This window comes from Ceratotherium simum, chromosome 27 (assembly GCF_057802395.1).
Source record: "Ceratotherium simum simum isolate JZ-2026a chromosome 27, ASM5780239v1, whole genome shotgun sequence".
Lineage (NCBI taxonomy): Eukaryota > Metazoa > Chordata > Mammalia > Perissodactyla > Rhinocerotidae > Ceratotherium > Ceratotherium simum.
In genome coordinates, this window is record NC_141926.1 from 7,969,007 (window position 1) to 8,113,185 (window position 144,179).

Sequence of the window (144,179 nt, forward strand, 5' to 3'; positions counted from 1 at the left end):
TCAAAACAAAGATCTGATCTATAATAGCAGATATGAAGTTGGCCCAGGGGATAAAACAATAAGTGGAACACAGGCCCTGCCTGTGGACTCAGATGCTTGCGGACCTCAGAGTCTTGTGGAATTCATGTCTCCATTTGAAGATGACAGCAGAGACTCCAAGAGGGTAATACACCTTTTAAAGCATGTGGCAAGTATGAAACAGAGCCTGAACTTTATCCCAGGATTTTGACGCTAGCCAAGTACACTTTCAACCACTCAATGCTGCCTCCTCGGTGGTACTACAGGGACTCGATACAGAAACATCATGAGGCTAGGCAGCTGCTTATGTATTTACACAGGTGCTGACCTCTGTGTGCAGTGAGGCATGCCCATTGTTTTGTGTTATTACCTGATCTTAAATCTCACCGTCTCAGTCTTCCACCACCAAGTTCAGGATGGAATAACTTGAATTGAGCTTCTAAAGGTTCTTGAGGAAGAAATTATTGAGAACAGTGTGTAAAAGGAGGTGATAAGAAGACTGCCAAGATAGGAGGGGGGTTGGGAGACGTTACCCCAAGAATGCGAAAAGATTAAGGTCTGTGGGATTCACAAGCAATGGGGAGGGACCTACACCATCATAGATGTGTAGGCCCTGGGGAGTGATAGGAATTCAGAGTTGTAGCTGCTTGATGCCCTTAGGGAGCCGTCATCATCCAGCCTCATCAAGGACTCTGCTTGACACTGAAGCAGGAATCTGTAGGGTTTGGGGCAATGAGTGTGCATGGAAGACCAGAAGGCTCTCACTTCTAGGATCTAAGGATGGAGAGGAACCTACTGTGATGGTGAAATTCAAAGACTCAAAGTTCTCACCAGCTCTTGGTGGAGCCAATTTCATTTTGATTTTAAAACAAGAATAATAATTTTCTTGCACTAGATTCATATCCGTTGATTAATATACTTATCTCAGTTATTGATAACACAAGTGGAGAAAAACAGGAAGAGATGTAAGAAGATTAACAAACTTTACCTAATGGACTTAGAGCACTGCTCCAACAACTGAGGAATATACCTTCTTTTCAAACACATTTGAGTCATTATGAAAATCATCATATATAGGTTTACTAGGCAAATCTCAGCACATTTAAAGGATTAAAATCATATGGTACCTTTTCTGGCCCAAAGCAATTAATCTAGAGGTCAATAAAAAAGTTAAGTAAAAAAAATTATACTCAAAAAACATACTAGCATTTCAAAGAAGAAATTATAATGGAAGCTAGAAAATATTTATGACTTGAATGAAAATGCATGTCAAAATTTGTGGGTTATAGCTAAAGCAGTGCACAGAAATTTATAGTCATAAATGTTTATATTGGGATAAAATAAGGGAATAAGGGATGAAAATTAGAAAATTAAACATCCATTTTTAAAAGTTAGTACAAAAACAGGAAAACAAACAAAACAAAAAACGAGAAAGTGGGATGTTATAAACATGAGGGCAGAAATTAATGGATTGAAAAACGGGCTTAAAATATACAGAATTAACAACAAAAGTTGGTTCTTTGAAAAGATTAATAAAATCGACCAATCTCTGCTAAAATTTGTTTAAAAAAGAGAGAAGACACAAATAATATTAAGAATGAAAAAGGGGATAAAACTACAATTGCTAGAGATTTTTAAAAAATTAAGAGGGTATTGTTAACCAATTTATGCCTATTCATTTAAAATTAGACTAAGTTGACAAATTCTTGTAAAAAATAAAACAGACCACATATGACTCAAGAATAAATAGAAAGCCTGAATAGTCTTATAGCCATTAAAGAAATTGAATTAATAGTAAAAAACCTTTCCACAAAGAAACTTACGAGTCAAGTGGCTTCATCAGTGAGGTCAACAAATTCGAGGTACAAACAGTTACAAAATTATCCCAAATGTTGTGGGGAATATGAAAAGAAGAAACACTCCCTAATACAATTTGTAAGGCTAACATAATCTTGATACCAAAAAAACGAGAAAGAGTACAAAAAAGGCCCATCACACTGATGAATGTAAGATGCAAAAATATGAAACAAAATATTAGCTAACAGAATTCAGCCATGTACAACAGTGAAATTACATTATGACAAAGTTGGGCTTATCAACATAATGCAAAGCTGGGTTAATATTGGAAAATCAATTAATGTAATCCCCACATGAGCACATTATAGGAGCAAAATATGGTCATCTGATAGACACAGAAAATTTATTTAGTATAATCAAACATCAATATATTGTTAACTATTAGCAAACTAAGAATAGAATGTGACTTTAACCTGATAAAGGTTATCTATAGAAAACATAAACCAAATGTCACACTTAAAGGTTAAAATTGAAAGCATTTTCTTTGATGTCAAGAACAAGACAAAGATGTCTACTATTAACATTTCTATTCAACATAATTTTGGAGGCTGTCACTGGAAAACTAAGGCAAGAAAAAAGAAATAAAAATTATAAGTATTGGAAAAAAAGAAACCAACATTTCATTTTTAACAAAAAAATATGGCTGTGCATGTAGAAAATCCAAATTAATCCTTAGATTAATTTTTCAGATTCATCAGAGTTTTAGCAAAATTGTTTGAATAAAAATTTAATTGCATTTCTACATACTAACAAATACATTTAGAAAATTAAACTTAAAAATATATTATTTACAATAGCATAAAAATATGTAGTACCTAAGAATAAATCTAATGGATACACAAGATCTTTATGGGAAAATAATAAAATTTCATTGAGAGACATCAAAGAAGATCTAAATAAATAGATGAATCATGTTCATGGATTTGATGATTTAGTATTATAAAGATGCCTATTATTTGTGAAATGATCTAGAAATTCACTGTAATTCCTATCAAAAACTCCCAACAGTTTTTTTTTTTAATTTTACAAATTGATTCTAAAATTTATACAGAGGGCCAGATTAGCTAAGACAGTCTTGAAGAAAACATAGCCTACGTTTTGCATTTTTTGTCCTCCCAGACACTAGATCGTATTATAATGTTATAGTAATTTAGAATCACAGAGTAAGATGGCTTAAAAAGAGACAGATCAATGGAATAGAAGTCCATAAAAAAATCCAACAAATATGAATACTTTATATAATCAGAAATGATACTGAAGATCAGTTCAGAAAGAACAGACTTTTTAATAAATGAAGCCAGAACAATTGGAAATCTATATTGGGGAAAAAATACGTGGGACCACTACATAATACCACACATAAAAATCAACTACATGTGGTTACAGACTAAAATTTAAAATGCAAAAGTATAAAGATTTTAGAAAATACTACAGAAAAATATCCTCATGACTTTAAGATGCAAAATTTTTAAACATGACACAAAAACTACAAACTATAGAAGAAATATTGATAAAATTGTCTACATTAAAATTAAGAACTTCTTTTTATTAAAAGCTATCACTAAAGAGAGTGAAAAGACAAACTACTTGCTGGGAAAGTTATTTGTAACCCATATAACCTGCAAAGCACTAGGATCCAGACTGTATAACTATTATATTTTCAATAAGAGAAGAAACAATAGAAGAATATGTAAAAGAATTGAATAGCTCAATTCTCAAGAGTGGGAACGTGATGGACAATAAATGTATGGACGATGCTCAAGCTCACAATTATCAGGGATATGTAAATTAAAACCAAAATGATATCCATTTGACACCCACCATGTTGGCAAACATTAAGAAGTTCAATCAGAAGCATTGGTGATGAGGATGTAAAACAAGGGAGCTTTCATGCACTACTGGTGGGAGTGGAGATTGGTACAAATTCTTTGGAAAACAGTTTGGCATTCTTTGGCATTCACTGTAAAACAGATGAAGTGTATACCCAAAGTCCTGTTAGGGAAATTCCAAAGGAAACTAGGAACCTCCCACAAGTCCACTAGGATACATGAAGCAATGTTCCTACAAGCATGTTTGTTATAATAAAAACTGGAAGGAACCCAAGGACCCATCAACATTAGATTAGATAAGCCAATTTTGGTATATCTACATAATGGAAATATATACACCAATGAATGAAACTCACAAACTTAATATTGAGCCAAAGAAGCAAATAGCAGGAAAACATATACAATATGCTCTCACTTATTTAGATTTCAAAAGCAGGCAAAGACAAAGAATATATTGTTTAAGAGATCATGCAATGGTGGTTAAAAAAAGTATGAAGACGACCAAGGGACTGATTCTTTCAAAGTCAAGATAATGATTACATCTCCAGGGGAAGAAGAGGGATGGGGTCAAGGAGGGATGCTCAGGTCTTTGAAGGACCTGGCAATGTTCTATTTTCCATTGTGGTGGTGATTTCTTTATTTGCCAGGTATATTCCTTTTGAACACTCTTCTGTGCATTTGATGTATCTTCCAATACATTTTTTAAAAATGATATGACAAAAAAAGAACAAGTACAAACTAAGCCACAGTTTCACACCCATCAGGAATGTGCTCCCATTGGAACGATGTTTAGCAGCATTGCGAAATGTGCTGCACTCTGATTGCTCTTTGCAGAGGATGCTCGGCTTCCTCTTGTGAGGTGAATGAGAGTTCACTTTCGGTACAATGGGTTTTGGTATTCCCCGGAAGGTTTTGCTTCCTCTGCCAAATGCCCTTTGTTGTTTAGTTATTGTTGGTGAATGTCTGTGCAGCATTCTGTCTCTCTCTAATATGGATCCCCTATGATTCTCTTCCCCTCAAGAGATAGAGCTTAATTCCCTACTCTTTGAGGGACTCAATGACTTGCTCCTAGTAGATAGAATGTAGTAGATGTGACAGTGTGTGACTTCTGAGGTTAGGTGATAAAAAGCGTTGTGACTTTCTCCTTGCCCTCCCTTTGGGATATCTCATTCTGGGGAAAGCCAGCTGCTATGTCATGAGGACACTCAAGCAGCCCTATGGAGAGGGCCATTGGATAAGGGACTGAAACCTCCTGCCAATAGCCAATCCTCCAGCCCCACTCAAGCCTTGGTCAATATGTTGACTGAAATCTCCTGAAAGATGCTGAGCTAAAACTACCAAGCTAAGCTGTTTCTGAATCTCTGATCCATAGAAACTGTGAGATAGTAAATGTTTGTTGTTTTAAGCCACTAAGTTTTGGGCAATTTATTACACAGCAATAGCTAACTGGTACACCTTGCTTTCTTGGAACTGCTGCCTATGCGTTCTGCCCAACCTGATATATTACTTTAGACTTAAGAATGGCTAAGCCAATATAGCCTGGGTTGACCTCAGATCTGCAAGGTGCTCCCTCTGCTTCTGAAATATCTTTGGCTGAGTCTCCTCTCATTTTATTGACAAAATGTGGGTTGACTCTCAGGTTTTCTGAGGCTAAAGAATATTACTTAAATAAATACTTTCCCCATGGTTGATAAAGGATCATGGCAGGAGCCTAGAACCCTGAAATTGTGGGTTTCACAGATTGTAATTGAAATAGTGTAAGCTTTCACACCCCACAGACATGCACTGAGTTCTACCGTTTGCTGGTTGTTTGCCCTTGGGTATGACATTTAACCCTTCAGAAGTTCTCTTTCCTTATCCGTTGGGTAAAGAATAGTCACCCAATAAATATATGTTACTTAGGATTAAGTTTGGCTAGGAAAGAAGAAAAACAATGGCTTAATCAAGGTTGAAGTTTGTGTCTCTTCCATGTCAAAATCCAACAGTAGATGGTCTAGAATTGGCATGACATCAGGAAATCCAGGATCTTTGTATCTTGTTATTCCACCACGTGTGGTTATTCTGGTGAAAATGAAAAACAGATGCCCTAAATCCAAAATATTAACTGAAAAGCAAAAGTTGGGCTTGGACTGTGTATCAGTCAAGATTCTACCAGAAAAACAGAACCAGTAGGCTATGAATGTATGTATGTATGCATTCATGTATTTCAAGGAATTGGCTTCTGCCATTGTGTAATCTGGCTGGATAAGTCTGAAATCCGGTGGGCAGGCCAGCTGGCTGGAAACTCTCAGGCAGGAGCAAACACTGCAGTCCATAGGCAGAATTTCTTCTCCCTCAGTTTTGCTCCTAAAATCTTTCAACTGATTGGTAGAGGCCCATCTGGATTATTAAGGATCATCTCCTTACTTAAATTGAACTGATTATAGATGTTAATGACATCTGCAAAATACCTTCAGAGCAACACCTAGATTGATGTTTGAACAACTGCCAAAAGGACATAAAACTGACCATCACAGGCTATAAGTCTAAGAATGATCTCCCACAAGTTGGTCTCCTGCAGAGCTCCATGGTAAACAGCTATGGCTGAGTGCTCGAGGAGGCAAATCAGGTCCCTTCTGCCACGCCGTAGAAGCTACATCTGCAAGGCTAGGACTTCGGGCCTGGTTTGCCAGGGGAGGGACCAGTGCTCCCCAAGGATGAATCTGAGCTGCCAGCTCAAAGCTGGAGGCCTGCTGCTGTTGGAGCAACTCCTAGTCTTGCCAGAAGGTGCAACTTAAAACCCCTCTAAGGGTGGGGGTCCCTCTTCTGCAGTCCGAGGCCAGGCCCTGCTAGCCCTCTGTGCCCTGCCACAAAACAGTGTGTCCAACAGGTGACCCATGTGCCCACTTCTGTGTCTGACTCCATGAGTTTTCTCCAATAAATGCTTCCCAGCAGGCCCCGTGTGTGTGTGTGCAGTCGGGTCATGTGTCCTTGGTTGAGTGACATCTGCCATCCAGCTGGTGCTGACGAGGAAAGGATAAAGAAGAGGAAGGACAGAAAGCTTATGACGAATGTGCTTACTTCCTGTTCACCGCACCTAGGAGCAAGGAGTCTGAAGAATGTTGTCATCTCCCTATTACTACGAAGAAGGAGTGAGAAAAGAGATTGGAGGTAACTATCAGCTTCTGCCAGCAGGGCCACCACCAGCACATGGAGCCCCTTTGTGCAAATTAGGAAAGGCACCTGCTCTGGGCAGACAAAGCCTCTGGGCAAAGGATTCACTACGATGTGCACCTCCTCCAGGTGACACACCCCTGAGCCAGGGTGCAAGATTTGGTGATGGGAGCGTGGGCTCCCTCGCCTTCCCTCGCCCCTCGGCCATGCGCCTTTCTGCAGTGCCCACTCTGCTCAACCTACACTGCAGCGCTGCCACAGAATGTTTGTTCTTTCCCCTGGCCTGAGGAATATGTTGATAGAAGTAAATGCATCAAGGTCCTTTCAGAAACTGGGATGGACATGGGGGTCAATGCTAGAAATCCTTTGTAACAAGTGTATTATGCCTCTTGTTCCCCGCCAGGGGACAGAACGCCATTTGAAGGCAGAGTCCTGCATCTTGCCTCCTTGGAGATAAGAAACACTCTCTCCTGTACAGATGCCTAAATAGCAATTCCAATTCCAGTTCCTTCTCACAAGGGAACTGCAGGGGGCTTTTGATTCTGGAAGCTTCCTGTCACGCTGAGAATAAAACCCAAACACCTCACCAGGTCTGCAAGGCTCTGCGCAATCGCCCTGTCTGCTTCTCTAGCATCATGGCTCAACTCTTCCCTCACACTCCTTCCTTCTGTTCCTCAAACCCATGGCCTTTTATAAGTTCAGGCCTTTGCACTAGGGGTTCCTGCTGCCCTGGGCCCTCTTCCTCCAGATCTTCACAAAGCGGCTTCTTCTTATCCTTCGGGTCTCAGTGAGGCCAGCCCTGACCTCATCTGATTGAGTCTTCCCGCAGAAGCCCACATCCCCGCTGCTCTTGTCTTCATGACTCTATCACTGGTAGTCTCCTCTTTTACATATTCCTATTTCATCACCATGATTGTGGTTGTTGTAACCTCCACGCAGGAGAGTCCTGGCACCTGCAGGTTGACTGTAAGGATGTTTTTACTCGTAAATGATACAGGTTTGGAAAGTCTAGACTTCAGGCAGAGATGCATCCAGGGTCTTCATGACTTGACTCCGTGTCTGAGCTTTATTTCCTCTCTTTGACTTCAAGCTGGGGGGTGGGATCATTTTATGTCATATCAAGATAGTTGACAAAACAGAACTCTGGGCTTACAGAAGATGTCTCATCTTCAGTACCATTGACATTTTGGGCCAAATAATTCTTTGTTGTGGGGGCTGTCTGGTGCATTGTAAGATGTTCAGCAGCATCCCTGGCCTTTACCCACTAGATGCCAGTAGCACACTTCTAGATATCACAGCCATAAAGGTCTCCAGACATTCCCATGAAGATATTTATCCCATGAAGAGCAAAATCACCACCGGTTAAGAATCACTGATGTACATCACGGCCTTGTAACCACTCCAGTGGAAAAAGCATTTCTTTTTCCTGGTAGTTCCAATAAGAGTCTTGGAATTAAGTTTCACTCCTTGACTTTTGTCATGTGCCCGTTTTTGAACCCATCGTTGTAGCAAGAAATGGAATGCACCGATTATCTAGCCTGAGCTATGTGCCCTAGTATTAGTGTTGCTTCCATCACACTCAAATCTTTGATGGGTAGGGAGGAGTTGTTACCCAAAGAGAATGCAGGAATTGTGACCACAAGGGAAGAATTATCGCGCTGGTCTGGAGGAAGTCTCTTCTGAGGACTCCACATTGCTCTTCTCACACATGCAGTGGTCTGCACTGGGCCCCTGTGATGCCAATGCCATGGTAGTCCTCATGTTCTAAGAAAACACAGATGATTGCAGTATTTTAATCCATAGAGCAGAAATCCTTAACTGGGGCTGGGTACTCTCTAAATTACATAGCAAAATTTTTTGCATTTGTGAATTTTTCTGATGAGATGGACCATTCGTTTCATCAAATCTCCAAAGTTTAGCATCACCTTAAAATGTTAAAAGCAACTTCTCCAGAGACTTACCTCCTAGTTTCAAGCCTTTTAAAAATGACGAATCAAGTACAGACCTAGGAAGAGCCATTGTGCTTTACTGAGTAGTACCCTAAACGCATACCCTAAATTTGTTGATTTGAGCCCAAATAACAGCTCTTTTATGTTAAACTGACTACACACTTGTAGATAATGGAATTAGTAGTTTAGATAAACCCCAATGTTCTCTGTGAATATATTAAAAAAGTTCTCAAATTTCTCTAGTGAAGCTAAGAAATTAAAACTAGATGATACTAACCTTAATGCTGATGACTCTCTCCTCACCAGGAGCCCCAGAGGATGTGATTTCATGCAGAGAGCACTGTTAGGAAGGGAATGAGCATTTGCGATCCTGTTTCTGTTCTGAAAGGCTAGAGAAATCTTGGCAGTGAGTGGTCACAGCAGCAGCAGGAACCAAGTTAACACAACATCCTTTTGAGAAACAGCCGTGTCGCACCGTCCATGAGATGGAGGTCATGGTGGGGTCAGATGCCTGCATGCCACTGGTGTGCATTATGATTTTGAACTATTGTGGCCACTTGGTCCTGCTCCATGATACCTTTGATATCTCTTGGTGAGTGTTTTACACACAGATATGGTTGGCTTCCTAGGGTACGAGGGAGACAGTGTGAGGGACTAGGGTAGAGTCAATGCCTGCCCTTTACACTGGCAGGACCAATTCTGTGCCTTCTCTGAGGAAGACCTCTCTCAGGCTGTCTTTTCACTGAGAAGGGTAGCTTTGCTATGATTATCACCATAATCCTTGTGTATATCTGAGGACTTGCATTAAAAACAGCTCAAGTTGTTTTCCCAAGACCTTTGTGATTTTGACAATTATGCCAACATCCCTGCCACTGGATCACATGGCTTCGTTTCTTCTTTTCCAGCCTCCCAAGATATTCCCTTGTCTTCTTTCTCCCCTCTTTCCTCAATCCCCTACTCCATCCACTTCCTGGTTCTTCTCTGATCCCAGAAACATTGTCAGGGATGGAGTAGAGATATGTGGACATCCAGAGTTCCTTTCCTACCCAATAACTCTGAGAACAACCAGGCACACTTTTCCTGATATTTCTTGAATGTTCCAGACACTGTGGAAAGGATGGAGGTGCTGAGGGTCTCGAGGTCCCAGTGAGGTTGAAAGTAGTTGTTGTGGAGTAACCAGGCAGAAATGCAGAAGGGGAGGAAGTGAGGGGCAACTTTCCTGTCTTAGAAGGATTGCTCTGATGGTTTGGTACAGAAGGATCTAGGTAGGAGGAGAAACGGGGTGCATGATGATGGGAGCAGCTCATAGGCCTGCAGGCTGGTTAACTCTTCTGGAATGCTGGACGGAAGTGAGGCCAACTGCCCTTAGGACAGACTTGCTGATGGATGCTCTGGCCAGAATATTGGGAGATAATGATGACCTTGAGGGCAGGGAGGCTGACACAGAGGAAGAGGAGTCTTGGACAAATTTCATGCCTTTCACAATAAGATAAAACTTCTAGCGACAAAAGTAGTCTCCTAGAGGGAGGAGCTGGCATGAAACTGGGCCACAATTGCCATATTGGAGTTGGGCAAAATGAAGCTACATTTAGGTCAGAATGGGGATAGGTGACTAAGGGGTTGAGCCAGGACAGGGAAAGGCTACTTGTCATTGGTGGAAGAGACTTAAGTCTTGATGTACATGAGAACTAGTCCACCAAGAGTGAACCCAGCTAGATGCTTCAAGGCAGAGGATGGTGACCAAGGATACAAGTGATAGGAAGGCAAGGCTTCTAGATAAGGAAGGACCAGAGTGCTGGGGATGAGCCCAGGCAGGCTTTTGAATCCTTCAGCTGCACACCTCCTTGATGTGCCACGCTGTCTCACTCTCCTTGTCTTTGCACACGTGCTCCCTTCTCCCTGAAGTACCCCTGCCCATATCACCACCTTCTCAATGAGCACTCATCCTTCAAGGACCATATCAGATCTCCATGTCACACATTTTAGAGTGCCCCAGGTCCAGTCCTCAGAACTTTTATCTTTCCTCCCCCTCTCTCTGGTTGATCCCATACAGTCTCATGACTTTAAGTACTATCTGTATATACTTAGGCTGTAAATGCAGAGATGACTCCCAAGTTGTACCTATAGTTGACATCTTCCATGGGCTCCAGGCTCTACTTAGACCCCTAATGAGCATCCAAACTTAGCATGTCCCCAGACAAAATCAAACTCTCTGTCATGCCATACATCAACTGAAATCTGGTTGGCTCTACCTTACAAAACATATACAAAGTCAGCCCACTTTGCGTCACCTCCACCAATGCCTCTGCAGTCTAATACCTCAACAGGCCCTGTATCAGTCAGCTCTGCTGATTAAAAAACATCCCCAAACCTCAGAGCTTTTGACAACAATCTATTTTTCATTCATGCTTCACATCAGTGGCTGTGTTCAATTCTGGTGGCTTTATTCAATGTGTGTTCTAGTTGTAGGACCTGTACTGAAGAAGAGCCACCCTATTTCCCCCTATTTGGGATGCCCATTCTTGCAGAAGCGGGAACAAGAACAAGAACCACCAGGCAATAGCCCTTAAACTTCTGCTCAGTTGTGGCCTCTGCTCATGTCCTTTGAGCCAAAGCAAGTCCCATGGTCAAGGGCACAGTCCACAGGGTGGCGGAGTATACTCTGCATGGGGGAGAAAGGCAAGGTCCAGGAGGCAAACTCTTGTGACAATAAATGGACAGTGACACATTCTACCATCTCCTCTAACTTGTCTCCCAATTTCTGCTCTCCCACCTGCTCCTCAATTCCCTTCTCAACACAGCCGCTGGAATAATCCTTTTAAAACCTTCATCTGATCATGTCACTCTGTTGTTCAAATCCTCCCATGGGGTCTGGTCCACTCGGAGTCAGTGTAAAAGCCAAAATCCTCATAGAGACCAACAACACCCTGCCCAGCCTCTGACCACTTCTGAGACCTTATCACCTGCCATCGCCCCTCACTCACTCCACTCTGGGCGCACTGATCACCTTGTTGATCCTCAAAACCCTTTCTTGCCTCAGGGCCTTTGCACTTGCTGTTCTCTCAGGGCTCAGCTCAAATATCACTAGCTTCAGGTCCACCCTGCTGAAAATTGCAACCCCACCTGGCATCTGTCGCCGTATCCTGCTTCATTATTTCCTCCATTGCACCTCTCACCACCATTACATTTACTCGTTTGTGTGTTTACTGTGTCTCCCTCACCAGAAGGCAAGTTCCTATAGGCTGGAGACTCTGGCTTATTTAGAGCCACCCCCCAGGGCCCAGAATAGGCCCTGCAGCACATTCCTCCCCTTGGGTTCCACACTCCCATCCCCACGAGATGTTAATTTGTCCACGGCCCTGGCTTTCCCCTTCACTTTCATTTCCACTGTCCTTTACGCCCCTGGAGTCAGTGTCCTGGTCCATTGCCTGCGCCTGTTAGCAGCGACGGGAGGAAGCCGGCGCTGGAGACCTCAGGTAGGAAAGCGAGGGCAGAGGGCAGCTTGGAGGGGTGTCATGGCTCAGCCAGCAATGGCTCTCCAGGTGAGGCCTGGGCCAGGGCCCGCACACACGGAGAACAGGCAGGTTCCAGGACAGGCGACCTCGGGGACAGACGGGAAGCAGTGCTCTGGCTCTCCAGCTCCAGGACGGGAACCAAATCTCAGAGTGGAGCACCTGGAGACCCGAGTGGGCGAGGGGTGCAGCGGATGCCGACCGGACCCAGGGGCTGCTCAGACCACGGCGAGGCCCAGTCCATTGCTCAGCGCTGGGTACGAGTCACACCTGACGGGACAGTGTCAGCACTTTTTAGCCGTAACCTCTCCTTGGCTTTATTCTCTGTCTAATTCTTTGCATCGTAATTTTTGAATGAGTAACAAATTCTCATGGTTCAAAATTTTGAAAATATAAAATAGCATACAGTGAAAAGCCTTGTTCCCACCCTGTCCTCCCCACTCCCAGGCCCTTCTCAACACATGACTGTTGATCAGTTCTTGTGTATCTTTTTACAATTTTTAAAATGCAAATACAAGAAAATGTGAATATAAACTCCTACCTTCCTTTATCTTTTGTGTGAAATGTAGCAGAATACGTACCCTGCACCCTGCTGTGTATCTTGCTTTTTCCACTTAAAAATGTACTCGGAGACTTTCCATGTCGGTTCAGAGGAAGCTTCCAGGTTCGTTTTCGTAGCTGTGTGGTTTTCCCTTGCTTGCATGTGCCATGCAATATTTGACTTGTCCACTGTTGATGGACTTTTTGGTTGTTCCCAATCTATTGATGGTACAAATCACACAGCCGTGAGCCATCAGGACACTCGGAGGAAAGTGAGCAGAAGCCAGAGGTGGCAAATGGATTCGTATTTAAAAGGAACAATTTAGAAAATATTTAGAATGGTGGTTTCGACCCTAGGTGCGTATAAAATCACCTTGAAGCATCTAAAAACTACTGACGCCCAGACCCAGCTTCCAGAAATTCTGATTTCACTCATCTGAGGTGGGGCCCAGGGGTTGGACCTTTCTAAAAGTTTTTCAGGTACATTCATTGAACAGCCAGGGATGAGACCGAGCATGAGGGGGATTGGGAGTGTGTGGAAAGGAAAATATTTTGGAGGAGTTTTAGGGGGAAAGAGACGAGATGGAGAGAGAAAAGAGGCTGGGACAGCTGCCGGCTACGAGGGACTTGAGCAAGAGAGTGGGTAACAGTGGGGTTTTATTCTAGGAAATTGAGCTGTGTCATGTATTATGTGGCTCTGCCTCCCCACCTACTTAGGTGACAATTAATAAAGGCCCATGCTACTTTTCAAGGGGTGTGGATTCAACTCCAGGTCTTTCGGATGCATTCCTCTGCAGGAAAGGCCTGGAAGGGGGAAACCCGCTTTTATTCAGGTAAACACATATTGTGTACTCACCGGGTCTCCATTATGAGGCATATGCTACTAGCATCTTCATTTTGTGGATGGGGAAGCTGGGGCTCAGAGAGGTTAAGTGGCCTGCCCACAGTCACACAGCTCAGAAGGATGAGATTCACACCCAGGCCTGAGAGCTGAGGTTTCCTGCCAGATGGGAGCTGACTTCATCCCCTGCGGCCGTCAGGACTTGCAGACATCTGGCACTTTCTGTTGTTGTTTGTCTGTTTCCCCTCATCTTTTCTAAACCCTCTCTCGGGCTCTTGTTACTTATTCCACATCAGGTCCCCACAGGGTAAACCATGTCTATTAGAAAGAGCAGACTGTCATCACTGGCCTCCACGTGAACCTCCATGTCGTGTTATCAGCCCGTGTTCACCCGCCCTCACCAGGAAGGGATTTACAGCCTGGTGGGCCAGCAGCACCCCCCATAGGAGGGCGGGGGTGGCGGTGTGTGACCCGACCCCAGGACCTTCCGTCATCGCCCAGATAAGGGCCGGCCAGGCAGAGAATGCAAATGTAAACCATCAGCCATCTCTGCCTCGCACCGGAAGACTCCTACGTCGCTCCATTGTCCCCTCTCCTGGGCTGCGACCTGCCTCCTTATCTGAGGCTGGCAGAAAAGGAGATTTTTTTTTAAACCAGGGGCGGGACCCTGATAAGGCAGGTTTGGCCACCAGGATCATCAGTTTTAATGTTTCTTCCCCTCTTTGGGATGTGGCTAGATTCAGGGCAGTCAGTGTGCCTCGGGCAGGCCTGGAGAGAGGGCTTGGGATGCGACCAGTGGACACACGCTTCTCTTGTTGAATGTCCTTGCGTGGGTGTGAGTGTCTGTGTGTGTCCCTGTAGGTTTGTGTCTGTGAGTGTGTGTGTGTGCCTGTGTGTGTCTGAGTGTATGTGGGTGTCCCTGTATATGTGTCAATGTGTGTGTGTGTCTGTATGTGTGTGTCTGTGTGTGTCCCCATGTGTGTGTGTTTTGTGTGCTGCAATCTGACAGCTGTAATTCCTTTGAAACATCTTTTCAGTTCACATAGACAAGGACAAGCTTGGAGTTGCCCCCCGTCTTTACTAGAGAAGGCCACCTGAAGAAGACCCAATGTTACAAGTATTTCTAGAACACACCATGTGGTCACCAAACCTAAAGAGGCACCGGCTGAGAGGAATTCTGGGCAGGGGAGGAAATGGTCAGATCTCCTCCGTGGGTGGGTTGACTCTGAAGCTCTGGGATGAATCCCATCCTCCCACTAGGTGGCGCTGGGGCTGCGTGCACCGCCACTTCAGTCAGAAACCAAGACCCAACTCCTGCCTCATCACCTGCCTTCTTCACGTTGATGATTTCCTTGTTAAGGCGTCGCCATCTCTCTGGAGTAAGTCAGAGGCCACTTGTTAGGTCACCTTCAGTGTGCTGCGGGCAGGCCACCCCATGAACTGGGGCAGGGCTTGGAGAGACATCTGAGATTGAATCTGTGGACACACACTTCCCTTGTTGAATGTCCCTGTGTGTGTGTGTGCGTGTGTGTGTGCGTGTAGGTTTTGTGGGCTGCAATGGGCTGCAATCTCAGAGCTCTACTTCCCTGGAACCGTCCTTTCAGTTCATATTGGTGGGGAGAAATTTGGAGCAGGTCCCCCAGAGAAGAGCCAACGTTAGAAGCTTTGGATCAGCCATCTACTGGTGGCCCATGGGATGTGGGAACATCACAGTCATTGGAGCCTCCTGCAGATTCCGCCCTGGCCATGACTCCCAGGACCCAGGCCTGGTCCCTCCTGTGTGCGTTGCAATCCCTTTGTGCACGTGGGTTGTGTGTTCTACTGCATCACAGGATAGAGGCGTTGTTGGGTGCCCAGGGAAGAGCCAGAGTTGGCCAGGGTTATTGGCCGAGGGCTGCAGTCATGTTTCCAAATAAAAACAGAGAAGTTGTTCCCTTCATGGATCCTCGGTAGCAGCACAGAGATGTGACCCCCTGTTGTAACTGTGAGTTCTTCACAAAAGACAGTGTGTTTGTAATCTCAGCACCGTTACACTCTGTGAAGGGTGCTTTTGCTCTCTCCTTCTCTCAGTCAGATGTCTTTTAGTCTAAAGAACGAGTTGACATATTTGGTGGTTGATGCAATGGGGAGACATCATTCCTTTGTAGTAAAACATCGTTAAATTCAGAGCCAGAATCTCTCTCTCTCTCTCACCAGTAACCTCGCCATAAATGGGTGAGAGACCCATTTATGGTTTCATCTCTTTTTCAGATAGAGTTCATAAAAATGGCTCAGATCTAACAGGGAAAACGTATGCACATGTGTTCTTAATGGAGTAGACAGAAGAGAAAACTCAGATTGTCAGTCCTCCTGAAATGTCCTGTTATTTTAACATAATATCCAGTCAGTCTGTCTGTTCATTCAAAAACCATTTATTAAAGGAGATGGAGAAGGAAACCAACGTAAGCCTAGCACTTCTGGGGGCCAGGAGCTCAGTCTCTGCAGGTGGGGTGTGTGTCTCAGAAGATAGGGCAGTCAACACCCCTGGGGGCTCACGGTTGAGTGCAGCAGTGGTTCTAGAAATGAGGCGGGCAGACCACTTGCATCCAAATCGCCATGTCTGTGTGTCAACAACGTACATTCCAGAGTGTGGTCCAGACAACTCTGCCTTTAGTGCACACACTGGCCTGGCGTTTGGGTTACCTGGTGAGGGACCCGACAAGTCAAGTGTGGTGACCACTGACAGAGAGAACAGCCACCGAAAACCAACGATGGCTGGCAAACACTTAGCTCTTAATACATCACGGGCCTATTCTAAGTGCTTTAGGTATTAACCCACTCAATGCCACACCAATCATTCCAGCTGGTTTATGCCATCAGCCTCGTTTCCCGGATGAGGAAACTGAGGCACAGAGAGGTTAGGTAACTTGTCCAAGGTCACAGGACTGGAGAGCTGAGTGGAGGCGGGGACCTGACCCAGCCAGTCTGGCAGCAGAGTCCGTGGTCATAACCGCTGTGCTATGCTGCCTCTGCTAAGATGTAAGAAGGAAGACCCTCGGTGTTAGAGGGATAAACATAATCCTCTTAGAGAATTAGTTCTTTGAAGGTTTGGACTGAGTTATAAATTTAGAAACTAGGACTGAAACTTGGGGATACCGGTCAAAGACCCAACGAAACAAGACAGAAAGAATGGTCCAGATGGAAGAGAGGAGAAAAAAGATATGCAAGACGCTTATAAAGAAATAATGAAGAACCCTTCTCCAGTAAGAAGCGCTGGGATTCTAATTTGAAACTACAGTTAGGGGAGTGAGAGGACCAGCTAATGCTACCAGGGATGGAGGCAATGCCGCTCCCCTCCAAGAGATGGCGCTGGCGTTTCCTGAAAGAGAACCGCTCAGGGCTGCTTCTCATTCCAAGGTCCCACTGAAGTCTTGAGGCTCCTATTTTATTTTGTTTGTATTGTTGCTTCAAAACTCGGAAAACCTTAACCGGAATTCCACACAGTGGGGAAAACACCGCCCCTCTGCTGGTCTTAGCTGGCCCCTTCTGCTGGCCATCATCAAAGCTTTCTTAGGGCCAGCCCATGGCCCCTGTCACCTGGGACAAGGACAACTAAATACAGGAATTAAGAAAGGGAACTCATTCCTGTTGAGTAGTTCCCAGGTGAGCAGTTGCACAAGCTCCTAATCCTCTCAACAAGACTCTGCTGAGTAGGTTATTATTATTTTTTTAATCCCCAAAGCGTAGCCAAGAAATCAAGACTCAGAGAGGTAGGGTAGCTTGCCAAGCTGACAGAGCCTGAGCATGGTAGCACTGGGGTGCAGACCCTGATGTCTGTGCCAACCCCTTTCCACCACACCGCCCTGCCCCAGAGGATGCAGTAGACACGCCCAAAGGGCGCGGTAGGTGTCTGCGCCTGCGCACCGAGCCACCAGCGTGCTCTGACTATTGCAAAAAGAAAAGAGGGTCAGTCCCAGGTGCTAATTTATTTTCTTAGTATTTGCTTTTCTCTTAAAGGAGGAAGCCAATCTGATTAATTGAGGGTTTCAATTAGTTGCGTGCAGGCTGACTCTGGGGTTTAGTGTACTGCCTGCTCCGGATTGCTGGGTGACGACTCACCCGGAATCCGCAGAGCTTAATATCTCTTACAGGAACCGTGAATGAGGCTTCCCTTTTTAGGAAGTGGAAGGCAAACAGAAGAGGTCTTTTATTTCAAGGTTGTTAAATTCCCCACCCTCTGGTCCTGCTTTACATCATGGAAGCTCACAGGTGAACAAAGAAAAAGAAGAAAAGGTGTGTCATGGGGCTGGACTGAAGTTAAGAGGCTAGGTCTAGTAATTCTCTCTCTCTCCCCCTTCCTTCCCCTCTCCTTCCATTCATCCTTTCCTCCCAACCAACCAACATCCTTCATTCCTTCCCTCTCTCCCTCCTTCCTTCCTTCCTTCGTTCTTTCCTTTTTTCTCCCCTCCTCTCCCTCCCCCATTCCCTCTTCTGCCCCCCTTCCCCCTTCTTCTGCCCCCTTTCCCCCTCTCCTCCCCTCTTCCTTCCCCTCCTCCTCCCTCCCCCTCCCCTCTCCTCCCCTCCCTTCTTTCTTTACCCTGGGTGTGGGGTAGGGGAGGACTATTACATCCAACCAAGGAGGCAGAGACAAGAGCTTCTCAAATTTTAATGTGCACACAAATAAATAGCTTCAGGATCTTGTTCAAGTACAGACTCGGAGTCCCGGGTCTGGGGTGAGCCCGAGATTCTGCATTTTCAACAAGCTCCCGCATGCTGCTGCTGGGTGACAGCAAGGCATGAGGAGGTGTCAAAGGATAGAGTGACATGTGCTGGCCAAGCCTGCCTTGCTCTGATGAGCGCCCAACAGGGGCTGCTGACTGTGATGAGGACCAGCCAGCACAACCGGCCAGCTGGTGACACCAGGACAGCTGGCCCCTGTGCCACCTCAAACCAGCTGCTCTGAAATCTGCAGCTTCACATCTTGGCTCTTGGGGATCCTTTGAGATTTCATCAAGCTCTCTTCAAGTTCCGGGGGGATAGATCAAGGCAAGTGGAAAGGGAGAGATGGAGAAGTGGTGCCATCTTGTCAGGACTTCCCTCATTGGATGATGGGGGAGGCGGAAGTGCCCCTTTCAGGCTGGACACCACTCAGCCCCAGTGGCTTCAAATTATTCAATCTGAGAGGGCTGGACAGCACTCCAGATGTGAGATTAGGGTTTCACAAAGTGTTGTGCAGCAACAAAGGCAACCCCAGACTGCATCTGAATTTCCCGGGCTGGGTCCCGGGCTGACCCACCTCTTGACATGCTGCCCAAGTGACCTACACCAAAATTGGAGAACCACCATCACCAAGGTCATCTCCCATTCTAGCAGTTTCTCTTTTCCAAACTGGTCAAGCTCTCTTCCCTACTATGTCTCAGGAGGCTCACAGAAGGTGCTATGTACAGGGTTTTGGGGTTCCCTGAGCCTGTTCTCCCCACTCTCAAGGAACTGGAGGCCAGGAAACTAAATCTTGGTCACACAGCTACAAAGTGTAGGGCCGGGACTAAGCCCACCTATTTGGGTTCTCAGTCTAAAGCGCCTTTTTCTCAGTCACCTCTTTCCTTTCCCCCCGACCGCACCCCACGTTTGCACCTCACTACATCTCTCTTGGATTTTTGCTCTAGCCTGCTTCTCCTGTCTTTTAGCCCTGCATTTCTAATCCATCTCTTTAATCCATTCTTCATGCTGACATCAGACTAAACTTTCTCCCCAGATCCTTATTTTTTCTGCCCCTACTCACACATTTTCTGTGGTTCCCAGCTGCTACCAAAAAAACCCCCAACCTCCTATGTTCTGAAGATCCTCTATGTTTTGCCATCAACTCATTTGCTACATGCAACTCCAATTCTTCATCTTCCAGGCAACCACCACGTTAGCCACTCCATTTTCCTCGATTCTGGCATCCTCAGTTTGCTCATACTTGGAAAATCATCTACCCAGAGCTCCGTAATCCTTTATTTCTTCCTGCCAAATTCTTTCCCATCCTTCCAGGCCCAACATCAATACTCTCCTTCTCTGGGGACTTCCCTGAGAAGTAACCACTCCCTCCTCTGTTATGGGTGTTGTGGGTATTGCTGTGTAGCTGGAAAGCTCTTTGCATTTGAGGGGGGACTCTCACTCATCTCGCCATGCCCAGATCCTAGCCCAGCGCCAGGCATCTTTCAGGTACAGAATACATGTTGATAGGCTGAAGGAATGAATCAATTATTGACCAAGTGACTATGTATGAATGACTCATCCTGACGATCTGAGCTTCATGAACTCCAGGAATTTAGAATCTTCTACTAATTAATGAAAGTGGTTAGGTAGAATTTGTGAGTCTTTAACCCAAAATATAAAAGCAAACGTAACACGCTCTCAGTTATCTTTCTCCAAAAAAATAGAGGGTAGCAGACACATGACACCACAAAGGGGAACCACAAAGATACACCAGAGAGAAAAATGAATTCTGATGGTCAAAAACTAAAATTATCCACATTTTAGAATTGTTATTATTACTTATTGGGTTGATTCAGAGCTATGGAAACTGTTCATGCTTTTATGCTATGAACCATAACTGCCCAAAACCATCTTCAAGGTCAAGCTAAGCAATTTAAACTTTAGTTGACAGGTAATAGATTGACCTTATTAAAAGAGCATGAAATAAATCCTTTGAGGTTTGCTATGGGTACACGTCAGACACCTGAGCTATGTTCTCCTCTAGGGAGTGTGGGCAGCAAATGAGATGAAGTAGATTCTCTTATTTCGTCTGAAAGTCTAGCGAGGCTCCAGAAATCAGAACCTTCCCACCTTCCACAAGTAAAAAATGCTTGCTCGGCTATAGAATTACCCTGATAACCTATGCAGAATGATGTTTTCTTGGCTCCAGCCTTCTCCAATGGTTGTCCACTCTGCCCACGTTCCCCAGGTAATTTGCAAACACTGTTTCCCTTTGCTTTCTGTAACTCTAGCCAGAGACCTGCGGGACAGTGAAGAGAGTCATTATTTCCATAATTGTCCACAAACAATTTTCTTACTTAAACCACAGCTCTTCGACCCTCCTCTTAGAAAACAACCCAAACCGAGGATAAGTTTTCTTAACAAACCTCAGTTAAATATCTTGGCTGGTTTGCCATTTTCTTTTAGCAGATTCCAGGAAACAGGGATGCAGGGGTGCCTTAGGAAGCCCCAACTTGTGAGATTCCAGACACAATCCTCCCATCCTGAAAAAGGGTACCTAGGGGTCAGGTGCATGATTTTTTTTTCTTTTTCCTAGTGCACAGAAAATTCTAAGTTTAGTTTTCTTTCTCTTTTCTCTTAAGAAAACTATCATTTTTAAAAAACTGTGCTGAAGAATTTTTTCTCCCTCTTAGGTATAGATGGTGACAAACCTGGGAAACTTAGCTACTTGTTTCTGGTGCAAATAGTAATAGAATCTTGAGGCATCTTAGCAAAGACAGAGCACTCTTCCTTGAGGGTTGCTGATGCCTTGGACTGCAGGGAAGAGAGAGGTCTGTCAGTGGAAGTCTCCTTCCCCAACAAAATCCTGTCTCCAGATCAGGCATGGTTGTTCTCCCCAAGGTTGCATAAGCAGAGACATTTTCTCTCCCAGGAGCTGGCGTATCTAGAAATCCCTCTTTCCTTCAAGCCATCAGATTATGAAGTCAGGGTCTCAGCTGCCCCATTTCCTGTCCTGCTCTCAAGGTGAGAGGTCTCCAGGGCCCTGGGCAGCAATAAAATGTGTGACTCAGTCCTCTGTTCTGTACCCCATGTGGGGCCACATATGGGATCCACCACCTCCTGAGACCAATTGAATTTTGGGAGGCCTCAGCAAAGAAAACTCCTAAATGGAGGCAAGACACCACTGCTGCTTCTTTCTCAAGAAAAGGACCCCCAGGGGTTACAGAAGGTGTTAACATTTTCCCCTTAGGACCAACTGTAAGGAAAAAGGAGGACTCACTGCAAAGGGGATTGCTCCATCCATTATTCACATGAAAACGTTACCTTTCGGTTTCTGAGATTCTCTTCAAATAAACTCCTTTCCCTTTCCCCTAACCCCTTGCTCTCACTAAGCAAACTTCATAAGATAGGTGGGGCTTCCTTTAAAGGAAGCAAATGGCAAACATCGCTGTGGCTGAAGAGGGAAAAAACATCTTTGAGCTGATGAGCAATCCTGTCTGGGAAGATATCTCAGAATCATCCTCACGGCTCATGGCCACTATTCTTGAAGACAGTCACGGATTAAAAGAGTAAGGACAGGAGGTGGTTGGAGGGGATTCCTATGGTTCTAGGGATCCAGGCTCTGAAACTAACACAATCCAAGAGTGGTCATCTATTCTGATGGCCACTCGAGGTAGTAATTCTTACCGTTGCTTGACTGCTGCATATCAGGCTCTGGACTATCTATATCTTATGTATATTATCTCATTGCATCCTCTCAGCAACCATATTTTACAGATGGAAAAACTGAGATTTAGAGAGATTAATAAATGGTGCAAGAATGGAATGTCACAACTCATAAATGGTAGGGCTTAGAATCTGTTATGCACTGAATTGTGTCCCCCCCAAATTTGTATGTTGAAGTCCTAACTCCCAATGTGACTGTATGTGAAGAGAGGGCCTTTAAGGAGGTAATTAGAGTTAAAAGAGGCCATAAAGGTGGGGCCCTAATCCAATAGGACTGGTGCCCTTATAAGAAGAGGAAAAGACACCAGAGACCTTTCCCTCTCCATTGTGCACAAAGAATAGTGTCCATGTGAGGGCACATTGAAAAGACAGCTGTCTACAAGCCAGAAAGAGAGTCCTGACCAGAAACCAACTGTCAAGACACCTTGATCTTGGACTTCTAGCCTCTAGAACCATGTGAAAATAAATTTCTGTTGTTTAGGCCATCCAGTATTTGGAATTTTGTTATGGCAGCATGAGCAGACTAATACAGAATCTGACTCAAAATCTATGCTCTTAAGCATCCCTCATACTCGCCTGTCTTCTCGTTGCATAGTAGATGTTTTCATGTTTGACGGGATGACTTGGTGCTGATATCCAGCTGAGGAAGGATGGCGGATGCGCTTGCCTCCAGAAAGAGACTGTAAGGGAGATAATGGCCCCTTCTCCTGTGTGTGCACTAGATATATTATGTTAAATAAGTGAATATGCCAGATGGAGCTTAACCAACAGAAAGAGCTGCAATCTTGTGGGAAGATAGAACTGTCTCTTTATAAGAATTCAATACTACCAAATATGTCACTAAGGCATCTCAGTGCTCTGTAGTTCCAAGTGGACTCATGTTGTCCCCTACCTCCTGCCTTAGCCCCAAAACACCACAACCCAGGCTCTCCTCCAGTGCCCCACATCAGTGAGTGGCACCCCCTCTCTCACTTGCACATCAACCTCTCCCTGAGATTATCTCCCCCACATCCCTATAACCAGTCTATAACTGAATTCTATCTTGTCTTTAATCTCCTTCGTATCTTCAAAATACATCCACTTCTCCCCAGCTCCATTGCTGCTACCCCACTTAGATTACTGAAATAGCCATCCATCTGGTCTACCCATAATATAGTTTTGGGTAGTTGTTAAATGTGTGGCTTTGCAGCCAGACAGCCTGGTTGGAATTCAGGTTATTTATTCTCTCTTTGTTTTAGTTTCTTCCTAGTTACAATGAGGGTCATAATGGTACCTGTTTCATTGGGTGCCTGTACTTTGTGTAAACACTTATAAGTGTGCCAGGCACAGAGTAAATGTAAATAGACAATGCTAGCTGTCATCAGTATTACCCACTCTGGTCTCCCTCCTACCTGTCCTTCCCTGTGCAGCCAGAATAACCATGAATGCTCTACTTAAAGTCCTTGTATGGCTCCCCATTGCACTTAGGAAAAAGATTACAGCCTTTAACTCACCTACCAGGCATTGCTCCATGTGGTCCTCACCCACTTCTACAGCCCTATTCCACAACTCACTCCCAAGCTTCTCCAGGCTTCACTCTCATACTTCCAGGCCTCATGCTCACTGCTCCCTTCACAACAGGGACTTCTTTGCACTTGCATTTTCTCAGATTTAGGAATCACCTTCTCCCTTCTTTGTTGACATAACTCCTACCCATTATGTATTTCTGTTCAAGCGTCACTTCCTCAGGGATGCTGTCTGTGACTCCTGTTACTTGGCTCATATCCTGGTGGGAGGTTTTATTTGTTTGTGAGATTTTTTTTAGTTACTGTCCACGACCCCCGCGTGAGCACCGTGAGGGACTGATATGTGTCTGGCATGTGGCATGTACTCAGTATTATCTATTGCATGAGAGTTTAATGAGACAACATGCTCTCCTCTCCTATCACTTCTAGCCCCTAACTCTTCCTTGCAATTGCCCTGCACGCCTGGGAATTGAAGGACAGTGTTGAAACTCTTCCTTTCAGGCTATTGTTTTCAAGCTCCTACTGGCTTTCCAAGCCTTGTTTGGAGAAGAGAGAAATAGTCACTAGACAGATGGAGTTTTATGGTTTCCTGTGCACATTCACATCCATTATCTTAATAGACCTTCACAACGACTCAGCTCTCAGATAAGATCATTATTCTCCGCATTTGCCAATGGGTGAACAGAGGCCCTGAGAAGTTGATTTATCCAAGATCATAAAGCAATGAGTGACAGAGGAGGATGGGAATGAGGCCCTAGGAACTTGACTCCTATATGTTTTCCTCTGTGCCCCAGTGTCTGGCTGCAGCAGAAACTCAGACAAGGAGAAGTGATGACAGTACAAAAGAAGGCAGATCTGTCCCTTGCCCTTCTCATTCTCCTCTTTGTCTTGGAGAATTCCTTCTGTTCTATTTCCTAGCTGTCACAAGTTGGGTTTTCTGGGAGCAGACTCTGAGATGTTTAGAGTATAGGATGTTTGTTAAGAGTTCCCATGAGATGGACCCCAGTGGAAAGAAGATGGAAAGCATGAGTGGGAAGAGGGAGAAGCCAAATTGTGGTGCAGGGGTAACGGACCCAGCTGACACTATGGGGAGCTTGGGAGCTACAATGGCCAAATGCTGGGCCTTTATATCCTCCCTTGATCTGTCATTGGTCGTGGGCCACCCTCGTCAGGCATCTCTCAGCAACTGAGGCCTTCCGAGAAGGTGCTGATAGCCCTCCCAGCAGCTTGGACAATACGTCCTTCATTGAAGAGGAATCTGGGCAGCACATCATCGTGTCTACTGAGCTCATCCCAGCTTCCTGCTTTCTCTGCCTAATTTATGGTTCTGCCCTTTCTCCTACTCCTTCCCTGCTTATTCAATCACTGATCTGTCTGGAAAGAATTTTGTGAATGAGTCTCTAGTGATATGTGGCCTGATGATCCAGGGGTGGCTATGTGTCTGAGTGTGTGGGATTCTTGGTCTGTGATATCTGACACCAGGGTGATTGTGGGGCCTGAGTAATTAAAAACAAATAAAGAGTAAGGCAAAAGGAACTTACCCGTTCTTTTCCACTACAGTTTTTATTTTTCATTCCATAATTGCTATTCCTATAAAGATAATTTCTACAAAACTGAATGATGATGTAGTACATATCCTTGCAAAAGGCCCAGCACCACGAGCACCCGTGTCCCAAGGACCTTGCTTCTGTTTGGCACTTTGCCCTTCTCAGAGGGCTTCCACATGTGCTTGATGATTTCTCATACCAAGGAAGGCGCAGAGGATGGCAACGCCTTCCTGAACCCCAGAGGACATGGAGAGGTCGTTATCATGCTCAAGGCCATGGGACCAACTCGTGGCAGAGCCAGGAGGAAACCCTGGGTCTCTCGATACTCAGATCTTTTCACTCTTCTAGTTTTTAGATAGAAAGTCAGTCAAAGGGAGAATATCATTTTATGTGATGGTTTAACTTTTGTGCAAACATCTGGATTCCTTTTATTATCCGATTAGATTATTCAGGCCGTAAAACTTGAGATAATTTGCTTTCCTTTTGGGGTCAGAAGGGCATGAATCCAGTTTTTGCCACATAGCCACATCCAGCGAACCTCAAGGGAGACAGAAAGTGTAGACACCAGCAAAAGTGAGCACACAGTTCAGTGGATGTTGATTTAATGTACTATCATTATAATAATAACAATAATTATTGTAATCATAGTAATTACTATTCTTTTTTTGCCTCTCTGGAAAGATGGGCTCTAGTTTCAATCAAGTGCAGCTTTAAATTGGCTCTTATTTTTTCCCACTTAGTCTCTGCTCTCTTGCACTCCCAATCTGAGAGGATGTCTATAAATCCATCCCACAGTCTGCAGATGACTTCGACTGGGCTAGAGATTGACTTTAATTTTCTGCAAGTCAACACAAGCTCACCTATCAGCTCAGCAACCTGGCAAATTCTATGACTTGGGGCTACTCATTTTGTCCCTTCCCTTTCTTTCCGGTTAGCGAGCTCCTAATCACTCTTGGCATCAGAACTTAGCCTCTTGCTGTGGGACCCGCACCAGTGGATACCACTCAACCAAAGTGACCCTGGGACGGGCTCAACATAAACACGGTCCCTCGTGAGTCAAGCCTCTGGGATAAGTGGACAAACACTGGACTCAAAACCCGGAAGTGGGTATTGTTTGAGAACTATCACCTGCTCCTTGGCTCTCTCTGCAGCCGGGCTGGCTGGGTGGTAGAGTGCCTGCCTGGTCCAGAACCACACAAAGGCCACCTTTTTATCAACACTCCACAGCCAAGTAAACACTTGATCCACTTACTTTTTTCCTGGCTTCGCTCTACTTGATAACACAGGAAGTGTTCTGGGAAGAGAGAGGGATGGTAGTGTCAGCAGAAATAACTGTTGTGGTATCAGTTGTGGTAGGTCCCATGCTCGCCAGAGCTCACACCCACATCCACTGCTGGGCCATTGTCATGGATGGGAAAAGGCATTTCTCACCCAAGTCAACTGTGGCCTTTTTGCCACGTGAAGCTGTTGCATTTGACTTCATGGAGGTTGAGGAAGGGACGATTTGACTACTACGAAGTGGGAAAGACTGAACAAAAGAACTGTTTCACAGCCTGTGTTATTGAGACTGTCAGATTAAAGGAGCAGATTCGTTAATCTTCACACAATCCCTGCCATTCTCAGAAGGGCTATTTAGCTTTAGTCTACAATAATGCTTTGGGAGCTTTTATGAGGTCAGCCTCTCTTGAGGAAATGCAAAGCTAAAACTTTATAGTTACAAATATGATTATAAATTTGTTGATGACAATGTACTATAGTAGATGTCCTGGGTGCTTCACAGAGACCTTTTTTTTTTTTTTTGGTGAGGAAGAATGGTTCTGAGCTAACATCTGCACCCATCTTCCTCTATTTTTTTGTATATGGGATGCCGCCACAGCATGGTTTGATGAGCGGTGTGTAGGTCCACCCCCGGGATCCGAACCTGCGAACCCCAGGCCGCCCAAGAGGAGCACATGGACTTAACCACTACTGCCATTGGCCTGGCCCCACAGAGACCTTTTAATCCTAAATTGTGCTTCTATTTTATCATTGTGGAGACGTGATGAGATTGAGGTGGGGAAAATGAAAAGGAACTTGAGAAGATGGTTGTAGAGAGAATGTTCCCTCCCTGACAGCTCAGGTACTCCTGGGTTGAACCTCTCTGTTTATTCCTGATCACACTTGGAGATCAACTGAGGAAGTAAGATAGCAGAAGAGATCCAACCCATGTTGTACAAGCCGGTAAGAGAGAGGGAGATGATTAATGAGTAACATCTTTGGAGACACAACCCTGGTAGTAAGGAGCTGAGGTTTTGTCCCAGGGCAAAAGACCTGACAAGATCTGCTGTTGATATTCTGATCTGCTGGAGATATTCTGAGGCTGGCCTGTCAGAAAGTGGGGAGCAAGTCAGGAGGAGAAACTTAGGATGGATACAACTTCATCCTTTCATGATCCTAGTAGAAACAGGTTCACCTAGCAGAATGTGGAATTTTCCGATACTTCTTGTCTTCCTGACTATGATTAGAGTCTTCTATTAGAAGCATTGGCGAGCATGAGTGCATGGGATCAAAGGTAGCACAGGTGAGTTGGATTAGAGTGATCTTCGTATCTTGTGGGTGTGGTGATGAAGCCCTGCGAAAAGACATCTTGGCGAGCTCTGAAAAGTTAGAGCGATAGGGGTGATAATCAATGGTTTCCTGTGTTTGATGGAGTAAAAAGCTTGACAAATGCCCTTTCAAAGCGGAATGATTAGGGGACTGGCCCCATGGCGTAGTGGTTAAGTGTGCGCGCTCCGCTGCTGGCAGCCAGGGTTTGGATCCCGGGCCCGCACCAATGCACCGCTTGTCAGGGGATGCTGTGGCAGCGTCCCATAAAAAGTGGAGGAAGATGGGCACAGGTGTTAGCCCAGGGCCAGTCTTCATCAGCAAAAAGAGGAGGATTGGCATGGATGTTAGCTCAGGGCTGATCTTCCTCACACACACACACACAAAAAAAGCAGAGTGATTATTCACTCCATCAATATTTCTTTAGCACTTACTGGGTGTCAGCAGTGATCTAGGCATTAGGGATAAAATAACGAGTAAGAGAGGGATCTCCTGCCCTCACTGAGCTGAAGTGTTGTTCCATGGACAGTAAATTGAAGACATGGTTACCACAGACAACGGTGGGCATTTTTCTGGAACCATACCAGGCTTAACACCTTTTGGCAGAGAACATTTCAGATCTGAGCATGAGACTTTTCATGCTTAACTGTATAACCTCAAGGGTCCAGATACAAGGGTGAAGACTCAACATCAAAAATGTCCATTTAAGCCTCCTGACCTCTCCAAGACTGAGACTCTTGACTTCGCTATACAGTCACGTGCTTCTCAGAGACAGGGATACGTTCTGAGAAATGCGTTGTTAGCGGATTTTGTCATTGTGTGAACATCATAGAGTGTACTTACACAAACCTAGAGGGTATAGCCTACTACACACCTAGGATGTATGGTGCTAATCTTATGGGACCACCGTTGTATATGTGGTCCATCCTTGACTGAAACATCTTTAAGCGGTGCATGACTGTATTAAAGGAATGTGAACTCTTGATCACTCCAGGGGCACCTCAGGCTCTACCGGGAGTGAGTGGAGCAGCAGTGACTGTTGACGACTTCACGTCTCTGCCCTCGCCTGGGGCTTGTTGCTTTTGGCCCTTGGTCTAGGCTCTGCCCACATGTGTCCTCTGGCTGAAGTTCTGATGATCACATGAGGCACTTTTCCTCAGAGGCAAAAACAGGATTGTTGGTTAGCGAGCAGAGTGGGCTGGTGGCCTGCTGGCAAGGATGCTGGCTGTGACTCCAAGGCACCAGGAGTGGGCAAGGGAAACCCTCCTTTACGAAAACAGATGAGGGTCCTTGGGGAAAAAGAACAGAAGCTTGTGGTGGGGAATCTGCAACTCTGGGCAAAAATAGACTTGGAAGGGAAGCAATGACATAACTGCCAGGAACCAGGTCTGCTGGGAAGTGCTGGGGAGAGGGCCAGCCAGGAGCACCCGTCAGGCAGCCAAGGGCACTGCAGCCCCTGGGTTTTAGGGCTTTGCAGGCAGGGCCGGAAGGTGCATAGGGATTACGTGGCCCACACCCCTTCCCCAAAGAGGACAAGTTATCTCACAGCGCAACGTGCTCTTCGGAGGATAACAGATCAAAATATTGGGATCTGGGATCTAATCAGAATATCTACAAATCGCGGCTGTCATGTTGGGGGGACGAGATGCTTCTTCTCCACCTCGTGTGGAGAGATATCCATTGTATACTTTGGCCATCTATTTGCCTTTCTCTTTTCTTTTATGTACTAATTTCTTGAAAATAAGGATAGGTATGAGTGGTATTATTTTTTCCTTTGATATTTATACTTCATATTGTTCACATACACCTTAAAAGAATGGTGAAAAATCTATCTACCCCTGAGTGTATTTGTAAGTTAGCGTCTAAATGTTTTCATCATAAGATTGAAAAAGTCTATGTCTTGGTAATAAATAAGACTAATATGCAGTATTCTATAAGAAGAAATAAGATGATGACAGATGACAATTAGAATAAATGTTATGGGACTTGATAAAACAGATTTTAACTATCTTATTGGATAAAACATACCAGCTCTAAAAGGAATCTCATAAAATTTTTATTTGCACGTTTTATGTAATGTATCCTAAAGGATTTGATGTCCCACAAAACATTCTATTTACGTTTATAAGAAGTGACAAGGACTTAAACTTTTTTGGCTGTTCTACATTCAGAATATTATAATATAGGTCCAAATATACAGTTTCTTAAACTAAGGTTCACCATTAACATAAATATCTCTCGGATGGAGAAAGACAGGAAGCCCTATGGTTCAATGTGCCTTGTTTAATCATAAAAATATTCTTTGTGTATAGTGCCATGGGTGTGTTTCAGCTGAGGGCAATGAGCCACAGTAATATTTGAAGTGGGTGAGGGACGTTCAGTTTTGCAGTGGGAAAAGGACTATTCTGAATGCAGGCTCACTCTCAGACAGATGAGTTTTAGGAAAGGGTACTGTCTTAGTACAGCTGCTTTGAAAATAGAGAGCTGGGTGTAGAATTTTATTAGGATCGTTCTTGGGAGTCATACATCAAATGAAATGAGGAAGGCAGAATTAAGCAGAGGAGAAGCTGACTGACAATACATCTACAATTGGGCCTTGGTTGATCTACAGCAGCTCTACAGCTGGGATGATCCTTCAGAGTTTCCCAAATTGAGGAAAAGGGGCTGAATATTTGTATCCCTGCAGAAGCCAGTCCTTGGTGATAGTCGATCCCTGGGAGGAGGTATAAGATAGGGCAAGGCATGTCCCTGTTGCTGATGGCACTTCCCATTAAGGGATGCAGCTGTGAGCCATCAGCAATCAATACTCCCATCAGCTGGGAGATGAGTAAATCTCCTCCAAGGGGGATCTGGGTGGAGCACTACAGTATCTGCTATGGACTGAATGTTTGTGTCCCCCTGAAATTCATATGTTGAAATCCTAACCCCCAGTGTGATGGTATTAGGAGGTGGGGCCTTTGGGAAGTAATCAGATCATGAGAGAGGAGCCCTCATGACTGGGATTAGTGCCCTTATAGAAGGGACCCCAGAGAGCTCTCTAGCCCATTTGCCACCATGTGAGTATACAATATGGAGTTGTCGGTAGTCTGTAATACGGAAGAGGACCTTCACCAGAACCTGACCATGCTGACACCCTGATCTTGGACTTTCAGCCTCCAGAACCATGAGAAATAAATTTATGTTGTTTATAAGCCACCCAGTCTATGGTATTCTGTTATAACAACCCAAATGGACTAAGACAGTATCATTGCTGTCATTACTCCTTGTACTGCTCAGATCTACTTGCTTCTTATAGCAAATTTGCCCTGTAGGTAAAGAACTCCAGGATTCTGGTTGGTTTTCTTTCCTGGAGAATTACATGGGAAGCATTATTAGAAAAACTACCACTCCCACTGCTTCAGTTGGTCTTGAACTGACACTGATCATCCCCCTTATCTACCATCCAGGCTACATTCCCTCATCGTCAGCTCCATCCTCGTCGGTGTAGGCAGATTGCCTCTGGGGTTGACCCAGACTCTTACCTCTGAGGATCTAAGTCCCTGTTACCTTTCCTTTTCAAGGCCATGGCTGCTGTACTTTTACATTTATCACTTAAACTGGGCTTGGGAGCATCAAGAGATGCCATAGTTTGTAACCAAAGTCAAAACATATTTTCCTATGCCTGTTGTGCAGGGGCAGCACTAGCATCTCCTGAAGACCAGGTCTCTTACCACTGACAGGGTGGTACCCCCTTTCCTTGCCTGCTTGTCCTTTGGCATAAGGAGCCTGAAGTTACTGGATGGCAGCCATAGCCTAAATTTCCATGAGACTCTTGATGTACCCTCTGGGAGAAACGTTTCCCCACTCTGGGAACTAGGACCTCTAGACCCAGAAATCCTAAAACTGTAGGGACATGAAGAACAAATTCCTTACGTGGGTCATTAGCAGTGATGGTAAGCATAGCCAATTCTACTTTCAACCTTTTGTTCCCAGACCCATATGTTGTACCTATTTTGGACACAGCACCAAATCATGTTCATTATTTAGAGAGTACCACATCCTGCATGATGGCACCCTAACCCCACAACATATCATCTGTAAGCTTATGCCTCAACTGTATCTTTAGGGGACCATTCCACTGTGTTTCAGGCCAGTGACTTCTGGGTGGTGCTGTATATCACAGCACTGTCTTTATTTGAGATTCCCTATTTCTGGATTAAACATTCTCTAAATACTCACATTGTGGGGCTGGCTGGGGCCCAGTGGGAAGAAAAGGTGAACTCATACTTGCAATATATGTCTATTCTTGAAAAATAAATTATTGCCTCTTCCCTGATGGAAAGGATCCAATGTAATCGATTGCCACCAAGTGGCCGGTTGGTCACTTCATGGAATGATCAATATGGAGGATCATTATTGGCTCTGTTCCTGACAGGTTAGACATTCTGTAGAAGCAGGAGCTGGATCAGCCTCAGTGAGTAGAAACCCTTGCTGCTGGGCCCATGTGTACTCTCCTTTCCTGGGCCCATGGCTACTCTGTCCATGAGCCCACTGTGCCAGAAATGAGGTTGTTGATGCTCTGCTGAATGAGTCACTCTGTTTGTTAGTGCCTTAGTGCTTGTTATGGATTGAATTGTGTCCCCCATAAATTCATATGTTGAAGCTGTAACCCTCAATGTGACTACATTTGAAGATAGGGCCTTTAAGGAGGTCATTAAAGTTAAATAAAGTCATAAGGGTGGGCCCTAATTCAATAGGACTTGTCTCCTTATAAGAAGAGGAAAAGACACTGGGGATGTGCATAGAAGAGGCCCTGTGAGGGCACAATGAGAAGGTGGCCATCTGCAAGCCAAGGAGAGAGGCCTCAGGAGAAACAAAATCTGTCGACCCCTTGATCTTGGACTTCCAACCTCCAGAACAATGTGAAAATAAATGTCTGTTGTTTAAGCTCCCCTGTCTGTGGTATTTTGTTATGGCAGCCCAGGTTGACGAATACAGTGCTTCTTCCACGGTTGGTGCTCTCTGGAGGACATTAACATGCATACAAATATCCTCACATGTTGTACCCACATACGTCAATCCACACACCTCATCCCCAGCCCACTCATCCCCTGATCCTTCAATTTTTTAAAAAGCAACTAGGTCATTCTTCACTGCCCATGACTTTTATATATTCTAACCACTTCTACACGAAGTGGATGACCAGGAGCACCCACCCAAAGCTCCACCCATTAGGAGAATTTTCCCTTACCACTGTCTTTCAGGGCCACCCTCAGTGGGGTTGTGGTGCAGTAGCAGGTGCCCCAGGGGCCAGGCAGCTTCTGTGATGGAGGCAGGTAGGATGTGGTGGTGGAAGGGACAGAGAAGCCCCAGCTGCAGGGGGCAGCTGATCCTCAGCTCCATGGAGCCACAAGAAACCGCAGGCCCAAAGTGTCAGGCCTTCTAATCTTCAGACATTACATGAACTTCCTCAATTTTCAAGTGTTGGCTCAAAGTATTTTAAGAAAACACATGCCTGCCACAATTGGAATAGGACAAAGGGTTTCAATGGGATCTTTGTATTCTTAGAAACTCGTGGATGGCTTCAGGTTTCTGGAAATTTCCAAAGGACATGTGGACCTGAGAGATTGTGTGCTTTTTCTGGGGAGGGTCTCCATAGGCTATATTAGTGTTCACAAAGCCCAACAATGTTAGGAATCCCTGCCTTATGGTGTGATGGTGGGTTTTTTTTTTTTTTGTTTTGTGGGGTTTCTTTTCTCCTTAGAAGGTTTCTTGGACCTGTATGCAAATGTCTCCTGGAAATCTTGCCCTCTAGTTGGTTTCACCTTATGCGTGTGTTGCTTAAGATCAAGCCTCTAGCTGCCTATGGTTTTCTGAAGTGTGAGCCAGAGAAGGTACTGGAATAGTCAGTGAGGTTGATGCCTTACACTTGTGCTCTCAAACTGAAACATTTTTAAACCCCAGGGCACATGGCCCTGCACCCAAGGCCACATGAAGCCACAGGAGAACTGTGGGCACAACTTCCCAAGGCATCAACTTTTTTTGAGGTTTGGGGTAGTCACTAATTTTATATTTAATATAAAATAGACATAGGTATGTTGTGGAGTGGAATTTAAAATTCTCATGAATTATTAAGATAAATATAAGACTTCAGAGATATTCTATGCTAGGTATGGAGCTGCTCTAGGCTACCCTCCCAGATCCTGGGTGCCTATACATCCTCCTTTGCAGGTGGAAGTACTCAGCAGAAAATTCTGAGAAATGCTGCCGTATATGAACCAAGAGCTTTGCAAAGCTTTGCCTACTATCAGTGGTCCATGGTTTACCCAAGTCATGGGGAGCTGGACTTATGATGAGACAGGCATTTGGGGCTGTGTGGGGACTTCATTCATAATGGGGTACAGAGGTTCACAGATCCCAGGACTCCTGGAGCCACCTGGGGCCTCCGGGCAGGACCTGGGTCTCCAGAACCATCTATGTTATGTGGGAGACCACATCAGGCCTACCCCTGGTGTAGACTTGCTCTTGCAGCTGAGCTGGGGTGTAGGCCTGGCCTCCCTGTCTGCCTGGTGACTGCCCAGCAGCCTTCAGCACAGTATGGGCGCATGAGTTGGGTGCTCATATTTGGCACTTGTTATCCTAGCTGAATTCCAAGCTAAAACATGTTCTATGCTAAACACATCATCTAAAATACATTCTCAATTACACGCAGAAAATGCAGCCTTAGGAGAATATACTGCATAAGATTTGCATATGTAGCTATCTCTAAGTATTGAAAACTCTATGACTGGGCACTGCCTGCCAAGTATATTTAAAATCCCAGGACCGTGGAAGGCTGTCATGGATCTTGCAGAACAGTCCCACGGTTAGTAGATGGAGGGTGGGGGAGACTGAGCCCAGAGATTTCAGCAATCCCCTCTCTTTTAACCAGGAACTCCCACTTTTACACCAACCTGTCTGCCAGTGAAAAGGAGAAGGCAGCAAAGAATCGGGTTTGGGCTGGTATGTCCTTGAGCCCTGTTTCTAGAATTAAAAAGAGGCTGGGCTTCTGGCTTCACTGCTTCCTGGCTGTACAATCTTGGCAATATTCCCATCACCCACTCTAAGCCCCTGTTCCTGCATCTGTAAAGTTGGAATCATATGAATACAAACACCAATAATAGCTGTCATGAGAATTAATTAATTGAGGTTTGATGGCGATGCTGCTGTGAGGTCTGGACAGTTTGACTCCAAGAATGACATTTCATGAGCATAGCGAGAAGGTCTGTGCGTGACGTTAGAGCAGATCTACCAGCTGGAGAGCTGGATATGCAGGCAACAGACCCAGGGGGCCTCAAAGCTTCACACTTCAAAGTGCAGTCTGTGCACCAGCAGCAGGGGCATCCAGTGGAAGCTTTCATAAATGCAGAGTCTCAGGCCGAGTTGCTCTGTCAGTATCTCTGTGGTTTCGCCTCATGGTTGAAAGACACCCTCTCTGGTTTCAAGCATCGTGTCCTCCCAGGCCATAACAGGAGCTAGAGAACAGGGGCTGGTGTTTTAGTGTCCTAGGGCTGCCATGACAAAGTACCACAGACTGGGGGGCTTAAACAACAGAAGCTTATTGTCTCACAGTTCTGGAGGCTAGAAGTCCAAGATCAAGGCGTTGGAAGGGTTCGTTTCTCCTGAGGCCTCTCTCCTTGGCTTGTAGAAGGCCATCTTTTCCCTGTGTCCGCACGTGGTCTTCCCTCTGTGCATGTTTGTGTCCTAATCTCCTCTTCTTACAAGGATACCAGTCATCTTGGATTAAGGTCCACTCACATGACCTCACTTTAACTTAATCACCTCTTTAAAGACCCTATCTCCAAATACAGTCATATTGTGAGGTACTGGGAGTTAGGATTTCAACATATGAATATCTGCGGGACACAATTCAGCCCAGAGAGGTGCCTGGGGAAAGGATAGAGCTCTCTTTGCATGCCTCTTTCCTTCTGTCAGGGAGGAAGTCTCTCCTAGATTCCCCCTAGAAGATTCCTTCATGGTATGAAGTCTGGAACTGGGTCGTATGGTCACCCTAACTGCAAAGGATGTCAAAGAAGAGAGTATCCGCCTCCTTCGAAGTTTATAGTGGGAGGGGGTGTGTGGGAAGAGAGAGTCGGCAAAGGAAAGGTTTAGGAAAGGGACTCATGCAGGTTCAGTCCTAACCAACTTTGTGACCTTGGAGATGCCACTTAACCTTAGTCTCTTTAACTGTGAAATGAAGGGGTTGGATTAGATGAGATCTAAGGCCTCTTTCAGTGCAGAGGAATTTATTCTAGAAATCCAAGCCCCTTTGGCATACCCAACATGCTCATGCAGAAGAGTGACTAATTCCAGGCAGTCCCTGGTCTTGGGATTTCAAGGCATCTGGGAGCTGGTTGACCTGCTTGTATGGTTTCTCTTCCACTGGGCCATGTCTGGAAGGGTGTCTGGAGCAGCTGGGCTTGTAGGCATTTCAGGAGCCACTGATTAAGGTACAAGGTTGGACATCTGAGGCAGAGCCGGGCAGTTAGCAGTCAGTGGGGCTGTGTTATTAACCTGGCTTCCTTGGGGAAGGTTGTGTGGGACTCGGAAAGTCACATGGTGGACAGAGAAAGAGACTATTTGTTTAAATTGAGCCTTCTGGCTATGGGGGTGGGGGTGGTGTATATTTGCTTAGCTCTTTTCTTGCTTTCTCTCTCCTTCTCCTAATGCATTTCTGGGGTGGACTGTTACCTCTGCCCTGGAAGCAATGGCTCACGCGATCAGGCTCTGGCATTAACAAACCTCAGTTTAAGTATCAGCTCAACCACTCACCAGCTGGCCAACACCAGACAGTTTGCTAGCCTTGTAAGCCTCAAATCCACCATCTATAAAATGGTGCAATATTTCATGAGAGTGTTTTGATGATGAGCTAATTTGAGGTGTGTGGTGTAAGGCCTAAAATTAAGGCTCAATATTATGTGCTGCTTTGACATCTGTTTAACTCAGGAGGGCCTCGAATAGCCTAACTTCTAGTTCCCTCCCCATTCTGCTCCTTCAGAGAAAGTCCTCCTAACCAAGAACCCTCCTTATCAAACGGACCAAGTGTAATTCTTGCTTATCCCTGAGTTGTGGGCCTCATGCAGTCCCCTGCCGGCCCACAGAATTATTCAAACAAGTCAATCCCATCCTGGTGTCCACAGGAACCAGGGGCCACCCTACCCCCTTGTTACTATGCAACCTGCTCCGAACAGTCCCAGCTTGTTCACTCTGTTCCCAAGTGCAACCCTGTGTGGCTCTGCATGGCATGCAGTGTCTCCCTCCCCTGGGCTATAAGTATTTGTGACCCATAAACTGCTGTCAATCTCATCTGTCCAATGTCAAGTGCTACGTGTTTGGTCATCTCCATAACCCTAGAGTGAGAATCCCTCCTTCACCATCAGGGTGAATAGAGGCAGTTAAAACCATATGTGACATCCTTCGATGTTGAGACACACATTTAGGGTCCAGCAAATATTAGCTATTGCTGTTGCTATAATTTTGGAGGAAGTTGATGGTGTGGTTTTCTTTCAATGAAGTTTGACTGGTCAGTTGAATTAGTCTTAGGCTCTTCTAGAGAAATTTTCTGGAACTTTCTATCCCTCCTCAGCTAATATATAGATACATTAATGTGTGACTACAGGGCAAATGACAGTTACATGTTTGAAGGCCACACTGAAAATCAAAGTTCTGGCATCATAGCATGTCTGAGGGTCACGGGATGTGAGAGGAAGTCAAAACACGACGGGCTGCGTGACTTGACCAGAGTCACAGCCAGTTCAGTGTCAGAGTCTAGAACTCAGGTCTCCTGACCCAGCCACTTTCCCTACACCGCTCCTATCAAGGCTAATTAGGAGAAATATAATCACAGAAGTAATTGCAAGATAAGACAAGCATCGCTTGGTAAACCAGTGTCTTCACCTTGAGTTGGCCCTATAAGAAAACCAATGCAGGAAGCGTGGGCTGGACTTAGTGACTTATTACTAATGAATAGGGGAAAAATAGGGAAAGTGACAGAATGCAACATCAGAGGATGGACAATAGAAGGCATGGTGGTTTCTTGTTTGCTGTCTCTCTTGGATCTCTCTCTCTGAAAAATGCTAGTCGTGTCATGAGAATCGCTGTGGAGAGGCTCAGGTGGTAAGGAACTGAAATCTCCAGCGGATAACCAGTGAGAAATTGAGTGCTTCTCTCAACAGTGTATCCTCTAGGCCTGATCAAGCCTTCAGATGACTGTGAATTCTGCCAACACCTTGATTATACCTCATGAGAGACTTTGAGTCAGAACCACCTGGCTAAGCCACTTTCAAATTCCTGACCATCAAAAACATTGAGAAAATAAATGCTTGTTATAAACCACTACATTCTGAGGTAATTTGTTATGCGACAATGGATAACTAATACAGGGCACCATTACATTCTCAAAAACTTCTAAGAATCTAGCCTAAAGCCACCAGTTTTATTACTGTCAGGGCATCATAACCCCTCTTAAGTCAACAACTCCAAGTTTGCAGCTGTGTTAGGCTAGTTAACCCTAGCTATTGTAACAAACAAGCCCCCCCCCCCCCCATAAATCCCAGTGGCTTAACAGAATGAAGGTTTAGTTCTCTGTTGTGAGAAGTCCAGTGTAGCTAAGCCATCTGGACAGACTGTAGGCCAAGATAACTGAGAGAAGGGAAGGAAGGAATGAACGAATTAACTGTCTTGGTCAGAAAGAAACACACATCATTCATATTGGTACTCCATTGGCCAGAACCAATCACATGTCCCCACCCTAGCTACGAAGGAGGCTGAGAATGTCAAGAGTCCAGGAATATTGACAACTGCTATTGTCACTGCCACGCAGCCCTGTTTGGGTCTTCTAATTTCAAAGCCAGAATAAAGGTAGTTTTAAAGAGATTTGTAATCTGTGTTTGCTCTTCATACACCAGCCTGGAGATTGAAATGGGGCACATATTAATGATAATGAACCTTATTCTCTGGATTTTGTCCATAACTTTTATTGCTCCCTATATAAAGTCCCCACCACAAATTATTGTTCTGGGAATCCCCAGGGGATGTCTCCTGGGCACCTGAGACAAACTTTATCAGATACCCAAGGAGATACCATATCAGACACCATTTCCTTTTTTCCTCCTGCTGGGCAGTGTCCTTCGCTCCATTATCTGCCCAGGCCTCTATGAACAGAAGTGGGCCTGTTAGGTTTCAACAAGTACTGTGCTCCCAGCACAATGCAAACACACTGTGAGACTGGGGACAACAGCCTCTCTCCCCTATGTGTCTTACTTGGTCCCCTGGAACCTCAAGCTGAGCTTTAAGTGAAAACAACCCTTCAGGACATACACATGAGTCAGTGATCTGAGCTACATCTCTGAAACAAAGATGGCGCTAGGTGTTCCCCCTACCCCACCCTTGCCCACCTCCTGTGGCACATTTCTTCCACCATCTCTGGTCGTCCATCCACTCCTAAGCATTCCATAAGCAACTTCTTTATCACATGTGTTATAAAAAGAAGAGATACATGGAGGATGGTGGAGATCCACACTGGTGGATAATGCTAGGATGCTGTAGTTCTGCTCTACTCTATTATGGCTCCTAGGGATACACTGTCTGACAATTAGAGATGAGAAAACCTGGAACTATTTAACACTGTTGTATTTTCCAGACTTCTCCAGAGCCTATCGTTTATTGAAATTACCCATCTTTCTCTCACTTTCCAAGATATTTTTCAAATACATTCCTTTAGCATAGTATGTCTGCACACCTAATATGTGTGTAATTCTGGGTCCTAGAACTGCCTAAATATGTGAACTTTCACCCAAACCCACATTTTCTGATGTATAAATTTTCAAACCTTCCCCATTGTTTCTTTTTCCTATATAAAAAACGTTTGAAAAAAGGTTAAAATATCTTTCAGACTTCCAGGAAACTTTATTAAATATCTTGATAAGTGAAGTATAAAGAAGTTGAAATATGCAGATCAAATTCCCCTTAAAGTACGTGAAGCTTCATACAAATGAGGGGAAACGTGCTTTGCAGGACCATAGTTTCATTTTTTTCTGAACCAAAAGCACTTGGAAAAAAATAGTTTGAGACATTCAGCAGTTCCAAACTGTGGCTGGACTCACCCATCCCTAATTTCAAGGGAAATTAAATCCATGTGTTTCTCATTCATTTACACTCAGCTCACCAAAATACTATTTGGTAAGAACAGTGGGATGACCAGGAAGCTGCCCAGGCTGACTTTGAGCCATGTTGTCCTCAACTGGGAAGTGGACTTGGCCAATAGCCCCTTGGATCAGCTTCTCTGGTGGTTGGTCTTCCACATGGAACCCACAAGGTCCTAATGAACTCGAAACTCACTGAGGTAGATTCATAGATGAGTTAGGGCTCTGAGAGGTCAATGGCCCAGTTCCCTGCCTCAGGCCAGATCTACATTCAGAGCCCTTGTTAATCCAGTTTAGATCTGTCTTCATTGCTAATCCATTCTTGTCATCAACTACCTCCCCCTTCAGGAAATTCCTCCTTATAACTGCCCAGAAAAGCTCATGTACTGTACTGGACACTGTCAATGCGTCACTCAGACTTCCTAGGACACTGTTTACCAGATTTCTGTCCCCAGCTCCCAACTTCTGCAAGCTTTGCTGCTAGAGGCTCTCCCTGGATCCTGGAGTTATCTTATCCTCAGCCCAGGAGAGGAATCATGTATTGTAAGGAATAATTATGTTACTTAAAATGGGGTTTTTGGTAATCAGTCTGGTTTAGACAGGGAATAACACCACACAGAGACGTATGAAAGTGAAAGATTTATTGTACTCACAAGTCCTAGAGGAGGGAGGCACAGCAGAGCACACCATGTGGGGACCGCATGGGCAGAGGGTCCAGAGTGGGCTCCACCAGGCAGGTGGGGAGCCGAGAGGGAGTGAGACCCATGGGGAAGTGCCTTCATGGGAGTCAGATGGAGCACACAAGCAAAAGGCGTGAGGGGGCTCACTGGTGTGTTTGAATGTCACTAGGACACAGTCAGGGGAGGGCAAGAAGGGGAAATTGTGGCAGGGCTAGCCTTATCACTCTGGTCCATCTGGTCACCTGGGCGGGGTGATCACAGTCTGTTCATGGAGATGTTGAGGCAACGGGAAAACAGGAAGTTTTAAAAATATACAATACCAATCAGGAGTATTCTTGGAGAGTGCATAATGAGCAAAGGGTACCAGCTTTCTCACTAGAGACCTGCTGGATGGAAATGTTTGACAGGCCTATAGGAGGGAACTCCAGAGTCATCCCTGCCTTATAGCTCCCTTACAGTCTAAATGAATCTTCATTCCCTTGATAGCCAGAGATCAAAACAGCAGCCAAGTTCCCAGAAGCTCATCGCTTGGCTCTTTCATAGTGTGGGCTCGCTGGTACAAAGAGATACTAGGGAAAATCTTGGGACTGGTCCTGCTCGAACACGACATTGCTACTGGGAGAATGGAGGAGAGTAGTAAGGGAATGCCAGTTGGCACTCTTGGCAAACAGCTCAAAGAGCAGACACTGCTGATGGATGCTGGGTCAGCTAGCAAAGGATGACATGTTTTCAGAGGAAGGTACAAGGAGCCTGCCACCGTCTTGTGGACAAAGCCTGACACATGGCAAGTGCTCAACAAATATTTGATGTTGAAACAATAAAGCCCTTCATAAAGAATGGCTAAATGGAAGATTCTTGGACGCAGATGAGTAGTTCTGACTTTCAGGCCAGGACCTACCACATTTGGGTACCACAATTCCTCTGAGGAGAAGCCATGGAGCACAATGGTTACATGTGGGTGCTTAGGGTTGAATCTTCCTCTTCTGGGTATCAGCTGGGGGACCTTGGTCAAGTCCCTTAAACCTCCTGTGCCTTGGTTTTGACATTTGTTGTTATGGGATAATAATAGTACCTATCTTTGCATTCAGGATTAAAAGAGTAAATCCATGTGCAGCCATGAGAACGGCACCCAACACTTAGTACATGTGTAATAAATGCAAAATGTTATTGCTATTATTATTATCAGTCTCACAGATGAGTAACACTGTATAGGAAGAAGTTGTGGGACATGACAGCTCTATGATACTGAGAGAGGTGATTAGTATCACCCACGGGAAGAGGTTTTATAAAATGCTCTTCAGCTGCATTTTATCTGTATTGACTACTTTAATCTCAGGTTGCTTTAAATGTGGAACTCAGGCTAGCAGCTGGGGCATCACCTGGAAGCTTGTTACAAATGCACAATCTCAGGACCCATCTCAGATCTAATGAATCAGAATCTTCATTTTAATTAGCTCCCTGGTGATTAGCATACATATTAATCCTTTAATCCGATTTATTGTGGTAAAATTAAAATATAATTGCATCAATTTAAATTGCCCTGGTTGATATGTGTGTCTGTGTTTAGCTTATTGAGGTATAATTTATATATAAAAAATTGCACACATTTAACATATACATATTGATGTGTTTAGACATATGTATACACCCATGATACCATCACCACAACCAAAGTACTAAACATATCCGTCACTTTCAAAAATGTCCTTGTGTTCTATTTTGTATTTTTTTTTGTAAGAACACTTAACATGAGATCTATCCTCTTCACGTATTCACATATTGACAGTCCTTCTTATCAGAAGGACTGGTGTGGAGCCACTTGCCTAAGTGATCCAGGGCCTGGGAACAGTCCAGTTGCAGGGTCTGGCTCCGGAGACGCAGGTGGGCAGCTATGGAATGTCATCCAGAGGCTTGGTAAGCTCAGTTATGATGTCGAGGCAGCCTTCTGAGAAGTGGGTGTTATGCATCATGACTAGTCAATACATCGGTCAGGATCACATTATCAGGAAGATCATAGGCATTGTCAAGAAAGCCGTTCACACAAGGCAGCCAGCAAATGCAGCAGGAGTTGCCCAGGGATGTCCCAGACAGAGAGAGAAGTGTAACCCAGATTTCCAGACCAGAGACTGGAAAGACAAGGAAACACTCAGGGAACTGTTAATAGTTCAGGATGTTTGAAGACTGCAAAGGAAAGGAATGCCAAGGGAGGAGGTTATCAGGAGCCAGATCAAGGAGGGACATTAATCCCATGTTAGGACACTTGGCCTTTATTCTGAAGGATCAGGTTTTAGTGAAGGAGTAATATGATCAGATTTCCACTTTAGAATGACCACTCTGGATATAGAGTGGTGGATGGATTGGAAGGAGAAAGGCTAGAGGCTGTATAGCCAGTGTAAAAGGTCCCGGTTTAAAAACTTCAAAAAGCCAGATGAAAGATGAGGGTAGCCTGAGTTAAAGGAGGAGCAATTAGAATGGCAGAGATGAAACTGACCTGAGATCCATTTCAGGGGTGGTGTGGACCGGGATTGATGATGGATTAGATACTCATGGTGAGGCAGCAGGAGAAGACAAGGGTGGTCACAGGTTTCCAGGGCTGGAGGATGAGATAGTCGGGGGAGGAACACAATGTATAGGAGCATCGTTCTGAGCACAACACGGTGCTACCTAATTCTGCAAAATGGTGCAGGGGCAAGGACCGACCAGGCATAACGTCAGCTTGTGAACTGCAATGGCTGCAGAACCACCTCAATGAAGCATGCCTGAGTTGCTGGCTTGCCAAGAAAGGGTTTTTCCTAATCTTTATAGTAGGAGACAAAAAATGCCAAAAAATGACAGAATTATGAAATGCATCTGGAAATCAAATACTTTCAATTCCCTCAGTGATACTGGGAAATCAGCAGGCCCTTTGTGATAGCAGTTGGAATGGGAAGTCCAGTACATGATTCACTTCTAGAGGCTACAACTAGCCTCTGACTGTTTGAAAACCGGGGTTAAAAAGTCTTCCTGTGTATGAAACAGTGGGGACAATTTCCAAGAAAGAATCCTCTTTGTTCTCTACACTGAGAACCAGAAGGAAGGAGTGTCTGCCATAGTTCCGTGCAGCCAGGATCAAACCACTACGGACCATCTGCTAGAGATCTGCTTTGTTTGTCCATTCTGCAGGACTGAGGAATCCAAGACAGTCACCATAACCGAGGGAAGCCTTTGTCTCTTCCAAGGAGAATAGGAGGAGGGTTGAGTGTAGACAAGCTATGATGACATGGGTAGGGAAGAATGGTGCTATAGGTTAAATTGTCTCCCCTCAAAAAGATACATGGAAGTTCTAACTCCCAGTGCCTCAGAATGTGACCTTATTTGGACATAAGGTCTTTATGAAGGTAATGAAATTAAAGTGAGCTCATTAAGTGGTCCCTAGTCTAAAATAACTTGTGTCCTTACAAAAAGGGGAACTTTGAACACAGACACTCACAGAGGAAAGATGATGTAAAGAGACATGGAGAGGCTGTGTGAAGATGCAGGCAGAGATTGGAATGGTGCTGCCACAAGCCAAGGAACGTCTGGGGCTACCAGAAGTGGAAGGAGGCAAGGAAGGATCCTCCCCTACAGGTTTCAGAGGGAGCATGGCCCTGCCGACAACTCATTTCAGACTTCTTGCCTCCAGAACTGTGAGGCAATAAATTTCTGTTGTTCTAAACCATCCAGCTTGTGGCAATTTGTTACAACAGCCCTAGGAAAAGAATTCAAATAGCATAATTCTTTCAGGAATCTGCTTGTATCTCCTTAGTACAAAGCATGTTACCAAATCAATATTATACAGAGAACACAACTCTCTAAGGTAATCAGGTGATTGTTAAAGTGTCTGTTTTGGCTAGGTAAATATTAAATGAACCACTTCATCTGATGATGAGATATATACCTATGGCTGTAAGGATGTGCTTGCCTTCTGGCCTCCAACCTTTCCCTTGGGTTGGAGGGAGCACTGATGCATGAGCTGTGGTTTCCAGCTCTGATTCCCACTCATCAGAGGAAATGAAGATGCTGTGGGCCATTGGCGCCTCACCAGGTCTACCTTGCCCCAGGTCCTGCTCTCCTGCATCCTTTATTTCCAATGAGGAAGCCCCAGTATTTTACCCAGTTCCATTTCTGCCTTGGCCAGCCTCTATGTGCCTTGATTTTTTGCCCCAGAAATAAAGTTTGCCTTGCTTCCCTTCTTCGCTGACTCCTACTAGGAATAGGGTCCTGTCCCTGATTCGGAGGCCCTGGGTCTGGGTCCTCACTTCTGAGACTTAGCTCCCTTGATCTCATCCTTTATTGTGGATTCATGCTACACAGCCCTCCTATTTGCCCTTCGTGTCATGTATCTGCCCGTGAAATGGGGAGATTTGCAGACCTGTCTGGCGTCAGGACCCATTTGTCAGAACCTCCTTCTACAGTCAGCTCCAGGGGCTCCCTTGTGCCCTGAGTTTCTAGCTTTTCTTGGCATCTGGGTCCTGATCGTTCCTGCTCCAGCCCTGGTCGTTATTACGGCAGTGACTGTATGTGCTGAGGCCACTCATTGGCCACTGTTAGGCTCTATACACTCAGTATCAGATTCCAGCGAGCTCTGCTGATTCTGTAGTGTTTGCTTATCTCTACAAAGCTCTCTTTGTCTCTTGGCTCAATCAGCCAAGACCTTAAGATGATTACCTATCTTAGAGTTTCTCTTAGAGTTTCTCTGAAGAGCTCAGTATAAATCCTTACAAATCAAGCTTTCAGAGCTCAGCAAAACAAAGAGCTGGAAGCTTACCTGTCTGTCCACGGTTGGCAGCACCGTAGCAAATCTCTTATTATTTGCATTGCTGTTCTTCAGCATTAATTTAGCACCCACGGGTCAGGTCTGTGTTGACATAGCAGCTCATCCATGCTTTTGTTTTATCTTCATAAAAACACTTGCGGGCCAGGCAAATGCTTCTTTGCTCCAAGATCATCAACCACCAAGTCTTCTAGGCTCCTTTGGATGCACCCTGTAAGCGCTCATCCAGGAGGCAGGAGAGAGCTTGAGGAGGAAGATAAGCTTTCCCTTCAGGCAGTCCTGAGTTTTATTCCTTGCTAGCTGTGTAACTTTAGATAAGCTACTCGACTTCTCTGAGCCTCAGTTTTATCATCTGTAAAATGGAGATCCTAACTGTGCCTACTTGTTTAAGGAGATAAAATGCAATCATAATGAATGTAAGAAACTTTGAACCAAACTAGGTACATATACTTGGTCACCACAACCTTCCTCTGGGATTTCTTGATCCTGGTCCCCTCATGTCTCTTCTTTGGCCAACTGTTTGTCCTTACTTAGATGATCAGCAGGGTTGTGGATTCTATTTCAGTCTTGTGAGTGGCGTTCATATCCCTCTGCCCTTTTCTTCTGGGCCAATTGCTATATATCATTTCTACCTTCTAGATACTTATCCCACATGCTCAGCCCCTGAATAACAGACCCCTTGCAGCATGTTAGGCCTTCCTGTAATTCATCCAGCCTCCCAGCCTCATGTTTTCCCGGGGTGATCCATTCTGCCATCACTTTAGCCCTGATTTTGACCCATCTCACATAGAAATCAGCTCCACGGTGAGATTCCTATGTTGTAAATTTAGAAGACAGAACACTAGACCAGAAGGGAAAGACCCAGGTGGTGGCACTGACTCACTGGGTCACAATGGGTGAGACACTGAACCCCGGTGGGCTGTAGGGTCTTCTCTGATAAAAAATAGATAATTAGACATGTCCTACCTCCTTCGTTGGGTATAAAATGGACTATTAAGTGTTGGAAATTGTTTGAAGCATTAAGAACCCTACAAGTTTGCTCTCTGCAAATCCAAGGTGTGACCAGAAGTCATGAGGGTGTGTGTGTGTGTGTGTGTGTGTGTGGCTTGTGTGTGCAGAAGAGGCGTGCTGGCAACAGGACATGCTACAACACACTTCACATGCAGCAGGTCCAGCCGGATTTGTGGTGGGGGTGGTAAGGAAAAGCACACACTGTTCTGTGTTTGTGTAAAACTGTGAGTCTGTTGTTTATAGCAGACATACGGCGGATCTTTAAATCATGTGCAGATCTTTAAATCTCATGTAAACAGAGTTTACAGGGAGACATACTGTCAAAAGCAAGAATTTCTTGCAGACTCAATGGAGGCAAACCAAGAATGATACAGAAAGCGGTCCTTGGGACTGGTGAAAAGTAATGCGAGTCTGGGGCACTCACATTACTACATGCTAAGCACTATGATGGAAATGTTAAGTTCAAGTAAAGGGTTAGAAAATTTGGAATAAAAAAAAACAAGGTAAGAGTTTCTGGGAAGAATATGGACTTGAAAAATTAAACCATTAATATTGTTCGTCTGACATTTTTGAAGGCAGGTGAACAAAATCAAGGATTTCTGAGAAGAGAAATTCCGGCTGCCAGGATGCCATGTTTCCAGCGCAGAACCAAAGCTTGCCATGTTGCTGGGACAAACTCCTGTATTCACCATCCCAAGGACGTGGTGTGGTGAAGGCAAAGCTGTCTTATGTCTTAGACATGGATAGCTCAGTTCTCGGCCAAGGTCATTCCACAAGCGCAAGCAGATGCCTGAGATAATGGAGTAGAAAATAATATGTGACTAAGAAATTTCGTGCAAATTAAAATTAATAAAAAGCATCCCACTGACCAGGCTCATTATTGTGTTCCAGATTATTGTACACTTTCCAGAAAACTTTTGTTTTTCTGCCCAAACAGTATCCTCAAATCTGACGTCCTACTATATGCACCAGCCTTTTTAATTTCCAACTGTCACATTCTCACACAAAGAACAGAGTCTTGCCACCATTGAGAATGATGTAATGAATGAGCCAAGATTCCAGCAGAGCAGGTTCCAAAAGGGACACGTGTAGAAGGTTTGGAGCTGTGGCAGCTACTTTGTTGTGTGTGTGTGTGTGTGTGTGTGTGAGAAGCACCAGGGAAGAGCTTCAAGGACAACAGCTGTCCCTTGGGTGCATATTTCTGCTGTGTGGATTTGAAATAGTTGTGTTGCTTTACAGCCACACCCATTCTGATGTCTTTATGGCTTATATAACTACGTGTTTTCTTTCTTTTAATCCATCAAAATCAAAGACCAATGAAATGTAAGAGACTTTGGTAAGGAATGAGGTGCTGAAAGGATGTTGTTAAATAGTTACTTGATCTTTAATTATTGACTAAAATGGAATGATCAACAGAGCAAAAAGGCAAAGAAAGAGTTGAGGCAGGGATTTCATTTTCTTTTCTTTGATTGGAAAGGAAACAATATATATTTCTTTAGGCACTGATAAATAATAACGTCTTAACAATTTTTAGGACTTAGTCATCCCCTAATTATTGTAGTTACCGTCTATGGAAACAGTTATTTCAAATGAGTTTATCCCCGAGCTCTCTAAGGAAATATTAGCTCCCTTTCCATCCGTGCACCTCTATAATACCATTACCATTCCAGCGAAATGAAAAGAAACTCAAGACTATAAAATTTGCTTCATCGTATTTGCCATTGTTTCACAGATTAAAGTGATTCCATATATAAAAAAAGAAAGGTGTTGGAGATACATATGGAAACAAGAAACCGTTTGACAAATAGAGGTATGAATTTGTAGAACATGAAAGTACACATTTCAAGCTGATTTGTCGTAGGGCAATTGGGCACAGTGGTGACAGAGTATACACATATCACTTACTGTGAGATTTCCAACACACACCAAATAATAGCTTAATCTTGAGAAACATGAGTCACTATTCTGCTAAGGCAGATCCAAGCCTAAGACTAGTTTAAAAATCAGAGGAAAGCAAGGACACCCATCTTGCGGCATGGTATACCAATCAGATGTAATGCTATATATAGCACTACTATAGAAACTTTGGTAAGCATATGCTGCCAGGATTTACAAGCAGTGGGACTGTTTGCTTGTAAAATCTGCGTGTCATTTGGGATTTCGATCTCCACAACATTCCCGTGAATTTCATTAAGTGGGATTTTGGAGTGAGTCCTTTTGGAATGGAGATGTCTGTTTACCCAAGCATTCTTTTTGTAACTTACAATTCCATGACACCCTACAGAAATAATTCTTCAAAAATAGATCCAAGTTGGATGTTATCCTGCCTTCCTCTCCTGACTGCTGTTTAATACTCCGTGTCGGCACACAAACACGGCTTCCTCTTGCGATCTGGAAGTTTGTTTTTGTAAAAAGTCCCTGATGCAGTCATGCTTCCTGTAATGATTTGATTTAATACAACATCCTTAATCCTAATATTTGATTGCAGATGAAAGAATATAGTTAAATTACAGTGAATGAAAAAATCATTCCTTTGAACTCCCCAACAATCACCTTCTTGGAAGCTCTGTACTTTTTCTGTAATATTAATGACATTTGTAATAGTAACAATTATTACTATTATTGCCAAGTGGTCACATTTCTTAGCTCAGCGTCAACAACTTCTGATTTTTCTTTTTTTTTAGGGAATAGGTACTCTATAATCAATTGAGGTGGCTCTCTTGGAGTCTAATTTTGAGTGGGTTCCACCTTTTTTTACTTGAATAATTTAGTAGGGTGAAATTGCATATCTTAAGGGGGTGGGAAGGCATGGATACTAGATAAGATTTAGCCTTGAATAAAGATAAGATCATAGTTAAGTACTGCATCATGTGGTAGGAGCTACCAAACAAGGAAAACTTGGTGATGGACTTAGAGGTTGACTCCTTCAATTTGGCTTTGCCTGTTCAGTATTGGCGAGGAATACAAAAGCCATTGACCTTATTCTCCAACAGGAGGTTGGGAATCAGGGCTCCTGAATACCACGTGGATGAGGACATTGAGCCTATTGTTCTAGGCCTTTCCTTGGCACACAAGCTCAGAGAGTATGCTGCTCCACACTGAACAGAATGTATCAAAGACCCCCTATATTTGACTAAAATTTACTTTTACTAATTGGGCAAGCTAGGAAAACATCTTCTTGAAATATCCCCTTTCTCTCCTACCAGTAGTTATGAAAACCACAGCTTCCAAAATGAAAGGACACTTGCTTGTTGCTCTTCTAGAGATGAGCATAGTTTGGGATTATGAGAATACTGTCTGTAGAGTTGTCAGACTTAGCAAATAAATATACAAGACATCCAGTTAAATATGAAGTTTTTTTTGAATTTCCTATGCAATTTTGTAATTTGAAAAAAATAAAATGCAAGACACTTAGGGCATCTTAATAAAGTCCATACGGGATGCAGGACAAAAGTCACTAAATACAAGACGTGACTTGCATACACAGCGTGCTTGGCGTTCCTAACTCTGGTGTTATATTCAGAGTTATATGGTCTATACTTACCTTTGGCTTTTATACTCATGTATCAATTATGTCCTTTGACATCCACAATCAATTCTTGTAATTTTATTAGGAATTAACTATCAACTCCGATCAACAGCTTTTTCTTGGTCTTTTATTTTTGTGCACCAGCAACATACCAATTGAAAAAGAAAAATTCCTGTCCCCAAAATTGGGCATCTAAATGTCCACAGATTACTAATTTGGATTGATTATTTTTAAGACACAAGATTATTTGAATTGACAGAATGGATAGCAAAGATGAAGAACAGCCAACCAAGCACACGTTAAAGTTGAAAGGAAATTGAGTGCAACAGAAGAACTGACAGAAGACGAAGATGAAGTGAAATGGCTGAAGCTTTATTTCTGCCTCATGTTTTTTTTCATTAAGTATTTAGTGGAAAAACTTTGGAAAAAAGATTGGACTTAATCCGTCAGTGTTTCTTAAAGCCTAGGAAAATTGCTTCTTCTGGGAAGCCAGAAGAATATGATGACACAGTCTGTTGTAATGCAAGACTGAATGACCAATTTTTTCCTACAGAAACGTTCTTTTCCACTCGTAGAAGTCACTTGATGTGAAAGTCTAGTTGATCAACTATTAGCTTTTATTTTTTACACTTTTCCCACTGCCTACTTTACTCTGAAAACCTTGTTTCAGATTCCTTTCAAAAAAAATCAAAACAATACAACAACAATAAAAATGGAGTTTACTGACAAATACTAATGCCTCAAGAAATTGAGTAACTCTTTTATTCTTTAAAATCACAATTAAGTTCTGATCATACCATTTCATTGCAAATTCTAACTCTGGAGATTCCAACTCTGCTCCAAAGACACATTCCCTCTGAGAGAAGAAACCACTCATTGCTGTGCACAGGTCCAAGTATTGGTCGGCGGGTCATTCTGATTAAAAATAAACTGAAATTCACCAAGACTAAAATGTATGCAGTAAATCAATAAGAAGTGAAGTGTTAAGCTTTACACCTTCAAGTGTAAGTCTTGTCAGGGGAAGAAATTAAGTGCATCTTGGACCTACTCAGAGTCAAATTCTGGAATTTGAGTGCACACTACAGAACTTGGAAATCAAGACTTGAAATGCTAATATCTTTCATTTAAAAAAATCCCATCCCGGAAAGCTATGATAAAATAGCCTGCATTCAAAACTAGTTATTTCAAACGTTTAACAGGCAAAGAAAAGTCTAGCAAGAATGAAAGCCAAGACTGCGAGACTAGAAGTCTTCATTGTGCCACAAGGTCAAATGTCTGACCCTTTGACCCTAGTGATAAAACACAGAACCAAGCCCGAGGATGAGGGTGATCCTTTGCTGAGCTACCAAAGCAAAGGCCTAGTGCCTTCTTTGCTTTTCTTTTCTCTTTTCTCCTTTCTCTGGATGGTATATGAGCACCGAAGATCCAAGCAAGGAAGAAAGAATCATACTGGAGCAGAAGGGTCATTTTTTTATATCTTAATTTACATTTTGATGGTATCAAAATCACAGTCCATTAAAGTTCAAAATTTAATTCAAAGAAAAACCAAATGAAATAGTTGCTTAAATTCACTCAAATATCTGGTCCACTCATTCATGGCATTTTTCACTTTCAGCCAGTTATTTTAGATTTCTGGAGTCTCGTCTCTGTGCTGTAATTTCCCCATGAGTGGGAAAGGGAACCAATGTGTGCTTCCACCCCCACTCCAAAGGTGGCTCATTGTGAGGATCAATGAATGAAACTTTGCTCTGCTCTCTAGGCCCATTGGCTTGTAGATACCATGGAAGTAGAATATATTTCATTACTGAAATAACACACAGCTTGCAGATTACACTGATTTGCTGCTATTTACTTTGTGGTTTCTCAAACAGAACATAACATTTTGGAATGATCTCACTGAGAAGGCCTGATGTATTGGAAATGTTTCAAAATGCAAAAGGCTTTTTGGGTCAAAAACATTCCACGAGTTTGACTGCTTCTTAGTTGGGTGTTGATCTGTTTCAGTCGAAGACTGTCCAGATATAATCAAATAAGTTTGCCTCCTGAATCCTTTGTTAGCATGTTAACACAAGAGTATTTCGTACGAAGGAATAATAAGTAAGTGTGCCTGGAAAATATTGTTTCAAACCAGAAGCAACTTTTGAGCTATGTACTGAATATTATATTACAATATTATTTATTGACTTGTGCAAGTATTGGCTTTTTAAGAGACTGCATATTTATTTTGTGTGTAGTGCAAAAGATCAGATGATCAAGTCTTCCAAATTTGGCTGAAATCGATATGCTAAATGAACATACAGATAGGTTTCTCAATCTTATCCTACATCATTGTTCAATATACAGTATAAGTATGCAAGATTCCTAATTTTGATCACATTCAAATGAGCAGTGATGTAAATACTTTGAAAAGAATTTAGTAGTGAACAGAGAAACTGTAAACATGCTTATGGCATTATTTTCCTGTTGATTACAACACAATATACAGTAAAAAAAAACACATATTACAACTCAAAGAGCTAATATCTAACTATGCTAATGTAATTTTTTGAAAGAATTAAGATCTAAAACAACTTGCCATGAAATTAACAGAAGAATAAGAAAAAAAACTTCCTGAATAATTACAGACAAAAGCCTCTTGTGCATTGAGATTGTTCTTTAAACCTTTACAACTTTACCTCCATTGTTCTTATACCTGCATTAGATGTTCAGCCACGTTTTCTGTTTACTGGAAGGACATTTGAAACTGTGGTGACACCAAGATATGACCAGATGTGCTGTAATCCACATCACCATTTCACTGATAATCTGAATCCATTAGATTACTTTCCCCATTTTCTCTGAGTCCCAAAGTTCCTGTTCTTATAGAACCAAATATACATGAGCATATTTTTCAAGAACTTGCTCTCTCTCTCTGTTTTTTTTTTTTTGCTGAGGAAGATTAGCCCTGAGCTAACATCTGTTGCCAATCTTCCTCGTTTTTTTTTTTTTTTTGGCTTGAGGAAGATTAGCCCTGAGCTAACAGCTGTGCTAATCTTCCTCCACTTTATATGTGGGATGGCAGACAAGTGGTATAGGTCTGTGCCTGGGATCTGAACCTGTGAGCCCGGGCCACCGAAGTGGAGTACGCTGAACTTAACCACTACACCACTGGGCCAGCCCCAAGGACTTGTTCTCTTAATAGCAAATGTCTTTCACTGATCATTTCCACAATTATACCTGAAGAGCCAAAGTGTGTGTGCCTGTGTGTGTTGGTGTGTGCGTGTATATGTGAGCTCACACATATGTCCATGTAGCACCTGCACACATACAGTCTTCCTGGGTGAATATGCAAATTTGTCCCTGTTTGAATGAAATGAGAATTCACCTTTAGCACATTAAGCCAATCCTAGCCCCTTTATTCTCTACCCCCAAAGAAATGCAGGATACCAGGCCCCTAAATTCTTCCAGAAGCAAAATGTTACCTCTGTAACACTGAGTTGTGTGAGATTTATTTAAATACTGAGGGCATTCTTTACACGTTATCAAGGAGTCATTTGCATATGAACTCTTCATCCATAGCTCCTCTTCTTCCTCATGGCCCCATCCAACATTACAGACTTCAGCATCCGAGCATATTTCCTGGATTGTTACTCAGCTTAATTTTCCTTTTGCGCGAATTCTAATCAGCGAGCATGTTCTTAGCATGAGTAAGACAACCATTACTCTCAAGAATTTTATTTTGCTCTTGGAATGTCAGTGGCACTTCCTTTGTGGACAAAGGTATTTTAACAGACAAGGAATGAGATGGCTGAAAGGACTATTGGTCCATGATAATGAACTGAAGAGAGAAGGACAGATCTGGAGGCCACGTGGACATGGGACCCAGAGAGCCCCATGGCTTCAGAAAGTTGCTTTGCAAACATTGTCTGGAGTGGAGCTTTTCAAACTTTCACGGGTACACAAACCGCTTGGTGGTCTTGTTAAGAGACAGACTCTGATTCTCCAAGTCCGGGTGGCGCTGGAGAGTTTACGTTGCAAAAACTTCGAGATGGTACTGATGCTGCTGGTCTGCAGACCACATTTCGAATAGACATGGGCTAGTACATTCCAACAAAAAAATTAGTGTGACAATGGCATCAGCTGCATTTGTATCTGTTTTCACAACTGTTAATTCCTGATATGATCAATTTCATTCCGTACAATTAAATCCACGGAAGAGAGGTGAAAATGGAATCATTGCATTTTGTGAGTACAGAGTCCTCTTGCCCCTGTTGAGGTATCACCAGGTAGCAGCCATTATATATAACATTTTCTATGATGGAAAAAAGAGTGTTTTAGAGCGATGATATTAATGAATACCGAATCACATTTCAACTCTTGACCACAATATCTTTGATACTTGGATTGAATAAATCTGATATCCTTGTATAGAAATGCATTTCCCTTCAATATCAGCATTGCTAAACGTCTGTCCATCCAGCAGGACATTTTATTCAATTGCTCTACACCAAGTTCTTTGAAATGTAGCCCCATTTTAGAAAATTTGAATTTTGAGAGTTCGCTTCAGACAAAGCATTTAAAAGGAACCCTCTCAAACATGGAAATGCGTATTTAGCCACCAGAACAAAGGAAAAGATCAATTTTGTAGTCTGTGAGGTTTTTTAGAGTGTGTCTACACATTTTCACTTTCACAGTGACCTTTGCGTTTGGAGCGAGCTCAGATGTGGAAACAGTTGGCAGAGTTAAACCGAGGCAACACCACGGCCATCAGACGTTGCTCTGTTGTAACAAAAGTGTTCTCAGTTCTCTTTCCCTCTGATCCTCCTGCCTGTACTTCTCCTCAAGTTTCTGCTTCTCAGAATCCGCACAGTAAAAGGTACAGTCTGAGCTCTTCCGGATCTGCTCAAACTGACTGAAATCAGCCACATACTTTCCGTTTTTGGAGAGAGAAACCACAGGCACAAACTCAAAACCCCAGTAGATCTCCTCTGGGATATAAGATGTGCGGCTCTGGCAGACAGCGCTGGTGGATTCCACGGTGGCGTTGAGGAGGACCACAAGTTCAAACTCCTTCTCCTTCAGGTTTTGCGGTGTGAGGTCTCTCAGGGGGCTTGTCTCATCCAGCACGTGGTAGAATGTCATGGGCAAAATGAGGAAGGGGCTCTCGGAAGAAGAGTCCACGTGGAATTTGACGGTGGCTTGGTTGAGGAGGATCCGCTCCCCCTCCTTGGTGACATGGGTCTGGAGGAGCTTGCCGGAGAGCTGGCACTGAATCAGGAGACTCTTCCTCATGTTGGCCACTTGGATGACCAAGCACAGCTTCCCGTTCTGCTTGGTGATGACAGCACAGTGGCTGAACTTGATGGTCTCTGCTCGCTTTTTGGGTCTGGCTATTTTTGCCAGGAAGGTGCCCGTGATGAAGATCTCAATCAAGGTCGTGATGACCAACTGAGCAACCAACAGGAAAATGGCATGAGGACATTCCTCTGTGATGGAACGGACTCCATAGCCAATGGTTGTCTGGGATTCTAGGGAAAAGAGAAAGGCACCTGTGAGAGAGTCCACTTTCATGATGCAGGGGTTGTGATTTGAAATACGCTCACTGGGTTCTAAGTCCCCATGAATAAACGCAATGGCGTAGTAGATTACTCCAAAAAGGAACCAGGTCATCACGAAGGTGGCAGCAAACAGGGTGAGCTTGTATCTCCACTTCATGTCAATAACAGTAGTCCACAAGTCTTGAAGGTAGAGTAAGTATATGCCGTCCACTTTGTCGATCCTCACGTTGCTGTGTCCACTCTTGGACATGACTCGGGGCCGGTGGGTCTTGTGTCCAGCTCCCACACTGTGCTTCACCAGAGGAGCACTGGACATGCTAATGTGAATGGCATCCATTGTCAGGCTCTTGGGAACCCCTAAGGAAATGACAAAAAAAGGCGTTCCATTACAGTCACATGTGGTGGAATGTCCAGAAAATAGAAATAGGATAATTATGTCAAATAAGTGAGTGTATATGGATGTACGCAACAAAGGAGAATTCTGAAGGCAAGACTAATTGATTTGTGCTTGAGGAAATCAGTAGGGTAGAGTGAGGAGCACAGACTTTGGAGACAAGTAAACCTGGGTTAAACGTTGACTCCAATTTATTTACTGTGTGACTCTCAGCAAGCTATTTAACCTCTCTGGACCAGAGCTCATTGATCTTTAAAACTGGAATAAAGCCTACTCCTCAAGGTTTTTGTGATGGTTAAATTAGACAATGGCTATAAAGTGCCAAAACAGAGCTCACACTCAAAAAATGATGCTAATCTTATCTTTGTGATATCACAGTCATACACATTTACCCCGCAGAGTATCATGAATATTTTTGTATATTCAGCTATCGTGGATTTCTAATTATAAAAAATGTAAAAATAAATTGACCAAGCATAGGGTCAGTACCAATATAACTAAAATGTACCATCTATAAGATAGTTCTTGATATAGCAATGGAGAATATGAATACAAATTTTTAAAACTTACATAGTATTACTAAAATTTTAAAAACCCTACCCTTTTACACAACATTCCCTGTTATAGCAATTCATTTTTTCCCCTAATCCAATGAATAATCTAGAATCCATGACCAGTCCTAGCTGCTAATTACACTGGAAAAGACTGAATTATCAAACAACCAAAAAAAACCACATAGGGAATAATGAAGTTTTATTAATGGCTTGATCCATGTGCTGGTTATTCTTAGAAAAGCGCTGTCGATATACCATAACAGGTGTGACATTTAGATGTGCCACACAAATTCCGCTTTACTTCTTTAGGACTAAGCAGAACCAGCATAGGAATCGATTGTAAAGAGCTAATGAATAAATAAATAAGTAGCAGAACGGACCTACCTAGAAGTGCCAGGCTCCCACGCTGAGCCCCAGGGGATGCTCTGCCCTGCATTAATGACAGGAGCAAGCTGCGTGTGAGGCCACACAGCATCTTATAGTCCCTGCCTGGGACTAAAATAAATTCCCCCTACATTCCTTGAAAAAGATAATGTGCGAGATTACCGGGTAACTCTACCTGGTTGGCATGTTTTTTTTCCACCTCATTAGTATTTTAAGGATAAAAAAATTCCCCCTCTTTAAAAAGGAACCCGTATACACTGGTCTGTAATTCATGCAGTAATCTTTGCTGTGATAGCAGCATTATCTCAATAGAAGTTTTGAAAGTAATCCTCTGGGTAAATCCCTTCAAGGAAACTGAAACTGTATCCATCAGAGGCTACACCGGTTGAGGATGCAGTGGATCTGCTGGTCTTTTTCATTTTCCTGTTACATTATTAAGAGTGTGTCCTTTACTGAATGTCCCTTGACATGGTTTTATTTTCTTGGAAAGGAAAGTCACTTTTCCATTTTCATTGCAAAGAAGGGCCGTAAGTCATTCAGAATTTATTTTACTGTTTGAAGCCTACTCTACTTATCTGGGGATCAATTTAGAAGAAACGTACAGAATATAATTGACGAGCGTGGGCTTTATCAGACCCTCTGCAGCACCTCTCAGTAACCAAGAGGAAAGAGACCACAACGATAGTTTGGAAACAAAACGCCATGCTGGCATGCCGAAATGCACGGCCAAGCCCAGAACACCAGCACTGCCAAAGACAAATGATGCTCATGTACAAGAAACTGTATGTACTTCTTTTTTTTTAAAAAAAGAAACTGCTAGGGGAAAGTGCATGCCATTCAATCCACTGAAATAAAAACAGGCTTAAGTTTTCCAATGTGAGTGATACACCAGTATCCTGCGGGCACAAGCAAACCTCCAAGCCCAGCCGTCCGCCAGATTCTGGAAAACTTGGCCCTGTTTATATGAAGGCAGTGCCATGAAGCTTCTGTTTTCACCTCTCTTTCAAAGGGGCAACAGGCCAGGCTTGGGATGAGCTGGATCTTTTTCCTCTTTCTGCTGAAAGCTTTTTTGCTGCATTTCTGTGCATCTCGCGTTAGAGTTAATGAGACCAATAGCTGTCAGAAGTTGTTGGTCATAAATGGGAGAATGAGACATAGAGCCTCAGGATGGGAGGGTGTTGGGTTTAGCATCTCTCTGCAGAAAAGAGGGTCTGGAGGACAGTACTCAAAGGGTTAACACCTGCTCCCTCCCTCTCAACACCCTGCGTGCCCTCAGTACTGTTTACTACCTGGTAACTCACTCAGCGGGTCAGAAGGCGACTTCTTCAAGGCAGGTGGGACGTCCTCGCTCCCCTTCACCCACCTGGCTACCATGGGATTCTGCTACTGCCTGAAAGAAAGGAGAACAGGTGGAGTTCACAGGTGTTTACTAAGAAACCGACCCAGTGAAACTGACCCTGAATGATTCCCCACAGACCGGACCACAGCATTCACCTTCCAATCCCTGGTAATCTGGCACAGTGCCCAGAATAGAGTAACGCTTCAAAGAGTGTTTTAAGAATGAAATTGAAGCCCCAACCACAGCCGTCACAGGAGAATCCCCCTCTCTGGAGGGAGCTCAATGGAAGAACACTCTGGAAAGTGTGGGTTAACTCACCCCCATTGAGGCCCACTCTCAACTTACCGTCAGGCAGGGAGGCAGGAAGGGGAAGTGCAGAGGAAGTAAACAGTGAGAATTGGAAGGGAAGAGTCTAGAATATTTTTACCGCCTGTGGAAATGCATTATTGCTGTTGAGTCATAGAACATTAGGGTTGAAAAGATTGTCAGAACCAGGGCATTTGACACACATTTTTCAGAGGAGGAGACTGAGACCTGGGAGGTTGGTGACTCGTCTTTATTACAGGGATGGTTCATGGCAGAAAGAACGAGCTCCAAAGTCTTTGGAAGTTAGACCAGAGTTCTTGTCAGAACCCCGTGAATCCCTCTTAAACCTCCAAAGTTTAATGTAATCTGTTCTAAATTCAAGAGGTTCTTTTGCATCCTACTTTTCTGATATACTTCTTCCTAAGCCATACATATATATGGGTGTGTATATATATATATTTATATATATATCTCCTCATGTTTTTTGTCTGTCTCACACCCAGAGGCACACATTCACTTCACACTTCTTTTCTGGTCCTCCAATTACTGTAAATAATTACTCATTTATCATTTAAATGGTCCCAATTATCAACCTGTATGGCCTCTTGTACACTGGATTCTCCCAGTGTGTTCACAGTGTATTTGGCAAACGACCTCTTCCTCACGACTCTGTTAACATCCAGCATCTCCTTCTTTGCACCTATCAATTTACAAGTATGCTTTATCATTTGCACTTCATTATATGCTCCTAATTTATACCATTTTATTCCTCAGCAGACTTTTTTTTATGAAATTTACTTCACTGTTGACACACACACTCTGATAATTTGATGTGACTGCCTCAGGTTTTTTTTTTTTTTTTCTTAGTGATTCTGCAATTTACCTGGTTCAACTTCTAAAATGTTAAGGGACAATAACGGTTTCCCAAAAGTTAAGGGGGGAAGGAATGATACAAGATATTCTCCTCTAATGTTCCTTCTTCTAAATCTGCAAATAAGCAATATTCCATACAAACCATTAGTAGTTTTCCTTCATCTCTAGAAATTGTGTTTATCTCTTCAGTTTTCATTATATTGTTCCAACATGTAGGTTGGGACTGTAATTCTTAGAATGGAGATATCTTTGTTGAAGTTAAGTCCTTGAAATTGTTACATAGAGAGGTCAATGTCACCCTCTTGTACTTCAAGCCAATAACATATACATGGCGTGAAGTCATTTGGGGCTTATGCTGTGTAGCAGTTGCTTTCTGGAGATAAAGAAAAAAAAACAAACACATTTTTGAAACAGAACTCAACAGTAGGCACATTGGAAAAATTTCTTAGCTATAAGAACTACGCTTCCAGTGTTAGGGACAAAATGATGAGAATGGAAAAAATGGAAAGGGAGTTTCCATCATCATCCACAGGGAGGAAAAAAACTCTATCAAAGAAAGGGGAGCTTATAAGAATGGATGACAAAGAAATCAGCCACAGTGAGCTGGAACACACTGTCCTGTCAGAGAGAAATCAACCTGTAAATGGCCAGAAAGCCACTGACCAGTTAGAAGAAATTCATATGCAAATAATAAACAGGAGTACAGTCAGAAGTGGTCCAAAGTGGGAAAGATGCAGATAAATAATAACAATGGCAAATACAAAAGATTCAGATAAGTAATAATAATAATAAAGCTTCAGATCAATAATAACCATAATCATCATCATAAATAGATAACACTACCTCCCTTTGTACCAGCCACTCTTCTGAGTGCTTTCTATTTGTGAACTTAACCTCATACCAACCCTGCGAGCAAGTACCATCATTATCCCCATGAGGAGGAAACTGAGGCACAGAGAGGTTAAGTGAGACGCTCCAGTTCCCATCCGCTGGCATGTGGCAGAAGTGTCCCTGTGAAGCTCCCCTGCCCACACTCTTGGCCATCCTGACGAAAGCGCTCAAGCTTTATCTGCATCAGGACCAGCTGGATGACTTGGGGTTTCTGATTCAGCAGGTTTGGGTTGGACCCCAAGAATTTGCACGTCTAACAAGTTCCCAGGGGATGCTGCTGCTCCAGGAACACACGCTGAGAACCACCACACCGGGATACACGGGTTGAATGATACCAACAGCTTCTCGCCCTTGATGAGCATCCTTGTCCTCTAACTTTCCCTTAGCATCTGAAATAACACGATTGCACACAGGCATTGAGAACATCTGTTTATTAATTTTTAGAAATGTCTAATCTCCACCATCCTTATAGATGAACGCCAGCTACCCTGTGACCCAAGGCTAAATATTAATTTTTTAAAGCAGCAATATGTGGAGAACCTGATCAAAACTATAACAGATTATTTATATTTATTATATAAATGTTATATAAATACTATGTTATAGAATAGGTAAACATTATATGTCATAAAATTTATATTATAAAACATAGTAAATATATAGATATTATGATATATTCTTTATATTATATTAAATATATATTATAAAATAATATAAATAATTCTAGTAGAAATATTAGCCAAAATTAAGTACAGAGAAGTCTTTAATTCCCATAATAGACTTTCATCCATCACTTTTACTAGCTAACCTGTGTTTACATGATATCTCTTTTTTTCTAACTTTCAAAAGTGGGATCCTCCTGCTAACTGTTACGTGATGTTTTGTTAGGGAAAAAAAATACAGTTTAACAACGATTTTTTTCCTCCTAATTCGTAAAACACTGAGACTTTCTAAAAACTTAGAGCTCTGTGGAGTCAAATTTTGGAAGATTTCAATTTGCACATCCTGGGAAAAACGTCTGTGTTCCATGGTAGGCTAACAAAATATAGGCGCCTGCAGAAAAATAACTAATAAAAATAGCGAGGAGGCAACAGCACCCTAAATCCAGAGTTTCTCAACCAGGCCTCCCGTGACATCATTCCACGTGCCTTCAAATGGGGTGGTGAGGCACGGAAGAATGAAATCCAAATCAAAACATAACTTTGGGTTTCCAGACTAAAATGAGAACTTGAGGGGATCTGATTTTAAAGCTCTAGCAAAACAGCTTCCTCTGTAAGAAAAGTTGCTTAAAAAGCTCCCTTGGACGTCAAATATTACTGACAAAACAATTTTTTGATGATCTCTGTCTTTGCTACGAAACTGAAATACCTAGATTAAATTTCACTTTAAGAATACACAGGTTTAAATATTAGTAGAAAAAGAAATGCTTGACAAGAATGCACTCGGGGTTCACTGAACTCAAAAGGTTTAAAATATTGCAAATAAAATCAGTGAGGCTTAGCTATCCTCTCTTTGGATCCTGTGACTGTGGCCACACAAGCACACACACTGGGACCTTGGCTTTGGCCTTGTGCCATATTCCTCCTTGCTCTTTAAAGCAGTCTAGGACTCGCTTCAATGGCTGGTCTGACTGTTCGTCATCCACCTCTTGACTCCATCAATGTCAGCTGAGGACACTAATGGCTTTGCCCAGGTGGCCTCACATGTGCACATATTCATTGAAAAAGAACATGGTGGACAAAGTTGACTCTCAGAAGATTCCATAGGGTGGCCCTTTGGTTCTTATCTGCTGGGAAAATTACTCTTTCCTTCTGCAAACCCGTTTTTTTCCCCTCAGGCCACTGAGGACTGAGGATGGCTGGGAGGAATGACAGCTTCTCAGAGGCAGTGGAATTGGTCATTCTTCTCCATGAGAATCATAAGAATCCGAGAGGAAGCACCAGTTGAGATGATGGCAAATTCATAACATAGTTTCCTCTACCTTGATGACCTATGTGTTGAAAACATGAATTTGGAATCTAATTGGTGGAGCTGTGATAATTTTTGGTTATTGTGGTTGATTCTCTATTACTCCCAGTTATTCACTGTCCCTCTCTGCAGGGCGCATCTATAGAGAATCCTTCCCTGGGATTGGCCCTGTGTGGGAGTATGCTTTCACCTTTTGGGTCACCTTTTTTGGGCACGTGACTTGCTGTGGCCACTGGATCGTGAGCTGCAGTGACTCATGCCACACCTGAACAGAGGCGTGAGACTCGTGGCATGGTCTTGAGTAAGTCTCAGATTGGGCTGTGCCTTCTTCTGGGGATGGAAAGGGAGACACAGTTGGAGCTGAGCTACAGCTGAACCAAAGCTGACTTGTAACATGGCCCAAAACCACTGAATTCTTGAAATTGTTTGTTACTGAGGCAAAACCTAGTGAAAAGCCTGATCACAGAGACCCCCTTACTACATGCTTTTGTATTTTAGGATTACATACCTGACCTAAAAGGTAGTCTGAATGTTAGTCTATGACTACATGCTGGATAGAAAAAGAAATCCAAATCTTACAAGATTCCAGTAGGAAGAAAGATTTTCCTGACCTGTAAAGACAACATAGAAAAGGTGAATAATTCTTCTCATTAAATTAATTCTAAATCAATGTTTAAATTTATCATGACAAGACAACTTTTCAGGGAAAGATATAAGGGCCTCAGATACTATCACTCTAATCTTCTGTGGAGCGAGAAGCCCTTGTTAAGGATCTGGTGGCCACACAATGTGTGATGACAGACATACTGAGCAGTCCTGGGCGCCATTATCATTATATCATGGATGGCTTCATTTGGAAAGGGGGGACTTAAAAGGGACATTTCACTTCAAATTCAAAGCAATTACAGACAGTATTTTATTTAGTCTTTCTCTTTACCTTGTGAAGAAAGTATTTTCTCAATTTTCTAAATGAAGAAACCAAGCTAAGTGCGATTAGGTAATTCACACATATTCATAAAGTTCACGCACGGAGGACGTCACTCACAAATCAGATCTGTCTCCTATCTAACCACTGTGCACCTCTGTCATCAAAACTCACAAAGACATCTCTTCTCATGATGCAGTGCTATGCAGCATAAAATAAGTTCCTGCTCGTTACACGTTAGTGTCCATTATAGAATAAATAGTTATAATTTATTTATTGTTTATCCTGTTCCAGACCTTATATCAGGTGCCATATACTAATTTAATTCTCACATAGATTCTGTAAAAGGTACTACTATTATTCCTGGATTCCAGGTAAGGAAACCATGATACAGCACAAGGTCTGTTGGAATCCATGGTCCATGCTTCTCATCTGTATAACACTAGTTCTCGAACTTCAGTGAGAATCAGAATCATCTGGAGGTCTTGAAACTCACATGGCTTGGCCCCACCTCAGAGTTTCTGATTCAGTAGGTCTAGAGCAGAGCCCAAGAATCTGCATTTCTAATAAGTTCCCAGGGGATGCTAATGCTGCTAGTCTTGAGACCACACTTTGAGAATATTATCTATACTATTCACCACTTAATGAGTTATATAGAATACCTGGGAAATTCACAAGCACATAAATCAAGTAGTCTAAAAGTTCAGTCTCATTAATTTCAAACAAAGGAATGGGCCTTTTGGTGTGAGAAGGAAGAGAAAGTCAATGGGGTTAAATATACAAATATGGTAGCTGTCCATAGAGTTTTCAGTTAGATAGGAAGAGTATCCTAAAGGATAGAAGTTCAGGTGTATTGTCTTGGGGGGAAAAATGAGAATTTCTGGGAAAAGGAAAGCAATCAGTTGAAAATTGCCCTGAGGTTTCTTCCTTGGATGGTGGGTATCATCTTAAAGTAACTTTCAGGGTTTGCTGGCTAAGAACACCAGATGCCCGAGGAGAGATCCTGGATTCTGGGCTGAGAGAGCTAAAGTTGGAGGGTCTTAGAGGTCCCCTCGCTCAGCCTTCCCCCGAGTGTGTGGTAGAGGCATTCCACAGATAAAGGGATTTGTGGTCAGATAATTTTGGGATGCTTTGCCTACTGATCCTCCAAACATTTCACTGCCTGTACCCACTGGAGATTCACACTGCACATTTGTATATTACAGAGTCTGAGAAGTCTTATGGCAAAGAAACTTGCTTAACTCTATATACCTGGTGTTTATCTGACATTTGGGAACACTTTGAGGAGTGCCAATCTGGTCTAAACTCTGCACTTTATATCTGGGGAAAAAGAGGATCAAAAAGGTTGAGTGATTTGTTCAAGGTCACTGAGCCAGTGGCAAAGTTAGGGCTGGAAGCAAGGCTTTGTGATTCTTAGTCCGTTTGATGGTCAGGTATCTCTCTGCTCTCATGAAGTATCTTGAGATGAGCTATCCATCTCACTGGATACTGAAGACTGGGTAGCGTAGAAGAGGAAGACACCCCACCCCCACCAACTGCAGCATCAACATCACTTGGGAGTTCATCAGAAATGCCAGTTCTCTGGTCCCACACCTGAGCTACTGAATCAGAATCTCTGGGGATGCTGCCCAATAACCTGTATCTTACAAAGAACCCAACTTCCCAAAGGACTATGTGTCTAAAATTTGTCAGTGATGGTTGGAGAGCTGGCAAGATCATTCTTTTGTCCCATTACACATTGGAAAAGCAACAAGTTCTCCTTTAAAGACAAATCCCACATTTTGCATTGCATGTGAGCGTCTAATGATCCAATTTGCCTCTGTGGTCAAATATTTAGCCTTTCTCCTATGTTTCCATTCCATTATTATTGTTTCGAATTCCACAAGTACTAAAAAATCCTTTTCCATCTCTAAGTGCGGTTTGCATAGTTATATCCTTCACTCTTCAATGTGGATTTTTTTCATCCTGTAGAACATCAACCTTTCTCTACTCGGCAAAGACAAGTTCAAACAGATATTGGGTTCAACAGGATCCTTGTTTTCCATTTTCCATGGCAAAGAATCTGAGCACTGGAATAAGTCAGAGGTATCATTTGCTGAATATTTTTGTAAAGACAGTTTAATTTCAGGCCCTTTATTTGCAAGAGAGCTGGCTAACCCAAATAAAACATTATACATCTGTCTGTTGTTACGAGTGACCAACTTCAGCGGAACATTATTACTTAGTAACAGCTAACTTTCCTATAGACTAAGAATGTGCAGCAGCTAAGGAGCGAATGGAAATTTCCTTCGGTTTACCACCCGTGGTTTCTTCGTGCTCCAACATGTGAAGAACGTGGGTAATAAGCATATTCTCCCCTCTAATCACAGCATGACTTGGACATGCATTGTTCTGAGATGACTGGTAAAACAGGAAAATTTATGTCTGAGGGGAGAAAAAACCAAGGCAAACTGTCTTGCTTTAGTCTCCCTAACGCACTGCCCCCAATTTTCTCTCCAGGGAAGAGATTTCTGTAACTAGCTCATGGAATCTCATTTACTCTTCTTGTCTGGATTAGTTCAAACGTAACCAGAGAAGATGGCTCAAAACAGTGCCATGTAGATAAGGAGAAGGAAGAGGAGAGCATTTGGGTTTGTCTGCCTGTAGCCTGGAATAAGTCAGAATGGAAGGCATCTGTTTTTGCAGACAGTACTTGTTTTTTGTTTTTTTTTTTTTTTGTGAGGAGATCAGCCCTGTGCTAACATCCGCCAATCCTCCTCTTTTTTTGCTGAGGAAGACGGCCCTGGGCTAACGTCTGTGCCCATCTTCCTCCACTCTATATGGGACGCCGCCACAGCATGGCCCGCCAAGCAGTGCGTCGGTGCGCGCCCGGGATCCGAACCAGCGAACCCCGGGCCACCACAGCGGAGCGCGCGCACTCAACCGCTTGTGCCACCGGGCCGGCCCCGTGCAGACAGTACTTGTAAAGGAACAAATATATTTCTTTAGTGTATTCTATTTAATGAAACTTCAAACTGGGCATACTCAGAGCATGAAAAGAGGAAGAGAAAAATGGAAAGCAAGCAATGATATTCATTTTCTCCAACCTCCATCTCTATCCTTCAAAGTTGCTTGAGACCAGGTCGGTGCATTTTTGCAGTGCATCATTATACAGTTTGCAACATTTCAAATTGATTTTCCCCTAAATAAATCTCTCACTCACTAAGACATCGAATCCACCACTTTTAACCACTCATGTCTTTCTTTATAACATTGTTTGCTATGGCGACAACATAGAAATATAGAAAGAGTATCACTTTATAAATAAACGTATCAATTTCAGGCTGGCTTTTTTTTCTGGCTTCAGGCCGAGGACTTTTTCTTCTGTTAAAATAAATTTGGAATTGTTGGTCTCTGTCAATCGATGATTAATGGACTTTGGTGTGATTCGCCTGGATTCGAGGGTAGAATTCTTCTCCTTGGTGATTTCTATGCTCATTATTATCATGATTGGAATCTCATACCAGACAGAGGAAATTATGACTTTTGCTTGATTTGGAACAAGTTATTTAACCAGGGACGAGTGTCAAAAGGTTTGAAATTCAGTTTCACTGTCAGTCTAACCTTTGACCACATTTCTCTGATATAGAAACCGGGTATCACAGGATGTCAGGGGAACAGAGTTAATATCAAAATTCTTGGATTGTGATCAATTTACTTAAGGACTGGTAATATTTCTGAATTGTCTGCTTGTCCCAAAGTCGAAAACATAGATGCTTGTGAATATTGAGTCATAATAAGAAAATTTCAATCTTCAGAATACTTTCAGATTCAATCCAAGTTTGAGACCTTTGGCAGTTAACTAATCTCCATCAGTAAACAGTGTAAGAAAACACGTTCTAACCATCTGTAGCTGATTAGCTGGAGGACTCTTAGCCCAATTTTGGTGTTTTTAGGGTTTCCAAGTGAAATACAAGATGCTCAGTTAAAATTGAATTTCAGATGGACAACAAATAATTTTTTAGTGTAAGTATGTCTCATGCAATATTCGATATATATACTAAAAATTATTTGTTATCTGAAACCCATATATTTGTACTTAATAGATAAAGTGCAAATGAGTTCTATATTTTTATTTCCTAAATCTAGCATCCCTAGGGAAGAGCAAATTTATACTCAAGAGTAGCTCAGACGGTCAAAAAATTTAAAGACAAAGTTTAATGTACACACAGCATTCTTAGAAGAAGAGCAACCCAGATTTTCCCATGACCAGGAACCCTGAAAACAAATGTAACCTTTGTGGGATGAGAGTATAGCCTTTTCGTGTTTGGCAAACCAGAGGTGTCAGAAAGTCTAGTAAGCTAGTATCATCTTTAATAGTTTAGCTTGAGGGTTCTTAACCATTTTTGTGTCATCATCTTTTTTGGCAGACTGGTAAGGCCTATGAAAGCCTTCCCAGAATGTGTTTAAATAGATTAAAATCAAATAAATATGATTACAAAAGACGCCAATAATATTAAAGTTCACTCATTAAGATATTTTTAAAATACCAAAATTGTGCTTCCTTTTCAAGCATTAATTATTAAGATCTGGCCTTTTGAAGGTGTGGTGAGCAGAAATGTTCTTTCAAGATCTCTCAACAAATACAGTGGCAAGTTGAAAGACTTGTGATTTCTACCATGACAAAGTCGCAGTTGCGGCTACTATGATTGTGCTGTGTTGCACAATCGTAGTAAAAAAAAAAGTATAAATTTTAGTTAGAGGTGATTGAGAATAAACTGTTCCTATTTTTCCCCCATCCTAGGTCATGGATCCTCCTGAATTCTACCCATAATCTCTCTAGGCAATGGGTCCCTGGGTTTCAACACTGCTGTCAATCAGGCTTCCACATACAGTCATTCTGATCATGTCACAGAAATCGGGCTAACCTATTGAATCCTTCTGGATTGATTTCCCCATAGACACTCTCTTGACACTTTTAACAACTCCCTTTTAGGTACTGCTTCTTCCTGAAGAACAGCCGGTACACTTAATAATGAGAATCACAGTTAATTCCTCTGCCAATAGGACATTACCGCATGCACTAGTGTTCACAGGACCACTGCACTGGTGCTTACATAATTGGAACAACACCAATGGGGAGACATTCCAATGCCCCCTGCTCTGGAATTAATGGTACAGTTTCTCTTACATGGAAACAAAAGAGGAAATAGAGCTCAGATACATATGTAATTCTCCTTCTTCAGTGCCTCACATGTTGCATTTCTCAGAATTGTGAAGCTGGATTTTTACAGTTAATCTACTATCCAGTCACAAGCAACTGTATATTACCATGGTTTCATCATAGCCCTGCCCAGGAAAAAAGAACGCTTAGTCATCTACAGGGTAGTAATTCAGACAATACTCCTCTTCATAAATCCTTCAGCAGCCTCCACTGCTGACAGGCTAAATCCTGAACACCTTTACAAAGCAAAAGACTCATTTAAGCCCTGAATCTCACTCCCTCAACTTTGTTCACTTCAACATACAGCCTGGGTGTATACTTGTCTTTTTCTGAACTGCTCAATGCCCTCATGGCTCCATGCCTAGGAGCATGCAATTCCTTCCAAAAGTTTCTCCTTTCTCTCCCCTTCTAGGTTAACTCCCACCTGTCCTTAAAATGTCAGGTTGAATATTACCTCATCTGGATTTTTAAAAAATTAAACATTTCTTTGGAGGCATTGTAGCGCAAAGGTTAAAAGTACAGAGTCCTTATTCTGTTAATAGGAACTATGTGACTTTGGACAACTTACTTAACCCATCTGAGACTCACTTTCCTCAGCTGCAGACAAGCAATAATCATAATTCCTATGCCTGATAGGGTTGTGTGAGGTTAAAATATATAACACCATCAAACTCTACCTGTTCGTGCTAATTATTAAACATGAACTAGCTATTATCGTTATATGTTTACAATACAGAAAACACTCAAAATATGACTGACGGAAGGGAAATCACATTTACCACAGATGACAGCAGAGGGTTAATAATCTGATTATAGAATGTTCTTATAAATCAGTAAGAACCCTTGTCCTCTAAATGGACAGCAATTCAATAAAATTAAAAAGATGGAAAAATCTTGAAGACATTTCATCAACATTTATTCATTCATTTCTACACCAAGAGCTTATCACCCACTCTCCAGGTGGTAAGCACGGTGCAGGGTGCTGGAGATCCAGCAGCGAATAAAACTGCTAGTGCTTGCTCTCATGTAGTTTCTAGTAGAGCAGGGAAGGCAGGTATTCAGTAAATCATTAGACGAGTTACATAAAGACATTTGTGGGAGAACTAGGGAAAAAGGATAGATGAGAGAATAGAACATGGGGTGCATGTCCTAGTCTGGGGCTCCAGGAAGGCTTCCCTGGGATTCCATTCATGTGGAGACGTGAAGAAAGAGGAGCACTGGCAGGTAGGGAAGCTGGCAGGGAGAGAGATGAGTGTTCTGGGCAGAGAGACATGGCATTTGCAAAGGCCGGAGGTGATGTGGAGCTTGCACCTTCCAGTAAGTGGGGAAGAGTGTCTCAGGGTTTCAATCAAGGAAGAGATAGGATCAGACTTGCTTTCTAAGTTAGTCATCATTTTTGACAGAATGTGGAGAATGGATTGGAAAGAGGCAAGCATCGATGCTGAAAGTCTGGTTAATTGATGCTTTCAGTAATCCAAGCTAAAACCACTGATGCATGAACAAAGACAGTGCCAGTGAATTGAGAGAAGCGAGGGGCTCTGAGTTACATGTCCAGTTGTTGTCAACAGGCATCTCTAATAGGCGGATGGTGGGACGAGGATGGAGAGGCAGATGAGGTCCCCAAGATGACTCCTGACCTCCTGGCATGAAAATGAGGTGTATGGGATGGGGTATATTTTACTGACTCGGAGGACACTGGATCTTCCTCTGTGATTTAAAAATCATTCATATGTTATTGGATACCCGCGTCGTTCAAATGTTTGATGTTATATCAGTGGGGAACTCCCTCTGGGACATAATCTCAATATAGAAGGAGGATCCAGTGCTGGGGGTTGGGAGCTTGGTACAGGTTTGAGGGAGTGCACTGGGGCTACATGGGACATATCCAAGCAGAGACAAGAACTGGGGTCTGTGTTGATGGGCTCGACGTCAAAAGAGTGGGCTGGGCAGGAGGGATGCCTTTGATGTTTGAGTCTACAGATGGAATTTGAAACATGTAAGTGGATGAGATTCTCCCAGACACAGAGTGTTGGAGGAGCAGTCCCAGACTGAGACTTGGGCAGGCAGAGGAGGAGATGCTGGCAAATGAGACCAAGAAGGGGCCACAGGTCCAAGAAACACAGCTTTTTGCTGATCAAATCACCCAAGATTTTAAAGTACACGTCAGCATTCCCTATGGACAAGCATGCAGAGATGAATGACTTCGTACGTGGCTTCTGATGGAGTAATTTGGCATCGCTTTTTTTGGTGGCAATTTGACAATGTATAGCAAAAGTTTAAAACTATTTATTTACATTCTTTGACCCAGTAAATTTACATCTAAGAATTAATAAGAAGTATGCATCTGGATTCTGTACAAGAGTGTTCCCTACCTTCGTTATAATATTAAAAAATTCAAAACAGCCTGGATCACCAATAATACAGAAATAACTTTAAATTCATAAAATATTTATAAGCTGAAATGTTACATAGTCTTTAAAAATCATGGCAAAATGCTAAACTCAAATTAAAAAAGGGCATTTGATAAAGCTGAAATACAGTGTAATCTCTCTGTTTTTCTCTCTCTAAGTAAGATTAAAATGAAATGCCTCTCAAATGTTAACAGCAGTTATTTCTTCAAAGGAAAATGAAATTAAGAAGGTTTTTCAACCAGACTTTCCATTTTTATGCAGTTAATCTGAAAATTCAATTTCTCTAGCACAGACCATTCCCAAACATTCCAGATTTTACTGTAAATGAGATGTACTTACTGTGCTCTACTGAGAAACTTTCCACACACTGCCGTGGCCAAACCGTATGAAATAATCTACTCTCAGAGAGTTTCGAGTGTACGAATCCAAGAACCTAGTGTTCAGTAAGCGTTCTGGGTTATTATTTCGTGTCAACTTCAGGCTGCATTTAATTGACTGAGTTAAAAAACTTTGCACTTCACCCAAGAGGAATGCTGATCTAGCAGGTTTCCTGCCCAATGCCTTTGCTCAGGCAGGTCCCTTTATCCCAAATTCCTTCTCTGCCCTGTGCTTGGCAAACTCCTACTCATCCTCAAGGACCAGCTCAAATGTCACCTCCTCCAGCTTCCAGGGACAGTTCTTCTTGCTCCTTTCTTCTGCCTATTGCAAATTGTCCACACCTCGTGGTAACACTTACGTGTTGCCGTCATGATGTTTCAAAGTTTGGCTTTCTCCTTAAACCAGGCTCTGTGCAGTGGGTGTTCAATTCATCTTTTAACCCTAATGCCAACACAAGGCCTGTCACATGACAGGGACTTAATGTTTGAGAGAGGAACAGAGTGGGCAGAGATGCCACTCAAATGAACTGAGAGCCATCCAGACTTAGTAGTTCATTTAAAGATATGGGATATGATATGGGATAGGTCAAAGAGCATACCCATCCAAAGCTAGGCACGTTGAGGGGAAGTGGGGGCCAAAACCATCACTGACTTAAATGATTGAACTAGAAATAAAGGTCTAGACTTCCTATTTTGATTCATAGGACCAGGAATATCCTACCTTGAAGAGAAAATGAATCTTAGCATTTCTCAAGCTGATGAAATTGATAAGCACTACAGCATAAATATATTCAATTTAGCCCAAGGAATTACTTTCTAAGTGTGTTTTGTGTTCTATGAGGCCTTCAACACACTGACCATCACACATAAAGGGTTCTGGGATTCTTTTAAGCAATCTATTTTCTCCCTTAGAACAGAAGTCTTCAATGTGTTGTAATCCAGTAATCCAAGAGAGGACAACAAGAAAATAATAGAATTGTTCAAATTTATCTTCTACTGCAACTTCTCAAATGTTTATATTTTGTGCATATTTTTAAACACACAAGATCATAGTACAGGACAAAAAAGTTATATATCATGCATGTATGTGCCAAAGTGTTCATGTGTGTAGAGGGGGATTGTCAATTTTTGAATCCCTTGCTTTAGACCAATGTTTATTAAGCTTTCATGTGCAGACAGATTCTGTGGCAATCGTGTTAAAATGCAGATTTCTGACTCAGAAGGTCCGGGCTGAAGTCTGAGAATTTGCATTTCTAACAAGCTCCCAGGTGATGTGATGCTGAGGCTGGAGGCGGCTACCCTTGGAGTTTCAACTAACCTTTTGCAGCCATGGTTCCTCATCTGACTACACAGCACAGAACACAGAAGATGGTTTCAGTGACTATTTTCTCATATCTCCCACAGATGATGACTGTGACTGTCTCTAGAGCACAGGAGAGAAGGTAACTCATTTCAAGAAAAGGAAGCTATGAGGGCCGTGAAGCCTGATTTCTCTCACAGAACTCTGTTGAGAAAGGGGTCTCTGAGGAACTTGCTGGGCATATGGCTTTACCTACAGGAGAAAGTTCAAGGTCACTAGCTGACTTCAATTGAAAAAGAAAAAAAACCACTGTTTATAAATCACCGTAAAGTATTACAAAACAGTCCTGTAGTCAGCAATTCTTTTCCAGTGTTTGGCTTATATCTGGAAACTTCCTTTACAGGAAGCACAGCTGGAAACCAAGGTCTTGACCACTTCTGATCATCAAAGTTCCTGTGATGATAACGTCAAGTAGAAGAGCGCTAAGTCATGGGTCTCTTCCTTTCTGACTCATAACAGCTACCTCCATATACCCTCCCCCTCACGGGACCCTGGTGTTGGAAGTCAGTGGGTTATCAATGCTCTTTATCCAAAGAGGAGGAAAATAACACATACACACACATAGTCCCCCATGAATATTTGTGAGTTAACACAGACACACACACACATTATTGATAAATAAAATGATTCTCTTAATTCACAAGATCTATCCAGCAATTCATGTTTGTGTGTCCTAGTACAATTTTCAAAAGATCACTTTGATCTAATCGGAACTATATGCCTAAGCTTAATTTCAGAGCCAATTTGCGATATGTAACAGTGGTTGCAAATAAGTTTTCAAGTATCTACATCTTCTATACTGTGTAACTGTTGTCAAAGAAAAGTGATGTAAGATTGAATTAGAAAGATGTTTCCTCTGAAACTAGGTCCACAGTCCACACAAAGCCAACAATGCAGCCCAACAGGACTCAATCTCTAACCACCTCAACACCTAAGAGCACATGTTCGAGATTAACAAAGACAATGGAGAGGACAGAAGAGGAAATTCCAAGGGGCCGCTGCATTGGCCACTTGAAATGAGTTGGCCCCTGAATTAAACCTAGTTGGCCAATTCTTTTTTTTTTTATTTTATTTATTTATTTATTTATTTATTTATTTATTTCCCCCCAAAGCCCCAGTAGATAGTTGTATGTCATAGCTGCACATCCTTCTAGTTGCTGTATGTGGGACGCGGCCTCAGCATGGCCGGAGAAGTGATGCGTCCGTGCGTGCCCGGGATCCGAACCCGGGCGGCCAGCAGTGGAGTGCGCGCACTTAACCACTAAGCCACGGGGCTGGCCCTAGTTGGCCAATTCTTAATGTTCTATCTTCGGCCCTATTTTCAGCCAAGAGGTCCAATTTTCAGTGGGTGAAATTGGGAATGGGAGCCTGGTTGAAAGACCTGGGCAATGCCCTCCTGTTCGTTCTGCCTGCCTTCTCCTGTTTCCTCTAAATCATTGGTAATAAAACTCATGAAATGAGAAAGGCCAAAAATACCTATCTTTGGGTTGTGGAGAGAGACAAGGAGTTTGGCTGAGGAGAATGTTTTGCATCACAAAGCCAAGCTTTGGGGAACAGAATCGAAGGGTGTGGAGAAGAGCTTTAAGGAGGAAAGAAATGACACTTTGCCTCCATTTCCTCGGTGGTTGAGTGATGACTCTTAAAACCCCCGGGAATAAGTCTGCCCACCACTCCGCTCCATCAGCATCACTAACAGGCAGTGGGCACATTTCATTCCTCATCTTACCTGACAGTTCCATAGCATTTCAGACTGTTGCTACAGTCTTCTCTCAATTTCTCCCTATTGTTCCAGCTCCTTCTCAGTTCCATTTTAGGCTCTCCTCTTCTGCCAGTCCTTTAAGTGATACTTTTCCCAAAGCACCATACTCCAAACTATTTTCTTCTCATTAAACACACACTCCTGCCTCCACTCCCACAGCTTGAGGTGCCACCTTCATCAGTCAGGAAGCCCAGACCTTGCATCTCCATCTCAAGTCTCTCTCATTACTGCCAGGCCAACAGTCAATGAATGGCTTATGGTCTCTCATTTGATTGTCCACATCCCAGCTTCATTATCCACTGCCCAGCTTTGCTCCCCTCCTCCTGCAGACCCTCAGGCACTGAAAGATACTGAAAACCCCTAGTTTACCTCAATATCCCTTGCAACCCCCTCTCCCTTCCCCCTACCACTGTCTTCATTTAGATGCACATACTTTCTTTGGTGACTGCAGCAGGATCATAATTAGCTCCCTGTCTCAAGTCATCCTCCCTGTAAGGCAATCCCCATAGTGCAGCCTCAGTGATCTCCCTAAACCCACTTCCCAGCTGACCAGCTCAGTGGCCCCCATTTTCTACAAAACAAAGCCTCAGCTCCTGACTTAATGAACACGGCATGTGAGACCCTCCAGGAGCTGGTCCCACCTACCCTTCAGCCTTGGCTCCAGCCACTCCGCAGCCTGCTACCTGCTGAATGACTCGCAGTGGTACAAATGTGTTGGTCCTATATTGATTGACTCAATGCCTTTAAACATGCCAGGCCATCTGATGGAAAGCCCTCTCTCTTTCTTCACCAGCTTTCTCATGTCTGTCTTTTGAGACATTGCCCATTCTAGATACGTACTTTCCCTACCTGTTCTCATAGGTTAAGTGCTTTCCCCATATACTCGCCTGTGCTCTGTCTCCCTGAATATTGATCTCAGTGTAGTGGAGTTGTTTGTTTACTTGTGTATATCTAATTACAATAATACTTATCAAACTAACAACTACCATTAGTTGAGAATGTACATGTGACTGTGTTGGCAGTTCATTATTTTAACTCCAAACTTCAGAGTAACTGGTAAAAATAAGTAAATGGAGGCTCAGACAAGTTAGTTTCCCTAAGGTCACACAACTAGTCAGTAGTGGTGACAATATTTATATTTTGGTCTGTCTGGCCAAAAGCCAGTTCTTTCCATCACAAGCCATCGCCCGTCATGGGAATGTGAGCTACCATATCTTATCTTGTATATGCCAATATTTAGGTTCTAGCAGGGGCTTACTGTTTCTGAATGAATGAATAAATGAACGACTGCATGGAAGCAAATGGAGTTTGGAATCTTCCAGTTTTGGAAAAGCAGGCTTTGGTTTCAAAAAGAATGTTCCTACATATTGGTTGTATTGATGACCTAAGTAGGGGGAAAGTCACTTTGCCTCAGTCCCCTATAACACACAACTGTTACTGATGGAAAACATGGGTTGTATCTTGCCTACAAAGTCAGTTCCCTGGAAGTTCATTGTGTCACACTGCCTGCAACCCTCACCCTGAACCTGATCCTAGTCCTGTATTATTTATTTCTACCAGTGGCTCCATGATCACCCAAGCCAGATGCTACAGTCAGCCTCCCTTTCCCCCTTTCTTTATGACCACAGCCACAGGGTCTTCAGTTTTATCTCTTTAATAATTCTTGTTTCCATCCCCTGCCCCTCTACCCTTTCGTGGCTTCACCCTGCTCACTGCATCTGTTGCCTCCTCTTGAGCCCTCTCCACTCTGACTCCTTTTTAGAGCCGATCTCTCTAAATGCAAATATAACCTTTCAAAAATGAGAACTTGTCCATGTCAGTTCCCTGTGTCAGCCCTCAAATTGTTCTTCATTTCTTACATGATAAAGTCTAAACTGTTTCTCCAATGTCCAAGTCGTCTAAGGGATACCCTTGGCTACCATTTTGGTGGCATCTCTGGATGGTCCCCTCTCCATCGTCCACACGTCAACAATGATGAGCTGCTTTCACTTCTTCACACACTGCACGCTGCCTCACATCTTCCTACCCACCTTTGCTCCCAGGTCTCCCCTGCCTGGAAAGCCTGTCCTAGTGGCAGATCCCTCAATTGTCCCCATGGTTCTTCCCATGGCTCACTCCTCCCACTGCAGGTTCATTTAAGACCCCGTCTCTCCTTTACCACTATAAAGTGTAATATTACCACACTCACCATGGTATCATGATTTTCTCTTAATGTATCTCTCTCCTCTTCTAGACGGCGAGCTCTTCGATGACAGGAATTAGGCCATATAACACAGTCCCTGGCATATAGTAGGTGCTCAAAAAAAAAGTTTTAACGACTCATACTTGTAGCTCTATAAATAAGTCAATGAATGAATCAATAAATGGATTAATAATCCATCTATAAATTAAAGAATGAGTGACTGTCAAAGATATGGCCCAAAACATATGAGCAGTTTCAAGGCGATTGTCATTACATGTGAAGTTTTCTAAATGGCTTCTTCAAAGTGATTTATATTTACATATTGTTCTACCTCTGTGGGAAATGAGTTTCCATAGTGTTGAAATCCTCTGGGTTAAGTAACACTTCCTTTTATCTGTCCTGACTCAGACGTTCCCGGAAGCTGGACTAACCCTTTCAGCTCAGTCGGTTGATGACTCATGCCGTGGTTCGTTGGTGTCCTCAAAGAGTACATGGACATTCAAATATGGCTTTTCTCCCAGAGAATGGTTTAATTCTTAGGGTATGATTAATCACACCTGTAGTTTCTTGAAGGCTTAAAGGTTTCCACTGGAGATGCAATTACTTTCACATGTGCATTGGTTCATCGCTTGTTTAATTCCCCCGACACACACACGCACAAAATTAGCATGGAAATTATTGCAGGGTCCTATTTGTCTTCATTCATTCGGTGGCCATTTAGTAGCTTTCACAACATCTTTTCGAGGCCCAAGAACTTAACTTGAAGATCACGATAAGATCAAGAGGGAAGGAGGGAAGGCCCATGGATCTGTAGGGTGGGCGAATGTTTCTTCTAATCTCTCCCAGTTCTTCCTATCAGCTTTCAAGACATCACATTTGATCTCTAGGATTGGATTCTTAAAATCAAAGGGTCTAAGTATTATTTCGGACAGACCTTTACCACTTTCTCAGTCATGAGAAATGGGATCTAGTTTCTAATATGCTATTCCTATTACCATTTAAAATAAACTATGGCATGAATGATTGAGGGAAATTGTAAAACTCACACATAGCTTAGGACTGAAAATGATGACATGGGTCTTTGAACCTCAGTGGGACAGCCCTCTGCCCAGCCAGGTACTGAATATGGCACTATTTCCTTGAATATGCCACTATTCCCCAACGACTCTTAATCACCAATAGATCATTCATTCACTCATTCACTCACTCATTTATTCAGCAAACATTTAACACTATTATAAGAAAAATGTGGTCTTTGAAATACATAAAGGTGAATGATGCGTGATCCTGGCCCTCAAAAGTATACCATCTAATAGAGGAGATGACATACATAAATTGTTCTTACACCAGGCAGAATAGAATCCTTTATGCCTAAACACTATCTCACGGATGCTTCTATGTTTCTGTCATAAAACTTATGATATTCATTGGTTCACATGTTTCTCTCATGCCACAAGACTGTAAGCTGTGTAAAGACATGGATCTCATTTTATTCTAGCACTTACATTGTCCTTAAATAATACAGAGTCTTCCTGGTTGACATGAATGAATGTAATATACAGGAACATACGAAGGATTTCCAGGCAAAGAGTTGATTCTTTCCAACTGGAAGAATCACAGAAGTCTTCCTGCATTTTCTGTAGGAAAAGGAAACAAGGGAAAGAGAATTGGCTGCAAGGGGAACTGCCCAGGCAAAAGTTTGGGCAGTGATAAAGTCCTTTCCTGAGTATGCTCATCTGATAGGATCGTAGGGTGTATCAGATTCTCAACCGTGCTTGCATATAAGAAACACCTGGGGAAGTTTTTAAATTTCACATTTTTAAACTCAGGTTCCCTACAGGTCAATTGAATCAGAATCTCTTGTTAGGGAGAGGGGAGGAAGGGACATATGAGTAAGAGCCTGAGTTTTGGTACTCTTTCAAAGCTCTCCATTTGCTTCTAATGTGTATCCATGGAGAATCACTGTGGCACCTGAGGAAAGTTAGTATGAGGCCATATTGCAAGATATACTGGCAGTAGATTTCAAAAGGCCATGGAGATTAAACTGCAAAGTTTGATCTTTCAACAGGCAAAAAGAATCCAGCCTCATCTAGCAAGATGGTAACTGTAGAAAGATTATTTAGGAGGCTGTTGAATTCATCTAAGCAATACATGAACTTGGAGGCATCACCACCTTGGTTTACCAACAGGTAAAACTCACACATTTATTAGATGTGAAGTGGGGAATGGGGGAACAGGAGATGAAACACTCTGGGGTTTGGTGCTTGGATGAGGAGGAAAAGTAGAGGTTGAAGTCAACGTGTTGAGGTTGGCTCTGAGCATGTTTGCTTCAAGGTGTCTGTCTCCAGGAAACAAATTTGGAGCTGGAGATGGAGATTTGGGAATCACTGCACAAGAAGTAGAAGTTGACTACATAAGAGTCAAAGAGATCTGAAAAAAAGAAAATGCCAAGAGAAGATGGTGCTGAGGGCAGAATCTTGGAGCCTGCCTGTATTGAAGGGAAGGAGAGAGAACTTTCCAACAAAGCAGCTGGAGGAAGAACAGCCAGATGGTTGGACAGAGTGGACAACTAGGGAGGCAAGATTTCAAGAAAGAGTACATGACCCAGAGGTCAAAGATTTGAGCGTGGACAAGGAGACACCGATGCTCCTGGGAGGAGTAAGTCTTAGAAAGGAGGGGGACACCTGTTTCCCTAAGACAGGAGGGAAAGAGGAAAGGTTACTTTCATTGCACATGTATTTACTGAGCACCTACTATTTTTCAGACTATTGTAGGCACTGGGGATACGTCAGTACAGACAAGATGCTTGTTCTCATGAAGCTTATGTACCAGTTGTGGGGAAGGGGAAGAAAGACAAGAAAAGTTATAGAAAAATTTTGAGTTATAGAGGAGGAAAATGCTCTTAGTCCCAGGAATGATGGCATGGTCTTTTGTTGGAAGAGCAAGAGGGCTGAAGGATATGGAACAAACCTGGGCTAGCTCCTGAGAAGTATATAGGAGAGGCGATAAGAGATGAAGAAAGGAGTCCAACCATCTGCAAGGGCCCTGTGGTTTCCCAAGCATGAACTGGTACCTTCAGTTACACCTATGGTGACTTTGTCAATACTGAGAAGCCTGGGAGCACAGGCTGAGTATGGAAGAGGTGGGCTTCCCAGAGTTGAGGATTGGCAAGGCCTCGGTGGTAAACGTTTACCGGAACTCAGCATTACAAATACCATATTAGAAACATAAACTTTTGAAAACCCCAGAATGTGAAATCTCAAGGTCACAGCACCCTCATCTACTCATGAAATCTATATCGTAATTGAGCACATTAAGAAGCCTACTAACTCTGCTCTTTAGCATTAGAAGAGCTATAATTTAGTATCACTAGCTATCAATTAGTCCTGTTTTCCTCATCTGTAAAATGAGAGGGTCCGGTGAAATGACCTCAAAGTTCTCTTCGGGCACAGTCAACGGTGAATGTTAGCGCACACGTGAAATTCTGAAAGTTAATTTGCTTCTTCAGCGTTCACACCTCATGCTTAACTATAGTGTTCAAAAATGCAGCTGCAGAGCAAATGCAACTCTGTTAGGTCTGTACCTGCAAAGCCCTGGGTTTTCTGGACCATCCTGGTTTTGAAATAAATTGTCCCGTGAAAATACATGACCTAAATTCTGGTGGGAGGAATCTCAAGTGTCCTGGGGAAATGGAAAGGGTAATTGGTAGGTCATTCATAGGATCGACTAGAAAATTATTAGAAATGAATGGGTACTGATATTTGCAAGCTGGGGAAATTGCTTTGTGAATATTGGGAGAAAAGAGAGAGAGATTGGTTAAAGGATACCCCTCCCAAAAAAGAATAAAAAGAAAGAAAGAAAAGGAGCTTTCAAATATTAGGATGATAGTAGCTAGGGATATTAAATAAAGTTATGCAAATATGACTCATCTCCCAGAGCTAAGATTAATTTAAAGCAATACATGTAGAATCTCTTTTATCCCTCTTTAATATGTGAACAAGAGCTACCCAGGCCTTGGTTAGATCTTGAAAACCTAAGCTAAATGTAACCAAGTGGACAATCAGTAAAGATAAATAGGTTACCAGCTAGCTACTATCACCTAATATTTTAAAAACCTTATCTCTTTGCACGCACAATGTGGCTTGTAAATAATACTATACATAATATTAAAAGAAATAAACCTAAGTATCTGCTTTTTCAAACAGGTTGAATTGAAATCTTGTCATTGAAATCAAGGTCTGTAAGGGTCAAAACTCAGCACTAACTCTGCAAGTTATTATTTGTAAATTTAATCTTAACTAATAGCTAATTGCTATTTTCAGAAGCATGTTTGATGTGTTACTCTTGAAAGGAGGCTTTGGCTTAACTAACTTACATTTTAGTTTTACACCAAGACCTTTCTTCATGCAAATAAATGGAGGTTTCAGTTCTTACAGTATAGGGTACAAGTGTTAATCCCTTGTTTTCCTGACAAAGTTAATATTACATTTTATTAGCAATATCATAGAGTCATGCTTAATTATTGTTAAGCACTGGAATTTTCAAAAGTGGGAGTTTTCTTTAAATAAGTAAAATATATACTAGTTGAAATTAAAAAGAGTGGAGAGTAGGGGAAAAAATTATACCTGAGGTCAAGAAGAATCACTTTGGTTGGACTTTCCAGAAATTGCCAGGTCCTTTGAGGTTTGGGTGTTTTATTTTCCCCTTCCACCTGTACCATCCCGGCTGGTCAGCGGGAAGCTCTCTTGGGGTCTTCCCTGGAGTCCAGGTGCAGGGGTACAGCTCAACTGAAGATACCAGAGATCTGGGGAAATGATGAAGGGGTCTGGCTCTGTAGAGAGGAAGCCTTGGGTGCTGAAAGGCCTGTGTGCAATCCCCAACCTGCAGGCTACATGCTCAGGTGACAGCTGAGAGAGTGAGCGGGAACATGCCATCCACCCCAGGAGGCAGAAGCTGGGCATTGGAGCAGATGCCTCTGTCCCCCGCCCAGCATCCCTCATCCACCTCCAACGTCAGAGACCTTGAGCCATGAGTGCTTCCAGCACAGAACTTTGATTTTTATGGATGAAAGACAGTCCCCTTGCATCATAAGATATTTATATCTAATGTCACTCCAGATTTTTTTAAGCTATTTAACAACAAAAACTACCAAGCAGAACTACCACAGAGCCCTGGAAGGAAGCACAGCATTTTCATACTCTTCAGAGGCCTAACGGACACCAGAAGTTCTTTGTCTCTCTTGCATTTTATCCAAAGGGCTCTGGAACCTTGGAAAATTATCTGGTCGAGCCTCATGTTTTAGGAGTTCTCAAAGCTGAGTGGGCTTCACACTCTATCATGGGCCTGATTGTGGCGCTATGTCACAGGTTATCAGGCCACTAAGTAGCCCCTTGTGGTGGATAATTATTATAAACAAATGGGAATACGCTAGCAACTTCCCGTGACACTGGATGGATCTCATGTACCTTCGTTTTCGATAACCTCCATGTGTATTTTTATAGATGTTTCTTCTCTGTGCAGTCTCTTCCCATAATGACCCCTGGACAGGATATGGACTCTCTGCACTGAATAATAATGACCAGGTCCAGCAGCCAGGGCTTGGAGGATTAAATGGCATAAGCAGTATAGCACACAGGCTCACCGCTTTCCGATCAGAAAAATACTAAAATGCCACTCAGCTCAGTTCCCAGGGATTTTCCCTGTAGGACCATCCTTATTAATGAGAGAGTTCAGGAAAGGAACTATTGACAAATGTCAACAGTTTTGGAAAAGTAGAATCCTATACCTTTTTAAAACTTGCAAATATTTAACTGATTTTTAAATTTCTTTTCACTCACTCCGCTCATCCGTTTCCAAACTCTAAGATAGTTTAATTTCTTTGCTTCCTTCTGAGTTTGGGTTCATCTTTTCCTCCTTGGGTTCCACCTGGGATGAGAGGGGACCCGGTGAGGAGTCCCAAGCACTGTCAGAAGAACCAGCTTTTCCACCTGCTACAAAACCTCGGGCAAGTCACACGTCCCCTGAGGGCCTCAGTCTGCTCATTTGTAATGGGAGAGAGGGTTGCGCTGACTTCTCTGAAACCCCTTTACGCTTTAACTTTCTATGAAGTAAAATTTCAAAGAAAAGCACAGAGAGACTAGACTCCAAACTTGAGCTTATTTAAACAGGTATGACAGTTTTACAAGACCACCTGCCTGTGAAGATGCCCAGCCTGGTTTTGCCACTGAGAGGATTTGAAAAGGTAGAAGTTCATTCACTAAGACCCTGCTGCTTCTGGTGCTTTCTGGTGCCCAGAGGGACTTGGCTCCAAGAGATGAGAGCAGTGCTGCCACTCAGAGACATCTTTGACTGTTGGAGACATTGGGCTGTAAACATATCTGCTACACTTAAAATTCCTTATGAAGCATCTGGCATATATGGAATTTTATGTGACCCAAGTGATAAAAGAGTTACACACTCCCTTAAACATTAACATGCTTATAAACCTTTTTAACCTGTTACTATAAAGCAAAGAATAAGGAGCCAAGTTTTGTCTTGGTCCTGTCAAAAATATACACGGAGAAGGAGCTATCAAGTCATGAAAAGACATAGAGGAAACTTTGATGCATATTGCTAAGTGGAAGAAGCCAATCTGAAAAGACTACATACTGTGTGATTCCAACTCTATGACATTCTGGAAAAGGCAAAACTGTGGAGACAGAAAAAGATCAGTAGTCGCAAGGGATTGACGGGGGAGAGAGGGACGAATAGGGGAAGCAGAGAGGATTTTTAGGGCAGTGAAACTACCCTATATGATATTAGAATGGTGGATACATGCCATTATACATTTGTCCAAACCCTTAGAATGTAGGACAAGGTGAACCCTAGTATAAACTATGGACTTTGGGTGATTAGATGTGTCAAGGTAGGTTGATCCTTGGTAAAAAATGTCCCATTCTGGTGAGTCATATTGATAGCAGGGGAGGCTTTGCATGTGTGTGGGCAGGAGGTATATGGGAAATCTCTGTACCTTCCTCTCAATTTTGTTTTAAACCTAGAACTGCTCTAAAAAAATAAAGTATTGAAAAATAAAATATACATAATTTTTTTATATTTATACTATTTTTAAGACTTTATTATATATATAGACAGAGAGACAGAGAGAATACTGCTGCTAATGTCAAATTTTCAGGTTTTTGTCATATTCCCTTGGTTTTGACAAAATGAGATGAGTCATCACATACTTGTTTAATATTATTCCATGCTCAACTTTGTCTTGAGCATTTTGGTGATAAGGAAACAACCTGATATGGTGGAAAGGTATAGGGTTGGAGCCAGACACGCACTTGGGTTCAAATCTCAGGTCTTCTGTTTACAGCAGTGAGGGGCAAGTCACTTAAAGCCTGAAAGCTTGAATCAAGGCCTACCTAATGGGGTCATCCCAATGATGAAGTGAGAGTTTGTGAAAGGTAATTGGGCCAGTGACTTTGGACAAGTGATTTCATCTCCCTGATTTTCAGTTTCCCCCTTTTGAAAAAGGGAGAGATAATAAAGCTCACCTTGCATTAGCCTAGGATTACAAACACTGAGCTGAATGCACCCAACTCAAGGTGCAAAGTGGGACTCAGCAAAGTGTAGCTAGGGTTTTTGCTTGGCCAAGTGTGATGTGCTCTCAGCCGTCCAGGGCTTGTAATCTGATTGGGGAAACAGGTGGCAGCTGCACAGAACAAATGCTCAGATGGGGACACAGTTTATGGTTAGTTCTCAGTGGCACAGACACATTCTAGGTTTGGTCCAGCCTCAAGAAAATGACAGTCAGGAAGTGCAGAAGTGGTCAGGCTCCATGTGGAAGGGGAGCCTAACGGGACTTGAAAGGTCTTGAAGGATGGATAGGGAGGGTCTGACAGGAAAAGGAAAGAGATGATGGCTTTCAGGAAAGAGACCTCTCAGGCAAAGGCAACAAGTTTGGATGAATCCAGAAGCAACTGAGCAGGGGGCCTTGGTGGGGACAGGTGGGAAATGAGTGTGGATAACTGGGTTCCGGTGATGGAGAACTTGGCCACAAGCAGGTCGTCTAACAGATAGCTCCAGGATACCCTGGTAGATGCTTATGATAATCAGGTTCCAGAGGTCCAGTGAAGACTGCTGCTAATGGCCAACATCCCCAACTCCCAGGGGCACCTGATGTTCTCTTGGTGCCAAACGTACTCTCTGTTCCCTTGTCTCTGATTTTGAAGAGCATTGTGGTTTCTTTCCACACCAGCCTGTGCAGGATGTACCCAATTTATAGTTTACAGGGATTTCTCACACACCCATATAGGTTTTCCACTGAAGTCTGTACTTTTTCCTAGACCCACCCGAATTCCAGAGCATGGTTCACTTGTATGCCAAGTTCATAATCTTTCTCTTTGTCACTTTCCTCTCCTTATAAAACCAAGGAGAAAGTTACCTTTTTAATGCTTCTATGTATTTTTAACAGAAAAGACTGAAGGACCTCAAAAAAAAAATAATTACAAGGGTAATTTCTGATTCAATTTGCATTGAGAACAGTAGTGATTTCTAGAGGCAAATCCAGTAAACTCGCTCTGCCAAATCCAAACTCTTGTTCATCAATGTTTGAGTAGTTTTAGGGGAATAATCCCTTCTATAAGTTGAAAAAAATTTAAGAAACTGCTTTAAGATTTTGTAAGGGTAGTAACCTAGACTCTGGAATTCTAATTTCTTTATACAGTAAGTTTTTAAAAAGCAGAACTGTATAAAAAGGGAATTAGTTCCTTAGAGAGGAAAGTAGGATCATTTTTGGTCATTTTGAGAATGTTTGTTCTCTATTGACTCGTAGAAGACAGAAGTGGCTTCCACAACACTTTCACAAAAATCATCTCATTTACCTCTCCTGTTATCCTTGTGGGTAGGTATTTCTCCAAGTTACTGATGAGAAACTAAGTTAGATGACTTGCAGAGAATCCCACAGCCGATGAGTGAGGGCTCCAATTCAGGGCTTCCACTTCCAAGTCTAATTTCTTTCTCATCAGCTGCCTTAAAGAAAAGCCCTGTGTTCACCTTGGGTTGGGGGAGATGGTGAGGAATCAGTGCGGGCGTGTGGGAACCTGGAGTGGAGAGAGCAGGAACCAACCTCTGCTCATTGCTGCCCATATGCTCTGCAATGTTCTTAGATACTGAGGCTCAGAATGTCAGTGTACTCATCCAAGGGTGTTAGGGCTAGGAGTTTGTGCATCTGGAATTCACATCCAAGAATGTCAGATTCCAAAGTCCAAAGTCTCTTTTCATGACGCCAGTCCACCTCTCTTAAGAGAATGACTCTGTTTTTCAAGCTTCCACCATTACCTGCCAGGGGCCTTTTCCCACTCCTGTCCCATCTTTTTGTTTTCTATATGGCTTCAAGAACTCTTATTAGATGTTTATATTCTCCTATCCAGAAGTTTACAAACTATTAATCATTTTACATTTGCTAAGAAAATTAAGGCTGCAATTCTTTTAATCCACCTATGTATTTTTCAAAACTACTATCACACGGCACTTTAGTTTTGCTGAAGTTTTGCTTAATCACAATACAGCACCGAAAAACCAGAAAATAGGCCCAGCAAAACAAACTTTAAACTGTAGGTTCAAAGCCAGCAGCAACTAATTGTCCTGAGGGAATTGGCATTATCTCTCATTCTCTCTCCATCGTTATGACTGTCTTTGTCAGATCATGGTCTGACATGATCAAAAGGTCACCGATCTTATGAAAGAGTAAACTTGAAAAGTCTTGCTTTAATCATTGCGGTAATTAGCAAATTTGGAGACCACATTGTCTTTCTCCTTTTATTGGAAACACGTTCAGGAATGAGCTGATAGTTTATTTAGAGCTACTCAGAAAACCGAAGCACGGTACTTGCAAAAACCAGGTATTCATCTAGTTTCTAAGTGGCCTAAGTTCCTGGAATCTTCCTTCAGGAACATATGTAGCTACCCCTCCATGGTAAGCAGATATTTTTAAAATCATGGTAGATGTTAAGTTATTGAATAACCTAATTGTGTTTAAGGAGGGAAGGGAATGGGTTAGCCATATTTAGAATAGGAAACTGAAGAAAAGAAAGTTTTGCCATGAACAGGCTTACAAGTAGCCATCCTTCACGCCTTTAAGGACTCTGGTTTGCCAGACATGCAATCCTCTCTCAATTCCTCTGATTTTCTATCTGGAGTGTGAGTTAGGAGGGGGCTACAGAGCCCTCCTCCGCCATCTTTTCTTGCTGGCAGCTTCAGACTCTCCTCTGCTTCTTCCCTTTAACTCCCAAACATGTTTCTCCTCTTCTCTGATATATGAGTCAAGAGTGGTCCCAGTAACTGTGTCTTCAGAAAATTCCTACTGTTGGTTGCTGCTGGGTGAGAAGACTCTGGTCTTCTATCTGCTTCTCTGATAATTCGTCTTCTCTCTGCTTGGTCTGGCACTCATCTTCTTTTGTTTCTCTTCACGCTCTCTCTTGGCATCCTCCACCTTACCCTCTTGACCATTCCCAGTCCCATTTCTTTACCTGTTGCTCCCCAGCAGCACCTCCTCTGAGATCCAATCTGGGTTTCCAGCATCCCCTGGGACACCTCTCCTAGACAACTGCTCAGAACTGCCTTGTCCAAAACAGAACTCATATTATTCTCCCCAAATCCAGTTACTTCTCCCGATTTTTGGTTCCAAATAATGGCATCCTCATTCTCCCACCTGTCTATCTTTAGACGCCTTCACTCCTTGCTATCCTAACTCGAGCCCAGAGATTTGACCTTCTTAATGCATCTTGCATGTGTGTCTCCCTGTCCTTTTCTACTGCCGCTGCACTCAACTCCAGGTCTTCATTCCTTTTACCCAGCCTCTCAAAATACTCTTCTGATAAGTCACTTGGCCTTCATTGCCAGACTAATATTCCAAAGTGCAGCTCAGAACCCAAAAAGCCCAAAACTTTCAGTGACTTCTCATTGCTTACCAAACTGAACCCCAAACAGTTCTCCCCAACCAACCTACCCTTGAGTCTCATCTCCCACGGTGGCACTTAAGGGTATGGCCTTTAGACCCCAATGACCTCGGTTCTAAGCCCAGCCCCACCCCTTCTGAAGCCTCTGTCTGTAAGCAAGTTACTCAGCCTCTGCACTCTGCTTTCCTCATCTCTAAAACAAGGCTAATAATAAAGCCTACTAGATAGGTGGTTGTTGTGAGGATTAAGACGTTCCTAGACCATCTGGCCTCTAGTGAGCACTCAGCATGTTGGCCATCAGCATCATCATGATTATCATCATCACTCTGTTCTATTCTTTCTTTACAGCAGACTCCACCCCTGTGCACTTGGTGGTCCTCCCTTCATTTTCCCTCCGGTGCACCTTGGTGCCTGCTGTTCTCTTGACCTCTGATGGCTTCTCCTCCTCACTGTGACCTTTGAAGTACCGTTCACTCTCCAAGGCGCTCTCAAATGCCCCAATGCCTTTCCCGACTGTCCCAAAGGATCTGGCCTGTCCTTCTTTGACTATCCCCGGCCCTTTGTCAGGGTTCCTCAGGTAATTCTTCTCACGTTCTATCTGGCATCCCAGCCATTCTTGTGCTTTGAGTATTTTTACTATTTCTCCACCTCCATTCCCATCTACATCCCCTCCCAGCAGTGGACTGGAGGTTCCTTGACATCAAGGACTGAGTCTTCTCCACTTGGATCTTCTGAGGCACAGCCACCAACCTCCTGCAGAGCCAGCTGCCAGCAGGCGTGTGCTGGGTGAAGATGCCTGAGGGCTGGAGCCTAACTATCCAAAATCCTGATGAGAGTTGATTTAAAAACTCATTAAATATACTTTTCTACCAACTCTAGGGCTAGTAAGTCATAGACCACTTCTTCAGATATTGAAAACTAAATAAAGTGCTGTACAAAAAACATAATTTAGAGAACATTCACAGGTTATTGGACTAGACAAGTTAATATCCATAATCATAAAATTTATGTTTAAATGTACATACCCTTGGGTAGCCTTAGACTCTGCAACACCAGATACTGGCATCGGTTGCTCCCAGTCGGAAGGAAATGCATTGATTATAATCACAGAAAAGTGGCTCTCATAAGTTTTAGTCCTACAATATTTCATCTTTAAAATGGGAAAATCTTAGAAAATTCTCTTAACTTAAAACACATTGAGAGCCAAATATCCTTACTGCCACAGTTATGCTAACACAGACCGTAGCTAAACATAGCATGGAAGGAAGGCTGAAATGATGTGAATTTCCTCGTCTCCTGGGTTGGCTGCGCCATGGATCAAATCACCCTTTTCCATCCCAGGATTGCGAGATCCTCTCCTTTCTTTCTCTTGTTTTCTTCCCCAGGATCAAACTTTCAGCCTATGCTCCCACGCCAAACTCTGCCAGCTCTGTTTTACTTCTCTGTTTTATTTCAATCTTCTTCTCTCTAAAATACTTTGTGTGTTTCTTAGTTTCCCTCTATGGGATTTACACAGCTACTATATTGTAGGTACGTGGTGCCCTGTTTCTTCTCACACATATAAATACGTCTCCGTCCTTAATAACTCCACTGAAGCAATTCTAGCAGCCAATCTATCACTTTATAATGTTCACCGAGGGAAATAATGCACTAGTTAGCATTCTAAATTCACATGTATTTATTTTCAAAACACTTCAGATAAAAAGTTCTGTATTGCATGTTTGCGAGATGAAATGGATATAAATCATGGTTCAACTGAAGATGTAATTATAGCAAAAATTGAGCCTTCGTGTCAATGCATATTGATTCAACAGGCATTGCCTGAGAGATTATGTAGGCCAAGCTCTAGGAGCACAGAGGAAGAATCAGGTAAAATCGCCATTCGCACTGAGCTTGCAACCCCATAGGGAAGAGAGACAAGTAGACAGGCCATTGTAAATTAGGGCCAAGGGGGATGAACCAGCTACGTCCAGGATGGGGAGGGAAATCTACAGAGGATTCCTAACCCAGGCTTGGTGGGGCATCAATGTTCCCTGGAGCTGGTACTAGACCTGAGTCTAAACCAATGGAGAAAGTTTATAACCTCACCTAATGGACAATTAAATTATAGACATAGTGATGAAAAGAAAAAAGATCCCAAGAGACAGAATGGACATTGTCTATCAAAAGATTATAAAATATGGTGCATGTAAAACCAGATTCAACAAGTGCCTAATTGATTCCCAGGTTCAAGTATGAAGCATGTTTAAAACTTACATTTAATTCTGAAGTCACAAACAAGATTCTGTCACTGTGAGTCTGCACATTTAGTTTGGTTTTTAAAAATACAGTCCTGCATCGCTTAATGACCGGGATATGTTCTGAGAAATGCATCATTACGTGATTTCCTTGTTGTGTGAACATGCTAGAGTGTACTTACACAAACCTAGATGGTATAGCCTACTATATACCTAGGCTATATCGTGCTAAGCTTATGGGATCACCATCGTATTTGTAGTCCATCATTGACTGAAACGTTGTTATGTAGCACATGACTATAGATAAAACTCATATAAGTAAATGATTTAATTAATTTACTTCTTTCAGGCTTACTCTTATTTTTCTTTTCCATCTACTTTTTTTTTTTTACTTTTTTTTTTTTGTGTGAGGAAGATCAGCCCTGAGCTAACATCCATGCTAATCCTCCTATTTTTGCTGAGGAAGACTGGCTCTGAGCTAACATCTGTTGCCAATCCTCCTCCTTTTTTACCCCCAAAGCCCCAGTAGATAGTTGTACGTCATAGTTGCACATCCTGCTAGTTGCTGTATGTGGGTCGTGGCCTCAGCATGGCCGGAGAAGCGGTGCGTCGGTGCGCACCTGGGATCCAAACCCGGGTCACCAGTAGCAGAGCACGCGCACTTAACTGCTAAGCCACGGGGCCAGCCCATCCATCTACTTTTAATTCATGTTGTATATATGTGAGGGTATATTGATGTGTCTTTGTAAATTCACTTAAATTCTCTTGGGAATAAGATGGACATAAAGAAACAAAGAGACAAAAAGTAAATAAATTCTTTGGGGCTACTGTCCATGGCCACTTTGTAATCTCAAAGGCTGGCCAGTCACCTGCAGGAATGGCTAAGGTTCCAAAGGTACAACTCACAGCCAAGTGGAGCATGAACATCATAACATGTTCTTTCTTGGAGCACCACACAGCTTGCCACCCACATCAATCATAGTGTGCAAAAGTGTCCCCAATGAGCTTGCATGAAATAACAGTCAAAGGAACAAATATCAATTTTAAGGAGGTAGGAGGAGGTGGGAGACAGTTTTGTAGTCCAAAATGGTTGTACAACTTGGGATTCAAAGTTAAAGGATGCCTTTGCTGTAGAACTTCTCAGGGTTTTAATATGTTAATGATCATGTGAAGTGTCAACATGAAACATGGACTATGACAGATTTCCCAAACCTGTTGGAGTACAGACCTTCTTATGTCTTGCTGGGCGAGAGTTACACAGAACCTTCTTCAGGACTCGTTGCTTGTCAGCAGAACCTCCCAGGATAAAGGATGCTTTACTGTCAAACTTGATGATTGTGTTTCAGGATACCCTTCCTGCTTTCTGGCTAGGGGAATCTCTCTTGCCCCCAGACCCAGAGATAGGAAGCACAGGGTCAGCATCTAAGGGGTCTTCTCCTCAATTCCCAGGAGATTGAAGGTACTGGAATGGAGCCCTCATCTCTCCATACCTCCCCAAGGCAGCTTTGGCCTGCTCGGGAGAAGCCGGTCCCTCTTCTGTCTATAGGGGCCTGCTGGGTTGTGGTGCCAGGAGCTGGGACCCTGAGTGTTCCTTGGTCAGCTGATCACAGCTTTCCTGTTGACAAGAATCAAGTCATGTAACATAATACCCAACTCTTGTTAAGAGGTGTTGTTAAGATCCATGTCACCCTGACAGCAATTTTTCTTTTAACACTGTTTAGAGGACAATTTTTCCGGACACTTAATCTTTAATCTGGACTTTAGGCGGAAATTATATATGTGAAATTTATTAAAAGAGGCAAGATGTTGAAAATAAAGCACCATTGTGTTGTTGACATTGGAATGTTCTCTGTATACCTACACAGTTTCATTATTAATATTCTGGCGAAATACACACCCACACTGCCTTTGTCACTTGCATATATATGGCTGGACCTGATGTAGCTCACTATCTGTTTATATATAAATTCTTTCCATGGCCTTTTGAAAATATGAAGAAGACAGGGCAGTTTCTCATTCCTTAGCATTTAGAGAATTCTAGACAAAGGAGCCAGGTGCTCCAAGGCTCATATATTTCCTTGAACTCCTAGCAGTTACATGAGGATGGGATTGTTAGGGAGAGTACAAATGATGCCAAGTTTCATGATGTTTCCAAGCAAAGGATAAACTTTTCAAGTGTGTTCTTAAAAGGTAGGAATAGACCAAAGGGTCATTCAAGAAATAAGAAAGCCAGACTCGGGCAGCTGACCTTGCATTCTTTGGCAAACAGGACTAGGACAGAGCAAGATATCAATCTGCAAATATTCGAAGATGTAAACATCACTGAATGAGAATTATTTGGCCTGGTAGGCATGGGTTTAGCAAGCATTCATACCCAGAAATGACACTGTTAACTGCTATCCAAACTGGAAACGGCATTAATAGAACCAAATGAGAAGAGATCATCCCTTGCTAGACATACAGATATTTCACTGGGACAAACCCTTAAGTTTGTTAAAAGAGAAGCATATTCTTGGGGCACTGGCCCTGTAGCCTAGTGGTTGGGTTTGGCATGCTCTGCTTCGGCTGCCTGGGTTTGGTTCCCAGGCGCAGAACTACACCACACATCAGTGGCCATGCTGTGGCAGTGACCCACATACAAAGTAGAGGAATATTGGCACAGATGTTGGCTCAGGGTGAACCTTCCTCAGCAACAAAAAAAAAGAGAAGAGAGAAGCATATTCTTGATGACGTTAATATCACTCTAGGTTCTAGGCTCACCACTAACCTGGTGTTCATCAGGTTTTAACTCGGGGCTTTTCAAATGGAAAAAGTGCACCATTAATTTCAGCACCCACATACTCTGCTGTGGGAAAAACAGAGCTTTGATAGCATCCTGCCCTTGGGCCTAGTTATGACCTACAGGTTTGGCCACAGTGCAAGGATCTACCTTTCACAATGTGAAATGAGAAACGTTCTAAATATTACCCAGGTCAATTTTCCATATATCACTGATAATTAGGTATGTATAAGTGTGGTTATTTGGTATTTTCACTTATCATTACTAGGGTTACTTAGAGGGCAGTCAGCAGCTAAAATTTGCATAAAGTAGTTCAACCACTGCTTCAGGAAACAAGTACTGAACTTTTATTATGCATGACACAGAGTGGAATTTATCATGAAGTTAATGGAACTCAAGCTTCAGACCTCCTCACATGCATCAGCCCTCTCCAAAGCTTCGTTCCCAATTTTGTAGTCATAATTTTGCATTCCCTTTCCTTGAAGAGGGCCTTCAAATTATATAATCTTCAAGCTCCATAAAATCTTGATCAGCTTCTGATGCTGACACTGGAGAAAACATACAAGAATTTCCTAGTTACCAGTCTGACACCAGGGCAACTTTGACTGAAATAGGATGTGGATTGAAACCCAAACCCAGCCATCTGGGTCCTTAGAACACCCTAAGAATTGGATCCCCTACCACAGGCTTCCTCCCCTGAGCTACCCACTTTGTACTCCATGGCCCCACATTGACGCTGAGGATTAGTCGGGTCTGTAATCCCAGGACATGGTCAGGCTCAGAATGTCATTTCCCTGAGCTCAGAACCCTGAATGGGGACATGAGTAGCCAACGCAGCCCTGTGGCTATTGTCCAGACTCCATGGAAGGGGCTGCTGGCTTTGTTTAACGTGGATCACTGCACATCTAGATTGCTCTGCATTTGAGCCGCAGGGTCCAGAACAAAATAGAACTGTGCTTATTCTGTTACTAATTCTTCCCATCTCCTCTAGGTCCTCAGTCGCCAGGTAGCATCGACACGCTCTTCCTCTTAATTGCCTCCTGCCACGTGTACCAAAAATCAATGCCTCGTCCTGGTGTATCTTCTGATACTGTGAGCATGATCACATAATCCTGATTCATCTTTGTATCATGATTAAAATATCTGGAATTTTGTGCAATAGAATTTTAGGTCTAGAAGCACAGACTATTCTGGAATTAGGCCACGTGTGAACTTCTAGAGTCAAAGTGGATTACAGTGACTACGGGTTATTGATCTCATCACCTGTTAAGGCACGATGCCCACTGAAGGGAATGCAGGTACACAGACTCCTCATGAGCTCTGGACCTTTCCTTATGAAAAGAACGGAAAAATTTTGGGCTAAAAAGCCCTGGGAACAGGGTAAGAATTTCATGTGGACTCCAGCCGCATGACACTGAGGGGGTGCCCACATCACCCTGTGCATTATCCCAGAGAGCATTTTGCAGAGGGGGCAACATTCATCAGATTCTACTTTCTTGCCTTGTCTTTATCAGGAACGTCTATTTGCTCATTTTTTTTCTTTCGTCTTGACAGAGTAACACTTAGCAAATAAAACTTCTTTCCCAGTATCTTTTTTTAAAGAATGTAAGTCATTTTGTCTCCTTCTGTGCCCTCAATTCTCCCTTTAAAGGTAGGGAAGCAGGCTTCCCTTAGTTCTTTTAGTAGAGGGAGGGGTTGGCACTTCTGGCCACACGGCTCCTTTACCTGTCTGTAAAACTGGCACCAGGAAGCTACCTGAGCAGCAGTAAAGAGCCAGGTGTGTTGGGTCAGATCTGACCCTTTCCGGGGCACTGCATCCTTGGGGGGCACAGAGAAAGGCCACCTTGGTTCACTTTGCTCCTCTGCTACCCCAGTACCCAGCCCGGCCACACCCCACCCTCTGACTGCACAAGAAGCCCCACTTCCAAGGTGGCTGTATGAGATGAAAGTGAAGGGCAGGAGAGAGAGAAGGATGGATAATAACCTCTGTCTGATATGCCTCTTGCATTTACCCACTAATAAGCAACAAACTCTTCTTTGCAAGCACAAAATCTAACATTATCTCTCACCCTAGCTTCCTGATTATTTTGGACTAGAGTTATTTTTACTTGAAAGAAGAAATAAAACAACAAATTTGGAGATACCCCATTTACTCCAGTGTGAAGGGCTTGCATTGTTGCAGGAGAAAAGATGGCAGCTAAAGTACTTATACATTAAAGACTGAAGGAAACGATTAGGGAGGTATATATGCTTTAAACAATCATCCCAGGGGCTAGTCATCTGCAGCCGGCCAATGCTCACGGCTCATTCTCTGGACTGTGATGTTGGTTCTAAGATTCTGATGCATTCACTAGGTAAATACACTCTACAGACAGCTCTGAACTCAATGTATGCAAGGAAGTCAGTGGGCTGCTTTGTGTCTCTGACAGATGAGAGGGGGTGCGGCAGGAAAGGATATTTCAAGTCCTTGACTTTCACTGATTAAGTCTGAAAAAGTTTGCCTCTGTTCAGTGCCTCAAGCTATATATTGTTGGTTTTTCTTGTACCAAGCATGTCGCTGCCATTCAGGTGTATAATTATACACACACACACCCCAAAACAAGAAAGTGCAGCCCTTTCAAGCTTTCCTCCACACAAGGGCAGAGCGAGAGCGTGCTGAGTCCTGCGTGAAGGAGCCAACAGACCTGCCTTTCTTGGCTCTCCGGGGCTGCCAGCGTGGGAAGCCTGGGGTCTCACTCTCTCTCTCTCCGCCCCAAATAGGGGCTGTCTGCGCTGGTTCTAAGTGTGAGGAGAGGAAATTGGGGAAATAGCACTTTCTATAAAATGACCACAACTGTTGGTGAGAGGAAGGAGTGATAAGAGGGCGGGGGGACTTTAAAACTGTATTTTCCTTAAGCAACCAGAATCACACGATTCAACTAAGTCTATTTCTATAAAACCCTCAAACTACTTATACATTTATTGAATTCAGTGAAGGAATGTCATTTTCGTGATTTGATTAGCATTTCTGAGATGCGACTTCTGGCCATTTGGTTCCACTCTTCCATCCTCCAACCTTTTGTGAAGACTCGCCATGTGACTTCTGGGTGGCTCCCTGGACGGTTATTTATTATATTTATAGCTAGAGAAGGAGGAAATCTGCTAAAAAATAAAACCCAGGGAATGAACAGTGCTGAGGAGAGCTGTGTGTGAGGTAAGTGTTTAATTGTTCAACTGGAAGTCTCCTGACATTAGGGTTTTCATAAAATGAAGGTTTTTAAAAATGCATTCTAGTTGTATTCGACTCTTTCCTTTTGATTCTTAAGACAAGTTTAAATTGAGATAATTTATCACCTACAGCCATCGTTGATCATTACGTATTTGTTTAAACATTCACGAGAGGACAAAACAGGATAGGATCTGATCTGGGGTAACAGTTGAGTGTGTGTATGTGAGTGTGATTCTGAGTTTCAAGAAAAGAACTTTAAGAATCACTTGTAATTTTTTTCAAAATCCTTCCTTTAGGTAAAAAAAAAAAAAGATTAAGATATTTTCCGATAAGAAGAAATAAATCTAAATGCTCGAATCGAGGGGGACAAATTTGGTCTTTAATTTTCCCAAGTTAAATATGCCATTGGTTGTAAGTTTCTGAACCTGTGACTTAAAGAAATTGTGAGGTGAAGAAATATCTATGGAACAACAAATTCTTATTTCCTCAGGCAACTAAATGCGGAAGTGCAGACAGGAGATAAAAAAACTAGTTTCACAGAAGCAATGCGGAAATTTCACGCAACGTAACAATTATTAGCTGAGAATAGTCTCAACTCACACAAAATTATACACAGATTATAAAACGCATTATCTACGGGTCGTGAACAAGATTCATAATGTTTCCAAAGTCAGAATTGTTTACATTCTTTATACCTACCACGGAAACTTACGTCACTTTTTTTCTCATAAGGCTAGGTAGCAGATTTTAAAATATTCCGGTGAGGTTTCGCCTTACAGCAACCTAAGCTGATTTCTCCACTGACAAAGAAAAATAATTGCCTGAGAACGACCCAAAGAAATATATATAATCGGAGAAAATCGATAACAAACTTGCTCTAACAAACACTATGAGAGAAAAACACTTGCGAAAAAGAAGTTGGAGTAATTCTTCTCCCCCGATCTAGATCACTTATACCCACAGCAAACAAGACAACATCTGGAGATTGTTTCACAGGCAAGAATAAAGCACTTTTTTTTGCCCCATCATTAAGTAAAAACCCGTTTTCCACATGCAAACAGCACTTGTAAATTCCCCCAGATAAGCTTGGATGTCTTGAATGATTTAAGTAAGTTCTAAAAGAATCGCAACTTTTTCATTACCTTTAGAAGTAAAGTTTTTCAGAAATATCTCCAGCATGCTGCGTGCTCCAGTATTAACAGAAGCGCGTCCCTCTTACCTGCAGAGACGGATGAATGCAGACTCCTGGCTAGATGGGAAGTTATGACAAGGCAAAGAAGTGATCAGTCGATGCAGGTTGTCTTGGGAAAGAGACGTGTTTAGGTTCTCTCAAAACGAAGCAAACTCTCTTTGCTGCTCGCTGTCAGTCAAAAACAAGTCGGTACAAGTTTGAGTGGGATTTACCTGAAGGAACTGAAGAGAGAAAGAAAGAGATTGGGAGAGATTGGGCAGAGAGAGGGAGGGACAGGGAAGCAGAGAAGAAAGGAGAGAAAGTGAGAGAGAGAGAGAGGGAGAAACAGAGAGAGAGAGAGAGAAAGAGAGAGAAGGAATCTAAGAAAAGAGTCCATGAAGTCAGTGGTATGTCTTAAGGAAATCTACAGACCAGCAAGCGATTCTAATGGAATACCCAGTCCTGAGCTCTGCAAACACCTGTATAAAAGAAAACTAATGCCCTTTTAAAGAATGCCAGTTAATCTTTGAAGAAACCTTGGCCGCTCTTATCAAAGCCTGTTTTAAGGTCCCTTTGTCTAAATAAACTATAAATAAATAACTAGATTATCTTTTCTGACAAGCTCTCCTTTACCCCATGTTCTTTCAAGGTCTTCCCTCTCCACACTCCAGATGAATATTAACAAAAATCCTGCTTCCCGGGGCAAATCAGGGTGAACCCATACAGACGATACATATATCAAATATACATAAGCAAAATGTCACAGAGGGAAACTGTGTTTTTGGCTCAATCTCCTTATGGCCAGGTTGATTTTTCCTATAACCTCTGTTTTGCCTGAAAAAAACTAAAGAAGTTGGGTAGACATGGGTAAAATGGGGTTCTTCTGGATCATGGAACCTGGGATTGAGGTTCCATGTGGGGATCTGGTTTCCAGCGTCTGTGCCCAGAGTCCGGCACTTTTATGAGAAATGGTAAGGATGCCATCCTTGTAGCAGAAGTCTAAGGGGCGTGTCAGTCTCTGGAAAGGGAGGCAGTGAGCTTCTTTCTGGAATGCAGTTGTGTGTCCTTCCTGCACCAAGCAGTTTCTTGCAGCCATCACGTCAGAGGAGGCCAGTCCAAGGCCCGGGTGGGTCACCAGCCTTCCCATGGCCAGAGTGCATGGGGACCCTGGTAAATCCTAAGAGAGATGGTGACCTTCCCACAGGTGCTTTCCCCAGTGAAATCCCCCACACTGGTCCAAAGGCAATGCTAAGGGAAGCAAATGCTCTCTGTCACAAAGGAGGCGATGACATGCTCACATGTCCTCTGTGCAGGCACTGTGGCAGAGCCAAGGAACTGCAGCTGCTTTAAATCGGAGGGAGCAGAGAGTGACTTGGTTTGTTGGAAGCAAATGATACCTCCCCCCCCACTGGGTTCCGGGTTCCGCATTGCTGTGTCTCCCACTGCTTCACCCTGCGTGCCGCTGCTGCTGCGCTGGGGACTTGAACTAAGGAGGGGCAGGAAGGGGCAGCGTGTCATTCCGCGTTTTGGGGGAAAGGTCTGAGACCTCTCCATTTCATCCTCCCCTCCCCCTCACTCAAAGCCTGGGCATGAGTCATTCCCCTTCCCAATTTCCCACTGGGGAAACAGGGACTCCTTCCCTGTTGTCCTTCTCTTTCCCTTGAAGCAAAGGTTTCCTCTTCAGCCTGGGCAAGTATGGTGGTCCCTGAGAGAAGACGCTGGACTCCCAGGGGCTCAAGGCTTGACAGAACGAAGAAGCCACACAAGGTTCAGACATCTTAAAGCTGTTGGTCTTTCTCCAGAACCGTAAAATCAGATAGACCTCATAGGAGGATATTATACAAGTCCCGTATAGAACAGGTAAACACAGAGGTGTAGAAAAACAAAAAAGGGAAAATCCAGCATTCTAGATCTGACCATGTCCTACCTCAGGTAATTTTCACAGGCTGTTCCCTCTGCCTGGAATATTCTCCCTCAGATCCACCAACCCCTCATCACCATTCAGCTCTTAGCCCAAATGGTACCTCTTCAGGGACATCATTTTTAAGGTCTTCATCTCATAAGGTCCCAATCTAACTCTGTACCTCAATATTCCCTTTTAGTGTGAAGGCCGCTTCACACTGTCTAAATTGCCCTAACTCTTTATCATCTACCGTCAATGTTCCATTTCAGAGATCGACCATGCTGTCTTGTTCACTAAGTGACCCTTGAGGGACACCTGGCACGTCATAGTCCCTCAAAAAAATACTTGTCAAGTTGATTGACACAAGATTATAAATGGAGGTCATGACTTGTCATGATTGAACTTACTTCTTATCTCCTTATCTTTAATGAATATTTCTAGTGTCAGCTTTAATTAGTAAACTAATATTTGAATACTCTTTCTCAATTTATAAAGCTCTTTCAGAAACATTTTTAATTCGATGCTCAGACCAAAAAAGACATGATTAGTTGTATTTTAAGCGTGAGGAAGTGGAGGCCAGAGAGGGTAAATGATTTGCTCAAAGTCACAGAGCTAGAAAGAGGTGGGTTGAGGTTCAAAACAGCCCTTCTCACTCCCAGTCCATGCATTTTTCATTAGGCTACATTTTTCTCAAATTAGGCTATTGTGGGCATACATATGCATGTGTAGATTCCTTTGAGTATCAAGTAATACACTACATGAATTATAACTATAGTCTAATACTCTGGCAAGTTTTAGTTCTTGCAGAACCATACATGGTAGAGCTCATATTCATTCATAACACAGACAAAAATATTGAAAGAAGAAAATGACTCCAAAGTAGTATGAATATGTGAAATAACTTAAATGTTAAGATAATATACTTCATTTTGTTGATGTTTACCTGTTTTCATTCTTTTTCATTTGGGGATATTTCAACAATTAGATCTTGAAGCTGCAGATCTGACAGAATTTACAAAAGGAGGTGAGGCATTATAAATTAAAGTGTTGAGAGGTGAGTGGGAAAATTCTAGGATAAGCATCTATGAGATTTCTGTCACAGGGAACAGACTTGATCTGGCATGTTTTAATAATTGAATGATCTAAGTATTTCTGGAAATTTTTGACGCTAAGTGAGGGAATAGGACAAACTATTAATCTTGACAAAAAACATTTTGTGTCACTGAATCTCCCTCTCACCCAGTGAGTAAAATTTGCTTCACAGCCTGGTTCTAAGGAGTAGGGTCTGGGGCCGGCCCCGTGGCCTAGCGATTAGGTGCCCGTGCTCCACTACTGGCTGCCCGGGTTCGGATCCCGGGCGTGCACCGACGCACCACTTCTCCGGCCATGCTGGGGCTGTGTCCCACATACAGCAACTAGAAGGATGTGCAGCTATGACATACAACTATCCACTGGGGCTTTGGGGGAAAAATAAATAAGTAAAATTAAAAAAAATAAGAAAAAGGAGTAGGGTCTGGAATCTACCATATAAGATTACTTCCAATAACACAGCTAATCATTTGGTAATTGAAGATGGTCAATGTTATTGATCTTTTAGCTTCAAATGAAAAAACAAACATGGATCACTATTTAGTAAATAATCTTTCTTTCCCTCTTTCTTTCTTTGCCCAGTTAATTGAAAGCAAGACTCTTACATGTGTCAGATTTGAATAGAACTTACATCTGAAGTCTGGATTCTTATCCAAAGTTCTAAAAAGAGATCTGAAAACTGGGCCGACAAGACCATAAGAACCAGCTTTTTCAAGAGAGCTTTTTCCCAAGAATAATTTCCAAAAAAGAAAAAAAAAAAAATACCGTAGTGCTTCCAATTCTTATCTTGGCTTGAATTGAGACATGAAAGACCTTGAAGTGTGATGAGAGGAAAAAAAAACAGTTTTACCTCTGAACAGATCTATTTAAGTTGAGTTAGATATGGAACATTTATGGAGGGTTATGTCAGTTTTTGAAACTTCATCAAAGCCTCCTATGACCCCGCTGGCTGAAAGCATCCTCCACAGGCTAGGCAGGATTCAGTCAGTTGTCTCCAGTTTGCTCCCACAGTTCCTGTCCCAGAGGCATGTAGAATGTCCCCTTGGAATGTGGGGGAGGTGGAGAATGCAGGATGCCCATTCCAAGCCCGTCAAGACTGAAAGCCAGAGGTGGGCACCTGCTTACCTTTGGCCTTTCCAACAAGAAGCTTGTCTTAGGGAGCCACAAAGTTGAAATCTTGTCTTGGGGTAGGCTCTCTAGAAGCAGATGCTGAGACAAGGATGCATGTGCAATTTATTAAAGAAGAGCTCCTGGGAGGAATCCGAAGGAGAGAGGGGGGAGCAAGTCAGATGAAGGAGAAAGTCAAGTGAGAGTGCGATTTTGGGCCAAGGCCAGTTCTCTGCCTGATTGTGGAGGGCGTTATGGAGTGAAAATAGCATCTTAACTAAGGGAGCTGGGCCTTCATGCTCCACTCCAGCCCACCTTTGCTAAGAGTAGAAGGGGTGATGGGGATGCAACCTTCCAAGGGCTCTGGCTTTCTGCATCTGCAAAGAAGTGGCTCCCATAGCCCAAGACCCAAAGATAGTCTTATGGAGATGGTAGTAGGGGCTGCAGACCATCAGAAGTAAAACACAGAAGCATAGGAATGGGCATACAGAAGCAGTGAAGGGGATCCAAGGGGATCTGGGCAGACCACCAACAGCATTGGCTACAATTGCTAATTCTGTGAATGCTGGAATGATTCCCTTCCATTGGTACAGGTACTCCCCCTTATCATGGCCCCCTCACTCCCCCAGCATCCTTCACCCTCCTCCTCCACTACATCAGGTTCCCAATCAAAATGAAATTGGGAATCACAGCACTAAAATTTGGGATTCAATTTAAGATGCACACAGTCTTGTTGTACACAGGATCAATTCCTCAAAGTGCCAGGGAGGATCCCAGAAAAGCCTTCTAGCACTAAATGGAACCCTTTGTTATTGATATCATGTCAGTGTAATTTGATTAGTAACTAAATTGTGTGCCTTCCCTTTGCTGGGTTATAAGGACTGCACAGTCCCTGTGCTAGAGTAAATTACATTTCAGCAGAAAGGTGGGCAAATAGTTGACCATGATTCGGTATGATAAGTGCTATGTGATCAAAATATTCCAGAAGCCCACAGGAAGGGCAATAAACTCTGCTTGGGAGTTTGAAGGTGAGCTTCCAGAGGAGGGAACAATTGAGTTTAACCGACAAGATTTCCATAAGTAGAGACAAAGAAAGAAAAGGAACAGAACAAATGGTAAATATTAAAAGAGCCAAGTGATCTGATCTCTGGGACAGCTCAACACTGTAGCTCTAACTTTAGCTTCACAGAGTTTAGAGGGCAAGAATCACAAGAAAAAATGGATTTGTTTATAGAATCATTAAATGTGCTTTATTAAGTATGAAAGAATATTGGTCAAATTTGCCTTAGTATGACCTCATGGGACAGAAAGTTACCCTTCTTTTAATAACATCAGAAGGATAAAGGTCATATTTTATTTATTAACATTAAAATTTTGTTAATAGTATTAATTTTTTAAACAGAGAAATTGGAGCTCAAATTTTTTCTCTCCCGTTCCTACCTTCCATTCGGATGTTTAAGTCACCAAACAGAAACGAGCTTGCCCAGAACCAACCCTGCAAATCCCTTTTTATTAAGGCAGCTCCCCACCTCTCCACGCCATTCCCACTCTCTCCCCTTTGCAGTCTCACCACTCCCATCCAACAGCTTTCCCCCATTCCACCTGTCCTTTTCATGGCTTGGCTCCGAGGGAAAGGGAAACTTTCACTAGGAGTTACGTTCCAGAAAGGAAGCAAGGAGGAGACTCACAGAGACTTAGTGAGAGCTTGAAGGAACCTAGAGATCATCCTGTCCAGTTTTGTAATGTTTCTAGTGACTTTCATGGTGTTCCCAGAGCCTGGAACCCAGGATCTGTATCTATCCCTCATTGAAGGTTCTCATACACTGCTATGCTAAATTAGTCCCTACATTTATACATGTTTGTACCCACATAGGTTACTCAAGTGGCAGAAACCTACATAAAGTTTGTATTGGTGTAAAAAGAGCTGTGGGTATCGTTTTGGGGCTGTTAGGATGGGACAACATGCTGCTTGACATACTGTCTCCCCTAGACTTGGCTGATGGTCTTGGAGGCTTAAGCCAATGGAGTTTTAGTGTAACAAAAAGACTCAGGCACGAGAACTCTCCTAGTGGATACTACACAACATTAGGCCAGAAACAGAACAGTGTCCCCAGGCACTTAACTCATCATGGAAGCAGATGCCAGCCCCTGTCCCCAGAGCTCATCCTTTGCTTTTGGTGCTTCAGTGACTTATCATTGAAGATACTTGGAACATCTCTGAAAAATATAAGGGCTCACTCCCAGAACAGTTTCATTTGCCTTTTGAGGATGGCGACCAGTTCTAGCATTTTCTCCTTTGCTCCTCCTTCCTGTAGCATCCATATGGCCAAAGAAGATTCCTGCCCCATTAACTTCTTCCTGCTCTCAGTTTGCCTCAACCCAGAACTCATATGCTACTTAATTCTTTTTCCTAACTGAAAGTTCTGACGGTTGGGAAGCAGATGTGTAAGTGTGTGGCCCTCTTCTGTTGAATACAGAATCATGACCACATGCCAAGTTTGGGGGCATTATTTAGGGTGAGGAATATGGTTGTGTTGTGCTCTGTGAAAGACGTGGGAGATTTTAAATTATCAACAACAGCAAAAAATTCTGAAAAGGAACTTAAGAAACCCACTACCCGGGTGATAAGGGCTAGCATTGAACAAATAAGGCCAAGTAAAGATCTTCCCGTGAACCTAAGAGAAAAGCTGGCCTTGTGGGTGAGCTGGCTTTTAAGTTTCCTAGACCTTGTGACAAGGCCTGTTACTTCTTTTGGGCTGAAGGAAGACATCTTGCAAAGAAAAGGTGAACGGCCCTTGCTGAATTCCTTAAAAGTCCATATGTTCTTGAACTTGTTTCCATCTACTGGTTTTTAAACCGGGTCCCACAGGACAAAGACCTCACAGACACGAACACTCCAAGTAGCAGATCGTCTGCCTATGAACTCTTCTGGCAGATCTCCAATTATTTGTCTCCTCTTATCCCTTGGGGTTCTCAGGGAAGAAGCACATGGGAGTGAGAGCAACCTCCAGTCTCCCATTGGAGGTTTCTCTATCTTTCCACCACCATTCCCTACAAAAGGAATTCCTCCTCAGGAAAACACTGTGGCTGTTTTTGGGTTTTCTCACATTCTTATTTAATGGGATGGTACAAAAATTACCCCAAAATGCAAAAGTTACTTAATAGAAATATTACCTCCAAGTTATTCCCCTGTTGGGGGACAACCATCCTGGTTTTCCCATGACAGTCCCAGTTTTAGCACTGAAAGTCTCATGTCCTGGGACATCCCTTGGTCCCAGACAAACCACAATGTTTGGTCACCCTGTTTCCCTGTAGGTCCTTGTTCTTTTGTAGTCATCTGTCAAATTTTAACACTTAAAAAAATTTTTAAAGTGTTAATACAGGCACGATATCCTAATTTGTTAGCACCAACTGGACGTTTGCTAGGGCATATGTAAAATCTAATTTTGTCAAATGGAAAAAAAAGTATACTTAAAAAGTTAGATGCAGGAACTGCCCAACACTCCACATGGAGGCTGGCCCCCTTCCTTTAAACCTCCACTGGAGTTAGCAGGTGATTCTGGGTTCCGCCAACAGCATGGCTTGCAAGGCACCACTGACATTAAGCCAACACTGATCTGGTTTCCCCTCACCTTATTCAAATTGGACTTTGTTGTTTTAGCTGTTTTTGGTGCCACCTTACACCGCAAGTTAAATACACATCATTTGTTCCTGGTTCACTTCAGGCCCACTATTTTTTTTTTTTTTTTTTTTTTTTGGTGAGGAAGATCAGCCCTGAGCTAACATCCATGCTAATCCTCCTCTTTTTTCTGAGGAAGGCTGGCTCTGAGCTAACATCTATTGCCAATCCTCCTCCTTTTTTTTCCCCCCAAAGCCCCAGTAGATAGTTGTATGTCATAGCTGCACATCCTTCTAGTTGCTGTATGCGGGACGCGGCCTCAGCATGGCCGGAGAAACGGTGCATCGGTGCGCGCCCAGGATCCAAACCCGGGCCGCCAGTAGCGGAGCACGCGCACTTAACCGCTAAGCCACAGGGCCAGCCCTCAGACCCACTTTTACCAAGTGAACTGTTCTGTGGCAATTCCCATCAATGAAAGGTATATGGTAATGACTGTTTTTCACCACTGACAACATCGGCTGGTAAATAGAAAAGCAACGTCTACAGGGTAGGATTTCCATCTTCAGACCACCCAGATGATCCCACCTTCCTTTCAAATCTAAACCATGTCATTCATCTGGCAATGTGTTACCTGCTGGCTTGTATCAACTCACCTCTTCTATTGTTGTCTTATTGTTGTTTAAGTCTGAACCAAATATACAGATAAACTTCTAGGCCAGACAGCGAGATATCTGTGGCCATGGCCCCTGTCTCCACCAGATGGCCAAACACACTATTTTGCATGCAGTAAATTGAGTTTGAGGCCAAAACTCCAAGAGCCACCTTTAGAATATTTAAAATAGAACGGTACAGAAAATGCTATTATCACCCAGAATGATTTCAATGATCAATTGGGGAAGATAAAGGTAGTGAATCATTCTACGTTATCCCTTCTTTTCGTAGTTTAGAGACTGGTCCTTGCTTAGTAATAAACCACATATTTCAGGTTAAAAAAAATCACTGAGTCGATGGGGTATCTTTCTTCTTGGGTTGGCAATATCAATGGGTGGACAACGTGTTTGATTCTATCTGCTGGATGCAGACAATATCCTCCATCACCAAGTTCCACCAAACTGTCCCTCTCTACAGGCCTCACTTGTTCTGACATTTCTTGCCATGCAATTTTGATTCCTGAGCACAGGTAGGGCCTTTTTCCCACTTTTCCCAAGTTCAGTCCCTGGCCTCTGGCACCGCCCACTGGGTGCACATTGTGTGTTTTCTGTACCTTTATTTGGTTTAGCAATTAGTGATATTAGTACACTGTAACTCCCTCATTGGTGATGTCCTGAATCACTTCCTCATGAATCCGTATAGTTTCTATCTCTGATAACCACATAGAAGAATGTCATCAAAACCCCAAGTCTGTAGCAAAACCCCTATTCCTGCATAGCATAAATGCGAGAGAGCCTAGGAGAATTCTCAGGACTCATCTTAGATATTTATTATTAGTAGAACTGGATAAACAACTAGATTTTCTACTTTGGGATCATTCCCATTGCAAAACTGTACCTTTTTGCCAAATATTCTAGTTATTGTGGAAAAACTGAGCAACGCAAATTGGCTAAATTGTGTAAAGTGAAAGATCCCAGCTGAGTTGTCATAAACTTGAAAGGACTTCACACTGAAGATGGAATATAAGCATAGAAAGAAAGTGTTGGACACTCTTAAAATCTCAGGTATAAACTCCATCTAGGCCTTGTCGACCTCAGCAAAGGGTAGGTGCTAATTAGGCAAACACTGCCTGGGGAAGTTGCAGCGTTACCCAAAGCTACACAAATTTATTAAACAAAAAACAGACTCAAAGGGAAAGCTGTTCATGATCATTCTTGCTCTAGCATCTCGCGTCCCCTTATCTAGTACACGTGTAGAGACTGCTGAGTCACCAGCAGAACAAAGAGATGGTAAAGAATGCCAGTAAAAGGATATTTTTTCTTATTGTTCTCCTCTTTGATGGTCCAACCTAAACAACAGAAGCTGGATAATTATGAGGCAAGTGTAGGCTCCTGAAACCAAAGTCATACAGCCCTCAACTTCTTTGATGTTTGATAACAGCTCTACAGACTAGAAATGGAGCGACTGGATTTTCTTTACTCCCTCATTAAGAAATATTCCTGGGGTTATTTCACCTTCATGCATTTATTCTTCATCTCATGCTGGGGAATATTTTCTGTCCCTGTCATTTGTGCTGTCCCACTAGCTTTGGTTTGCCATTTTGGCCTCTTCAACTTAGAGTGAGCGTAGACATATGACTTGCTCTACTTCAAATTACTTTCACTGGGGAACTTCTACTGATCACTGAAAACTTGCCAGAGCTCACTTCCCTCCTGAAATCTGTGTGTACTTAATAGGTAACAATGATCCCAAAGGCACAGCATTTTGGTTTATCAGTCAGTAAATAACACTCATCACCCAATGAAGGATGCACACCAACAAGAGCTTTTAGATTATCAGCTTAGACTCATGGTGATCTCTTGGGCAAAATCGTTATGTTTTTCAAATTGCTTAATGGTATATCTTATGCTGCTAGTCAATTCTTACTTTACAGCGTGGAGAACAACAGAAAAATTAAACCTAAAATGTAATCTTGGCTTCAGAACACTAAATCATTTTATTATTTCTTTCTGGTGAGGAGGACGGTATCATGGGGAAAAAAGTCTATGTTTAGTCTCAGATAGTCGTGGATTCAATTCTAGAATGGCTATGTACCAACTGCATGGCCTGGGGCAAGTTAATTGACTTCTGTGAGCTGGTTTTTGCACTGGTGAACTGGGGGAAACAAATTTACCTCGCAGGGTTCTTATGCAATTTAGATGCGGGAGAGTGTGGAAAGAGTCTGGCCCCACCAGGGTTCTATCATAGGACGTTAGGGAGCAGAGGTCCATGGCTAAGGTGGTCAGCCTTACTCCTCTTGACCATTGTGCTCAGCCACTGGGACAAAATACTCACTTGTTTTGCCTGAACTCACATCCAGGAATGGTCATTCTCTTTTCTTCTGTGTTTGAATTGTGGACAGGTAAGCTGGGTACTCCGGTTCCTTCAAGATCTGCTGTGTTTTCACCAGTCCTTATGCAGAGACCCTGAGCTGGCTTAAAATACCTTAAATGTTTTGCATTCCCCAGAAGTCCTACTGATCCTTCCAAGGAGAGCAGTGTAGGTACAAGGGTTTTCTGAGTTTTACTCTATTTCATTTATTTCAATCCACTTGAGTAGTCAAATGGTTTAGATTAGTTCAATAAATAGAATTTAATTAGCTTGTTCCTGGGAAACTGAGTTTTATCATGCCAATTTTCCTGAAGTGCCTTGCATTGCAGTGATAAGCTATAATGTTTATGCCACTTAGTTAAGCATTATTTCTTGACTTTTACAGGACATTAGTATTCCCAGCAATCGCACATGAGAATCTACCATAGTCCCAGCAATCGCACATGAGAATCTATCTCCTATCTTGGTTATAGAACATAAAATAATATTTGACATTGCTCAGACACCCCTTCTGTTCCTTGTTTACTGTTGAAGCTCTGACATGGCCTGACACTGAGTCAAGTACAGATATAATTAATCTGCTGATGTGTGTGAGTGTGGAGGGGCAAATATAAGGGGGTGAGGGGTGTGTGTATGGTGTATGCCGTTCCTTATGATGTAATGAGCTCTTACTAGCAATAAGTATACAGTGAAAACTTCCAGCTGAACTGTAGGAATCACTTGGGCAGGGTCAACATGGGCCGAATTTGGAAGGAATGACACATGTCAGTTCGCTGAGTCCTAGAGATGTAATTTTAGTTAAGAGGGAAGCTTGCGTCAGTTAAGTTCTTTCTAGTGTTTGTTAGGTGTTGGATTCTTCTTCAGATGGCACTGAGCGGGGTGGCATGTGATGGAAACCTTCTTTCCACAGTTGTCCATGCTAAATCATATGTATTTTTATGAGGAACACGGGAAAACATGGAACCTAGGCAGAAGATGAAACAAAAATGACAACAAGGCTAATTTTACAAGTGGCCGTGAAGAACATGTGGGTATATGGAGTAACATAGATTTCTTTTAACTCAAGTGTTTTCTTAAATCAATCTGTCTATCTATCTATCTATCTATCCACCGATCCATCCATCCTTCATTTTCTGGTTATATTATGTAACTACCCTTTCCTTAAAATTGAAGCTCAGGATAACTTCCAACTTTATAAATCTCCTATCAGAAGAGTTAAGTTCAAGTTTGGCTCTCAAACTTGCTATTTGTGAACAGCAAATCCCAGATGTTAAACTTGTGGAGTAGGATTGGCTACTACCAGTCTGATGGGTAAGCAGGCAAATACATGTCCCTTTAACACCCACACATGCACCAGACTAGCCAGAGAGCAAGTACTGTGACCATAATACAGGGCAGCATGAAACATGATTTACCTCCTAAACTGGAGGAAGTGTGTTGGAATTCTACTTGCTGTCTAATATATTTTCTCTTTATGTTTTATTGAAATCAAACATGGGAGAGATTCATAGTTTTCCTACATGTTTAATGCTAATTTTAAGGAAGCTTTCCAAAACACTCCCTCCATGTCACCGTACCTTATCTCTTGACCCCCAGCAGATGGTCAGGAATATGGAAATATTCTCACCCCTCACGTGAGCTGCTGTGAATGCAAAGGAAATCAAAGGCAGCCCTGGAATTTTTATTTTTGGCCTGCATTCTGAGGAAAGATTCCTCCCGAAGTTCGTCTTCACTGGATGCCGACAGTAACCAACGCTCCTGGATCTGATTGAAATTGGCAACACAAGAAAACTCTAGTGAGCTCACTGCTTCAAGAAAAGTCAAGATCTTATTAGTAGGCTCAATTCTTATTCTTGAGTCGTTATCCCATGCAACAAGGAATCACGACTCTGGTCCAGACACAGAATTCATTTTAGTTCTAATAATAACAGCTGCCATTTGTTGAAGGCTCACTGTGGGTCAACAATTTGATTAGGTGTTTTATGTCCATTACCTCATTTAATTATTATTAATCATTAAATTATTTAATAGTATGTTTATTGTCATATTAACAAATCAGTGGCCTGTAAGAAAGGGATTATTCTTCTCGCTTTATAGGTGACAAAACCAAGTCTTAGACTAAAGTCACCTGCCCAAGGTCAAATAGCCAGTGATATGAGGCACAGAGATTCAGATCTTGGTCTCCCTTCACAGTCCACACACTGAATCTTGTATTTTACAGCCACCCATGAATTCACAGCCCACAGCCCATCTCAGGGTCAAGGGACCATACCCAGAAGAAGGCTGAAATGGCCAAAAATGAACATGTGCATCAGATCCAAGTCCTGTTTGTTTTCCAGCTATAGACACCTTTTATTTTTATAAAAAAAAATAAATGGAATCATTTGTAAATGATTTCATAGTTTGGTTTCAGATGCAGCCTTATGAGGAAGTTCTCAGGTGAAGGGACTGGGGGGCGGCTGGCAGCCTTCCTTGTTTCTCTCTAGTAGCATTTTTAGCATCATGATGATAGCAAAGTAGAGCAGTGGTTCCCAACCCCAACTACACATTAGAATCAGACAGAGAGATGTTTTAAATGGCCAAGTGACCCTGATCTATTTGGTCTTGGGTGGGGCTTGGACATCAATATTGTGTTTAAGCTGCTGAGATGATTTGAATGAAGCCAGGGTTGAGAAGCAGGTAGGTAGGCATGGAGAGAGGATGTTGGGAACAGAACCAGGACAAGGTAAACTCAGAGTTTGAATCAGGTCTCTCTCCCCTCATCTCTTCCCACTGAGGCTCTCCCTCAGACCTCTTCTTGTTTTCAAACCCTGTGATGACAGTACCCATATAAACCTTCCATGGTCACAGGGGGCGGTGCCTTTCCCTGCACATCATGGATGAGTCACCAACCCCAAAAAGAGCATCTTAGACCCACAACATCCTTGTGGTCATCTACCTCAGGATGTGTCCAATTCCCTTAGCTGGCCCTTTGGTCTGCTCCCAGTTCACAAATCTGGTTACTTTAATTACTTCCTATTGAGAAGAAGAAGCTATTCTGAGTCCAGAGTACCCTATTGGTGCACATTAATTCTGTAGAATAAATACCCTAAACGTTACAGCAAGACAAACCCCCACTGTCTCATTAGCTGCCAACGCTGTTGCCCAAAGGACGCGGGAAGAGACACAGTCCTCCAGGAGTCAAAGGAAAATATTCCCCTTCCCTCCACTTGCCTAAATTATTTTGAACTCTGGGGTGTGCAGGGACTGGGGTGGAACCAGAGAGAACGAGCTTTCCAGTGGGACTTAGGTCTGCCTAGAGGAAGCAGTTGGAGACCGGAGGGCTCTGGGTGACCCTCCTGCCAGGAGAGTCAACAGTTCTCTTGGAGATAATCTCCGACCCACTCCAGAGCAGCTGGAGGCAGTGTTGGGTGAAATGGAAGCACGCCTATGCGGAAGTTGGTTTGGTAACCACCAGAGGAAGAAACACAATTGCTCTATATTCAGGTCCTAAGGCCCAGTTCAGGTTGGGTTTCTGTGCCAAGCCTGGAATGTGGACTCATCTCTGCTTCTTCAGTATTTTTAAAGTCTCAACTAAGGGACTGAAGTCCACATGTCTGTCCTCCCTTGTATGCAACTTGTGTACAAGGATCACTTGTTATGGGGTCTGGGGAGAATGAAGGAGGTACAATCTGGTTTATATTACATATCAATCCCTCTTCAAAATACATCTAATCTGGTACAGTCCTTTCTTTCCCTCTAGAATCTAGTGGGTGAGAACCAGTTTAACCACAAAGAGCTTAGTGAGCTAGCACTAGAAGCCTTGTCTCAGGTTTAGTTTGGGTAAACAAGATGGTCACAAAGATGGGATGTTATTAACAAACAAAAAGGAAGAAAAAAGAAAAGGTAGTATCTCAGTACATATCTTAAGTGGGTCAAGCTTTATATAACCTAAAACTGAAATAAATAAAGACTCAACCTTGGGAGTCACTTAGCAAGTTATTTATTCAAGTAACAAATGGACAACAATAGAAAGGCAACTAAAATTATCTCAGGTAGCTTATGTTTAATTCAGAAACACAATAGAGCCAAACAGTTCCTTTTTAGGAATGGTTATTTTATGACAATAACCATCTAGCACAGAGGCCAGTGAACTACAGCCCACAGGTCATGGGGCCTGCCACCTGTTTTCGTAAATAAAATTTTATTGCAACACAGCCATGCCCATTTGTTTACAAATTTTTATGGCTGCTTTCATGCTAAAATGGCAGAGTTCTATAGCTGTGACAAAGATGTATGGCCCGCAAAGCTGAAAATATTTAGTATTTGGTCTTTGTCGGATAAAGCTTGCCAACACTTGATCCAGCAGATCAAATGGAATAAAATGTATCATTTTAAACAATCTTCCTAGATACAGTAAGTAGAGGAGATCTCAGAAGAAAAGAGGTTCTTTCCAACAAGTAATTATTGAACACCTACTGTGTGCAAGGTTTGTCTGGTGAATATCGGAGAATAAAAAGATGTGTATTTTATAATCTTGCCCTTAAGAAAATTATAGTCTGGTAGAAAAAGTCAGAAAGAAGATAAATCATCCTAAAACGTTATGGCTCGAAAAACCATCCAAAATCTTAACTTTCTAAATATTTAGCTCAAGTCTCGATAATTGTACAGGCAAGAAAATGAAGAACATGAGAAGTTCAATGACTGGGCTGAGGTCTCCAGCCAGGTGGAGAGGCAGAGAATTGAATCCCTGCCATCTGTTTCCTCCTTGTACACTGCACCATTTGGTTTGGTCATTTTCTTTATCCAACATTTGCCAAATTAATTAAGCATCTACTCTGGGCCAGGCTCTCTTCTAGAGGCTATGGAGGCAGCAGGAAACAAAACAGACCCCCCACTGAATCAAATTTCCTCTCTCTTTACCTTGAGCTTATAAATCAGCATATGCTTATAAAGTTTGTCAGCTGAGGATGAGTGAAGGAGAAAAGACAGCAGGGGAGTGTGATGGGAATTAACAAGGTGGATGGGAGGCCGGGAAGGTGTCACTGATGAGGCCACTTTTGGACAGAGACCTGTAGGGATGGAGGAGTCAGCCGAGTAGATAGAAAGAGCCTTAGAGGCGAAGGCCTGGAGAATGGAAGGTTCTGGGTATGTGGCAGGAGAGGCGTGGGAGTGAGGACTTGAGGGAAGAATGTCTTGTATGAAATCTTCACAGACCATTCTAGGAATTTGAAATAAAGCTTCTCTGGGCATTTAAAATGGTTCAAATGTTGGATGAGGCCAACTCACTTCAAACTTGCCGCCCTGGGTTTTTGTTGGGTTTGGTCTCAAAAGGTGTATGTGGGGATGCCTGGGAGGGGCGTGTGGAGTGTGGGGAAGGGGCATCTTTTCCACATACAACCCCATGTGAAATCCTGGGGCTCAGGTAACCCCAGATCACTGCCAGTGTGGCAGAAACAAGCGTCAGAGAAGCAGCAGTGGGAACAGCATGTATTTAGGAACAGCTTTGAGTTGACCTGGGAAGCACATCACCATCGTATTGCCGGCTCCCAGATTACATTTTCTGTTTAGGTAAATAACCAAGAGAGAGCGCGGAAAATGCACCATTCAAGTCTTGCCTGCACAAAACAAAATGACCAGTGGACATGGTGTGGGGTAGAGGTGACAAGAGCCCAGAAGGGCAGCCATGGCTCCAGGTACTCATGCTCCTGTTAAGGAGAATCCCTCCCTGGTCAAAAGAAAGCAGTTTATCACACACCAACACTGGGTCTATGTCGACAAAGGGAAATAAGACAGTAAGTCACTCCTGAAAAATTTAGACTAAAAAAAATGGGATCATCCACAGAGGGGAGAAATCTCACATTGTGTCAGTAACATGTTTTTCCCAAATTTATTTGGGCAACTCTGCACACTGTCACAAATTTGCTGTTCATAGCAGTGAGTCTGGATCTGGGAGAGTAAGTTCATTTGCACAAGATGGAAATTCCACTGAGCTGCCCCAGTCCTCTGCCATTCATCAACCAATGGGGAGGTGTCCCACTGGCCTCATCGTGGAGGCTGTAGCTCACCTTGCTTACTGGAGTTTTGAACTCCAATACTCTGACCTTCGGTAAGACATCTGGAACAAAAGCAATCCCCCACTGCATAGAAAGGTGCCCTGGCTGCCTTGCACGGGGGGAAATTGCAAACCTGAAAATTCTCAGCAAGAAAAACAGGTCTCACCAAAGTGCAAACCAGACACTTGGCACCCACTCTCTGTGACGCAGGGCTCCCCAGCTGGCAGGAAAACCACAGTAAAGACGTGATTATGCTGCTAGAACGCATTCCATGGGCTGTCCAAGGCTATTTTTATTTTACAATAAGGTACAATATGTTCCATGATGCTTTCTATCCTGAACATTTTTAAATTATATTTGCATACCCATTAATCCCAGTAAATCACAGACTCTGTCAATAATTTGAACAAATGAATTATATTAGGGTGTGTTTATTAAATTCAACAGCAATTATAACACACATACGTACTTTTTATTATAAGCAGAACACCGATTGCTGGTACCACCTTTTGACTATGGAAATCTTTCATGGGAGATGGGCATTTTGAGAAATTGAGTCCCAGGAAAACAGTTTTATAGACCAAATGTCTGCATTTTTTTATCTTTTTTTTTCTTTTAAGAGAAGTCAGTTGTGAAAGCAATGTTTAGTCAAGTGTTATTTGGTAAAGAAATATACTAAATCCTTGCAATAGAGCATTCCAAGAACTTTACCCATAAGAAAATAAATGTGCCTGTTTTTAGACTCCACAAAAATTAAAATTGTTTTGGAAGAAGAAATGACTTCCCTGAAACATAATGGATATTCAACAACTCAATTGCATTTTGAGAACAACTTTCCGTCCACCTCTAAAAGGAAAACAGACAACTGGTATAAAGTTACTCATAAAGCCCAGACTGTGCATTAAGACTCATGCTCAAGAAAAACTTCCTTTATAATGCTTAACTTGTTATCATAACCGCTTTTGCTTTTTCAGAACTTCCTAGCTACTTTTTAACCATATTCAATCAGGAAAACTGGACAGAGTGCATCAAATCCAGGCATTAGGCCCTCTAAGGAAGGTCTGGACTTGATGAACTTTGAGAATTTCCTCATTGTTTTTATTCTTCACAGACTTTGAAAAATCCAGAGGTCAAGAGAGGGTTAGCCATCTGCAATACCACGGTGGTAGTCAACATTTCTTAACGGCTATTAGAAAAAAAAAAAAAAGGAAAACAGCGAATCATTGTAAGAAAGTGTACTTTATTATGGCGGTCCTTGGAGAATAGGGTGGAGAGGAGGTAGAAATGATCAGTAAATTTAACTAAGAAATCTATCCATAACAAGGAGAAAGAATAGGGAGTACAGCCTAGATCTGGAAGCTCTGCAAGGGATTGGAGTAAAAATAATGCTGATATATGCAAATTTACACCTCACAAGGAAACATAAATAAACCAAGATTCTTGTTCTAATTTTTTAACACCAATTTTGCTGACAAGATCAGGAGACTTGAGCCAAACATCTGCATCAAATGATAAAGTCACAGCAAAAATGTCCTTTTTCCACTCTAGGGCAGTCGCAGCAAGGCAGACACACAGAAACGGTTTCTGCTTTCACTTAAAGTGGAGATGAGGGTCCAAGTCAGTTCCGCGTGCTGGGAGCAGTAGCTCTTGCATTTCCCTCGTGACTTTAATTTCTGTTTTAAGGTAAGGTTGGAGGAGCTGACCTTTTTCATATCTTTGGTTTGCTCATTAGCCTGTGAAGATCTTGCACATCGATGCCGTACCTCGTTCACTGTTTAATTATTATTTGTCTTTAGCTTTTATAGGGTACCAAACATGAGGCCGAAGTTAAGTACCTTTACTGCCTTTCCAGCTACATTGGAAATTATTATTTTTTAAGCTCTTCAAAAGAAAAAAGGGAAAAAATAAACCAGGACCCGAGAAGAGGTTTTTCAGAATTCATGTGTTCAGATTTCCTGCCACGAGAGTCCCATGGGCTGCCCGTGGATCCCCTGGGGAAGCGGGATGCCTTTGCTAAGCACCCTGGATGGCTGTTGAATTTTATTTACTTTCTGGCTTGGTGGCTTTGTGACTTTGGGCTGGTCAGATAGCAACCTTGTGGTCACTGAGCAATGGTTACAAACATCACAGTTGTAAAATAAATGTCAACTCAAAGAGATTGTTGGTTGAATTCTGAGTGGTATGTGAGAACACGCCTCCAGAAACATCTGGCTCCCTGAAATATTGAAAACGAAATAAAAAAAACTAGTTCTGAATTCTTCTCATGAGCTCCAGGTAGATAGGTCTTTCCTTTTCCTGTGACAGCAAGCCAAGAGCCACAGTTTCCATGCTGCAGTGGAAAATGGCTTCTTTCTGCAAGTTGGCATTCCTCCAGAAACACCCCAGATGTTCACTGTCGCATTTGCAAACCTATTGGTAAGACTTTAACTTGCAGATCTTCCCAAGTCACCTGCCTCCCAGTTGCAGGGTCATTTTTAGCCAGGGAGCAACCTCTGAGTACAAAAACGCTTTGTGAGGGGAAGACATGTAAAAGAGATGTAAAAGAGTTCTCTAACTGAAGGAGAGAAACATTTTTTCCTATACCCCTGTTTTTCCATGCCAAACCATGGACAATAGAATAGTGGAAAACACTTTCATCTTATCATTCTATTTCTCCCCTTTTTTTTCCCCTAGGGAAAACTTCTTCCTCTTGTGAATGATCTTTCAGAAGACTTCTCTCCTAGAGTTACAGTATGACAGCATTACAGACTCCAACCTAAAAGTCAAAATTAGGCCGGCTTTAAAAAAATGCGTGTTCATATTGTCTTTGCAATTAACAAAAGGATGTATCATTTTGATGAAGATTTAGGATGCCTGTATTCTTATATGCTATATTTATAACTGAGAACATGCTCTGAGTCTTGCTATGGCCCGAAGGTAACTCTTACCTCCATCCTTACAGTTTTCCTGTGGCTCTTCTGTGCCGTGGAAAAGGCCGCATTACTATAGTTGACTGGACCTGGACATCTACTAAAAACAAGCAAAGTGCCGGAATGCCATTGATCCTGGTGGACAGCCAGGATCAGGTCCACGTGAAGAACAGCAGGAGTGAGCGACTCTTCAAATAGTTGTTGAATGAAGAGCCACAGGAGGGAAGAGCCTGCTGCTTGCCCAGCTCACCACCATCCTCTACTCTTTCCGCACTAGCAGTCAGTCCTCTGGCATAGCAGCTAAAACACTGCATTTCTCAGCCATGTATGAGATACAAGCAGAAGATTGCTGAGATGGTGTAATAAAGAGTCTGACTCTATTTTTGATTTCTGACTGCTTTCAAGCCCCACCACTCCCCCTTTCTCTTCTGTCTCACATCTGTGAAGCTGATTAGAAAGCCTGGGGGCTCCCTTCTACGGCATTGGTGGGGAGTTCAAACCGCATAAGCCCCTGCCCTCATGCAGGAACCCTCACTCCAGCCTCATCCCCTACCCACAATTAAGACAAAGATAGTCCCCTTTCTTTCTCTCTCAAGCTATTTTTGGATCATCTTGGGAGCCTGCCCTGCTAACCCCATAAAGCCTCATTATGTGTGTAATAAACCTTTCTGTACCCTCTTGGTGGGTGCATGTGTGTTATCACCATTCTCAACATCTGAAGCCAATTTGGGGGTGAGAGGTCTATCCCGCATCTGGAAAATCTCTTTATAGGAGTTTACTTAACAGGACGTCTCATTTTTACCCAGCACCCCTTCCCTTCTTCCTGCTGGTGCTACATCAACCAGCCCTCTTATAACACAGAGCAACAAACCTGTGCTGAGAAGGGCTAAGTAGCAAAAAAGAGGGAACTTGGGTCCTTAATACTATTGTGAGTAACCCACCCATCCCTAACTACCTGCTTCTGGACCTCTCAAGTCATGAAAAACAGCTAAATTTGTTCAGCCACTTGTGACTGAAGACAGTTCCAAACGGAGCTTATGACTGAATTGTTTCTTGACCTCTTAAGTAGACATTAGTACTTTTGCCAGGATGTGAGCAGGTGAATATCATAATACTTGTACCATATCCAGGACTAAGCCATTCTTAGTGGAGGGCTCCTGTAACTAAGTGAAGTCACTGGATATTTTCTGGGCTGAACTCATTTTGGGGGAAACAAGGCTACATAAACTCACAGAGAGAGCCTATTTTCATAGCTGGAAAGTGGCCCAAAAATTGATCTACAGTAGAATTTGGGGAGAGGTTCAGAACCAGCATCTTGGTTGGGAAGCTACCCATATATTTTTCTCATGTGGTTAATGGGCCTAAGAGAACCAAAGTGTCAGGAAGAAAAGAGTCCATTTATTGAGTACCAATTCTTCCACTAGTAATGTACCAGACATGCAAAGAGAAGAGAATATGGTCTCCTCCCCTTAACCTCTGGTGGAGGAGGTTAGTGTAGGAACACCAAAAAATCATAAAGAGAATGACAACAGATTTCTTCTAATATTAGAATGTGATTTGATTAACATCTCATTTGTGCAAAACTATCGGTATGTCTATATTTTTGTAAAAGGACACAAGTAGCCAGTGTGAGTGATGATAAAGAAAATCAGGGGAGCAAGATACAGGAAACTGACCAAAAGCTATATCCAACATAACTGCTCTCAATTAGCTAAATAGCATGTCCCATCCTGACCTGGTAGGTAAGGCAGGAGGGGGGGGGAGCTGGGAGCAGAGTCTGCAGAAGGTGTGGCCTTTCTATATAACCATTGTATGAAACAATACAGTATTTATTTATTTTTTTTATTTTTTTTTACGGACATTTTTTTGAGGAAAATTGGCCCTGAGCTAACATCTGTTTGCCCATCTTCCTCCTTTTATCCTTTTTTCTCCCCAAAGCCCCAGTAGATAGTTGTCTGTCATAGTTGCACATCCTTCTAGTTGCTCTATGTGGGAAGCAGCCTCAGCATGGCTTGATGAGCAGTGTGTCGGTGCAAACTCAGGACCGAACCGCGAACACCAGGCTGCTGAAGCGGAATGCGCAAACTTAACCGCTATGCCATAGGGCCAACACCCTAAATAACAAAGTATTTATTTTTTGAAAAAAATGAATGAATAAAAAGTTTATGGGCACTATCTACTACTTAATGAAGGAAATCATACGGTATTTGACCTTCTCCCTCTGACTTATACATAGGGACAGAGATTGGATTGGTGGTTGCCAGAGGGGAGGGGTGAGGGAGGAGGATGAAAGGGATAATTCGGTGCATGTGTGTGGTGATGGGTTGTAATTAGTATTTTGGTGGTGAACATGATGTGGTCCATGCAGAAATAGAAGTACAATGATGTACACCTGAAATTTTTACAATGTTATAAACCAATGTTACTGCAATAAACAAAAAATTAAAAAAAAAAAAAAAGTTTATGGGCAAAAGGAAGTAACAATATTATTGATGGGATAAACGTGCAATCACAGAAAAGAAGGAGGACAAATTCCCCTCACTGGTCCCATCACAGCACTCCTTGGGGTAGCAATGGGGGTGCCTACACCTTCTTTTCCAGGAGTAATAAATAGGCTCAAATTCCAGCTCAACTTTTTGGGCAAAAGAAGAGAGAGTTTAGTCAAAACCCAAAGCAGTTTGTTGAAAGATTTTCTAACAAACAAAAGTGAAAAGAAAAAGGAAGAAACTTCTTATACTACGTCAAGAAAGACCCCAAAGAAGAGTTTCTGTTTCCAAAACCCTATTAAATCTGCTGAAACTGTTCATCGACTGTATTTATTTTGCTTGAAAGTTAATTCAGTGTAAGTTAATTCAGTAATGCAGTGAATTTCCAGCATGTCTTGATTTTAGCAGGAAACTACCTTATGTGGGTGTCTGGACGTAGCTCTCTGTTTGAACACAGAGAAAGTGATCTGGTAACACACCCAACCTGCCTGACTGGTATTATCTCTACCTGGATGGCTTATGCGTGAGTCAGAAAATACTTGTGTTGCCAGCCTTGTATTTCATTTCATTCTTAGACTTGTTTGACTCAGGATGCTGAGCAAATTTTAAAATTCAGAAATATGAAACAGTGTAAAAAGCATTTTCTTATTATTCAGCTTCCCAAATAGCAAATGTCTTTGTGTATAAATAGTATTTATTGAAATGTTGATATAGACAAAAAGAAACCCTCTAATAATACTAATGACAGCACTCAAATGGGGAGTCTATAACCACAGGAATATCAGACATTGTGAAGCAATTCTTATAGCTTCAGTGCATCATTGGCCTGTTCAAAAAGGGCTTCCAGTTGCGAAGGTCTCTTTAATCACTTGCAGAGAATCTTCAGGTCCAGCCTTGGTCAGCCCTTTGAACAGATCACAAAATCATTAAGTCTCTTAATTGCTATTGTTTTATCTTGCTAGAAAGAAGTTGTTTCATTTGAGTGTTTCTGTTTGGTCTACAAGGAATCCAGGGCTGTAGTAACTAATCACTTTTCTATATTGTGTAGAACTTTTATTTAAAATATGATTTAGGGCTTATAACACATATAAATGTAATATATCTGACAATAACAGCATAGAAAATGTGGGAGGGAGCAAAGCTGTGTTTAAGTAAAGAGATGACACCAGATGGTAACTTGAATCTATAGGAACAAATGAAGACAACCAGAAATGAAAAATAAGAAGATTGATAAAACAAAGTCTTTAGAAATATATTTTCTTTCCTTCCTTCTCTCAGTTTCCTTAAGATACAGAATTTTATAATGTAATAACTACAGCAATGTATTGCTGGGTTTGTAATATATAGAGAGACAATATGTGTAACAATAATATCACAAAAAAGGGAGGAAGAGGATATAGAACTATACAAGAGTAAAGTTTCTATATCTCACTAGTATTTAGTATAAATCTGAAGTCAATTATGATAAATTAGGGTCTATGCTATAAGCCCTAGAAAATAACTTACTGTAAACAACTAAGAAAATAACTCAAAAAACACAGTCAAAAAAATCATTACAGAAATTAAAATATTATGCTAAAAAATTCACTCAATGCAAAAGAAAGTAGCAAAGGAGGAACAGAGGAACAAAATGTGACATGAGATATATAGAAAGCAAAAAGTAAAATGGAAGAAGTAAATCCAACCATATCAATAACAACATTAAATGTGAATGGATTAAACAGTCCAATCAAAAGGCAGAGATTGTTAGATTGGATAATAAAACATGATTCAACTATATATTGTCCACAGGATGCAAACTTCAGATTCAAAGATACAAATAGGTTGAAAATAAAAGCATAGAAAAAGATATACTGCGCAAACAGCAACCATAAGAGAGATACTAATATCAGGTAAAATAGACTTTAAGACAAAAAAGTGTTACTGGAGAGAAACAAGACATTTTATAATGATAAAAGGGTCAATCTATGAGAAAAATATAATAATTATAAACATATATGCACCTAACAACAGTGCCTCAAAATACATGAAGCAAAAACTGACAGAATTAAAGGAAGAAATAGATAATTCAACAATAATAATTGAAGACTTCTATAATCCACTTTCCATAATGTATAGGACAATTAGGAAGAAGGTCAAAAGGATATAAGATTTTAACAACATTATAAACAAATAAGAACTAGCAAACATTTATACACCATTTCATCCAACAACAGTAGAATATATATTCTTCTCAAGTGTACATGGAACGTTTTTCCATATAGACCATATACTGGCCATGAAACAAACCTCAATAAATTTAAAAGGTTTTAAATCATGCAAAATATCTTCTCTGAACCACAATAAAATTAAGCTAAAAATCTATAATAGAAGGAAATTGAGGAAAGTAACAAACAGGGGGAAATTAAACAACACACTCTTAAATAACCGATGGGTCAGAGAAGGAATCACAGGGAATTAGGAAATACTTTGAGATGAATGAAAACCAAACACAACATACCAAAACTTACAGGATGCAGAGAAAGCAGTACCTTAATGAAACATATAGCCGTTAACACCTACATTAGAAAAGAAGAAAGATCTCAAATCGATAACCCAAACTTCCACCTTAAGACTCTGAAAAAAATAAGAGAAAACTAAAGCTAAAGTAAGCACAGGAAGGAAATGCTAAAAATTAGAGCAGTGGGGCTGGCCTGGTGGCGTAGCTGTTAAGTTTGCATGCTCCACTTTGGCAGCCCAGAGTTCACTGGTTTAGATCCTGGGCGTGGACCTATGCACCACTCATCAAGCCATGCTGAGGTGACGTCCTACATAGAGCAACTAAAAGGATGTACAATTATGACATACAACTATCTACTGGGGCTTTGGGGAGAAACAAGGAGAAACAGAGGAAGATTGGCAACAGATGTTAGCCGAATGCTTCTCAAAAAAAAAAAAAGTTCTCATTACAAGAATTGCCTTCCTTCCCTTTAAAAAAAAAATTGAGCTGAAATTAATGAAATAGAGATTTGAAAAAAGATGTAGAAAGTTAATTAAACCAAAAATTGGTTCCCTGAAAAGATCAACAAAATTGACAAAATATTAGCTAGACTGACTAAGAAAAAAGAGATAAGACTCAAATCATTAAAATCAAGAATGAAAGAGAGCTCATCATTACAAATCTTGTAGAAATAAAAAGGATCATAAAGGAATAGTATGAACATCTATATGCCATAGGCATAGATGACATGGACAAATTCTTATAAAGACATAAGCTACTGCAACTGACTCAAGAATAAATAGAAAATCTGAATAGACCTGTCACAAGTAAAAAGATTGAACTACCAATTTAAAAAAATTCCCACAAAGCAAAGCTCAGGTCCAGATGACTTCATCAGTGCATTTTACCAAATACATAAACAAAATTTAATAGTAACTATTCAAAAATTATTTGGAAAAAATAGAAGAGGAGGGAACAATTTTGTATTCATTCTATGAGGTCAGTACTACACAGACACAAAAAACATACAAATACATAAGAAAACTTTCAAAACTATAGACTAATGTCTTTCATTAATATAGACACAAAAAAATCCTCAGCAAAATACTAGCAAACTGAATCCAGGAACATATAAAAAGGATCAGTCACTATGACCAAATGAGATGTCATAGAATGTAATGCTGATTTACCATCCAACAATCAATCAATGTAATACATAACATTAATAAAGGACAAAAAAGCACATGATCATCTCAATAGAGCAGAAAAAGCATTTACAAGATCCAACACCCATTCACGATAAAAACACTCAACAAACTAGGAATAGAAGAAAATTTCTTCAACTTGATAAATGACGTCTACAAAAAACCTACCTACAACACCATACTTAATGATGAAAGATTGAATGTGTCTCCCCTAAGATCAGAAACTATACAAACATGTTCACTCTCACCACTTCTATTCAACATCATACTGGAGGGTCTGGCCTGGGAAATTAGGCAAACAAAGAAATAAAACCCATTCAGATTGTAAAGGAAGAAGGAAAATTATCTTTATCTACCTATGGCATGATCTTTTCTATAGAAAATCCTAAGTAATTCACTAAAACTTTGTTAAAATAAATGAGTTCAGCAAGATTGCAGAATACAAGATCAATTTACAAAAATCAATTATATTGCTACATGCTGGCAATGAACAATCTGAAAATGAAATTAAGAAAACAATTCCATTCATAATAGCATCCAAAAAGAATAAAATATTTAGGAATAAATTTAACAAAAGTAGTGTCAGACTTGTATGCTGAAAACTACAAAACATTGTTGAAAGGAATTAAAGAAGACCAAAATAAATAGGAAGACAGTCTATGTTCATGGATCAAAAGACTCGATATTGTTAAAAAGGCAATATTCCTCAAATTGATCTACAGATTCAATGCAATACCTATCAAAATCCAAGTTGGCTGTTTTTCAGAAATTGACAAGGTGATCCTATTTATATGAAAATTCAAAGGACGTAGAATAGCCAATACAATCTTCAAAAAGTACGAAATTGAAGAACTCACACTTCTTGGTTTCAAAACTTATTGTAAAACTACAATAAACAAGACCATGTGGTACTGACATAAGGATAGACAAAGATCAATAGAACAGAATTGAGAGTCCTAAAATAAACCCTCATATTTATGATCAATCAATTTCAATAAGGGTGACAAGACAATTCAATGGGGACAGAAAAGCCTTTTGGTGCTGGAAGAACTGGATATCCATATGCAAAAGAGTGAAGTTGGATGCCTTCTCTACACTATAAGAAAAATTAACTCAGAACAGATCATAGACCTAAATGTAAAAGCTACCACTATAAAACTCTTGAGAGAAAACATGAAACTAAACTTTTGTGACCTAGGGTTAGGCAAAGCCTTGGATATGACATAAAAAAAAAAATGTCCATATGACAAAGGAAAAAAATAGAGAAACTGGAACTTATCCAAACTAAAAACTTTTATACTGTAAATGATACCATCAATAAAGTGAAATGAGAATTCTCTCCACAGAAAGAGAGAAAATATTTGCAAATCATAAAACTGATAAGAGACTTGTGTCTATATAAAGAATTTTTAACTCAATAATAAAAAGGTAAACAACTGAATTTAAAAAAGAGTAATTGATCTGAATAGACATTTTTCCAAAGAAGATAAACAACTGGTCAATAAAAACATGAAAAGATTCTCAACATCATTAGCCATTAGGGAAATGCACATGAAAACCACAATGAGATACCACTTCACATCCACTAGGATAGTTATGATGAAGAAGACATATCATAACAAATGATGTGGATATGAAGAAACTGGAACCTTCAACCATTACCAGTGGTGATAGAAAGTGATTGAGCTACTTTGGAAAACAGTTTGGCAATTCCTCAAATGTGAAACATGGAGTTATGATATGATCCAGTAATTCCATTTCTGGGTATATACCCAAGAGAAATGAAAACATACACTCACATAAAAACTTATACGTGAATGTTCATAGCAGCACTACACAAAATACCCAAAAAGTGGAAATAATCCAAATGTCCATCAACTGACGAATGCATAAGTAAGACACAGTTTATTTATATATCATATTATTCTTCAGTAAAAAGGTATGAAATACTGATACGGCCACAATATAGATCAACCTTGAAAACATTATACTAAGTGAAAGAAGCCAGAAACAAAAGGTCACACATTGTGTAATTCCACTTACGTGAAATGTACTGACTAGGCAAATCTACAGAGATAGAAATAGATTAGTGGTTGCCTAGGGCTTGGGGAAGGGGGCAAGGGGAAGTTGGGGAGATGATGACTAAAGCATATGGGGTTTCTTTTTGGGGTGATGAAAACGTAAAATTGATTGCAGTGATCATGTGATTCTGTGAAAAAACTAAAAACCATTGAGTCATACACTCCAAATGCGTGAATTGTTTGGTATGTGAATTATATCTCAATAGAAGTGTTAAAAAAAATCTAATCCCTATAAATCAGTCACATCGTATGAGTTTTGGTCTCTTTAGAAAAATCATTAAACATAGTAGTATTTATCAACATTGTCACTATTGACATTTTGGGCTAAATCGTTATTTGTTGTTGGGGGAGGGGCTCCTCTGTCCTGTGCATTGTAGGATGTTCAGCTGCATCCTTGGCCTCTGCCCACTAGATGCCAGGAGCATCCCTTCCCCCAGTATGACAAACAAAACTGTCTCTAGACAATGACAAATGTCACTTGGGGGGCAAAATCATTCCTGATTAAGAACTTCTGTATACCATGTTTAATAGCAGGAATTGGATAAAATCTAAAGGCTTCAGCTCTTATTACCACTTTATATTTCTAGAAGCTTAAACACTCGCCCCTTATTTCTCACAATAAATCTAAAGAATAGATTGATTTGTTACTTCCAGCTTATATCCTGGGGCTCCAGGGGAACCCATTTAGGATAATGGTATATGTACAATTATAACTTCCCATGGATTTACGGCCCACACAATGTCTGTATTTAGCTATCACACTAGATGTTGTAACTTTAGTGAGTGTCCAATAAAATATTAAATTTGCTTGCCATACATTTAGTAGAGAGAACTCCTAAATAAGAAAATATTTAAAGAAGTAAAAATGCATGTATCTTTTACCAGTGTTGGATTGGTGATAGGATGACTATTATTAATACCTATGCTAAGTAAGAAAAAACTTAGCAGGATTCCATGGGAATTTAAATGAAAATGTTTTATTTGAATGTAGTTGCTTTTGATCACTTGTCTATCAAACTTTTCAATCTGTATTCAAGGGGTTCAATAAAAACTCCAGTGATTGGAAAATGCAAAAGTTGATTTTCAAGTAAAGCAAGAGGGTATATGATACATTCTACCCCTATTTAACATTAAAGCTAAAAAGGAATGAATGAGAAATGTTAACCATGTTGAAACCCCAGGAGAAACCAGAATCAGAACCATGAGTCTTGGGGAAAAAATGAAAAAAAGTGACAAATGTGACAAGGAGGTGTTGAATCAGTCACTGATAAAAGGGAATGTATCGCTTTCTCTCACAAATTGTTGCAGCAATAGAAGAAAAATAAGAAAAGTCACAATCCAATGTAATGGGAAAACATCTTGGTTTTACACACACTTACAAACACATTACTCATCACTGAGTAGTAAAATTCATTTCATATTATGAAAATTGGATGTCTCACAGTGACTAACGTTCCCCCCACAACGAAATAATGTCTTTCCATGACTGAACTTGCACGCTAATGAAATATCCCACTGTGTCCTCAGTAACTTCTATAAGGGACAATAGGATGGGAAGGTTGGGTGGGAGCTGGTCTCAAGATTTGCATCCTGCCTTTCCACATTGCCCCAGAATAGCCCACGTTTTTCAGCTCCTTTGTGTTTCATTGTGCTTTCTTGCCTCACCCAATGCTTATTTTTTATTTTCCAATCTATCCAATTCAAAGAGACAGACACCATTTTCCTACCCTTCCCATTAAACTCACACCCTGATCTGAATATTTTGCATCACCTCTATTTTTTCTCTTCTCATGACTAAATCCTACCCCGAACTTTTTCCTCTTGAAGTTCTGCCCTATCTCTCATGCAGAGCCTACAGTTCTCAAAGCCCAGGTAACCTTGTCCATGTGTGAAGGAGAACAGAGGTCTCTAGCCACCCAGCTGTCTGTTTTGGGAAACCATTCTGGACCCTTCTTTGCTTTAACACTTACCGCTCGGATTGGTCCATGTTTTGTTCCTCTGGGAAATCCAGGACTCCAGTGTTGAGGAAAGGGGAGGATGAGGAAGCCCTCCACGTAGAGTATGTGTGGGCGCTTGGTGCTTGCACCCTCACTCGCCTGTGTGTCTCTCTGTTGCTACGTGTGGAGTACAAGGAAGAATGAGAACCTTGGTCCATCTAAATTAAGGCACCAGGACTGTAGATTTTAAAGACTAGTCTTCTCTGCAGACTTCCTTGTCTCACAAGGAATTTCTTCCACGTCCTTGGAGTCAACAGGAATTGGACAAGCCTTTGTCTTACCACAACCCAGCGCATTGCGCAATCTGAGGGAGGGACTCTCCTCCCTCAACGTTGGGGTTGCCAGTTCAGAAGGTCTTGGAGTTTCTTTTCTGAAGTGGAAAGTCCACACTGTGGCAAAACCAACTGAACACAGTTTATTTTTTGTTTATTTTGTGCTTTTTTGGGGGGGTCATTTTTAATCAATCTGGGTAAGCAAAAGAAATGGTGATGTATCATCAAAGAAAGAACCACCTAGTGAAAATGTTCCATGAAAGGCAGACTTTGCTCCCCCACTTTGGGTATTTTTCCTTTTTTGTCGTTCTGCTTTGCTGTTGGGAGAACCATTTTTTTTTCCTTTGAAGAAGGTGAGTGAAATTACATAGAGTTGTGTTGGCAGAAGATATTTTCCTGTGTCATTTGGGAAAGATTGAGGTACATCAGCTTCCCTGACTGCCTTAAACTTCACACAGCTCCTGCCCTCCATCAAAACTCTCCTTCAGATGTTAAAGGATTCTTCTCATTTCTTCTTATTCCTGATCTGGAGGAGCACCGAGGCCCATCCCTGGAGGCTGGCTATATTTACACCATCTGCTGGGTGCCAGAGGAACTGCATTTGCTGTGTAAGCCACAGTATTGTTCTATGCTCAAAACTTCCAAGAAACTAGAGGCCTCAGCACTGATGCATGAATTAAAGAAACACAAATATATAATCCATCATTTAGAACATCAAGAGGGCCCCTTGAAATGTTAATTTTATTTCTTAGAAGTAATTTTTTAGAAAAGGATCTTTTCCATATTTGAACTCTCCAGCTCTCCTTGAAGTTGAAGCAAAAGAAACATCCTCTGACATCAGCTTGAATTATAGCCTAGGTCAGGTTGTAAACATTGGTCTTGAAATGTCTGGGGAGGTGGCTAGTATTGTGGCATCCTGGATAACCTGAAAAGCTTCATGCTGCAAATAATTAGAAATACTGCGTAGCATTTTTAATTAAAAAAATGCATTGCTGGGCTTTCAAGAGAGGTGCCAAAAACATATGACCTGATGCTAATGCAGAGGGGAGTGGAGGGAATTTTGGTTTTGGAAAGATAAGGCCCTAAATTTTTAATGCCCATACAGGGGCAGGAGTTGAGGTCTTGGAGCCAGACAAAGCAAAGGAGAGAACTGAGATTCCTCCATTAGGACAGGATTGTGAAAGCTGAACCAGAAAATTACCTACTAATTAGTACAGGGTTACAACAAAGAAGCCTATCTCTTTCTGCCTGGATTTGGGCGTGAAGGTAGGAATCTCCTTAAGCATCCATTAGCACAGCCCTTTTCCAATCACAGAGTTATAGTGCAAATTTACAGTGCTCGCTTTGTCCGGGAATTATTTAGCTAAAAAATTAGCATAACAATTGTTCCAGATCAATGTGCCCCTTTGGAAGCAGAAGCAAAGATAAAAACCTCTCTTGAGGAACACTCTAATAACACAGACCACATAGAAAAGAAGCAAACCTCCTAGAAGGTGAGCTCTCTTTTAAAAACATGAAAATATACAAGCACACAATACGCTTCACACGAGGGTAAGCAGGTACAAAATAAATAGCAAATTAGAACTCCAGTGCCTGGGATATAAGAAGACAATGGAAAGAGAATGTAAAATAAGTGTGTTGAAAATGATTAAAGATATGGGTTTTAAAAAAAATAGATACTAGTAAAAAGGAATAAATAGATTGAAAAAGAATAAACTGTATCTTTGAGAAATAGAGTCATTGAAACTAAAAACTCAACTTGCAGGCTAAGTAACAGAAGATATATGGCTGATGAGAAGATCAGTGAACTGGAAGATAAATATGAGAAAATTACCAAGAATGCAGCATAGAGAGATAAAGAGATGGAAAATATGAGAGGATAAATAACTTTAATATATGTTTCACAGGTGTTCCAGACAGAAAATAGAAAAAATAGGGAAGAGGCAAAATTCAAGGAGATAATTACTGAGCAATTTCTTCCAGAGCTGTTCCAAGACAAGATACTCAGATTTAAGAAATATACTGAGTCCTGAACAGGAAAATATGAATTTTAAATCTACATCTGCACTCGTTGTAGAGAATCTACAGAATATTTTAAAAAAAGATGAAATATTAAAAACTACCAGAGAGAAAAACAGATCAACTTAAAAGGAACAATTAGTATAAAGTATAGTTCTCAAAAGAAATAATAGACATCAGAAGACAACATAATAATATAAAGTTCTGAGGGAAAAATATCAATATAGAATTTTGTACACAACTGAGCTATTATTCAAGAGTAAGGAGGAAAAAACAACATTTTCATTCACACAAAACCTGAGTAAGAACCACAAACTTAACTGAATATATAAATAACTATAAGTGATTTAGGGACCATTAAAAAAGTTACAACTAAACATAAAATATAAAAATGAGGGTCAACTAAATTATTAGATCACTATAGCATAGAAGGTGGGAGGGAGGGAGGGATTTCATGAGAATGGCTGAGATATTCACTAACAACAGAATCAAGTTAAATGTGGATGCTAAATATTTAAGTGTTACCTATAAAAGACCAGAAGTACAATATATAACTTACAAAAGAGTGGAAAAGAGAATTTTTTTTTTAATTTCTAAAAGAAAAGAAAGTGGAAGAAAAGAAAGGAAGCAAAAATTATGTAGTGTGTATAAAACTCAAAATAACATGGCAGAAATTAATTTTCTTAATGACTAATTACTATGGTCTGAGTACCTTCATTAAAAGACAGAGGTTTTCGTGGGGCTGGCCTAGTGGAATAGTGGTTAAGTTTGCATGCTCCACTTCAGCGGCCTGGGGGTTCGCAGGTTCGAGTCCCGGCCATGGACCAGCGCACTGTTCGTCCAGCCATGCTGTGGTGGCATCCCACATGCAAAGTGGAGGAAGATGGGCACAGAGGTTGGCTCAGAGCCAATCTTCCACAGCAAAAAGAGGAGAATTGGCAACAGATGTTAGTTCAGGACCAATCTTCCTCATACACAAAAAAAAGACAGGGGTTTTCAAATTGGATTTTTAAAAATCCAGCTATATGTTGTTTAAATTAACAAAAAAAGTAAAGATAACAAAGAAAACTGATATAGTTATTATTAGTGTCAGAGAAAATAGGCTTTAAGGTAAAAAAACAAAACAGAAATCATTATTAGGGATAAAGAGGATCACCACATCATGAAAGAGGAATAATTCAAGAAAAATATACAAAAATTCTGAAATTATATGTATCTAACTGTGCAGCCCAAAAATAAATGCAGTAAAGAGAAGGAAATTATCAGGTAAAATTGAAAAATCTACAATAAGATTGGAAAACTTCAATACATCTATCTGAGAAAAACAGATCATATAGAAAAATTGTTAGGTATATAGAATTTTTAAGTGAGAAAATTAACAACCTTGATTTAGTCAGCATTTATGGAACCACTATCTCATAATGAGGGGATGTAACATTATTTTTATGCACCCACAAGGACACACAAAATTTGACATTTTAATAAGCCACAAAGGAAATTCTTAAAATATCAAAGAACTTCTATCATGAGACCATGTACTTTTGGCATAGTATTTTTTAAAAAGGAAAATAACAATTTAAAATTAATTAAAACATATGTTTTAAAACATTTGGAAGTTTAAAAACACACTTCTAAATAAACACACTTCTAAATAAACATGAGTCACAGAACAGGTAAAAATGGATGAAAACAAAAATACTACACTCTCAAATGGAGCAGTATTTAAAATGAAATTTATAACTTGAATAGGAATATATGTCACATTCATTAAGACAAAAAAAAAAAGAAAGTCTTAAAATTAATGAGTTAAGCAGTCAATATGAGAAGTTAGAAAAAGAAAAGACAAGACCTAGCCCTCAAGAAAGTAGTACACAGAAAAAAAAATAAAAATCAAAAATAATGAAAGAATAAATGAAGAAAGAGTGGTCGATATCAACTAAATTAAAAGAATATTTTAACATCAAAAAAAGAGAGATGACGTTATATCAGAATAAAAAATTGTCGTATAAATTGAATAAACATGTCTTCATGAAAAATGCACCGCATTTTTCTTGTTTTTCACATTTTGCCCTTGAGCCTTGAAAATTTCTTTATAGATTGGCCTCAATTTTTGGAAATGAGGGCATGACACCCCAAAGTCTCCTATTTTGATTGAATATGCTCAACATACTTCTAAAAATCAAGAGGTTTTTATATAAAATAACATTTTTATAACATATACATAAATGAATTAGAAGTTGTGTTTTATTTTCTCTGAAATACCCATGAGTTTAAACATTAACAGGAGAAACTGTTTATCTCAACACACAGAGTGTTTAGAAGGAACTCTGATGTGTTCTGTGACCCCTCATGTGGGGCACGTCTAGAATTGAGACTCTGCTCTCTTCTCTGACAGCAATTTGATGTGTGCTCCAAGCTGCACGTTAAAGAATGTCTCTTATTCTAGGATTTTTCTTTCACAGATGAAGCAACCACAATAGCTAAATATCTTGTTCTTATGACACTCAAGGCACCTTTGCAGTCAATCTCTTACTACTATTCCATATCCCCTTTGCAATACAACGAAGTTTCATTTGAAAATAAACTCGTCATATCTGGCATGGTGAGAAAAGTATTCACAAGGCCACATATTCTCAATTAGTAAAAGGAAAGGCATGCACAAAAGTCTCCACTCAAATTATGCTCGTGTGGAATCTTCTAGACCCATGGGTTAGTTAAAAGAGGTGCCAGAGTGACCTGTGTTCATATATTAGTTCTATTTCCTACTAGTTGAGGTGCTGTACAAGTCACATCCTCATCTGTAAAAGCAAAATATCAATGATCCTTTTCCTAGGGGATTGCTGTGCGTGAATTCATGGACATGAGATTCTCAGTTTGGTGTTGATGCTCATTATGTATTAATCACACTCTCTTACTTCCACAGATGTTGTAGTAGCAATAGTAGTAATAAAGTAATAATAAATAATAATAAAAATAATAGCAACGACAAGAATTATTATTATATTTGTGGAATATTATATACCAAGTACTAGGCTAAGCAGTTTCCATGTATTAACTAATTCATTTGCTTACCCTCCAAAAACAACTTTGTATAGGTACTATTATTATCATGCCCATTTTACAGATGAAGAAACTGGGGACTCGAGAAGTTAAATCAGAGGCTGGAAACTACAGCCTGTGGGCAAATCAGGCCATGCCCATTTGCTTATGGGTTGCCTCATATGTGATTTACCTGTAAATATTTGACAAATGTTGTCAGTTATTTGTCCTCTTTTAATTGATTTGTAAGTGTTTACTTAACATTTGGTAGAGTGACTATTAACTCCTTTCCCTTTTTTGTCTCTGTTCTTTTCCTTCCCCTCCTTCCTCTTCAAAATTGTCTTGATAATTCCCAAACTCTTCCTGATCAAGTAAAGATCAGCTTGTCATTTCCCACAAAGAAGCCCCCATTGGATTTTGTCTGGAATTTGGTTAAATTCATAGATCAACAGGAGGAGAATTCTCACCTTTGAGAAATGAGGTCTTCTCATTCATGAGCATTACAGTACTTTCCATCTAAGAACATATACAGTTGATCCTCGTTATTCAGGTTCACATTAAATGAGGTTCAAATTAAACCTCATTAAACAGGTTCCATATTTGCAAATTTGTCTACTTTTAAAAATTTATTTGTAACCCCAAAATCTAGACTCACAGGGCTTTCACAGTCACTCATAGATGTGCATGCACACATCAGTGAAAATTTGGAGATGCTGAACGCACACGTTCCCAGTTGAAGCCACACAACGTAATACATTCTTCTTGTTTTGGCTCTTGTACTGTAAACAAGTGTCCTTTTCACAATCTTTTTAGAGTCACATTTTTCACATTTTGTGCTTTTTGTGAGTGATTTCACTGGTTAAATCATAGTGATTTAACCCCCAGCATAGTGCTGGAGAGTTGGCTGGTGTTCCTAAGTACAAGAAGGCTGAAATGTGCTTTATGGAGAAAATATGTGAGTTACATAAGCTTCATTCAGATATGGGTGATGGTGCTGTTGGCCCTGAGTTCAATATGATGAAACAATATATATTAAATTATTATTATACTTAATAATACTTATTATATTATATATTATTATATACTTATAATACTTATTATATTATATATTGTTATACTTAATAATAATTTAATAATAAAATAATATATAATAAATAATTATAAATATAAAAATATAAATTATGTATATAATTATTTAATATAATATATTAAATAAATATAAAATTATGTCTTTAAACAGAACCACACATAAAACAAGTTTATGTACTAATCTATGATGAAAATGTTGTGACCAGAGTCTTGCAGGAGCCTAATCCTGTGTTTCCTCTAGGAGTGATGGTTCAGTATATGTTAACTCAATTTTCATGGTGATTTTATGGAACAAAATTCCTGTGAATTAACTAGAATCAACTATGTGTGTAAATATATATAAATACATGTATATATGTATGTATAATTATAAATATATGTAATACAAATATATATATTTATCTATTCATGGGAATCTTATAATTTTGTAAAAGAGATACTTTGATTAATTTAAATGAGATCTTTTCCATATCCTTTCATAGAATGTCTGTTTGCCATGTAGAGGAACACACTTGACCGTTTTGTAGTGCTCTTCTTCCTGGCAAAGTTGCTGAAATGTCAGTTTTCTCTAAAATCTTCCATGCAAGATTGAACAGAAGAGAGTGAATATCCTTCCTGGTTTTATAGGGAATGATTGTCAAGTTTCACTATTAAATATCATATTTGCTTATGATTAGTATCAGATTTCTGTTAGATACATTTTATTATTTCAATTTTATTAATAGATTTTTTCATGAATGAGTACTAGATTTTTTGTTGAATTAGTTTTCTACATATATTAAGATGATCATATATTTTTTTCTTAAATCTGCTAATGTGATGAATTGCATAAGAGATTTTTAAATATTAAACCTTCAATATATTCCTGTGGTAAATCCTGTTTCGTTATGATGTGTTTGTACATAAGCTCTATTTGGTTTCCTTATATTTTATTTAGGTTTCACATCTAAGATTGCTTGTTTCTATTAGTGATACAGGTCTGGTCATTTCCATCATGTATTGTGTTCCTCTGACTTTGTTACCAAGGTTGTTCTAGCCTCATAGAGTATGTTGCCAAGCTTTCTCTAGCTGTTACTTTTCTGGAAACGTGATATGAAATAGGGATATCTATTTCTTGAAAAGTTGGTAAAACTTTAGATAGAACCATCTGATAATGTGCCTTTTTCACGTGCAGACAATCTTACTACTGAGTATTTCTTTAATTGTTCTAAGTCTATTTACATTTTCCATTTAAGTCAAGTTGGTAATTTATTTGCAAAAACAGTACAATGTGACTTCCAAGGATAGGTCATACAAGACATGTGGCTTCTCTGTTACATGATCTTGGATGACTTCCTCTGGGTGAAACCACCTGCCATATCATGGGGACACTCAAGCAATCCTATGAAGAGGTCCAAGTGGTGAAGAACTGATTCTTCCTGCCAACAGCCATATGAGTGAACCATCTCAGAACCAGAACTTCCAGCCCTGGTCAAGCCTTCGGATGACTGCAGCCCCAGTCAACATCTTGACTGCAGCTTTACGAGAGCTCTGAGCTAGAACTACGTAGCTAAGCTGCTCTGGAATTTCTGACCCACAGAACTCGTGAAATAATAAATGTTTGTTGTTTTAAGTCATTATGTTTTGGGGTAATATTTTATGCAGCATAGACAACCAATGTAATCCTAAACAAAATTTTTAAATGAACCAAAGAAAATATTTATGTTACATGACAAACAGAGTTGATAATATCATCATCGAGAGCTTGTATAAATCACTAAGAAAAGCACCAAAACTTGAACAGAAAAATAAGAGTACACGAATAAATAATTCAGAAAAAGCAGTGCCAGTTACCAAAACACACAGATATTCCCCTTTCCTAAAACTCAAAGAAGCGTAAATAAGAAAAACTATGCTATAGTTTTTACCTACCGAGTTAGCAAAGATTTAAATAACATGCTTAATGTTAAGAAAAAGACAAGAAAAATTGAACTTTCCCTCAGTGATCATAGGTCTATAAATCGACGCAGTATTTCTACAGAGAAGGCGGAACTGTAGCTATAGACTTAAAACCACTCTTGAAACTAGTAACATCTCCAGGAAACTCCCCTTAGAATATTATTAAGTAAATAAATTCATTAAATATTATATATACATTGAAAGGAAATATATTGTATTATAAATGGTGATTTTCACTAGGTAAATGATTTGAGTGAAGTTTCTTTAGAAGATTCCCAGTTTTTCTACAATATTATTTTTATAAAGAAAAATAAATAAGTATTAACTTTCAGTGAAAGGAGAGAATTGTCCACATACAGTATGAAAGGTGAAATTGTCAGAGTGTTACAAACTCAAGAAACATTCAAGACATGCACAGGAGCACAATGCCCATGCCCTCTGGCTTTTGAAAGGTGCATGTTTCTAGGTGACCTCAAAGCTCAACACATAAAAGCTTAACTCACTTCACGAAACACGAATTGCAGGCTTAATATGTGCAAAGCACTTTCACACAGGAGAGCCATTCACCTCCTGTGGGGGAGATTTTATTACCCCCAGTTTTCAGATTAGGGAAAGGAAACTCAGCAGTCCTGTAATTATCTCAAGATTATGCAGACTAAGAGCAGCTGAGCTGGGATGAACCTCAGAGCCTCTAACTACCAGAGTTGAGCCCTTTCCAAGACCCCGTAGTCCCACCCAGTTCCTTAATCCTGCAGGAATGGCTTCCATTCATAACTGATGGTGACCAAGGGCTGGACATGTTGCTGCAGGACCAGGGCAAAGCTTGAACTCTCCAGGCATGAGGCTCATTCATGGAACTCCCTCTCATTTTACCATCGTTCCAGCTTTACGCTCCAACATCATGGGCTTCTGATGCCATTTAGTGAAGATTCCCATTCCTGACCCCCAACTTGTTGCCTGGATTTGTGGAACAAATTGTGCCACCTTGTCTTGACTCTGAGCACGTCATAGGGTAGTGCCAGCACATACAGTGATTCTTCACACCCTGGTCCCTTTGGGCTACCTGCCCAAGTGAGGTCCCCTGTCCCCTAGCTATGACACAAGAGGGCTCAGGGCTTAGCTATTTCCTAATTATCACCAAGGTGTTGATTATTTCCAAGACTTGGATGGTCTGGAGGAATAATGGCTAAACACTGTTTCCAGGTAAATTTGGGTTGTACTGGGGTTGCCTCCTCCCATCAACACACACACACACACACACACACACACACACACACACACACACACACACTGCCTGGATGAAAAGTCTCACAGTGCTTGGCAAGCAGAATAAATGGGCATGACTTCCTGGGAATGAGTCTTTCCAGTAAACCAAAGTGTGTTTCAAGTGGAGAGAGCTCACCCAGCGTGAAGAGCATCACATTTCAATTTGTGCCCTTGAGCACATATCCAGCACCACTGATTTGGGATAGTGTTTCCCAATATTTTGACAACAGTAAACACGTCATCGCATATTGGATTCGTAAGCCTAATCTCTGGTGCTTAATGTCTTACTGCCAAATCAGTTCCAGCAATGCCCTGGAGCAGAGAGAACACCCACCCTTCCCCAGACTACCAGGAGGTGGAGCTGTGGCCCTGCATCACCAGAAGAGCTCCATCATGGCGCCAGTACAGACATGATTTGAAGGAGCCAGTGGCTTGGTCAACCGGTCCAGCTGGGAAAGACTGAATGAAGAGTGTTGGGTATTCCGGGACGTGAAGAATGATGATCATGGGAAGTAGATCAGGTCCCTCATAAGTGGGAAATTTCACCTCCTTGTGAGGGCCCATAATCATATCCCTTTCAATTTCCTCTAAGGTGACAAGTAGACAATTCATTACTTTTGTATAAGAAATTTTTTAAAATCATGGCATCCTAAGGATGCCTTGCTGTTGTCACAATTATTATTCTTTTAAGTGAAGATAATTCTACAAGAAATGTGAACTCTGATCATTTGGTATTTGAATTTTAACCTTTTATTGAGCAAGACCTAGAGGCAAGGTCTAAATATCCCTCCAGAGACATGAGTATAATTTATTTCTAAGCTCAGACACAGCAATGCAACTTATTAAGAAGAATTTAATAGGAGCCACACTAAAGAGAAATCTGGTGAAATTTGACTCACAATTAATATATTCTGTCCAGGAAAGCACTTGATAGATGACTACTCCAGGAGAAACAGGGCTTGTTCAGGGCCCTGACCAGATTCCCTTTGCATCCTTTCGTGATGGTCACCAAAATCATTAAGTATCTCCTCTGCTCTCAAGAAAAGATTCATAATTGCATTCATTTCGGGGTATAAATTATTGGTTTTCAAATTCTAATGTTCATAGGAATCTCCTGGAGGATTTGCTAAAATTCAGATCCCCAGAGCCCTCCACAGAGCTACAGAATCTCTGGGGATGAGACTTAGAAAGCTCCAATTATTCATCCTCCATCTCCCCTCCCCCTCCCCTAGGGTACTGATACAAGCAACATGATCATCTGTCTTTGAGAAACACTGTTGTAAATAACTGATTAAAGCATATGGCTTTACCTCTGTGATAGCTGCATTTTTGGAAACAATACAACCTCTGCAGGCTAAAGCCAAAGGAATGAAGATCTAACTGTGGAATGTTAGGCTTGGTGAGTTGGATAGGGGAGACACCTCCTCAAACAGCTCCTCAGCTAGGCTGGGCTCATTTCTCCAATAAATGGTAAATTACTGGGTAGGAAAGTCGTTTCTCTATCTTTCAGTCCATGTTTCTTTCTGATGCCCCAGTGTACAGGATGGTCCCCTACAATGGTGACCATCAGTCTAGATCAGGAGGGAGAATGGAGAATTGTGACACTCTGTGAAGTGAGTCATGAAGTACTGATGCATTTAATGCCACTAAGAAACGCCACGCCCATGCCCAGAGAAAAAGTGACTTTATTATATATGCAATATAGAGTAACAAGCAGGAGAACATGTGGAAAGCAACATGCCATGTCAAGCGTGAGTGATTATTTCTGAACGATTCCATGGCTCATCTCTTGCCACACGATGACTCATTGTTTCACAGGCCGGCAAGCAGCAACAGATGCCCAACCTGTGCATGAAGTTTAGTGCAGAGAATTTTGAAGTGAAAAACTGCGACCCATAGTTTTTTTTTTTTTTCCTGTAAGTTGATAAATTATCTAGTGAAAGAGCACTTCAGAACAACTCTAGAGTTGTATTGGAGATTCATTTTTCTTGAGGAAGTCCACTTCCTTCAAGCCTTGAAATCATGGCCAGAGAGTCCCTAAATGGATATTAGTCCTTCTGTGTGTGTATGTTGGGGGGATATGCAAATTACCGCTGAGTTTTTTTCCAGTGACATAGAATATTTTAAAGATGTTATCTAAAATTGGGCAATGAAATTCTTAGGCATGTGGTAAGTAGAAGTGTTCAAATGGCATAAAACTAAAATTTCAAAAAATACAGGAAAATAGCAGCTTTCATTGATGTAGAGCTAAGTATATTTTATTTATTTTATTTTTATATTCTTCATATATTTTATAATTTTGTATTTTACATCTTAAATATGTATATTATATTTATTTATCTATAATAATTTTTACATTTTATAGTTATGTATTACATGTTTTATATTAAAACAAATATGGATATGTTTTAGAGTAGACTTCTTCTCTGATACTACAATATAAAAATATGATTACATTAAGTGGAACAGCACAGGGCAAATACGAATAAAGCGTAAATACAATTTTATAGAAAGGGAAAATAATATACACACATCATAAAATGTTTACCTTTGATGGTAGAATTGGGTGATTTTTCTTTTCTTCTACACACCATATTTTTATTTTCCACATGTTCCACGAAGAACGTGTGTATTACTTGCGTAGTCAGGAAAAATATATAATTCACTGCCAAATTTTCCATACAGTTTTCTATTTACTTAATTACATTTATAAATCTATTTTCTACCTGATGTTATAAACTCCTGGTAAAATCACAAACAGAACTTTTCAGGGTCAACAACTCCTTTTTGCCAAGGGAACACCATTTCCCGTCTTCAGATCTGTTATATGTTCCTACTTAATCTGGCTCTCAAATTCTGTTTGCATTATTCCCAGCAAACACTCCTCTAGCTAAAAGAACTTTCATGTATGCATGGCTCTTTCATCATATAGTGAGTAACTGATCTTAATTCCAAGGAGCTTTTAGAGATAGTCTCGGAAATATTTGCTCTAGTGTTTCGAAATAACCAAGCGTTTGATCCCTTTTAAGCTTTCTACATTGTGGGACAGGACTGCAGAGTTCAAGGGTATGTCTCTCTTGGTAAGTTTTAAAATGTGAGCTCACCAAACGAGTAAAAAATAGTTAGTAAATTGGAACCCCAAAAATTCTGATGCCTGTTCATCATGCCAGCTGCCACATCCTGATTCTCTGCATCCAGGGAACTTACTAGAAGCAGTGGCAGTGGCCACATTTGACTGAGGTGTTATAAGGAATGTACCACAAGGGACAGCCCCCTATCTTAGGAAAGATGGTTGAAATCAGCTGGAAAAACAAATTCCTTTTTACCTCCTCTTGAGACTTTCATTAAGAGTGTTTATTCTTTCATTTCATCCAAGAGTATTTATTCTTGGATGATGGGGATTAAGGAAAAAGGTAATTCAGATGTTGGTGCAGGGCCAGATGTTGAGATTCTGGCTTTCTGCTTGTGATGAAGTTAAATAATGCACACTTGTATATGATCTGTTTAATTCCTCCTACGTAGGGATCTTGTTAACTAAAAACAGGCTACCTTATTGATATTTGTGAGCAAGGCTTTGGTTGTCTTTGCTTAATATTTTCTTTCTCAAAATTCTTTTAGGGTGATAGTTTTCAACAATTCTTTACGGTAGTACAGTGAGAGAGATGAGGATTCCTCCAATTTGAAGGGACTGAATCCAAGCACAAAAAGGGAGAAGAGTTTCCAGGAGGCAAAGCATGGTCAGACTTGACTACTCGGAGGACAGACCACCCTTTCTCTTTCCAGGCACTGATTCGTAGCACTTCACGCCCACCCCATCTCAACATGGCCAGATCAGAGTGCTTGCACACTGGCCTGAAGTTTACTGTCATGTCAGCATTGCCATAGTAACAGGATATGAACGAATTGGTCATACCTGTGTCCAGACTATGTTCATACAGGACCAGTCCAAGAATCAAAGAAGTAGGACTGTTTCCTCATCTGTATGTAAGGATGGCCCAATCCACATCTCATGTTGCAAAGTTCTCCTGAGATCAAGCCTGGAACAGACATTTGTTGATTATCAAGTACCAGAGTTATTATTATCATCACTATGGTTTTTATAGTCTGGTCTTTGCAGAGGTGCAACAAGAAAGGCAGCCAGAATTTCTTCCACACAACTTGAAAGTGAAGGAAATCATTAATTTGGTTCCTCTAGGCAAGTAATCCTAACTGATCAAGACTCAAATATACAGTCTGAATTTTTTCAGTTGATCAAATATGCAAGTAATTAACTTTTCTTTATCTTGGAGCCAAAATAACTAGCATGATGTTGAACAGAAAAATTCAGTGGTTCTGAGTTACTCTACAAGCCATAGTCCTTCACGAGGAACAGAGAACCTGGGGGCAGGCACCCCAACTTATCCTTTGTGGCCATAACATAACCTCAAAAAACAGAGCTACACAAATTTTTCAGGATCCTGTGTAGAATCCACATGTGAGACACATAATACGTTTCATATGCCTGGGTCTTGGGAGCCCGGGTTGGGTATAGGAGGGGCATTCCTGTCTCTGCGGGCTATGGAATAGAGAAAAAGGAAGTTGGAAGAAGGATGGGGTGGGAGGAGGGGCTCTGAGAGGTAGGTGGAGGGAGAGAGCCATATGCAAAGGTAAAATCTTGAATCAAGACACAAGACTAAGCTGCTGGTTTGCAAATCACCCAGAGACTCTATGGGAATTGAGGCAGCAAAACCCAGCGTAATGGGTTGAATATGTCCCCCAAAAGTTCATGTCCATCCGAAACCAAATGAGAAGGTGATCTCGTTTGGAAATAGGGTCTTTGAAGACGTAATTAGTTAAGAATCAAGATGAGAGCATACTGGATTAGCATTGGTCCTAAATTCAATGACTGGTATCTTTAAAGAGGAGATAACACGGAGAAGAAGGCGATATGAAGATGGAGGCAGAGACCCGCGTGATGCAGCTACAAGCCAAGAAACGCCAAGGAGTGCCGACAGCAAACAGGAGCTGGAAGAGGCAAGGAAGCATCGTGCTCTAGAGCCTTCGGGGGGAATATGGCCCTGCTGACACTTTGATTTTGGAGTTCTGGCCTACAGAATTATAAGAGAATAAATTTCTATTGTTTTAAGCCAATAAGTTGGGGGGAATTTAGAGGCAGAGCTTTTCACAGAAGCCTACGGGAGAACCCAAGGGCCAGAAGCTGTTCAAGCTCTGAGCCAGTTCAGACAGGATAATGGTGAGAAAGAAGGCTGAAGGGGAAATTTGAAGATGGAATTGAGTGGAGAAGGATCTCACACATGCCAGTCGGTAATACGTGCTCCATACTCTCTGCTGTGTCATTGGAGGAACCTTCCAGACACTGATAGGTCAAAGCAGATTTAGAACATCATAGGGTTTTACCGTGGTTTTATATGCTATGTTTTCTCACTAAGAAAAGAATCCCATCCAGAAAATGAGGAAGGACCTAGCATGCAACAAAGCATGACTACAATGGCAGGAAGTAGATACGGTTGAGAAATTATTGGTAACTGTTTATTTCGACAAAGTTGAAGCCATAAGGCCCTTTGACTCCCTAAACATTTTAGCATTTCCTGACCATAGTACAATGACAAAAATTGGAATTTAACTTTGACACGATGCTTATCTAATCCATTGGCCATATCCAAATTTTGTCAGTTTTTCAACTACTATCATCTCTAACTATTTTTTTCCTCCGGCCCAGGATCTAATCCAGCATCATGTGGTGCATTCAGTTGTCATGTCCCCTGAGTCTCCTTTGATCTGAGATAATTCCTCCGTCTTTCTTAGTCTTTCCTGAGCCTTTGTAGTTTTGAAGCACACGGGGCAGTAATTCTGTAAAATGTCCCTCACTTCAGGTTTCTCTGGCATTTCTGCATGATTAGATCCCAGTTATGCATTTTTGGCAGGAAAACCACAGATATAATTTTGTGTTCTTTCCTATATATCATGTCAGGAGGCACACAATATTGGCCTGTCCCAATATCATTTCTGTTAACTTTTATCAGTTGATTAAGAGGGTACACACTATATATCTTCTTGTTAAGTTACCATGTTTCTTTCTGCGATCAGCCCTTTCCACCTCCCCCAGTGTCTGGAGAAGTGACATCACTTTCTACTTCAGAACAAACTTAGGGAGAACTGTTTTCTAGAAGCTGTTAGCCTCCCCCTCCCCCAACCAACTGATCAGCCCTGGTTGTCGGGCACCTGTGTACCTTAGAGACGGAACATTCCACAGGGTTCTGAGAGGTCAGTTGTGACCCACAGGACACTGGCACTCGGAGGCAGAGCAGTCGAGCCCTCTACAGCCATGGAGGGCCTGCTGCCTGCCATGGGATCCGCCATCCAGCTGGTCCTGGAGCACCTGTGGGGTGATCTGCTGGTGATTTCTGAAAGCTTGAGACACATCCCGGCTCCCCCTGCGTTTGTCTGGGAGATGCTGATATATTCTGTGGTGCTGGTTCTGATAGTAAAGAGACAACACACTTTAAGAAGTGTGAAGGCGCCAGGAGAAAGGTGTTCTGCCCGCGATGAAGTCTGTGGAAAAGGCAGTGAGAATACTGGACCAATGACAGAAGCTGATGACACCGTCAGGCCGCCTAGGGTGGAGGCCAGTCCTCCCTCCTTACAAATCTTGTGCTTGTCAGCAATAAATACAAACCCGAGCAGGTCGTCACTTCAGGCCACTGTCCACATTCTGGAAGAGGTACGGAAAAGCCAGCTTCCTAAAACTTCCCAAGGGACTGATGAAAAATCCATCTTAAAAGCATCAGCAAAGGATGGAGGACAACTTCAGAAGAAAATAACAGATGCTTTGAATGAAAACACTCATTTTCCAGAAAGTGTAGAACGGCTTAAACAAGAAATTGTGAGATGGAAGCAGACGGTCCAGGAAAAGGAGAAGGAGACAGAAAGGCTGGGAAGGTCGAAGGCACGAATGAAGCAGGTCCTGAAAGATCAACTCAGCCAATTAAAATCCCTGGCTGAAAGCCTGCTGCAGACGATCCTCTCGCCTGCCCTCCTGGGAGATCGTGGGGACGGTGGGAACCGGGACGGCCAGCAGGAGAGGGGAGCAGAACCAGGCGATCAATCCAGCCATCCGTCAGCAGGTGATGTGAAGTCACCACTGACGATGCTGACTTCAGTGTGCCCCTTCAGAGGCCTGGAGAGGAACGGCAAGGAAGAGCCAGACAACTGCGGGAAGAAGAGCAAAGGAATGAAAAGCTCGTGGAGCAAATAACAACCGAGGAAGCGTCTCTGCAGCAGGAAAATTCAAGTCTTGAAAGTGAGATTCAGCAGCTGAAGTGGAAGCTTCAAATTCTGCCTGAATCCCATGAAGATCATTTAACCCCATTTCAGAAAAAACTGCTTGAGGTGAAATCGCGCTGCTTAGAAATCGAGAAGAAACTTCCCAGCGTGTATGGAGACATGAATCCCACCTATCAGATTCGCAGCCTCTACAAGAACATGACCCAAGACAGGCACAGAGAAGAGGAGGGAAACGCTGCCTACACTGGAAAGGAGATCCTCTTCCACGCGAGAAGAGCTCAGGAAAGCTGGGTGGCAGCCGAGCTGACCACGAGAAAGCTCGAGGACCTAAGAAGAGAAAATGACCACACCGGGCAAATGCCAGCCACAGTCGAGTCCACGGCCCGGCCTTTCCCAAGCAGCCCTTCAGCCACTCCACCCGCAGCCCCCAGAGGCCCGGAGGTGTGGGGGGATCCCTGGGGTCATCAGGTCCCCCGGCAAGGAGAAGGGTCCCGCTGTGAGCGCTCAGAGATCTGAGGTCAGCTGCAGGTTTCACTCAGCTCACAGTAGCTGGGTCCTGAACCCCCGCAACCATGCAGAACACCTGCCTGGTTGCTGTTAGAGTTCTGTGGACTGATCTCCCGTTGA

General features: G+C 41.9%; 1 protein-coding gene across 6 annotated transcripts; it reads right to left on the minus strand.

Annotated features, from left to right (window-relative positions):
- Nucleotides 1-51,370: 51,370 nt before the first annotated feature.
- On the minus strand, nucleotides 51,371-97,117 carry KCNJ15 (potassium inwardly rectifying channel subfamily J member 15). 6 transcript variants are annotated; one of them, XM_087418079.1, is made up of 3 exons: nucleotides 96,763-97,117; nucleotides 58,072-58,172; nucleotides 51,371-55,807 (listed from the first exon to the last, which is right to left on the minus strand). In XM_087418079.1, exons 2-3 carry the CDS (start codon nucleotides 58,154-58,156, stop codon nucleotides 54,660-54,662), a joined length of 1,233 nt encoding a protein of 410 aa, XP_087274205.1. In that variant the 5' UTR covers nucleotides 58,157-58,172; nucleotides 96,763-97,117; the 3' UTR covers nucleotides 51,371-54,659. The 6 variants fall into 6 exon arrangements, 5 of the variants coding, with proteins under 5 accessions (XP_087274205.1, XP_087274204.1, XP_087274206.1 ...); XM_087418078.1 differs by having other exon boundaries at nucleotides 96,686-97,117; XM_087418080.1 differs by lacking the exon at nucleotides 96,763-97,117 and adding an exon at nucleotides 76,383-76,748 and having other exon boundaries at nucleotides 58,084-58,172.
- Between the last annotated feature and the right edge of the window lie 47,062 nt (nucleotides 97,118-144,179).

Excerpts from the sequence above, each read along its gene's own strand:
- KCNJ15 (XM_087418079.1), bottom strand. The coding sequence starts at position 58,156 with ATGGTAGCCAGGTGGGTGAAGGGGAGCGAGGACGTCCCACCTGCCTTG. Across the intron at positions 55,808-58,071 it reads CCCGCTGAGTGAGTTACCAG|GGGTTCCCAAGAGCCTGACA; the intron begins GTAGTAAACAGT and ends TCATTTCCTTAG.